The 144,179-nt window shown below is 42.1% G+C and overlaps 1 protein-coding gene across 2 annotated transcripts; it reads left to right on the plus strand.

Moving 5' to 3' along the window:
• Positions 1-27,634: 27,634 nt before the first annotated feature.
• CTTNBP2NL (CTTNBP2 N-terminal like) lies at positions 27,635-78,293 on the plus strand. 2 transcript variants are annotated; one of them, XM_072137604.1, is made up of 6 exons: positions 27,635-27,839; positions 31,280-31,477; positions 44,969-45,076; positions 63,984-64,217; positions 66,517-66,624; positions 67,394-78,293. In XM_072137604.1, the coding sequence occupies exons 3-6, from the start codon at positions 44,978-44,980 to the stop codon at positions 68,852-68,854; spliced, it is 1,902 nt and encodes a 633-aa protein (XP_071993705.1). In that variant the 5' UTR covers positions 27,635-27,839; positions 31,280-31,477; positions 44,969-44,977; the 3' UTR covers positions 68,855-78,293. The 2 variants fall into 2 exon arrangements, with proteins under 2 accessions (XP_071993705.1, XP_071993704.1); XM_072137603.1 differs by lacking the exon at positions 31,280-31,477.
• The last annotated feature ends 65,886 nt before the right edge of the window (positions 78,294-144,179 follow it).

Consider the following 144,179-nt stretch of genomic DNA (forward strand, 5'->3'; position numbering starts at 1 on the left):
AGGGGAGCGAGCCAGGAGCCGGGACAGGTGAGATGCGCTGGCGGCGCGCTGGCGGGGGCAGGGCGGCACGGGTGAGCCCGCGACCCGCGATGTGGGTCGCGGGACCACCCGTGACAGTACCCCCCCCCCCTTCGGCCTCCCCCTCCTCCTAGGCTGGAGGAACCTCTGCAGAAGACTACGATCCAATATGTTGTCCTCTGGCTCCCACGACCTTTCTTCAGGCCCGAACCCCCTCCAGTCAACCAAGAAGAACCGCTTCCTCCTCACCGTCTTCATGTCCAAAATCTCTTTTACCTCATAGGTGTTGGTAGAGTCCGCCACTGGAGTAGGAGGAGGATCTTGCTGGGAGAAGCGATTCAAGATGACAGGCTTGAGCAGAGAGACATGAAAGGAGTTCGGGATGCGCATGGTGGGAGGAAAGCGCAGCTTATAGGCCACAGGGTTAATACGCTTCAGCACCTCAAATGGACCCAGATAGCGAGGGCCAAGCTTGTAGCTGGGAATCTTCAACCGGACATATTTTGAAGACAGCCACACTTTATCCCCTGGAGAGAAGATGGGAGGAGACCTGCGTTTTTTATCGGCCTGAGTCTTGGTGTGGTCAGAGGCCTGAAGCAGGGACTGACGAGTCTGTTCCCAAATAGCTTTAAGGTCCGTTACCAACTCTTCCACAGCAGGAACATCAGCAGACACGGAGAGAGGTAGGGGTGGACGTGGATGTCTTCCATATAGAACAAAGAAGGGTGATGCACCAGCAGACTCCGAATCCAGGGAGTTATATGAGAACTCTGCCCAAGGTAGCAAAGTGGACCAGTTATCCTGACGGGCAGAGACAAAGTGATGCAGGTAACAGCCCAAAGTCTGGTTAACTCTTTCAACCTGTCCATTAGACTGAGGATGGTACGCAGAAGAGAAGTCCAGTTTTATCTGCAGTTGATTACACAGGGCTCGCCAGAAGCGGGAAACAAACTGGACCCCTCGGTCCGAGACGATGTGCAACGGAAGTCCATGTAGGCGAAAGATGTGGGTGAAGAACTGGCTGGCAAGGTGTGGAGCAGACGGCAGGCCAGGCAGAGGAACAAAATGAGACATTTTGGAAAAGCGGTCGGTTACCACCCAGATTACAGTATTGCCAGATGATGGTGGCAGATCTGTTATAAAGTCCATAGCCACGTGAGACCATGGGCAGGTAGGCACGGGTAACGGTAACAGAAGACCAGCTGGTTTTTGTTGTGAGGGCTTATTACGAGCACAAGAGGTACAGGACCGCACAAAATCCCGAACGTCCTTGACCAAATCAGGCCACCAATAGAATTGGGAAATTAGGGCCACAGAGCGCTGCACCCCAGGGTGCCCAGCCACACGAGAAGAATGTCCCCAGGTCAGAACCCTCTTTCTAAGTCCAGGTCGCACATAAGTCTTGCCGGGAGGTAATTGCCGGAGGTCCACCGGCGCTGCCAGCACAAGTCTCTCAGGAGGAACGATGTATCTCGGGGCACAGTCCTCCCCCATAACATCCGAAGCACGGGACAAGGCGTCAGCCTTGATGTTTTTCTCGGCAGGGCGAAAATGGATTTGGAAGTCAAAACGGGAAAAGAAGAGAGACCACCGGGCTTGACGCGGGTTCAACCGCTGAGCCGACTGTAGGTATTGGAGGTTCTTGTGGTCAGTGTAGATGCTGACTGGAAATCTGGCTCCCTCCAACAGATGACGCCACTCCTCCAAGGCAAGCTTGATGGCCAGAAGCTCACGATCTCCAATAGAATAATTCCTCTCTGCAGGGGAGAAAATTTTGGAGAAGAAGCCGCAAGATAGAGTTCGGCCCCTAGGCCCCTCCAGTAAGGACCGCTCCAGCTCCTACGGAAGAGGCACCAACCTCCACAAAAAATGGCTTCTCGGTATCTGGTCTGGTAAGGACAGATGCAGAAGAAAAAGCAGACTTTAGTCTCGTGAAGGCCTCGTCAGCCTCTGGGGGCCAGGCACGAGAATTGACACCTTTCTTCGTTAGCGCCACCATAGGAGCTACCAGAGTCGAGAAGTGAGGAATGAATTGTCTATAATAATTAGCGAAGTCCGGGAATCTTTGAATAGCCCGTAGTCCCACTGGGCGTGGCCACTGAAGAACCGCAGATAACTTGTCAGGATCCATTTGCAAGCCTTTATCGGAAATAATGTAGCCGAGGAATGGAAGGCTTTTTTGATGAAACAGGCACTTCTTCAGTTTGGCGTAGAGATGGTTGGCCCTGAGGCGGCTGAGCACTTGCCGTACATGGGAATGGTGGGACTCGAGGTCAGCAGAATACACAAGGATGTCATCCAGGTAAACCACAACACAGCGGTACAATAAGTCCCTGAAGATATCGTTGACAAACTCTTGGAAAACGGCTGGAGCATTACAGAGTCTGAAAGGCATAACTAAATATTCAAAATGCCCATCACGAGTGTTAAAGGCGGTCTTCCACTCGTCGCCCCTCCTGATGCGGATAAGATTGTAGGCCCCACGAAGATCCAGCTTGGTAAAGACTCTCGCACCCCGTAGGCGATCAAACAGCTCCGTGATCAGCGGCAGAGGATAGCGATTCTTAACGGTGACTTTGTTAAGACCGCGATAGTCAATACAGGGGCGGAGAGAGCCATCTTTCTTGGTGACAAAAAAGAAGCCGGCGCCTGCCGGAGAGGTGGATTTGCGAATGAAGCCTCTTTGCAGATTCTCCTGGACATACTCGGACATGGCGGCTGTTTCAGGTACCTAGAGCGGGTACACCCGACCCCGAGGAGGAGAAGATCCAGGCAGCAGGTCGATGGGGCAATCGTAGGGACGATGTGGAGGAAGGGTCTCAGCTTGTTTTTTGGAGAACACATCCGCGAAGTCCTGGTACGGAGCGGGAAGCCCCCCCAAAGGCTTTGGAGACAAGGTAGAAGTCCCGACAGGGAGCGGATGTAGAACCTTCATACAGTGTGATGAACAATCCGGACCCCAGCGGAGAACCTCCCCAGAAGACCAGTCCAGAACAGGAGCATTATGTTGCAACCAGGGGAGGCCCAGCAGGAGAGTGGAAGTGCACTGGGGCAGCACAAAAAAGGACATGTAACGCTCCAACTTGCAGGAGCAGGGGTTCTGTGCGAAATCGGATAGGCACGGAGAGAATTTGGCCACTGACCGAGGCAATGGACAATGGCTTTCATGAGACGAACCACCGGGAAGTGATGCTGGGAGACCAGGGCAACATCCATAAAGTTCGCTGTAGAGCCCGAATCCAGGAAGGCGGAAACTTGGATCTGGGTGCCAGTGCCAACGCTGAGGAGTACGGGGAGAGTCAAGCATGGAGAAGCTTTATTCACACCTAGGGACGCTTCTCCTGAGAAGCCTAAGTGCTGGCGTTTCCCGGACGTTGGGGGCGGACAGGACAAGCCCCGACGAAGTGCCCTGGGCTGGCACAATACATGCACAGGTTCTCCTGACGTCGCCTGGAACGCTCTTGTAGAGAAAGCCGGACTCGGTCCACCTGCATAGGTTCATCAGCAGAAGATTCAGTCGGGGGCTGAAGCGGCTTTTGGAATACAGGTGCCAGGCGAGGAAGACGCCTTGGGGGTACTCTGAGCGTAGTTCCTCAGCGCACTCCTTAAACCGCACATCGATTCGAGTGGCCAGGGTGATTAGACCACTCAGAGTTGACGGCAGGTCCCGTGCTGCCAGCGCGTCCTTGACCTGCGCAGAAAGTCCTTTCTTGAAGGTAGCAATGAGGGCCGAATCGTTCCAGGCAAGTTCAGAAGCCAGGGTGCGGAACTGAACTGCGTACTCTCCCACAGATGAGTTACCCTGGCGCAGGTTCAGACTCCGCAGAGGAAGCTCGGGCCGGTTCCTCGAAGACTGACCGGAACTCTGCCAGAAATTCCGAGAGGGTAGCGACAACCGGGTCATCCCTGTCCCAAAGAGGAGTAGCCCAGGCCAGGGCCTTCCCGGAAAGGAGGATGAGGACAAAGGCCACCTTGGACCGCTCTGTGGAAAATTGCGACGGCATAAGTTCTATGTGCAGGGAGCACTGGGTGATGAAGCCCCTGCACATCTTGGGATCCCCGTCATACTTGCCGGGCAAAGAGAGACGTAGCCTGGGTTCAGCAGCAGGAAGATAAGCTAGGGTAGCAGGAGTCGCAGCGGCCACCTCAGGAGACTGTTGCTGATGCTGGGTAGCTAGCAGCTATTGCAGCATGGCGGTGACTTGCTCCAGTTGATTCCTTTGTGCAGCAATCTGCCGGGACTGGTGGATCACGATGGTGGCGAGATCAGGCTGACTGGGAGAAGGAGCCTCGGCGGGATCCATGGCCGGATCTTACTGTTAGGATCAGTGGATCCTCTGGACCACCGCGGGAGATGTAACTAGCCAACACCCGGAACCGGAGCCTAGCGGCACCTGGTATTCACCAGAGCCCGCCGCAATGCGGGTTGGACTTGCTGCGGCAGGATACCACTAGGTCGTTCCCAGGTGTGACTAGCCCACGGTGGCAGCCGAGGTCGAGGTACCTTAGCGGATGACAATCTCGTAGATAGGTCCAGGCACAGGGTCAGGGCAGGCTGCAGAGGTGCAACGTCAGGTCCAAGTCCGGGGTCAGCAACAGGAGGTCCAGGCAGGTGGGAACGGGAACACAGCAACACGGAGGAACTCGGGTAACACAGGACACAGGAGCGGGAACACACAGGAACGCAGGAATACACAGGAACGCAGGAATACACAGGAACGCAGGAATACACAGGAACGCAGGAATACACAGGAACGCAGGAATAATCGCTAGGAAGCTTTCTCTAAGGCTATGAGGCACAAAGATCCGGCAAGGGAAACAGGAAGAGGCAGGCTTATGAAGAATTGGGCAATATGGCCAGCGCCAATTAATGGCGCGCTGGCCGTTTAAATTTGGAGAAGGTGCCGCGCGCGCGCCCTAGCAGTCGGGGACGCGCGCGCACAGCGGAGGGGAGCGAGCCAGGAGCCGGGACAGGTGAGATGCGCTGGAGGCGCGCTGGCGGGGGCAGGGCGGCACGGGTGAGCCCGCGACCCGCGATGTGGGTCGCAGGACCACCCGTGACAACTATATACACAGGTATACCCAAGTATAAGCCGAAACCTATAACTTTAATATAATTTTTTCGAAAAAAAAATTAGCCCACAGTCATAGGGGGATATTTATCATACGCTGGCGCTCGTGCGCCAGCGTATGATAGCCCCGCCGCTGCAAATTCGCAGCCCGATACATGAAGAGGCTTCTGCCTCTTCATGTATTGGGCTGCCAGTTGCGCAGCGTTTTTCCTACGCCAGGCAGGGCCTGGTGTAGAAAAGAACGCAGCCGGCGACTTTTCACGTATGAAAAGTCGCCGGCAGCAGCGAGTGCGCAGGCGCAGGGACAGTAACGCCCCGTGCCGGCCCACTCCAGTCCGGCCGCGCCCCCTGCTCGGCCGGCCGCGCCCCCCCTTCACGCCCCTTCACGCCCCACTGGCGTGAAGGTGGCGGATTGTGAAAAATAATCGCAAAAGCTAGCAATAAGCTAGCATTTGCGATTATTTCAGGGCCTCTGTGCCACTGGTGGTCCTGATAAATATCCCCCATAGTCTCTATTGGTTACACTCCCCCCCTGTAATGTTATTCCAAGGTGCATCCCCAGTAATGCAATGCCCCATTGCTCCATCCTGGTAATATAATACCATATTACAAACTTTATTTTTTAAGCTTTGTATATTGATGTAGCTACCCCAAAAAATTGTGTTAGGTGAGGAATGGTACGAGGGGATATGGAGGACTTTTTTTTTTATGGCAACTAGATCAATATTCAAAGCATAGAATGACAATTCTGATTTATTGTTGCTAATTGACCATTTTAAACAAAATACAAAAATTTGACCTTATTTTGTAACACCTGATATATTGGGGCTCATTTACTTACCCGATCCAGCGGCGCGTTGTCAGACGAGGATTCGGGTCTGCTGGGATTCACTAAGGCCGTGTGGGGAGACTTGTAGCCATCGACAATCCTGCATCATGTCATAAGACTTCCTGATGGTCATGCTTGTTGTCAAGGGAGCTGCCTTAAAAGATAGCTAAGAGTCAATGCTTTTCCTCATTCCATTCAGGAAAGCTTTTCATATTTCAGCAAGATATATTGATGTGGCTACCCCCAAAAAATAAAAGGAATAAAAAAAAAAGTATAAAGGAATTAAAAAGTTTACAAGGGGAATTAGAAGGTGACCTTTTAAAACTGACTTTGTTACATTATTCAAATAAAATACGTTTTTTAAAAAATATATATAAACTATAAAATATAACACAGATTGGAGGTTCACTGTTTACAATAAAGCTAGTTTACTTCTACTTATTGAATTGTATTGATTTTATTTACAACATCAAGTTTTTGGATATTTCAATAACATTTATTTCAAAGAGCATATAACAAACAGTAATCTTTACACTGCAAGATGACATGACTATGGGTTCCGTTTTTTTATTCCATAGCTAAATATTCTGCTGGTTCTTCCTGAAACATTAAAAACCCACAATAACATTAGTCTGGATTGGGAAAATTTGTTCAAATAAGATGGACACAACATGAAGGAATTGGCCGATGGGTTGCAACACCCAAATAGCCATGAATCCATGCAGTAAATCCCCTGTATGCTGTTTTTCGAAGAAGCCTAAAAGATAAAACTGACAGTAAATACTATTTACACAGTAGATGTACATGTGCTAGGTTAGACACTAAGAAAATTATTCACCTATTCAAATCAGGGAGAGGTCTTCTAACTTGTGCAATAGCGCGCATTGAAATGTGGACAGAATATCAATTCTCACAGAACTGTTTGAATTGCACATGACGAGTAATACAAGTTAGGTCTTCCAGATAGGGATCAACATTATAGATTTCTCCGCAACAAATTGATTCAATACAGGTTGGCATGGGTACACAATTTGAACATGAGCACAAGCTGTTATTTCCTAGTCTGGTGTCTTCCTCAGATTTAGAACAATTTTCAAGCTCAGATTCAGTTATAGAAGGATTTGATGGAAAGCAACTGGTGACATCATCTATTTTTCCAAACTTGGATTGGAGTCTAATTTTCAGCCGTACTAACTGTAGGTAAAAAAAAATATAAATTATTGAAGTAAAAATAAAAACACAAAGAAAAGATTACATCAATATTAAGCTCTCACCTTTTCTTCACGACTAGCCCTTTGACATGGTGGTGTGCCATTATCTTCACTGCTTTCTTTCTCCATCGGCAGGGTGGTTGTGGTTACTGATGCACACTATTCTCATCAGCAGGGGTGGTTCTGGTTACTGATGCTCACTCTACTCATCGGCAGGGTGATTATGGTTACTGATACACACTATGCTCATCGGCAGGGTGGTTGTGATAACCGATGCACACTATTCTCATCGGTGGGGGGGGGGTTGTGGTTACTGATGCACACTATGCTCATCGGCAAGGGGGTTGTGGTTACTGATACACACTATTCTCATCAGCGGGGGGGGGGGGTTGTGGTTACTGATACACATTATTCTCGTCGGCGGGGGGTAGTGGTTACTATTGCTCACTATGCTCATCAGCGGGGGGATTGGGGTTACTGATGCACACTCTGCTCATCGGCAGGGCAGGGGGGGGGTTGTGGTTACTGATGCTCACTAGACTGGAGGGCATGCAACAGAATGCCTTATGTAAACCACCTGTAAAGGCACTTTAGTTGATTACACATAACACAAATATCAGTACACTTTAACTATATAAATAACTTCCAAAATATGACACTTCTTGCTAGGTGGAAAATTAGGTCACAGCTTTATTTTATATATTAACCCATAATAACCAAAAACAGGCACTTGGAATAGAATCACACATCTTTGAGCTCTGGAAGTTGTATGCCCAGCTGGACTCCCAGCTGGCAAGTCGGCCAACTGACCAACCACCATCTCAAATCTTCCACCATTCCGCCACCAGCAGATCCGTGTACCCCTACATGGATCTGCGCCCCCACCCAACAAGAAGAAGTGTCTACTCAATACCATCGGAAAACACCAGAGGAATATATTCAGGCTCATCTCTTTAAGTTAACACGGTTTGGACACATTACATCTGCATCGTTCCCAACATCTCCCTGTGCAGTACTAGATTACCACACTCACAGTGCATGAAATGGACCATGCCAGAGTTAACCGTATGCCCGGTCCGCTCCAGAGCAGTGGAATTCCCAGCACCTTGCCAGATAACTCGGGGAACTTTCTTCGAAACAACACTTTCACAATTTCTGAAAGAAGATTGCACACTGCCAAAGTCTGTCTCATTAAAGTCGATAATTCAGGCACTGCCTCTGGGAGGACCTGAATCCATTTTAAGCCCTGGATACCCCTCCAAAATACATTCGCCTGTTTAAAACCCCAAAAACGTCTTCCCGCCAGGGAGACCAGAAGCTGCTGACTCCCCTTAAATATGTACAAATGACACATAAGCCAAAATGTCGTGGGGCAAGTATTAACCAGAGAACCTGAAGCAATAAGAGGGTAAAAAAAAGCAATCCTACCACAAATCAGGCAAACGTGAAGAGCACAGCATGTAGGCCTTCCAAACCTCATAACCTCTGCACCTGGGAGGCCAGCTCTAACAGTTGCTGCCCCAATCTGAAAGGAATGGGTGCTAATCCTCTATTAGCCCCACAGTGGGGAAATTCACATCCAAGATTCACATATCCCTGGGTCAATCCTAAGACCCCCAACATATTTAAAATATTACCTGAAATTGAATATGCAAATATGAGGGGAGGGGCGCTTACAAGAACTAAAAATTGGGACCCAAACTGAGGTAAAGATAAAATCACCCGAGTCACTGTAACCGGGCCAGAGACGGCCCCTAGAACCCCGTACAACTGTACCTAATGAATATCGTGCAACTATTACACCTAGCACACCTTTTATCGTACTGATATACTAACGCTTGGGCCTAAGTAAATTATTCCTCAATAAACAGAGGGTGGGAGGGGGGCTGAAGGAGCGACAAGATCCCTGATACAGATGGTTCCAAAACTGAGGGTTAGGATAAAGGCTAAGGAAAACAATAATGTCTTGTTCTGGGTAGCACCTAACCATGACATGACAATTTTAAAGTAAATGGCCACAGGGTGGACCCCAGACCATCCACAGCCAATATTAGATGCTGCTGGTGAAAAACCCTGGAGCCTCAAACTGGACAAATTGCAGCCAAAGTATAAATCAATCAGTACATGTCGGGCCCATTAGGTGATATTCAACTCAAACAGCAAAGAAGCAAATTACACAACAGGGAAAGACCTGTAAGAGAAGAAGATTACAACATGTCAATAACAAACTACAATACCCATGGTATCAGCACAAAAACAGCTTCTCATATTGACAAACAGTGGCCCCACAACTCAATGCAACCACAAATGGGAAGAGATTCAGAAAAGTCAGGTTCTGATCCGGGCAGTCAGATCACTCCGGTGCCCAAGGTTTTGCACCACACGTCTGATATCATAAAACAAGCACAAACACTGTGAGACAAAACTCCCCCCAGCAGAAAAATCCAGCAAGCAACAACCATGAAGCCAATGAGAGAAACTGCACAAAAGACGTCTACAAAGCAATAAGCCGATACAGTATATCCTGTGGCCAAGTACCAAGCACAGGCCTCCAGCCTTATCCAGGGGGATATCAAAACTATGCATGCCAATGTAAACAAAGGGGCACAAACTGGCAAATTATAGTAATAATAATATAAAGGAAATGAAGCAATCCATGGGAGGACAAGGATCACAATAATACCCACCGTCTACATATGCAACAACCGGAAAGCGAAATCAATAACCAACCAGGCCACAAGGGCCCCCGGCTGCCAACTGGTGAGGAAACATAACACAGATATAAGAAACCTAATGCAACAGAGCTTCCTCAGGACACATCCGGACATTAACCGACTCTTGGGGAAGGATAGGGGGTTTATGAGACAGAACTACCCTGGCTCTACCCAAAGGAGAAATGTGCATGTCAAGTAATGGGGAGTGGGGGGTGAAGGGCAGGGGGACCTACAAGGGGCCACCACCCCTCCCCGGGAAACTTATTTCTATATATTTTCCAAAGGACACCGGGATGGCCTATTGCAAATTGTCCTGAAAAACAACCCACACTATTAAACACACATGAAATAAGGTAACAAACCTAAAATTGAACACAGTTAACAACCTTAGAAGGATAATCTCAATCCCATCTCTACCACACTCACAGCCATCGTTTTATCTGCAGATGCTACCTAAGAAGGATAATTGGAAGCGGGACAGGGGCATACAATACGCACATGTGCACATGTGCACCCCACGCAGGAGAGGCATTTGTGCTTATACCTACGGAGGCAGAAAATCGGCAGTGCCCCTCATTGCATAGCCATCAGGCTCCCGGTCATAACCAAAACCTGTACATGGTGTCGTATCACCACTAGAAAGGACAACCTGGGTCTTGTATGAAGAATAAACTGCATCCCGATATGTGAACAGCCCAGAATAACACTCGGGTGTTTCTCAGCCATCACATCTCAAAACAGAGAAAGCTTTGGGGCATTTATTGATAATCTCAGCTCCTTAGTGATTCGGTTCTGGGTCCGTGTTGTCAGAATTACTTGTTCCTTATCTGCTGTAAGCAGCTCTACTGACACAAGGGCCAGATATCAATATAAGCATTTGTCCATATCTTCTCTCCAATCTTCATATCTATATGGGCTCTAAGCGGGCTGATACATACACATATAATATATATATATATATATATATATATATATAAATATATATATATATACACACATATAAGTACATTATACAGAGTCTTTATGTCTGCATGCACAGGGGCCGGAGCCGTGCGTAGATCTACCATAGCAGAGGAAAAGTCACTATTGTGTGTGACTTTACTATTCACTATTGTGAATTGAAGCTGGAACTGAAGCCACTGCCCGAACCAGGAGAAAAACAAAAGGGGTTTCGCAAACTGAGCTAACATGGAGCGCTAATAGTAATATTTACCCAAAATTTGAAATATACCAATTCTTAAGCCAATTGAGTAATAAAAATAATTTATTTAGAATTACAAGTAAAAGTACCTATAAACATGGTCCAAATGATGCGTTTTGGGTCTCAGACCCTTTATCAAATTAAGGACACAAAAAGCAAATAATTCTTAAAAGGCAATACAGTGGTCTTTAAATATGGTAAGGGTGTTTACTGACAAATTAGGTGCTCGGAGGTAAGTGGATGCGATTGTGCAATGTGCTCACCAGCACGCCAGCAGCAAACGCCGAGTGGCGCATGCGCAGTGTAGTGGTTCGGGCACACATATCACCTAAGTGTCCTATTTACCTTGTGTTTTATATTTTTACTATAGAATGCTTTTAAACTTGCACTTGTAAGATGATGCTTTTTCCTGCACTTAACTAAGTGTTAATACCTGTAACTTGCTGTGTTACCATGAATGAATAAAGGATTCAAGATTTCCGGTGAATCAAAAAGTTATATAGCAGTTATATAGCATATAGCAGTTATCATAATTTATTTATTTATTATTTGCTTATCTGCCCTTCTTCTATCACATATGTACTGTATATTTCACGCCATTTATCTACATCATCCGCTGCCCGATATGTCCCGGCTTCTCCTATACAAATTAACTAAACCAGCGCAGTATCGTATTACGGGACATGCGTACACATTACTCAATTTTTCTCCATTGTTACCACTAGATGCCGCCCTTAGTATTACTAACCAGGAGCACTCATTGCACATACCCGGTCTCTATGGCCACCGGCTTTAGTTAATTCCAGTATTCGCTACTTCCGGTATCTCTTACCCGAACCACTACACTGCGCATGCGCCACTCAGCGTTTGCTGCTGGCGTGCCAGTGAGCACATTGCGCAATCGCATGTCATCGCTGCACGCCTTTTTTCATCCACTTACCTCCGAGCACCTCACTTGTAAGTAAACACCCTTAACATATTTAAAGACCACTGTATTGCCTTTTAATGATTATTTGCTTATTGTGAATTTGATAAAGGGTCTGAGACCCGAAACGTGCCATTGTTTATAGTTTATAGGTTCTTTTATAGGTATTTTTACTTGTAATTCTAAATAAATTATTTTTATTACTTAAACAATTGGCTTAAGAATTGGTATATTTCAAATTTTGGGTAAATATTGCTTTTAGCGCTCCACGTTAGCTCAGTTTGCGAAACCCCTTTTGTTTTTCTCCTTGTACTTCCGGACCCATTGGGAACTCTTGGTCGCCTTGAGTTGTGAGAGCTGCAGATATAGTATATAAACCCTAGAAGTATACCATATATATACATAGGAAATAGAATATGGCCATTGCATCCTGATATATCACCGTCCTGAACTTGGGATTCTATTTTATATGCCTACAAACCAAGAATTGACCAGGTGAGCACCCTCTATTCTCTACTGAATCGTCAACCATCACCAAACGTTATCACCCGAGGCGCCGTCCTCTGTGTTTCCCATTTTTTTGTTTCTTGGACTGCAGGAACCAGGCCATGAGTCTGGAATGACCCACTATGGTCCTGCATATGTCGTCCACGGTTTCACGTACCAGTCATCGCCTTAGCGCTTTGCTGACCGAACTGGAAGATTATGGGGAGCGCCGCCTTGACAAACTGGAGAATCTGCAAAAAACCCATACAACCTGGCTGCCGCCTGCACCAGGTTGAGTTAAACTCCGCAGAGGCGCGGCAGGAGTGCCAGCGTAACTCCCGGGCAGAGGGGATTATGGCTATGAGCTCTGTGACCATTGGGAACAACAAGGGTAATACTCAAGTGACCGCAGCACCTGACTACAGGAGAGTGACAGAAAAGGCTGACACAGCAAGTGAGGGGTTAATTACAGCAGCTCCCTGACTGGGGAGAGCTGTAGTGACGTCTTCTACAGATACAGCACATGATGGGTTAATTACAGCAGCTTCCAGACCATGGGTGATGTCACACATGGCGTTTTTAGTTAGTCCGTTTTCAGATTGTAAAAAATGCATGCATTTTTGTCAGTTTTTAATTGCGCAAATTCGGAAAACCGGCTACCTGTATCTGGTTACATGAGGAGAAGCAGAACTACTGCGGGGTCTCCTCACCTCATATAATGAGAGGACTGGTGGTGGGAGAGGGTATGGACAGGCTGAGACAGGCAGGAGCCAGGAAACTACATGGCCTCCTGCCTGGGGAAGGGAAGGGGAGCAGACCCTGGCAGGAGATGAGCTCTTACCTTCAGTGTCTGGATGGGTCCTCCATAAGTACCAGGTGGCTGAGCCCTGTACACAGCACAATACAGCAGTGCACACACTCACACACTGCCTGACTCCAGGAGAGAGACAGCTCACACGCTGCCCGACTCTGGGAAAGAGGCAGCTCACACGCTGCCCGACTCCGGGAGAGAGGCAGCTCACACGCTGCCAGACTCCGGGAGAGAGGCAGCTCACACGCTGCCAGACTCCGGGAGAGAGGCAGCTCACACGCTGCCAGACTCCGGGAGAGAGGCAGCTCACACGCTGCCCGACTCCGGGAGAGAGACAGCTCACACGCTGCCCGACACCGGGAGAGAGACAGCTCACACGCTGCCCGACTCCGGGAGAGAGACAGCTCACACGCTGCCCGACTCCGGGAGAGAGACAGCTCACACACTGCCCGACTCCGGGAGAGAGACAGCTCACACGCTGCCCGACTCTGGGAAAGAGGCAGCTCACACGCTGCCCGACTCCGGGAGAGAGGCAGCTCACACGCTGCCAGACTCCGGGAGAGAGGCAGCTCACACGCTGCCAGACTCCGGGAGAGAGGCAGCTCACACGCTGCCAGACTCCGGGAGAGAGGCAGCTCACACGCTGCCCGACTCCGGGAGAGAGGCAGCTCACACGCTGCCCGACACCGGGAGAGAGACAGCTCACGCGCTGCCCGACACCGGGAGAGAGACAGCTCACACGCTGCCCGACACCGGGAGAGAGACAGCTCACACGCTGCCCGACTCCGGGAGAGAGACAGCTCACACGCTGCCCGACTCCGGGAGAGAGACAGCTCACACACTGCCCGACTCCGGGAGAGAGACAGCTCACACGCTGCCCGACTCCGGGAGAGAGACAGCTTACACCCTGCCCGACTCCGGGAGAGAGACAGCTCACACACTGCCCGACACCGGGAGAGAGACAGCTCACACGCTGCCCGACTCCGGAATTGAGACAGCTCACACGCTGCCCGACTCCGGGAGAGAGACAGCTCACACACTGCCCTACTCCGGGAGAGAGACAGCTCAACCGCTGCCCGACTCCAGGAGAGAGACAGCTCAACCACTGCCCGACTCCAGGAGAGAGACAGCTCAACCACTGCCCGACTCCAGGAGAGAGACAGCTCAACCACTGCCCAACTCCAGGAGAGAGACAGCTCAACCACTGGCCGACTCCAGGAGAGAGACAGCTCAACCACTGGCCGACTCCAGGAGAGAGACAGCTCAACCACTGCCCGACTCCAGGAGAGAGACAGCTCAACCACTGCCCGACTCCAGGAGAGAGACAGCTCAACCACTGCCCGACTCCAGGAGAGAGACAGCTCAACCACTGCCCGACTCCAGAAGAGAGACAGCTCAACCACTGCCCGACTCCAGGAGAGAGACAGCTCACACGCTGCCCGACTCCGGGAGAGAGACAGCTCACACGCTGCCCGACTCCGGGAGAGAGACAGCTCACACGCTGCCTGACTCCGGGAGAGAGACAGCTCACACGCTGCCTGACTCCGGGAGAGAGACAGCTCACATGCTGCCCGACTCCAGGAGAGAGACAGCTCACATGTGCCCGACTCAAGGAGAGAGACAGCTCACACAATGTCTGACTCCAGGAGAGGGACAGCTTGAGTGTCACCTTAAGAGGGAGTTTTCCTTTAGTCATCAGCCATATATACCCCCACACTCTGTAAGAGGGGAGAACATCATGAGTTAAAGGGGTTTTCCCATCAAGGCATTTACATTTAATTAAATTCATTTGCCATATGTAAACATTTCTTCAATTGGATGTTAATAAAAAAAATGTTCCTGTGTGAAGATAATTTCTCATAAATGTAGTCATATGGTCCCTTAGAAACGAGATGGCTTCCTCGGATACGACCACATCACATTCTGGCAGCAGTGGCCAGACATGCGCTATTGAGTCCTGCCTGACCACCTGGCTTCAGCTATCACTACCACAGGATGTCGGTGGGTCATGCAGTAACTCCCGGACATTTCATATACAAAAACAATTTGTTTCTCTCCAGTAGAGGTGGCCGTATCCGAGGAAGCTATCTCATTTCTAAGGGACAACATGACTACATTTACGAGAAATTATCTTCACACAGAATCATTTTTTTTAATAATATCTAATTGAAGAAATGTTTACATATGGCAGATTAACCACTTAATGACCGCTGTATCGGCTTTTTACGGTGGTCATTAAGGGTACTTTTTCTGACGCGCCGCCGTAGAAAGGCGTAGAAAGAAGATTTCGGGACATCGGGTCCTGCAAGTGCCAGTGTCGGGGTGTGATATCACAGCCCAAACCCGGTACTAACTACCGGGATCAGAAAAACTCGAGCATGACCGCGGCATGTAAGTGTCCTCACCGTGGATCGAACACCCCCCAGTGTGCTTACTTGGGGATCCGATCCCTGTCGGCTCCTCTCTGTGCCGGGTTCCGTCTCCTGGCAGGACCCGGGTGTGTGTAACTGAGCATGCGCTCACAATATACACTGCATTACAAGTGTATTGCATTGTAAGGGCTTGAACAATCGATCGGATGATCGCTTGTTCAAGCCAAGAAGCAGAAAATGTAAAAAAGTTAAAAAAAAAAGATTTAGAATATAATTAAATAAATAACATAAAAGTCCCATAATCTCCCCAGTTACACATAAAATGCAAATAAAGCACAATATAAAACACAAAAACACGTACATATTTGGTATTACAGCGTCCGTATCAATGTGTACAATAAATCTAAATCAATATTGAACCCGCTCGGTGAACAACGTAAAAAAAAAACTCAAAAAACTTCCCGTAATATACAATTTTTCATCAAACACCATCACTAAAAATGTTCTAAAAAGTGATCAAAAAAAGTTACGTTCCCTAATATGATACAACTGAAAAGAACAACTCTTTTCGCAAAAAATAAGCCCTCAACCAGATCTGACAACAGAAAAATACAGAAGTTATGGCCTAAAAAGTTGTCAATAACAAAATATAATAACAAAAACAATGCGATTTTCTCCAATATTGGTTTTGCTCAGGAAAATTGAGCAAAGATGAGAAAAACTATATAAATGAGGTATCACCGCAGTCGTAGTAAACCAGAGAATAAAGATAAAATATTATTTTTTACATTACGGTGAGCGGTTGAAAAAAAAATGCAAAAAATCCAAAATAAAAATTGATGTTTTTGTTTGTGTCCCCCTTGAAATAGTGTCTCATGAATAAGCTTTAGACTCCCAAAATGAATTGTATATACATTGTATCTCATCCCATAAATGTTCGCATTACCAAAAAAAAATGCAAATTTATAGGTCGTACAATGTGACAATACAAATCTGCTGTGAATAGCACTGCTTCCATCCTATGCCCGGCCGTGCGCCCATACAGCAGTTTACCACCACATATGGGGTATCACTACACTCAGGAGGAATTGGGCATCAAATGTTGCAGTGCGTTTCATCATTTAATTTATTCTGAAACTGTCAGTTTTGGCCTAAATGAATTTATTTTCCAAAAAAATTCTATAGTTTCTAAATCGCAGGTCCATATTGTTTTAACCCATGAGAAACACTTAAAGGGTTAATAGACTAAATAGAAGTTGTTTTACATACATTGAGGGGTTACAATTCTATAGTGGGGTAATTTATGGGGTTTTACTATTATTTAGGCCTTTCAAAGTCACTTGGAAGCTGAGTTGTCCCTTAACCCCTTAACCACTGCCGCTGCCCGGGGCTGTGCGATCCTCTTCTGTGAGCCGGGTCCGTGCCTTCTGGCAGGACCCGGCTGTAACACACTGAGCATGCGCAGCATACTCAGTGTGTTACATTACACAGTTTAATACATCTGTATTACACTGTGTAATGTGAAGAATAGCTTGAAGAAACGATCAGTGGATCGCTTGTTCAAGCTAACCTGTAAAAGTTAATAAAAAGTGTTAAAAACAATACATAAAATCATTTTTTAATAAAAAGAATTAATTAAATAAAGTTAAAGTCCCCTAAACATAAATATTCCCTATACACATGCAATAAAGTGAGAAAAACACAAAATCGCCAAAAAGCCCCACATATTTGGTATCGCCGCGTTCGTAACAATCCGCATAATAACTCAGATACATTATTGGACCCGCTCGGTGAACGCCGTAAAAACAAAACCCGAAAAACATGCCGAAAATGTACATTTTTCATAAAATCTCTATTATTATCTATATTAAAGTTACGTCTCCGAAAAGATGGCGATGCAAAAACAAATAAGATTTCCTCTATATTAGTTTTTATCCAGTAAAATTGTAAAAATAAATTAAAAACTATATAAATTAAGTATCACCGTAATCATAGTGACCTATAGAATAAAGATAATATAGTATTTTTAGTGAACGATGTATGACCACCAAAAAATACGAATAGAAAGTAAACCAAAATTTACAATTTTCTTTTCACCCATACATTCAAGAGTTAATAAAATCTCATCAATAAGCTTATGACCTATTAAAATGAAGTATTTGTAAAGTGCTTCTTATGTCGCAAAAAATAAGCCCTTATATGTCCAAATTGCCAAAAAAATAAAGATTGTATAGCCAATAAAAAGTGACAATGCATAATCTGCTCTGAATGGCACAGCTTCCGTTCAATGCCCTGGCGTGTGCCCATACAGCAGGTTACCACCACATATGGGGTATTGTTATACGCGGGAGAGATTGGGTATCAAATTTTGTGGAGCGTTTTGGTATTTTATCCACTGAGAATTTGTACATTTTTTGAAAAACACATTCATTTAGCCAAAAAAATGTTACTTTCAAAAGGGGTTACAAAATCATCCGATTTTGTTTTAACCCCTGTAAAACAATTAAAGGGTTAACAAACTTCATAAAAGTTGTTTCACGTACGTTGAGGGGTGTAGTTTCTATAATGGGGTAATTTATGGGGTTTTACTTTTACTTAGGCCTCTCAAAGTGATTTGAAACCTGAGCAGGTCCCTCAATAGCAGGATTTTGCGTTTTTTATGAAAATGTGAAATATCGCACCTAAAGTTCAAAGCGGTTATGACTATGTATGGAAAAAGTAGAACATTTTGAAGTTCGAAAATCAAGAATGTTTCCGAATTTTCACCAAATATCTGATTTTCTCATAAATAAATGCAAAACATACTACCAAAATTTTTCAACTAAGGCTACATTCACACGATGTATGCCCGCCATACCGTAGTACGGCAGGCATACATCGGCGCTGCGGAGAGGAGCAGGGGATGAGCGCTGCTCACCCCCGCCCCTCTCCATAGGAAGAAACAACGCACGTCGCCGTATCACGGGAAAAGATAGGACATTTCCTATCTTTTCCCAGGCTACGGAGCGGTACGGTGCCGCACGTGTGCTGCACCGTACCGCTCCTGTACAGGGCCGTGAGCCCATAGAAGTGTATGGGGGACGTATATCGGCCGTATATACATCCCCCATACATGTGTATGAATGTAGCCTAACATGAAGTACGAAGTGTCACGAGAAAACAATTTTAAAATCACTTGGATATGTTAAAGCGTTCCAAAGTTATAATCACTTATATTGACACAGGGCAGATTTGAAAAAAATGGGCCGTGTCAGGAAGGTGAAAAGTTGCTTCAGCGTTAAGGGGTTAAAATGTGAGTTTTGGCAATTTTCATAAAAATAAGAAAAATGGCACCTAAAGTTCTGCACCTCATAACATCCTATAAAAATGAGAGGACACATAAAATATCATCTCAACATAAAGGAAATGTTAATTATCAAGGGTAGTTTTACTTCCTGTCTGGAAAGCAGAACATTTCAAACTTGCAAAAAGAAGAATTTTTACGAACTTTTGCCAAATTTTCACTTTTTTTCAGAACGAAACGCAAAACTTATCACTTAAATTTTGTAACTAACATGAAGTACAATGTGTCACGAGAAAACATTCTCAAAATCACCTGGATATGTTAAAGAATTCCGAAGTTATAACCAATTATTGTGAGACATGTCAGATTTGAAAAATCGAGTCTGGTCATTGAGCTGAAAACTAGTGTCGGTGATAAGGGGTTAATGAAACTGAATGTGAGTGCCCAGAGGAGAATACCCCTTTAAAGGGCACCTACCACCACAAATCTACCTATAAAGGTAGATCGGGTGGTAGGTGGATCAATGGGACGTGAGGATAGCCCTTTTAAGGGCTAATCCTCACGTCCCCACACTTTTTTGATAACTTTTATTAGATATATATTCAAATTTACTTATGCGGCTACTGGGGCGTGGAGTAGCCGCATCTGAGGTTACACGAGGCGGCTACTCCACGCCCCGGTAGCCTCTTTTCCCCTCCTACTCACCCATCTTCGGCGCAGAAGAGCAGGCCCGCGCCTGCGCGGTCACTGCTCCGAAACAGGCGCGGGCCTGCTCTTCTGCGCATGCGCAGACGGCAGGATCGCCGGACGAGGGCGCGCAGCTACGCGGAGCTGCGCACCGAAGATGGGTGAGTAGGAGGGGTAAAGTGGCTACCGGGGCGTGGAGTAGCCGCCTCATGTAACCTCAGATGCGGCTACTCAACGCCCCAGTAGCTGCATAAGTAAATTTGAATATATGTCTAATAAAAGTTATCAAAAAAGTGCAGGGACGTGAGGATTAGCCCTTAAAAGGGCTATCCTCACGTCCCATTGATCCACCTACCACCCGATCTAGGTGGTATAGGTAGATTTGTGGTGGTAGGTTCCCTTTAAGCAGCAGGGGAGGAGTGAGGACAGATCTTAAAGGCACAGATCACCAACCCTATTAGAGTGCAATCGTACCCAAACGTTTTCTCCTTTGCATCTCATAACGTCAGCCCCCAGTCCAGGGGTGCCTTCCTTAAACAGTCAGGTGTACCCCACATGCTCATCAGCTGGGGGATGGTGGGCTTGTGGTTACTGATGTACACTCTGCTCATTGGTAGGGGGTTTGTGGTTACTATTAGAGATGAGCGAGCACTAAAATGCTCGGGTACTCGTTATTCGAGACGAACTTTTCCCGATGCTCGAGTGCTCGTCTCGAATAACGAGCCCCATTGAAGTCAATGGGAGACTCGAGCATTTTTCAAGGGGACCAAAGCTCTGCACAGGGAAGCTTGGCCAAACACCTGGGAACCTCAGAAAAGGATGGAAACACCACGGAAATGGACAGGAAACAGCAGGGGCAGCATGCATGGATGCCTCTGAGGCTGCTTAATCGCACAATTATGCCAAAATTATGGGCAACAGCATGGCCATGACAGAGTGACAGAATGAAGCTAGATAGCATCTAAAACATCCAATAATTGACCCTGACACTATAGGGGACGGCATGCAGAGGCAGCGGCAGCAGCGGCAGGCTAGAGAGTGGCATGGCGACATACCCTAAATGGACTCAGGCTTCAAACCAATGGGTGGCAGAGAGGAACCAAAGGAGGTGAGCAAGAAGCGCTCAAATAATATCGGTACATGATAAAAGTTTGCCAGTATATTTTGTGGATTACACAGCAGGGTGGCGACAAAGTTAACATGGAAGCCATGAAAACAACCCAAAATTCTGCCTGACACAGCTCGTTTGATTAGGGGACCATGTATGGAGGCAGTGAACTAGTAGTAGATTAAAGGTGCTGCAGTTAAAACTATGTTAGTTGGATCTTGGCATGGAGCTGGCGCTCCGCTGCCAGGCGAGCTTTCGCCAATCCAAGCCCCTGTCTCTAGGCTACTCCCCAAACAGCACTTCTAAGAACCTATTGTATAAGATCAAGTGTAGTAGCGTTCTTATAAGTTTAGGATATGGCGGGTGAGGGGAATGTAAACAGATGCGCAAGAAGCGCTGAAATAATATTGGTAAATGATAAAAGTTTGCCAGTATATTTTGTGGATTACACAGCAGGGTGGCGACAAAGTTAACATGGAAGCCATGAAAACAACCCAAAATTCTGCCTGACACAGCTCGTTTGATAAGGGGACCATGTATGGAGGCAGTGAACTAGTAGTAGATTAAAGGTGCTGCAGTTAAAACTATGTTAGTTGGATCTTGGCATGGAGCTGGCGCTCCGCTGCCAGGAGAGCTTTCGCCAATCCAAGCCCCTGTCTCTAGGCTACTCCCCAAACAGCACTTCTAAGAACCTTTTGTATAAGATCAAGTGTAGTAGCGTTCTTATAAGTTTGGGATATGGCGGGTGAGGGGAATGTAAACAGATGCGTAAGAAGCGCTGAAATAATATCGGTAAATGATAAAAGTTTGCCAGTATATTTTGTGGATAACACAGCAGGGTGGCGACAAAGTTAACAACTTTGATGTGGAATCCATGAAAACAACCCAAATTTCTGCCTGACACACCTCGTTTGATAAGGGGACGATGTATGGAGGCAGCTATATGGACGACTTTTGGAGGTAGCAATGGAGACAACGTGTGGAGGCAGCTATGGAGACAATTTAATTTGGATAGTGCCTGTATGTGGCAGTCCAAAAAAGTTTTCAAACCAGAGGAGCAGGTAGGTGGCCCTCCAGAAAAATGAAATAGATTGAGTGCCTGTATGTGGCAGTCCAAAAAAGTTTTCAAACCAGAGGAGCAGGTAGGTGGCCCTCCAGAAAAATGAAATAGATTGAGTGCCTGTATGTGGCAGTCCAAAAAAGTTTTCAAACCAGAGGAGCAGGTAGGTGGCCCTCCAGAAAAATTGAATAGATTGAGTGCCTGTATGTGGCACTCCCAAAAATTGTTTAAAACAGAGGACCGGGTAGGTGGCCCTCCAGAAAAATTAAATGCATAAAGTACAATAGCTAGAGCCAGTGGGCCCTGTCAAAAAATAGCCAGTTTCCTCTGCTTTAGTGTACAAAGAGGAGGAGAAGGAGGAAAATGAGGAGGAGGAGGAGTGGATAAATTATTCAGGTTGAGCTTCCTTCACCTGGTGGAGATTGGAAATTATGAGAAATCCAGGCTTTATTCATCTTAATAAGCGTCAGCCTGTCAGCGCTGTCAGTCGACAGGCGTGTACGCTTATCGGTGATGATGCCACCAGCTGCACTGAAAACCCGCTCGGACAACACGCTAGCGGCAGGGCAGGCAAGAACCTCCAAGGCGTACAGCGCCAGTTCGTGCCACATGTCCAGCTTTGAAACCCAGTAGTTGTAGGGAGCTGTGTGATCATTTAGGACGATGGTATGGTCAGCTACGTACTCCCTCACCATCTTTCTGTAAAGATCAGCCCTACTCTGCCGAGACTGGGGACAGGTGACAGTGTCTTGCTGGGGTGACATAAAGCTGGCAAAAGCCTTGTAAAGCGTACCCTTGCCAGTGCTGGACAAGCTGCCTGCTCGCCTACTCTCCCTCGCTACTGGTCCCGCAGAACTACGCACTCTGCCGCTAGCGCTGTCAGAAGGGAAATAGTTTTTCAGCTTGTGCACCAGGGCCTGCTGGTATTCATGCATTCTCACACTCCTTTCCTCTCCAGGGATGAGAGTGGAAAGATTTTGCTTGTACCGTGGGTCCAGGAGAGTGAATACCCAGTAATCGGTGCTGGAATAGCATGAAATAGCATGAATAGCGGGATAGGCAGCCTAGCATGAAATCTGCCATATGCGCCAAAGTACCAACGCGTAAGAATTCACTCCCCTCACTGGCCTGACTGTCCATTTCCTCCTCCTCCAACTCCTCTTCTTCTGCCCATACACGCTGAACAGTGAAGGACTCAACAATGGTCCCCTCTTGTGTCTCGCCAACATTCTCCTCCTCTTCCTCCTCATCCTCCTCCACCTCCTCCGATATGCGCTGAGAAACAGACCTAAGGGTGCTTTGGCTATCAACAAGGGAATCTTCTTCCCCCATCTCTTGTGACGAGCGCAAAGCTTCCGACTTCATGCTGATCAGAGAGTTTTTCAACAGGCCAAGCAGCGGGATGGTGAGGCTGATGATGGCGGCATCGCCACTGACCATCTGTGTTGACTCCTCGAAGTTACTCAGCACCTGACAGATATCAGACATCCACGTCCACTCCTCATTGTAGACTTGAGGAAGCTGACTGACCTGACTACCAGTTCTGGTGGAAGTTGGCATCTGGCAGTCTACAATCGCTCTGCGCTGCTGGTAAACTCTGGATAACATGGTTAATGTTGAATTCCACCTCGTGGGCACGTCGCACAACAGTCGGTGAGCGGGCAGTTGGAGGCGGCGCTGCGCTGCCCTGAGAGTGGCAGCATCTGTGCTGGACTTCCTGAAATGCGCACAGATGCGGCGCACCTTCGTGAGCAAATCAGACAGATTGGGGTATGTCTTGAGGAAACGCTGAACTATCAGATTTAACACATGGGCCAGGCATGGCACATGTGTCAGTCTGCCGAGTTGCAGAGCCGCCACCAGGTTACGGCCGATGTCACACACAACCATGCCTGGCTTCAGGTTCAGCGGTGCCAGCCACAGATCAGTCTGCGCCGTGATGCCCTGTAATAGCTCTTGGGCGGTGTGCCTTTTATCGCCTAGGCTCAGCAGTTTGAGCACCGCCTGCTGTCGCTTAGCGACGGCACTGCTGCTGTGCCTAGAGCTAGCGACTGATGGCGCCATGCCCACGGATGGTAGTTCGGAGGAGGAGGTGGAGGAGGGGTGGGAGGAGGAGGAGGCATAGTAGGCCTGAAAGACCTGGACCGAGGTAGGCCCCGCAATCCTCGGCGTCGGCAGTATATGACCAGCCGCAGGGTCAGACTCGGTCCCATCCTCCACCAAGTTAACCCAATGTGCCGTCAGCGATATATAGTGGCCCTGCCCGGCAGCACTCGTCCACGTGTCCGTGGTCAGGTGGACCTTGTCAGAAACGGCATTGGTCAGGGCACGGATGATGTTGTCTGACACGTGCTGGTGCAGGGCTGGGACGGCACATCGGGAAAAGTAGTGGCGGCTGGGGACCGAATACCGAGGGGCGGCCGCCGCCATGAGGTTGCGAAAGGCCTCGGTCTCTACTAGCCTATAGGGCAGCATCTCCAGGCTAAGCAATCTGGAGATGTGGACATTAAGGGCTTGGGCGTGCGGGTGGGTTGCACTATATTTCCGTTTCCGCTCCAGCGTCTGGGGTATGGAGAGCTGAACGCTGGTGGATGCTGTGGAGGATCGTGGAGGTGACGATGGGGTTTTTGTGCCAGGGTCCTGGGCAGGGGGCTGACTATCAGCTGACACAGGGGAAGGAGCAGTGGTGTGCACGGCCGGAGGTGAACGGGCTTGGTGCCACTGAGTGGGGTGTTTAGCATTCATATGCCTGCGCATACTGGTGGTAGTTAAGCTAGTAGTGGTGGAACCCCTGCTGATCCTGGTTTGGCAAAGGTTGCACACCACAGTCCGTCTGTCATCCAGTGTTTCCTTAAAGAACCTCCAGACTTCTGAAAATCTAGCCCTCGCCGCGGGAGCCCTCGCCACGGGAGCTTCACTACGTGACACATTTGGCGCTGATGCACCTGCTCTGGCCCTGCCTCTCCGTCTGGCCCCACCACTGCCTCTTCCAACCTGTTCTGGTCGAGGACTCTCCTCCGTCTCAGAAGCACTGTGTTCACCCGGCCTCTCAACCCAGCTTGGGTCTGTCACCTCATCATCCTCCGATCCCTCAGTCTGCTCCCCCCTCGGACTTCCTGCCCTGACAACAACTTCCCCACTGTCTGACAACCGTGTCTCCTCATCGTCGGACACCTCTTTACACACTTCTTCCAGTACGTCAACAAGGTCATCATCACCCACAGACTGCGACTGGTGGAAAACCTGGGCATCGGAAAATTGCTCAGCAGCAACCGGACAAGTGGTTTGTGACTGTGGGAAGGGTCCAGAAAAAAGTTCCTCAGAGTATGCCGGTTCAAATGCCAAATTTTCATGGGAGGGGGCAGACTGGGGGGGAGGAGGCTGAGGTGCAGGAGCTGGAGGAGTGCCGATTTCGGTGACATGGGTGGACTGCGTGGAAGACTGACTGGTGGACAAATTGCTCGAAGCATTGTCGGCAATCCACGACATCACCTGTTCGCACTGTTCTGGCCTCAACAGTGCTCTACCACGAGTCCCAGTAACTTCAGACATGAACCTAGGGAGTGTAGCTCTGCGGCGTTCCCCTGCTCCCTCATCAGCAGGTGGTGTCTCACCCCACCCAGGACCACGGCCTCTGACCCCTGCAGTAGTTGGACGCCCACGTCCCCGCCCTCGTCCTCTACCCCTAGCCCTCGGGTTAAACATTTTGAAAATGAAAGCTATAACTTTAATTTTTTTTAAACTTTTTTTTGTGTTTTTTTGTGTTTTTTAGTTTTTTTTGTGTTTTTTAGTTTTTAAAACCAAACAATGCTATCCTATTGCTATGGCTATTTTCTAGCCAAGTATGAAAGCACACTGCTATGCCAGATGAGATGACGCTGAGTTATGAAAAAATAAACGTAAAATAAAAAGAAACTGCCAGACTGTGCCTAATTGAAATCCAACCCCTAATAAATTTTCCCACTTCGGTCTTTGCGATGGATATGTGCGTCACTAAGCGCTAAACACAGCGGTCGCAAGTCTCACTCCAAATTCCTCACAATTGGCTAGTAGATGCACTGCAGCAAGGACAGCCACCAGCAGATCAACCAGAAATAAAATATATATAACGCTATTGTAGGCGTAAGTAAGCCGTTTGGATTCTCCTATGGCTATTTTCTAGCCAAGTATGAAAGCACAATGCTATGCCAGATGAGATGACGCTGAGTTATGAAAAAACAAACGTAAAATAAAAAGTAAATGGCAGACTGTGCCTAATTGAAATCAAACCCCTAATAAATTTTCCCACTTTGGTGTTTGAGGTGGATATGTGTGTCACTAAGAGCTAAACACAACGGTAACAAGTCCCCCTGCAAATTCCTCACAATATGGTACTAGCTGCACTACTAGTGCCAGCAAGCCCAGCCACAAGCAAACAAAAAAAAAAAAAGTATAACGTTATTGTAGCCCTAAGAAGGGCTGTTGGGTTCTTGTAGAATCACTCCTGCCTAACACTATTCTAATAGAACACCCTAACGCTTTCCCTGACCAGCAGCAGCTCTCTCCCTAGCGGCATCCAGACACAGAATAATCCGAGCAGCGCGGGCAGCGGCTAGTCTATCCCAGGGTCACCTGATCTGGCCAGCCAACCACTGCTATCGACGTGTAAGGGTACCACGTCATGCTGGGTGGAGTGCAGAGTCTCCTGGCTTGTGATTGGCTCTGTTTCTGGCCGCCAAAAAGCAAAACGGCGGGAGCTGCCATTTTCTCGAGCGAGCAACGAGCAGTTTCGAGTACGCTAATGCTTGATCGAGCATCAAGCTCGGACGAGTATGTTCGCTCATCTCTAGTTACTATGATACTGATATGTCACAGATGTTACTGATGCATTGCCAGGGGGATTTACAGAGGCACACTCATGTCTTTCCCAGGGTGATTTACAGAGGCACACTCATGTCTTTCCCAGGGTGATTTACAGAGGCACACTCATATCTTTCCCAGGGTGATTTACAGAGGCACACTCGTGTCTTGGTCATGGTAATTTACAAGGACACACTCATGTCTTTGCCAGGGTGATTTACAGAGGCACACTCGTGTCTTGGTCATGGTAATTTACAAGGGCACACTCATGTCTTTGCCAGGGTAATTTACAGAGGCACACTCATGTCTTTGCCAGGGTAATTTACAGAGGCACACTCATGTCTTTGCCAGGGGGATTTAGAGAGGCACTTTCTGCTTGTTGCCAGTGGGTAGGGGCTACACTGGCACTATATGCACTCGTTCCCAGGGGGTAAGGGAAACACTGGCACTATATGCGCTATCGCTCGTTACCACGGGGTAGGGGCAACAATGGCGCTATATGTGCCATCCCTCGTTCCCAGGGGGTAGGGGCTACACTGGCGCTATATGCGCTATGTGCTCGTTGCCAGGGGGTGATATTAGTGAACCTTTCACGATACACTCGGGCCATTTGTTCGTTGCTTAGGGGTGGTGGGCGATAATACTTACCTCTCCGCCGCTCCACGTCTCCTGCGCTACAGTCTTCCGGCTGTAGATTGGGACACAGCGTGATCTCTCTGGGAGGAGAACAAGTGCCCCAGAATAGGATGCTAGAGCTACATGCAGGAATGTTCAGTTTGGGAAGTCTGGGGTGGTGAAAGGTCTTTAGGATCAGTTTTAGGGATTTCCTAATAAAATACAGATTGTGTGAATGGAGAACCACCTCCAGCATGTAAGTACACAGTGTGTACGTCTTCTGCCTGCTGGGGACTCCAGATGCAGTGGTGTAATGGGGAGGTGGGGGAGGGATTGGGGGCGGCAGAAGTTGAGCCTAAACTATTGTCTCCTCCAGTGTCAGTGCAGCTGGGGATGACAGAGGGAGAGCCAGGCGCAGGATGGATGTGGCCTCTCCCAGTCCTGTGTCACTGGCCCAATCACTTCGGGCGGCTGACGGGAGCCAATCCGGGTGCGGTTTACATGCAGGAGGCCGGAGCTCAGCCTTGTCCTGATTGTGTAGGGCTGGGAGGAGACCTGACCGGGAGCTCGGCTCACTGCGCCCTGCACTACAACAAAGGAGGAGAAGTGTGAGTACAGACCCGGATTACTTGTGCTCCATGGGGGGAGGATGGAGGGACAGCTGCCCGGCTGAGGGGATGCTCTGCCCATGGCTAGTGCTGCCTGCCAGGGGATATACACCGCTCATACTGCAGCTATATGCATCCCATACAGGGTACCTAATGTGTGCCAGGGTATATACTGCAGCTGTGTATATCTCATACAGGGTACACTCTCTATGCCTGGGTGTATACTTCAGCTGTATGCATCCTATACAGGGTACCTAATGTTTGCCAGGGTATATACTGCAGCTCTATGCATCATATACAGAGTACATTATCTGTGCCAGTGTGTATACTGCAGCTGTATGTATCTTATACAGGGTACACTATCTGTGCTAGTGTGTATACTGCAGCTGTATGCATCCTATACAGGGTACACTCTCTATGCCAGGGTATATACTGCAGCTCTATGCATCCTATACAGGGTACACTATCTGTGCCAGGGTATATACTGCAGCTCTATGCATCCTATACAGGGTACACTATCTGTGCCAGGGTATATACTGCAGCTCTATGCATCCTATACAGGGTACACTATCTGTGCCAGGGTATATACTGCAGCTCTATGCATCCTATACAGGGTACACTATCTGTGCCAGGGTATATACTGCAGCTCTATGCATTACCATACAGGGTACACTCTCTGTGCCAGGGTGTATACTGCAGCTGTATATATCCTATACATGGTACACTATCTGTGCCAGGGTATATACTGCAGCTGTATGCATCCCATACAGGGTACACTCTCTATGCCAGGGTGTATACTGCAGCTGTATGCATTCCATACAGGGTACACTATCTGTGCCAGGGTGTATACTGCAGCTGTATGTATCTTATACAGGGTACACTCTCTATACCAGGGTGTATACTGCAGCTGTATGTATCCTATACAGGGCTCACTATCCGTGCCAGGGTGTATATAACAGCTGTATGAATCCTATACAGGGTACACTCTCTGTGCCAGGGTGTATATAACAGCTGTATGCATTCTATACAGGGTACCCTCTCTATGCCAGGGTATATACTGCAGCTGTATATATCTCATACAGGGTACACTCTCTATTCCAGGATATATACTGCAACTGTATGCATCCTATACTATCCATGCCAGGGTATATACTGCAGCTGTATGCTTCCTCTACAGGGTACATTATCTTTGCCAGGATGTATACAACAGCTGTATGCATCCTATACAGCAGTGGTGTCGGACCAATGGATTGGGTGCAAGAGATGGCACTCTGAGCTCTCTCAGTGGGCACTCAGGCTGTTGCGTATGAGAATTGGTCTCCAAGATCGTGGCAGGTCCCTTCCAGTTAGCACGGATCCTCCCCGCTGCAGGGCAATACATCCACAAGAAACACTTCAGGATCCAGCTTTAGTTAAGGGTAAAACTGCCTTTATTTAATCCTTCATGGCATCCAATAGGTAAAATACAGGTGGAGCGGTCAGGCTTGTCAACGCGTTTCTAGCACGATAAAGTGCTCTTACTTAATTCAGGCTGTTGCCCCTGCACAGAATTCACCAGCCGGACTTAAAGAGGACCTTTCACCCTGAAATACGGCATTAGGAGCTGCTTACAAAGTAAGCGGCTTCTAGTGCTAAAGCAAACGTTTTACAATGTGAGCATTATCGGAAACTTCTGATAACGCTAACTAACACTGCTGCGCAGTACATTACTAACGCCGGACCGCTCTCAAAGCAGTTTGGCGTATTGATGAGGGGGGGTCCAAGGCGCTGCCTCTTCCCCGGACCGGCCCGCTCACTCCATAGGCCGGTGGTGACTGCCACCCATCATGCGGCTGTCACTGCCTCTAACCCCGCCCCCTCATGAATACGCCGCACCGCTTTGAGAGCAGTACGGAATTTGTAATGTACAGTGCAGCAGTGTTAGTTAGCGTTATCAGAGGTTTCCGATAATGCTAACATTGTAACACTGCTGCGTTTGCTTTAGTACTAGGAGCTGCTTACTTTAGGAGTGACAGGTCCTATGCAGGGTATTCAGTGTGGTATGCAGGAGGTCCCTGACTTAAAGGGGTTTTCCCCCCCAAAAAAAGTAGGGCCTGTCTACGGCATAGGGCCTAACTTGCTGATCAGTGGGGGATGCCAGTGCTGAGGCCCCCACAGATCACGAAAACAAGGGGTCCGTCAGATGACCCCCCCCCTGCCCGCTGTGACCTCTGGTGAAGCTCTCTGGATGCTTTGCCTTTGGTCCCAGGCTGCAAAGATCAGCTGTAAGGTGTCTAATACATTTTTATTGATAATTCTTGTTCCCATGACCGCACCAAATTTTCTTTAATTATTTTCACAGGGAAAATAAAAAATGTGTCCAGAGTTACATTTATAAAATATACCAGTTACCACTTGCATACAAATTCAACCTAAAGAACCTATCTTGTACGTAATTTGGGGACCACCTGTATACTGCAGCTGGATGCAACCTATACAGGTTGCAGTGTAACCACTGACCCGTCTGGTATTGCAGTTGGAGATCCCTCCATGTTAGGGCTCATGTGCTGACGCTGTGCCAGCGTGGTCAGTGGTGACAGTGCTACAAGAGCAGAATGCTATCCCTATTTACTGGAGGAGGTTATGCCACTAGCTGAATTCTGTATGGGGTTAATATGTTATTTTCAAGTGGCTTTATATCTCATCAACATACTAGGACAGTGATGGCTAACCTATGGCACTGGTGCCAGAGGTGGCACTCAGAGCCCTTTTTGTGGGCACTCAGGCCATCACTAGAGATGACTCCAGGTATCTTCCTGCAGTCCCAGAGAGCCCTGGACTTACTGTGCACAGAGCTATTTTAAAGTGACAGCTCTACCTGGGACTATTTTCTGCTTTATTGGTGTCCTGTGCTGGTATCAATGAAAACTGTGACAGAGAAGGGAGTATAAATCACAAATTAAATTTCTGTGTTGGCACTTTGCGATAAATAAGTGGGACTTTGTTGTAGTTTGGGCACTCGGCCTCTAAAAGGTTTGCCATCACTGTACTAGGAATATAGGAGACCCAGGAACCGGGAAGAACTGTGGCAACTGCTCGGCATACCCATAACAAATGTGTAACACTGCTGCTATTGAGAGCTGGATAATTACTGAACGTGTGGACCCGGTAGTGCCATACTCGGTATCTGTGTCAGGGTGTGTGCTGGTATCTATTATGTTTTGAATTAGTGTGACCACATTATTGGTGTTATTATGCCATCTTTAGTTATAGATTCATTGAAAATATTGGGTAGAGTGGTATGTTTACCTTAAGCCACTTTGCCACTGAGTTTGATACATCTGCAGGTATCTGTAATGTTAAAATTTGTATGCTAAGTATTTCTGATAAAGGAGGAGAATTATGAACATCAAGCTCTGTCTTTTTTTAAGTTTTTTTTTTTTTTTTTTTTTTTTTTTTAGATCTATCCTTGCTCCACTACTAACTCCTTACGATCTTGCTAAACATTGTACAGCAGACACAAGCTGTGTTCACTAGCCTAGAGTTTTTCCCTAGCAGACAATTACACTGGTCCATCTTCCATCCGTTGGCAATGTAAATCGGTGCTGTTTAGCCACTTGTCATTTTCTGGGATCTGGATATTTGTCATCTATTCAGAGGTATGGCAGTTTGTTCCCATTCTCTTCAATGAGACTGAAGTTAACCAGGCCATGTAACTAGGATGGGGCGTCACAAGTTTGGATATAGAAAACCCCCAATTTAATTATTTGACTCTATTAAAGGCAGTACCTGGTTTACATACAAGATAGGTTCCATAGGTGGTTCTTAAGTTGAATTTGTATGTAATATATTGGTATGTATATTTTATGATTGTAGCTCCAGACAACATTTTATTTGCCCCAGAGACAATTGGAGTTTAAAATTTGTGCTGTTATGGGACCAAGGATTATCTATAAAACTTCATTACAGACACCTTACAGCTGATCATTGCAGTCTGGGACTATAGTAAACCATTCAGAGAACTTCACCAGAAGTCACATTGGGCAGAGGGGCCCATCTTTAATTAGGGGTCGTCTGTAATTCTGGTGTTCTTAAGTAGGGGACCGTCTGAATATACTTTGTTACTCTTCAGACTAGCACCCTTATACTACTGCTGTGTGTCCAGCAATTGATGACTTTCCTGCTATATAACATAATACCTAACATTTTCCAGACAAGCAGTAAATTAGAGTAAAGCCGTTCTATTAATATTCCTGAATAATAATTTCCATTAGTTGCGTCTCTGCTGCCATCTGCACGTGTTTACTAAGGGTTCATATGGTTCAGAGACCTGGTTTCCTTCCCTTGAAAAAGAAATCTAAAGGAGTCTTGTGTTTTACGGTTATTACTTTTGAGCTGTTCCACCTCAACTTATGATATACTATGCATCATGGTCATTGGTTTACGAAGCCCTTGTAATATAGACCTGGCACAGACCATCCATTAAGTGCACGTCATCCTTCCATTAGTATAGACACCTGGCTTTTATGCAGCCAGATAAAACGGTCTTTCGTGTTATCTAGGAAATGCTGCAGTTTCCAGGTGCCTGTGGTCTATCCCGTTTCTGAAACCTCTTCATTATAGGTGTTTCTTAGATTTTGAGGTGTTCATGTAACGCGCTTCATAGCTGATGTGACGTGTATGACGCCATGCTTCTTACCAGCTCTCCTATCCCAAAGGTAGTTCCACTTTACCCACCTGTACTGCAAGTTGTAGGTTTACAGGAGGCTCCTGTCACACCAGGCTTATTGAAGAGATGATCTCACGACTTATATCGATGGAAACAGTATATTCTGAGTCATCCTCTATTTATAGTGCTCTGAACCCAACGCTTCTACCTGTGAGTGACAGGCAGAAAACAGCATGTTCCAGTCCTGTTCTTCCCAGATGAATATTTCCAGCATACCTCTTCTCATGTACCATCTGGTCGCTTGCCTCTATTATATAACGTATAAAAGAAATTAAAGTTTCTCTAGCTCCTTTTTATGATCTGCTTTTAGTTCCTGGTTGTAATATTATGGGGGCTGCCATCTTGCCTCAGCTCTAGGAACAGCATTTAGCGATGTGCTTTACTGCAACTGCGTGGTCATAGAGGCAGCAGTCTAGAGACAACTAATTGAAGACTATGGGGAGTTTTCTTTGTGCAGAATTGAGAGGTGGGTGTTGTTCTATAAAAAGCAAAAAAATACTATACCTGCCTCTCTCCTCACCTCCAGTACAGCATGGCACCTCCTGCGACTGTCTGAGGGTGCATTCACAGTGCTGTTCTGGGGATGTATATACGGCCACAAACTTGCACCTGTATATATGTCTCCACTGATGGATATAGGCACCCAGCGGTGGTACGGTGCCGCACACGTATGGCACAGTACCTCACACGGGGAAAAGATAGAGCATGCACCTGCTGTACATACGGTAGTGTGAATGTAGCCTGACTCTGTGGGTATATAATGGTGATGTGGTTGTGGTGGTCATGTGCAATCAACATAAGGCTTCAGTGCTGCTGCCGACGTCATCTGCTTATGTATACCATCCCAGACCGGTCTAGAGTGGAAGTGTCATGCTGAACTGGAAGGTAGGATAGAGGTAGCTATAACCTCTTTTGTTTTTTTAGAGCAGCCCCTCCCACTGCTTTTTAAAACATCCCAGAACACAATTCCAGACAATCCCTTTCACTACATTTCTTCTTCAACATACTTTTATCTTGACAATATTATCTTTTTCACAAGTGCAGGAAGTGTTGTCGTAAGGATACAGGAAGAGTAGCGTGTATATGAGAGACCATTCCCTACATTCTCTTTGCTGGAATTTGTTTTTCTGATTTTTAATGCAGATTTTCTGGCGCCTCTCCTGTATTCCCCTCATCTTGTATTAGACATAGATATTGATTTCTAGCCCAGAGGGCAAAAAAAAGCACATGTTTAGTGTAATTATTGGATTATACTAAATGAAACTTAATTCTTTTATGAGTCATTTCCCCTTAGGTTTTAATCTCTTTGGTTCCATTGGAAAAGTTGAATTCTTGAAGCTGCCCACACACATTAGATCAATGTTGGCTGCTCCTAGCCTTTTTTCATAATCTGATCAGTATGGGGTTCCCTCAGCTCTCCTCTTGACAACCCCACTGGGGATTATCCACAATGAAAAATAAGTAAATTTGTTGTCTGGTCACTTCATCAACAGTCCTGAAGGCAGTCGTTCATCTCCGGTATCCTGTGTGGGGCAATAAAAGTTTCCATGTTTCTTTGTATATAGGACCCCGAGTGCTTAATACTTCTACATTTGCTGTTTTCTTTCTCATTAATGATTTCTAGTGCTACTGAATTCATTGCCCTTATACAGAATGGCCGCTGTATCTCATTTTCAGGCAATTATGGACATTTGATTGAATCCGTATGGCACAGGTCTATATTTAGCCATGAATGGAGCTCAGCCTGTTTATTTTCCTCAAATTCCTCACTGACCCAGAGTCATAGGGCTAAAATTTCCATTATGTGTTCAGAGAGTGTTCAGAGAATAGACATCTTCTCACTAGAGAGATATGTTATATTGAATTCAGGTTTGTTGGAAAACTACCTATTCATTTCTCTTATATAATATTGGGGCCATATTTGTCATTAGATGCTTAGAGAACTTGCTATTTATATTAACCCACTCAAAAATACATTTTAAAAAACTATGATTAAAAATGGGCCATGTTAAAAAAATCAGTTGTTAAACTTGTATGCAACTCACCTTAGGTGAGTCCCGCATATTAAATTTTACTTGCGTTGTCCTGCCTCCTTTTTCCTGATTGACAAGTCTCACTGCTAGGGCATGCTTCTATGTGGAACATGAGAGAGCCGAGAGAGCCCTGTTACATAATAGGGCACTTTATGTCATGTGACCAGGTTGATGTCATCGAATTTATCCAGTTGCATTTGCAGATTTTCCCACATTTGTATGTATCTGATCACAACATTCTTCCATGGACTTCTACTTCTCTCCATGAAGGCGTGCTTTGATTTCATGTGATCAGATACATACATAGGGTAGAAGTTGCAAATGCAACTGGGTAAAGGATCTTAGATGACGTCACCCTGGTCACAGCAAACTGCTGTCAGGCAAACTAACCAAAACTAAATATATTTTCATACACTGCCATTAGAAAGCATTGCTTCTATCCCTACATCGTCCCTCCTACATGCCTGTAAACTTAAACTCAAACTATCAGGTCCTAAAGCTCTATGCATATGACCTGAGATGGGTCCAATGAGCCATTCTGGGCGGCACGGTGGCGGAGTGAGTAGCACTTCTGCCTTGCAGCACTGGGGTCCTGGGTTCGAATCCCACTCAGGTCAACATCTGCAAAGAGTTTGTTTGTTCTCTCCGTGTTTGCGTGGGTTTCCTCCGGGTACTCCGGTTTCCTCCCACACTCCAAAAACATACTGTTAGGCTGTTTAGATTGTGAGCCCCATGGGGACAGGGACCAATTTGACATGCTTGTGCAGTGCTGCGTAATCTGTGTGCGCTATATAAATAAAGAATTATTATTATATATTATTATTATCACATTCCGCAGTCCAGACATTCATAAATGTCCAGCCCCAGAGTAGCATACGCTGTCAATAGTACCCTGTATATAGTGTGTGTTTTTGTATATATAGATAGATCTCTCACTGGAATGGCTACAATCCTGGAAGATAAATGCATTTTTTTCAGTCCTGCCCATGAGCACGACCTGGATATGTGTTTTAGTGCACTAAACTTATTTAGCTCATATCCTAAGTTGTTTTGGCCTATTAAGGTGCCTTTTACAGAGGTGCATGAGGGTTTGTTATCCTCTGGACAATTGACAAAAAACACAGCTGTTTTCTTCCAAGCTTCGTTTTTACAACTTTCACTTTGTGGACCAAATGATGCCTCCCCTTCGTTCTTAGTTATAGAAATTCCACATGTGTAACATTTCAACATATCACCATATTCTGAAACCCAGAACTGGGTAAAGGTGCGGTCACATGATGCATTTTTAATTGCATTGTTTACCATGCGTTTGGCTGGTTTGAATCTGTTTAGCGTCATTTTTGGAAATTGTATATGAAGTAATTTGCCCCTCAACATATAATGTGACTCCTTTGAGCTTAATTGTACCGTATTCATCTTTTTAGATGATTTTTTTTGGTAAGTAAAGGGGCAATTTTTCAGCTTAAAATGGACAATGCTGAAAAGGAAATTTCATGTGCTTCCTGAGTGTTCTGTTAGTTTGCTGGTGAAAATGCTTATGACAGGTTCCCTTCAAGTTTTTCTGGGTGTAAAATGGACAAAGGCATATCCACTGCAAGTGTAGAGCCACTAAACACTTTTGGTGCCAGGGTGTTATGTACTCTTTACAGGAGCTATGACACCCTCCCTGACCTATGTGTACTTCAGAGCTTCTCCTCAACAGGTCGTGTAAATTTTTAGTTATTATCATCATCATCAGCAGCATTTCATTTCACATAACAGAAAATCCTAAGCGGAGAGGTCATGAAAATCCTGCATAGCCAGCGCTCGCTTCAGGTTTATCAGCAGAATTATAAAAAAATGTCTTGTCTGGGGGTTACTGCTATCCCTTACATGTGAGTCCGGTGTCGGGTAGTGTGGTGGACTCCTCTGTACTATGGTGTGGTCCATCATCCATGTTCCTGCAGTTGATACAGTATTCTGTAGCAGTATATTCCTCTGTCCATTTATAGTTTCTTCTTATAAAGGGGTCCATACACTTAGACAGCAATTCCCCGCTTTCCCTTATAAACTTGCATGCTTGGCTCTGGAGAATGTGCAATGGGGAGAAAGGAATAAGCTTTTGCCAGACTAATTCTTTTCAGAAGATTCTTGGGGGAGTCTGGATCCCCCTGTATACATAACATGGAGTGCTGCTCCTGCAGAAATGACTGGCTATACTAACATTCTTATGTGTCTAGGTTTATAGAGCAGATTTGTTAAGGAAATTTCATAGATCTTCTACATCTTCTTAAGAGTGGGCGACCTCTAATATACGATGTGTTTGTCCTGCTTAGTTAACTCTTTATGACCTGATAAAAGCCATTATCAGTTCAATGCATGTTAATAGCTCTGCAGAGTTATCAGTTACGCTTTTATTACCAGGCCATGGCCGTCCGACTTCCAGGATGTTCTCAGTTCCTGAGTACACAGTGGGTTTACTGTTGGCTGGATGGAGGAGGCTATCCAGGTGTTCAGTACATAAAGGGCTTCAGTTTCCCCTCGGAGGAGAGGTAGAGCACCATATCATTATCTGCCATTACGTCCTGTACACTTTTCCTTTCAGGGTTGAAAGGACGTATTCTAGCCGAACTATGTTTGTGTACTGTGGGATGGGGCTTTTTTGTGGCAGCCATGATTTGTGCACAGAAAAGAAGTTTTGCTGAAGTGTTACTGTGGATGGTGCATGTTTTATAGAAATGTTTTTTTAAAAAAATATCTGTTCTTGTAGCAATAATGATACCATAATTTTTATTTTTTTTTGGTTTGAAACTTTTTGACTCCATATTTTATACAAGTTAATTAGAGCAGTGGCTCCATAATGTAATGTTGATTTGTAGGGGAGCCTGGAGAAAAGACAGTGGTATCTGCTGCAAATTTTGATCAATCACATCTGTTTTACTGTAACTGGGTAGGAGGATGTGGGTTTCCATTGCGATGTGCTTCAGGAATATTATCCACTTGTTCAAAATATGCACCACTTGTCAATTTCTGCATATAAAATCTGCATTGTGCATATAATATTTACAACCTGCCATTGAAGTGGATGTTGCTGTACTCTCCTTTAGCTTACATGCACACAAGTGTTGTTTTCTGTCAGTTTTTTTAAACTGATGCCACTGGCGCTTTCATTTCAGTGGGCCCATGTGTTTTTTCCGCGAGGAGGTGGACCTGGTCCTATATATTTTTGTGTTCGTTGCTCGACCTTTCATAGAAGTCTATGGAAACTTGAAAAATACAGATGCCACAAACAAAACGACCGCAACCATCATAGCTGTTTAGGGCTCTTTCAGAACAGAAACCATGACACTATTGTGAACAATGGAACATTTTAATAATTTTGTTAGGAGCTGGTAATAATGTTCATGTCTCCCTGCTGGATGTCAGATGACTACTGACTTGTAGCAATTTTCATTTGGCGTCCATGAAAGCAGTTGTGTGCATATTTGTGGTTATCCTACATGGATTATTAATAATCTGTTAAGTAAATCCGGCCAGAAAATGAATTCTCAAGGAAGATTCTTGTTATGGTTTTAATTATATGGCACTTTCTCACTTGTTAGCGAGAAGGGAATCCAAGTGTTTTCTTCTATTGTGCATAGCTGTGATATAACCCTGCAGAGAAGACTATGCAAATATCCATTGCTTCCTTGGGAATACAGAGATAACCCAAGGAAGATAAAGAAGTAATCTTCCCATGAACAGGTCTCAGGTGGCAGATGGTGTAAATGCAGCTAATTTTGTCACCCATATGACCACCCATTAACATTGTTGTACCCCAGAGAGCTGCCTGCATATCTTTTCTGTATATTGTCGTGTGTGTGGATGTATATGGCTGCTTGTATTGTTCCAGGAGCCCATACACTTGAGTACAGAGCCCATTTACCTTTTGTGCCTATGAGACCTGCAGTTGTAACTGATTAAACATTAAACCTTTCAGAGCTGGATGGGGTCAGGAATGTAGCCACATTCATTCTGTAGCCTCCGGCTTTAGACTCCATTTATAAAAGACCTTGGTGTTTTGTGCGCCTGCAGCAAGCAAAGTCTAAAAAGAAAAAAAAAAGTAAGCTGTGATGAAAATAAGAGGAAGCACCGATCAGAAGTTGCTGAGTGATGCGTGTATAAACTTGTGAGTTTATTCCGTTTTTTTTACTTTCAAGATTAAATGTAAGAAACCTTTTTTGATCAGCTTCCTTCATGCTTTTGTATTGCTTTTATTAGGAATTTTGTGGCTTATTATAAAGAGAGAGAACATTTAAAGAAAGAAAATCATAGCACATGCTGCATTTTTGGAAAAAAAAACCCCTAATAAAATAAACTTTTAATGGCCCATACTTAAACTGTAAGGCTGCAATGTATCTAACTATATGCATATACTATATGCTTTCAGTGCTTTCAGCCTAAAGATGGAGAATGAATGAATATCGACAGCAGGCTGGACTTCTGGACAGATACATCACTGAGAGAACACCAACGGTGTATGTTTAGTGGAGGCAGGGGATGGATGCTACACAGTGGGGCACATGCATCATAGTTTTTTGGCTGCCACCTTTTCAAGTTTCCTGAAGTTGGCCTAATCATTGCAATGTGTCTTAAAGGGGTTTTCCCATCAAGGCATTTACATTTAATTAAATTCATTTTCCATATGTAAACATTTCTTCAATTGGATGCTAATAATAAAAATGTTCCTGTGTGAAGATAATTTCTCTTAAATGTAGTCATGTTGTCCCTTAGAAATGAGATGGCTTCCTCGGATACGACCACCTCACATTCTGGCAGCAGTGGCCAGACATACGCTATAGAGCCCTGCCTGACCACATGCATTCAGTGATCATTACCACAAGACGGCTGCAGGACATGTAGTAACTCCCAGACATATCATGTACAAAAACAATTTGTTTCTTTGTGCAATCTCTCCAGTAGAGGTGGCCGTATCCAAGGAATCTCGTTTCTAAGGGACCATATGACTACATTTATGAGAAATTATCTTCACACAGGAACCATTTTTTTAAATAACATCTAATTGAAGAATTGTTTATATATGGCAGATTAATGAAACTGAATGTGAGTGCCCAGACGAGAATACCCTTTTAAGTTTTTTCCTTTTGTGATAATAGTCTGTTTAGTCTCACTTTTGCGACTTTTTGTGGTGTACAACTTTTCATTCCCAATTAGCTCTCAGAAGTCTTGCATTCTCTGTATTGGGACTTATTTGGGACAATTTCAGAGCCCGAAAATCTCAAAAGTTGAACAAATATCTGGGCTACAAAGATAAATCCTGAAAACTGCATTAAATCCTTGAGGCCGCTAACTTTGGGACGCTGCTTGATTCTGCGCCTGAAAAGTCTCACAAAAAGTTGCACAAAAGAAGAAAAAGAAAGCAAAAAGAGTGAAGCATGTGCCCCAGTGCCTTCTGTTCCCCATTAAATTTTCTTTACACCAGAAGCCCTCTGTCTAATGACTGTGAATATCTTAGACTTTACAGTTTAAGTTGTTACTTTACTAACATGTCTGCAGTCCTTTAGTAGGGTTCCTTGCCTGCTTTCGGTTCATCACAGTTGGAGTACAGTTTGTCCATAAAGCAGTCCCTGACTCTAATAAATGTGTGTTCGTTTTTATCTGCACCAATTGTGATGTGTTTTCTGTGTCTGAATCTCCATTACAGGATTTGACCAGGACAGGTTATCATTTTATAAATCTCTTCTTGCTGTCCTTGGATACCATAATAAAGTATATATTCAATTGATATATGTCCTCCTATTACATTGTATGGAGGTTGTATATTACATTGTATGGAGGTTAGTTGAAGTTTTTAGGGTTGCTTCACACATATGAATTAATATGTGCTGCAAAATTTTTCATGTCAATTTTCATACTACGGCATTTTATATGGATTTTCATTGGATCAATAACTGATCTTGAATGAACTCCAAATCTACTTGAATTACGCATGGCGAATCTTGTGCAGACTTTCTGTACAGTGTTTGATATAGATCTTGATGTGGATTTTTATAGGTGTGTACATGTTTGTTTATTTATTTATTTAATGCAGTCCTCCAGCCACCTCACTATTTTCTGTTAGTTGTATACAACCCCTTTAATGCATTTAAAAAATTAAAACCTTGGGTGTACAGAGCTGTGTCATTTTTGCGGGATGAGTTGTCGTTTTCATTGCTACCATTTTGGGGACCATATGACTTTTTGATCACTTTTTATTCTAATTTTTGTTTGTTACGAAATAGCAAACAAGTAGCAATTCAGATTTTTGGGTTCTATTAGCCATTGCGGGACACTGGCGAGAATAACCGTTTTTATATTTTGATAGATCGGGACTTTTGGGATGCAGTGATACCTTACATGTTTATGATTTTATTTGTTTATTTTTATATTTCTTCTAGGGAAAAGGGGATGATTTGTCTTTTAACTTTTTTTTATTTTAAAAAGGTTTTTGTTTAATATTTTTTTTAAATTTAACTACCATTTTAGATTCCATTGGGTGTTTGAACACAAGGGGGTCTGATCACTTATGCAGTATATTGCATGAGTATACTTCCGGTAGGCTGTGCTGATGAGTGATAATTGGCAGCCTTCTGAACCTCCCAGAGGCTCCAAGCTGTCATGGCAACCAGTCGGCAACCCTTGATGATGTTATGGGGATCACAATCCTGTGAATCTGCTGTTTATATGCAATGGTTTGCTTTGACCACGGCATCTAACAGGGTGACTGCCACAACTGTTGCCAACAACGATCACAGTATTTAGCAGCAGGTGTCTGCTGCATTATACAGCAGATGCCTGCCTTGTATAGTGAGGCTCAGCCTTTGAAAGTTCTTTGTATAGCTTTAACCTTTGAGGATGTACATGTACTATGGGCTGTCCTAAAAGGGTTAAAGTATATTACTGAGTTTATCCATCACCTTCACTATTTAAATGTGGTTCCAAGGTTTAGTTATACTTTTATCTAAAGCTGCCTTTTCAATGAATTGATCTTGGTAGGTGCTCAAGAGCTATAGCACACACCTATAACATACTTGATGCTCACAAAAAGTTTATTTTGAAAGAGTCCTTTAAGGTTTACAAAGTGCTTGAGATATGTACAATGGTTGTCGCTGTTCTGTCTGGATTTGTTGTAAAAGTGCTGATCCTTTATTTTCCCTTTCCTGTTGCATCATTTCTTTTAGTGTAACTGAACTCTTCAAGAATTTGGGATTCTTATGAACAATTTCCAATTATATAATGTTTTTCTAACCTTTATTGTTGGGTTGTACAAACATCACTTGGCAAGGTTATTGACTGAACAGCGCAATTCCGGTAAACTCCATTGCTGTATTTGTTATAGTGACCTGTGCCCTAGATGTTATACACAACTTTCTAGTTGTTTGGGTAATTTCTAAGTGTATTGAGCACAGCTCATATTGCTTTATCTGAGGATTGTGACGTTTAAAGCCTTTTTATTGGAGAAATGAATGGTGAAGGTGATATAAGTCACAACTGCAGGTGTAATGTCAGAATGCTTCCCTGAGATTGAGGAGAAATATACAGTGGCTTCCTCTATAGCAGTGATGGTGAACCTTTTAGGGACTGGGTGCCAAAACTACGAGCAAAAGCCACATATTTTTCACAAAGTGCCAAATGCCAATTTAAATTAACTCACAGGTTCCAAACATATTGGCGTCCTGAGGACACCAATACAGTAGAAAGAAGGAGAAATTTGGATTATTGTTGTAGTTTCCCTCTAAGATCCCCTTAACAGGATGAATCACTGGTCCGGAGAAGGGACTACAATGATAATCCAGCTCTGTCCACAACTCCTGAGTCCTGAATGGTGACCTTTGTGCTGGGTGATGGTCTGGGTGCCCACAGAAATGTCTCTGAGTGCCACCTCTGGCACCCGTGCTGTAGGTTCGCCACCACTGCTCTATAGTATACCAGAGAGCCATTCAAGGAACATGATAATGAGAGACATATCTGTCTCACAAATTTTATTTGCTGTACAAATGCACAGCTCCCAGATCCAATGGAATAATCCCAGGTTTTGAGTTCTGCTCCGCTGTCTTGCTAGGGAAGAGGTATATGCTGGGACGTCAACTCTGTCTGCATTTTCCAGGCGCCGAAAGAGGGATTACAATCATCGGGAGCGGCTTGAGGATGAGCTGTTGGGGGGTGCAAAATAAGAGGGGGGAGCTTTTGGGGCATTCAAAATAAGAGGGAGTGCTGTTAAGGAAGCACATAACCAGTGGGGGAACCACTGGGAGGACGATAAGAGGAGGCTTTAATATGAACAGGAGCTGCGGGGAGATGAAGGGCACTAAGGGACAAAGTATACTTTTGTGTTGGTGCAGTTAGAGGTAGAGCAAAAGGTGTGGCTTAGGGTGAAAATTTCCACGGCGCGTATGGCACGCCGCATATTTTGTCCCTCTTCCTGCTATAAAAGTTGGAAGGTATGCAAATGTGCACTTAATGGGACCAAATGGTTGAAATAGGAAATATTTTAATTTCTCTACAATATAAGTCTTGAAAATGATTTGGTCTTTTGCTATATATTGCACTGTTTAATGTACATTGAGTCCATAAAGAGTCATTTAAAATGTCTAAAGGAAGATGTTTTTACAGTTCTGATTCCATCTGTAAATTGTGCCCTGATCTTGGACAAATGATACTGTCAATATATGTAAAACGGCAAGGTGGAGCTGCTACCCAAAGCTACTTTCTTTTTTTTTACGTGTGTGTGTGTAGATGTATATGTTACATTGTATTTACATTATTTGTGGAAATTTACCTTACAAACACACATCTAGCAATTTCTTCAGTGTTAAAACCACCAAACCCCGGCATTTGTCCCGTGACATAGAACCAGAACACAACATGGAAGTGTTTTGTATGTATTTGTGGCATACATTAGTAGGGAGTGAATCATGGTCTGTGTGTTACCTCACCCGTGTATGAGTAAGGTGACCTGTCTGGGTGTGGTGTGAGAGTTCTGCCTTACTGCTACAGACAGTGTTACAGTCATGTAGTAAATGGTGACTCGGGTTAATCTATCATCATTATCAAGTTCTCACTCTTCTCTTATGTGATAATTCATGATCACAACTATTATGGCTGCACTTTGGCTTTTCACTTTGATAAAATTTACAACAGAACAATATGGTTATGTTTAGATAGAAATACAATTTTGTACATCATTCTGTGTATTTGATCCTGTACTTGTGTCTGAAGTCATCCATACAGTATTAAGCTGTGTGGTCTCATGTGTGCCATGCTACTAAAGCAAAAATCCTCTGTATGTCTCCATATGTAAAGTGACACATGTGAAGGTACAGGAGAAGCATTGTGTATGTCTATCGGAATCTAAAACGAATAGTGATCTCTGTATTATTTTGTCTTTTCTTGTGTATGTGTGCGTTAAATCAGTTGAACGTTGTGGGATGTTGAATGACACATGGGCTCCCTGTCATGAATGGAGATAAGAGTCATTGGCTCAGTCTGATAACAAGTTCCTGTTTTAGGTCTCGTGCACATGACTGGATTACAGCTCTGTGTACATTCATACTTTTTTCTTCTTGTTTTTGCTAGTACTATGATAGATCCTCCCCATTACATTACTTTTATGAGATAATACCCCTTTGTTATGACAATAGAAAGGGGCACCTAGTGGTATCATAGAGGTTAAGGAATCACAAAAATGTACTGAAAAGTTGAAACTTGGGTGAAAACCCCATTTATTGTTTATTCAAAGCCGGCAATCTTCCTTGCTCTTGGCTTCGGGTATCATGTGAAAGTAGTAGCAGTTTTAATTTTAGTTACTTTTTTTGCATTGTGGACATGGTCAAAAACCTCAATTTACCAGAAGAAAAAAATTGGGGGAGATGAGGATTGGGCTGCTGATTATCAACTTGGTACAATCTTTTTTGGGGAGATAAGCCACTACCCCTGGTGTCTGACAGTAGGGTTTTCTTTTTCAGGACACATGCATGCTAACAAAACCAAAGAAAGGAAGCCAAACTTATTCCAAGCTGTATCGCTACAGCTCCCAAACAAAAAATTCAACACACAACTCAAACAAAGAGAGCTTTAAAGAGCCATCCATAAAAATGCATAATATATTTTATAAAAGTAGTAATGCAAATAATACAAAGTATATATCATGTGATGGGGAAGAAAGAAGGGGGGAAAACAAGTGGCCCCTGATGGAGCATGCATGCTAAGTTGAGCTGAGGGTGCTTGTGTATAAAAAGTCGCTATGTAATGTGCATGGCAAGCATGAGAGGAATTATTATGGGCTCTCTAATGTTATTTATCTACCATTGCATTCTATGTTACAGAATGTTTTATATGCACATTATGTAATTTGTACTTTCTTCCTTTAGGGCGACACAATGAATCTAGAAAAACTCAGCAAACCTGAATTGCTGACGCTACTGAGCATCTTAGAAGGAGAGCTAGAAGCCAGAGAGCTTGTGATCGAGGCAATAAAGGTAAGTTCTAGCTCATTGATCAAAAAATGTAAAGATGAAAAGCAACAAATATTGGATCTTTCTTGCAAGGGGCTTTATTCACTGACCTGTAAATCTAATTTTTGTCTCCCTGTTGTTTGCTATAGCCCAAGAATCGCCTTTGTCTTGATAAAAAGATAGTGATTCCAGTCCCTGTAAGGGTATACTCCAGTGTAATATTTTTGTGGCATATGATCTACGCTACATCCCTGTCCATCCAGTAGGCAGCGAACTACAAGACCGTCCCATGAAAATAATACAGAACAGGCTTTTGAAAGTTTCGGTACAAAGGGAGAATCTGGGTTGATGAGGAACACTTCAGACGAATAAACAGTTAGGAATAACTTTTGCTTATCAATCTGTCATGACTCTAGCTGGAAACCCCTTGTAGATGTGGTGGTATGACTGATTTATTTAATTTCTACAAGTTCATTAGAAATCAAGTTGTTTCCGGGTGTAGAGACCATAGATAAGTGGTGCAGAAATTTCTATCTGGTAAAAATGGATTGGTGACTGTTTCCCAGATTCCCTAGAATCATGTACATTCTGTACCTGGTACTGTATACCTATTTGGCTTTTGGAATAGCTGTATGTACTGTTGCTTTTCTTTTATGCAGTTTTGCAGTAACGGAGCAATAACAAAAGTTTTGCAGTAACGGAGCAATAACAAAAGTCGAATCTGTGTCAGCTCTGCCAAAATGCCATCTGAAGGACTTGACTGAGGGATTCAGTGCTGTTGGGTTGTAGAATGTCCAATGTCCAATAAATGCATTTCTTCTATTGGATCTCTTTTAGGAAATGGATTCTGCTTAGAATAGCCAAGCCTCTCTGGATAGATGGGGTTCCATTGCTTAACAAAAGGACTCAACATGTTCATTACTTCTGTCCACATTCGTAATTTGTTTAGGGAGGGTTTGGAGGACCATACACATAGCTGGTGCTGCCAACATGGAGGTTTAGCTCATCTTTGCATGAAAGTTTTTGGGGTAGTTACCGTTCTTGATGTATTTATTTTTGTACTATTCATACTCCTTACATTCCTCAGAGTGACACGGGTTGATGAACCTTCTTATTGCATTCCTTACGTCAGTCTTATTGCTGCTCCTTATTTGTGACACACGGCTGAGCTGGCCTTGATCTGTCATCTCGCTGTCTTTTTAAACCTACATATCCTATACACGCTGCCTGGAGTATTCTGCATGCCCTGTCCACCAAGGGTTAAATCTGGGACGCAGCTTTCGGCTGCACTGCATTTCCTCGTGCGATGACTAGAATTCCTGTGGTATTTTCATACATTTGAATCCTTTCCAGCACAATTATATATTTTCCTGCAGTGATATGTGTGGATGTGTATTCAAGCGCCACTGAAGTGTGGTAATAGATGGAGTTTCTGCCTGGATTAAGTGCACCTGCGACTTTAAGATAAGGCATAGCATCATTAATTTATTTATCTCCTAGAGAGACAACTATGCACATGTTCTGTGCACGCTATTCGCGGATTTGACTTCCCAATATGGGCCATTTACAGAAGTGCAGCCAAGCTGTGAGCTCTTTAGCAGGACTCTGGAAGGCTCGGGAGCCAAGATTAAACCTCTGAGCTGATTGAAATGCCTTAATAAGGGCTCGGAGGAGTAAATATTTAAATCCACTTGTTCGGAATAGACTTTATTTTTGTGCCATGCCATGATCGGCCACAGTGGTCCTAAGGTTTCAGAAAACTACTGGTTATTGGATACATTTCTTTCCTTTTGTTTAGACATTGAAGACTGATGTAATGTTTAGTCTATGAAAGTATTTCACATTACTGCATCATTTAGGTGTAGCAAGGTTGTTGTTTTTCTTTTCTTTTTGTAAACCGTGTGTGATTGGAGCTTCAGGATTATTTTCTTTCTGTAGGTTGCACTTGGCTTTGAGAGGTTGACTGCGCTAGGGCATAAAGATATAGAGACCCTCTTTTTCAGTACCCCTTTCTATGAGATGTTTTTTTTTTTTTGTTCCAGCAGACCCTTGAGTCCATATAATACTTGGTATTTACTTCCAATATAAATAACGGATGTGTAACTAAAGGTTCTATAAAGTCTATGGGAATAAGAAAGTGTAACCAAAACCCCTGCCTTAAAAGTCAACTAGGCCTTACTCTTCCCGTTGCTGATGAGACAACCCCTTTAAAGGGCATTAATAAGAAAATTTACTACGGTAAGTGCAATCCCCTAATGGGGTCACCAATATTGTATTTACCATAGCAAATGTCTGTGGGAGCCCCTGGTCACGTGACCTACCAGCAGCAGGATTCAGGAGTTCCTGCGGCGTTTCATGTCCTGTGGATTTCAACCGTATATGGGACATGAACCAAAATCCTGAAAGCAAGCTTCTACGGGTGGAAGAGAAAGTTTCCAGGGTAAGATCAATATGGGTGACCCTATTAGGTGACTGTGCTATAGCTTCAGCTAATGAACTATTGGCCAAACTGTCTTGTCAAATAGAAACATTTAGAAAAATGTCAAGTTGGTGAAGAACCTGGAAAAAGCTGGTTGTTCACAACACAAAAAGTGTTTCATGGATTTAATTGACAGAATACGTTAATGTGTTTGGACCTTGAAATGGCACCTTCTTCAAGTATGACAAATAAGGTTGTTCCTTCTCTGTAAGTAGTAACTCTGTGGGGCACATTTACTTACCCGGCCCATTCGCGATCCAGCGGTGCATTCTCTGCACAGGATTCGGGTCCGGCCGGGATTTATGAATGTAGTTCTTCCGCCGTCCACCAGGTGGCGCTGCTGCGCTGAAAGTCATCTCATCGCGCCGGAATGCACCACCTCGGACCAGGTGAAGGTAAGCGCTCCCCAAGCGACACTTTTTCGGTTTTTAAATGCGGCGGTTTTTCCGAATACGTCAGGTTTTCGTTCGGCCACGCCCCCCGATTTCCATCGCGCGCAAGCCGGCGCCGATGCGCCACAATCCGATCGCGTGCGCCACAATCCCGGGGCAATTCAGGTACAATCGGCGCAAATCGGAAATATTCGGGTAACACATCGGGAAAACGCGAATCGGGCCCTTAGTAAATGACCCCCCATGTGTTGTCTTGTTCTTTATGTTAATTTTCTGTCTTCAAAATTGTCACGTCTGCTGACCTGGGCAAGTATGCAATTTTTTTTTTTGGCGTACAAGCATCGGTATTTAAAGGGTAACAACCGCGATCAATGCCAGCCCTGATGGTGGGTGTTAGCAGTGGGATTGAGCGTTTGGGTTTGATCTATTCGCCACTACTACTAAAACACTGAAGGAATATCCTGCTTAATGTCAAATCTGCTTTTATCATCCTTCAGCTCCAAGGCATCACTACTGTATAACACCCAGCTTTCCACAATTCTTCTATTATCGATTGTTCTGATCCAAAGTCGGCAGGGGCAGCAGTCACGTGTATAGGATACACCACAATTAATAAGCATCTACCACCGTTTCTAAACTTGCACCACACCATTTGTTGAGTTTTTCTTGCACTGTCCCAAATGCTATTTACCTACTGTATTTTCCTCCCAGAAAAACCTTGTTTATTTGGGAGGTTCTTTCTTAAGTGCTTAACCCTTTCACGACCCGTGACGTAATAGCACGTCACGGGTCGGCCACGGGTGCATGGAGAGGGCTCACGCGCTGAGCCCTCTCCATAGCCGGTAAGTCTTTGCTGCATATTGCAGCAAAGGCTTACCGGTAACACCCGCGATCGGTGCTAGCACCGATCGCGGGTGTTTTCACCTCGATCGCCGCCGGCAATGCTGCCGGCGGCTTTAAAAGCATGGCGGCGCGTGGGCGCCGCCATCTTTTCGAGGATCGCCGCTCCCCGTGACGTCATCGGGGAGCGGCGATCCGTCGCCATGGTAACCTCGGGTCTCGCGAAGACCCGAGGCTACTTCTGGTTAACCCATGCATTACAATGTGCTATCAGCACATTGTAATGTATGAGGAGTAAAATCCCCATATACTGCCATACTGTAGTATGGCAGTATATGAAAGGATCGTGCAGACCCCCTAGGGTTAAAGTACCCTAGGGAGTCTGAAAAGTACTAAAAATAAAAATAAAAAAAAGTTAAAAAAAAAAAAATTATAATAAAAAACCCTAAAAACTCAAATCACCCCCCTTTCCCTAGAACTGATATAAATATAAATAAACAGTAAAAATCATAAACACATTAGGTATCGCCGCGTCCGAAAATGCCCGATCTATCAAAATATGATAACGGTTTTTCACTGCGTTTAATCCCGTAACGGAAAATCGCGCCCAAATTCGAAAATGGCACTTTTTTTGTCATTTAAAAAAATTAAAAAATTCTATAAAAAGTGATCACAAGGTCGTACAGTCCTAAAATTGATAACATTGTAAACGTCATCAAAATCCGCAAAAAACGACACCACCCACAGCTCAGTACACCAAAGTATAAAAAAGTTATTAGCGCCAGAAGATGGCAAAATCCCCCCAAAAATTTTTGTACAGGAGGTTTTAATTTTTTTAAATGTATGAAAACATTATAAAACCTATACAAATTTGGTATCCCCGTAATCGTACCGACCCAAAGAATAGAGTAGACATGTCATTTGAGGCGCACAGTGAAATCCGTAAGATCCAAGCCCACAAGAAGGCGGCACAAATGCGTTTTTTTACCAATTTCACTGCATTTGGAATTTTTTTCCCGCTTCCTAGTACACGGCATGGAATATTCAATACCATCTCTATGAAGTGCAATTTGTTACGCAGAAAATAAGCCGTCACACAGCTCTTTACATGGAAAAATAAAAAAGTTATGGATTTTTGATCATGGGGAGTAAAAAATGAAAATGAAAAAACAAAAAAGGGCCAGGTCCTGAAAGGGTTAATATGCAGTCTTTTATTGTAGTAATATTTCCTTTTAAGATTTATCTTCCCTTAGAAAAATTCACCAGCAGCTTAGAGATGATCATGGTGCTAAAATACGATTTTCCCAGCCTTTTTATTATTGGGAAGTTGGACTCGATCTTGTGCTGATGCTTGGAAATGCATCAGTCTGTGGATGTTTTTCTCAAATGGTTAGTGACTTCCTAGATGAGCTGGCGCTGCACCCTGGGGATAATTTTGGCGAGCTGTCCACTCTTGGGAAGTCTTCATTTGGCTCCCGTAGAGGTCTGATGAAGTCACTAAGCCTTAGAAATGTCTTCATAACCCTTTCCAGACTGGTACATTTCCATAACTTGTTTTATTACACATTTACATGGGCTGTGGGAGTTAGAGGATTTTGTTCCTGATTCATTTAAACTGTTCCTTGGAAAAGCTGCTTGTCGTGTAGGCCACAAAAGACAGTGCAGGGCTACTTAGCATTCTGATATGTTTATTAGAAAAATAAGGTGTTGCCAGAAATTCACCTGCTTTAACCAATTTTAGGAAAACACCATTATTACTTCCACTACATGATGTCATCTACACCTTTCTGCAAAGATTAGACACATTAGAAAAAGTGGTTCATTTTGTTTGGTATTTAGTCAGAACAAATATTGGCAACACATTCCCTTTAAGTAAACATTCATTAATATGCCAGGTACTTAAATATCAATTCATATGATTTTTACTAAGATATGGATTTTTATCTGAAACTTCTTTGGATCCATTTATTTAGTTTGGTCATATGATCTTGTAATCCTCTTTTTATGCATTCTACCAGGGTAGTCTTTTTAACTTTATAAAAGAACTGGTCCTGTGATGTCATTTCGTACATACGTTAAACTACCAAGAAAGCCATCGCAATACTATAGCATCAGATGTGATGCCCTGATTGACTGACTATTACTAGCCACATTGTAAACTAAGCGGCCAACTAGAAGTCTTGCGTAAACTGTTTTACAGTTTCTGCTAATAATTGATATTGTTTGTGCAATTCAAATTTTATAAAATTGTCCAACATACTTCTGTATCTGTTTTTCTAGATCTCTGCTTGCTGTGATTCAAGAGGAAGTTTAATTGCTTACTTCCTGTTAACAAAACCAGTCCATGATCATGTGATGTCACACAGTTGCATGGCTCGTAACACACAGCTCTGATTACTTTCTGAGGGCAGCGGAATATGATGGCACTATATAAAGATTTATTATAATTATGAAACGTATCAAATCATCAGAGACCACATTTTATCCAAAGTCATTCAACAGAAAGTTTACTTCCTGCTAGCAGAGATGTAAGAAACTAATAGGAACCCTGGTCCATGTGTCCTTGCTTTGGCAAACAACAACACACAGTCCATTATAGTGTCTTAGAAGCTCACAATAAAACCCTCAAACTGTGATAAAAACATTTTCTGTTACGTTTTTTTCATGACTCTTTGTAAAAGCCTGTATTGGGAATAGAGCTATACTCCTAGATTGTAAGCTCTAGTCAGAGCCTTCATTCCTGTTGTTTCATCTGAACATGGTATTGTTCTGTAATGTCTTATTTTGTCTGTGTATATCACCCATGATCAGCACAGTGCTGCAAAATATGTGGGTCATAGACAATCGGGTGAGCGGTTCATTGATGAAAAAGTGTTAATGCTTGAGTACTGCTTTGACCAATGTTTATTGTCAACACTCAATGACATTTATATTTTTTTGTCGATGTTACTGATTTATTTAGGACACTTATTGTTTTCAGTACTTGGAATCCTACAGAAGATGATAGCTGATTTCCATATGAAGGTTCCATAGAAATGACATGTTATAGCTAAATGATCTCTTGTATTAATTTTACAATTTTTTTAACTATAAATGCTGTGCAGCGACCATGAAGGCGCAAGGCATCAGCAGCAGCAGAATAGGAAGTGTTCAGTGCACTAGGCAGTGACTTCATCGCCATATGGAGCTGTGGCCAGCAGCAGCAGTGATACACGGCCAGGAAAAAGCCACAAAGACCAGTTCAGCAAAACTGAGATTTCTTTGTCTTTCGGTTCCTGTGCACTGTAGTTAAATCTTCTCAAAGCCTCTAGTTCATGTTTCTCTGTATAAAATCTCACAGGGGTTGTGATAATTTAATGGCAATGCTATAAACCATTTGGGAGGTGGCAATACTTTCCCTGTGTTCTGGAGATGTTACTCGGAAAAGAAGATGTATAAAATCTTCAATGATATATTACAGTAATTGTTATCCAGTAATTATTGTAAAGCTATATAATGTCGAGCATGCATGTGTATGAGGGTTTTCCAATAAAAAGCTGCACAATATGTGGATGCATGTTCCTACCTATGAGCCGGTAATGTGTCGCCATGTGTGTGATATCTCCATACTCTCCAGCAAGCACTAAGGGCTTCCCTGCATCCGCACAGTTGGGGGTTGTTTATTTAGACATTTTTTTCTCATCAAAGTGTATTGGAGTACAGAGCATCTATAGCAGTGTGTATTTTGTGCTAGCCTATAGACGAAAGCCTGCAGCTAAGATGAGCAGGCCGCCGACAACTTCTAGTTCCTAACAATAGGCCTTCAATAGTAATTCCAGGAAAACCTCTTTAGAGGGGTTGTCCTTTTTCAGCAAATAAAGTTCTACAATTTTCCAATAAACTTCTCTGGATTCTAGGTCTCTGTTTGCTACCATTCAATAATAATCTTCATTATTAGCTGTCAGTGGATAGCAGTCTGCCTATGGTAATGTGATGGGAAACTATTTTGGGTTTCATTAGCATGACATTTTTAGCCCTCAGTGGTAAGGATACACCTGACAGATTCCTAACATATCCTTACAAAGGAGGGCGAGGATGTATCCCACTGTATGCTTATACCTTGGGATATGTCCTCTTGTTCCACCCCTTCCCTCAGAAGGAGAGAACAGCAGCCAATGATGTTCAAGGTGTCTCCCACGTGACTTAAAGGGGTTGTCCACTTTAGGTACATTTCAGTAAATAATTGATATTATTTGTGTAATGAAAAGTTATACATTTTTCCAACACACTTTCTGTATCAATTCCAAGATCTCTGCTTGCTGTCTTCTTGCTGCCATGCAAAAGGAAGCTTCTATGTGTACTGTAGATAAACAGTGGCCCATGTTCATTTGATTTCACAGGTTTATGGCTCATTCTATCACCCAGTGTAATCAGAGCTGTGTGACGCTAACACACCGTGTAAACGCTGAATGTATCCAGTGTGTCAGTATGGACTCTTATTGTTGATTGAACGAACACAATACAATGATATGGCTAGCAAAATTTTGCTTGGCTACATTTGGACACCTATAGGACAACACTATCAATGTATCAGGTTTCTACAGTGGACCTCATAGTTTACAACACATAGTATGAAATACCTTGTTTCTGCAGATTCCTGGTGAAATCTGGAAAGACTCTTCTAGGTTTCTGTATTCCTGCCCTTGTGCCATCAGTACACCCTGTGAATACTTAGAATATTTCTATCCGTGTAGCCACCAATAAATCACCTGCTTTTAGCACAGTGAGTGAGTAAGGTTTAGTTGGAGAGCGTTATCCAGCATCTCCCCAGGCAGGTCCATCTCGCTGAACTCTCCCAGGCCCCTTCTCCCGGCTCCCCTTCCTGTTTACTATGCCTGGTGGTATAAAGGCCTCTCTCATACAGGCTGCCATGACATTTCCATGCACAGAACCTCTTTTATACAGCACTGGCTTTTAGCCCACTGCAGCTACTGTAAAGTCAGGCTCATGTTCTCTCTGCTCAGTGGCTGAAGATAAAGGTTTGCTCCCAAGAGGGCTATATCACAGAATCAACTTCCTCGTTAGAAATGCCATTAACTATGTCTCCTGTAAGAGACCAATAAATCCTAAATAGCTGCCATTATGTTTATTCTGCTTTTATATAGACCTAAGGCTGTTTCTAGCAGTATACCACAAGCAGAATACAACCATAAGCCACAGTAATAACTCAATAAGCCTCTGTCCCAAACTACCTTCTGCACACCGACTTGTTGTTGACTTCTGGTATTGGCATCGTGGTCTCGCAGTAACCTCTAAATACATGCATGAGGTAGTCGTGTAAAAACTGTATTTTCAGTCAACAGATTATTATTTTTTTTAAATAATTCTGGCTACAGCACAATCTTATTATACTAGCATTTCCTAACAAAATCTTGTAGGGCATCTAATTGTGTATCAGATCTAAATTTTTACATTGTTTAACTACTTTTCAGGCCCTTTAGGTTATTCGAACTCTAGGGGTCTGATCGCTGATACAATATACAATACTGCTGTGTTGCTATATATCTTGAATATACTTTTCCAGCAGGCTGTAACAGGAAACTCCGAAATACAGTCTCAGACTCCTGGTTGTCATTGAAACTGGCGAGGGCCCTCATCCTCCCATACCAATCACAGCAGCTCATGGCAGGTGTCTTCTGTATAATACAGCAGATGTCTGGCCTTATCCCATAAGCCCTTTCCATACAGCTTGAACCATTAACCTGTTGTAGTGCGGCCAACATAAATTGAGCCGGAACCACAGCTATAAAAAAAATTTTCAAAAACAATGAATGGCTTGCCATCATTGGTGGAGGAAAGCCGATATAGACATTGTAGGGGTTCAGCTCAAACGTGGGGGTCGGCAATGACAAAGCTCTCTTGGACAGCAGGATTAAAGTTGAAACTGTGCATTTATTCTAGCAAAAACAGCAGTCACAAACAAAACATCAAATAAAAATCCTTGCCTGTCCGGCTCTAACTAAACACTTGGCGGCCCTCACTAGCCACTGGAGGGCTTCTCCCTGCCAGCATGAAACATACGTTCAGTAACCCTGTGTCACTCACGTGTGGCTCTCACACAGTCCAGCCTCTGTGTCTCCAGGTAGAGAGCGACTTCTGGCTGCTCCACACCCATCTTTAAGGGATTGCACACCTGGTGCATTGTTAGACCCATTAGAACCTGGAAGCTTTGCTCTGGAGCAATGATCACACTTGTCTCCAATCCTGCAATCAGAGTCCTCTACCAGGTCTTCCAAGAGACCAACACATGGAAAACAGCTTCCAGTTTGACCCCATTCACACTGTGGTCGCTGTAATACACATAAACCTTCATTTTCTCGCCAATTCAATAGTGACTTTGTCACAACATCTATTTAGGAAATGGTTCTTTACACTTTGAACAAACTCTCAAACTGTCGGATGTTCTGCCCAAAAAGCAAAAACTATGGCGGCATCTAAAAAAGGTATATTATATTTCTTATAATTCAACAGGTCTGTTAGCCAGTACTATATAGGCTCTTCAAGCATATTTTTTTTTCCTTCATCAGGATCAACATTGTAGAATTTCCTGCATGTCTTATCTGCATTACTATGTAATTTTTTTAATGTCTTAATGAAAAAATGTAAAACCAGGCCAACATTACTCATAGGTGAGGTACACATCCAATTCTTGAATGATGACCCTTCTATATCCTTCTATAAAAGAAGCAATGCTGGACTGTGATACTAGAATGGGGTCTTCTCATGAATGCTGTCCCTTGCCTTCACCATGATGGCTGATACGTGTATTCAGAATTTAAGTCCTATAGAGAGCACAGCCTGGTAAATTTCCCAGTTCTTAGGAAAGTACTTTCCCGCTTCTCATCTCCCCAGTCATTTCCTGTCATTCTTTCATAATACTAAAGTATGTGCTGCTCCTACTTCCAGGACCCTTGTTTATTTCCTTCCCTACTTTTTTATGGAACAAAAGCTGCTAGAGCCTAAAGAGCAATGCTTTTACATGGATATTATTATCCTTTCATTGTTATTGCCTAGAGGTGTATATACCAGATCAATATTCCAGTACTGTCCTGGGCAGTTTGTCATGTACCCGACTAACCTTCTATTTCACGTAAGGAAAACTATCTTTGTCACCTGAGCCTCTTTCATGTAACTTAACTTTTTTTTTAATTATTTTTGTTTTAGGTCCTAGGTTATGTGGACATGCTTCATGGCTTACTGTGGCCATGCAAAAGGTGTATATATTGGGGCACAATTACTAAGGGCTTTGTGCCAGTTTTCTGCACGTTCTTTCTAGCTTTTACTGCTTGCACAGGTATTTAAGAAGTGTCTGCACCACTATTGTGTCACACGCAATCGCACTTTGTGGCGTAGCTGCATTAGGCCTCATGTGACACAAATTAGGGGCTGTTCTGGTGCTCAGTCGGAAAGTGCGCTAGATTTAACGTGCAAAGTCTGTCGCGTGCCCTCTGTTAAAGGTGCACCACAAAAAAGTTGGTGAACTCTGTTGGGCCAGTGCAGGGAAGCGACAGATTCATGACTTCTGATGCACGTTCTAAATGAATATGGTCAACCAATCATTATACATGGACAGAGCACTTTTAGTGTAGTTTTCTTACATTTTTTGTAAATGTGCCCCATAGTTTTTTACTTGATCCTGTACAGCTAAGTGCTAGGCAGCCAATCGGGAAAAGGATATAACATTCTTTTTGTATCAGAAAATGCCTAACGTGAGCTATTAAAGCCTAGGAGAGGCTCCCAACTGCCAATGCAACCAGTGCCCCACACCCAGATAAAGTCAATTTGGCGGAACCTATGCAGGTTTTTAGTTGGGGAGCATCCAATCTCGCTGAGAGGTCCATCTCACTGAACTCTCCCAGGCCCCTTCTCCTGGCTCACATGGCCATTGCCAAAACAGTTTAAACACTGATCATGGCATTTAATTTCAGGTGTCTGCTGTATACTAACAGATTGCTTGCCTGTATGGAGAAGTCTCAGCCAGTTGGCCCTCGACTTTGAAGAGATAAGTGGTAGGCAGACAATTTATATTCGACTTTTGTATGATGATGATCAAATTTTACAAGGGGTTAGAGACCAGGAAATCCCAAACCACCTCCAGTATGTCAGACAGAAAGAAGTGAGCAGTGTCTGCTCCAAATCCGTACTTTTTGAAAAACGCTACTGCAGATGTTACAGGTTTTTAAAGGACATCTACCATCAGGATGATGGATTGTAAACCAAGCACACTTACATACTGTTGTTTGCCTATTCTGTCAGGATCCGCTCTTCTTTAATCTTATGTCTTTGTTTTTAATTTAAAAAAAGGCTTTATAATGTATGCAAATGAGGCTGAGGGACTCCAGGCTCCATTAACACCTATGGAGCCCGGATCCTCTCTGGCTCATTTCCATCATTTTAAAAATCCTTTTTTTGTAAAAACCAGGGAATAAGAAGTTCAAATAAGAGTGGATCCTGCCAGATGGGGCACACACACCAAGGTCTTTTTTTTTTTCTTTTTTTTTTAACCTTGGCCTGGGTTGATTTACACCATATTTACTATAAGGAAACCTATGTAGACATTCACACATAGACTATGGGCCTACTACATTGTGAGCATGACAGTAGGAGAGCTTTAGCTGTTCATCGTTCTTTAGTGAATCTGTGACTATTTAACAAAAGTCTCCAAAAAGTCACAAACAGCTCTTAAGCTATTTGTCAATGGCTAGTAGGGAGCTGGTTTGGAAATGTAGGGCACAGCAGCAAACTCTACCATGGCAAACTATGAAGGGAGATGTGTATATGCGCCATAAATAACCGCAAATAAAGAAAAAAAACCCAAGCCAAAAATGTGCCCCTTTGTGTTGTAGCTGAATTACTTGTAATTAATAAGAGCGAACCTAGGGAAGGTTGTACTTCTTGGGCAGCGTATTTTCTGTATGTTTATAATAGAATTGTGTTTTAAATTTGGGGTGTTATGGTGCGAGTCCTTCTTGAACTATAAAATGCCAGGTTTGGTCACATAGTTATGACTGTACTTAATACTTTAAATAATGTAAATGTTTGTGTTAAAGGGATTTTCCCACCAAGCAAGTTAGGCCCACCAATTATTTGGTGATCGGTGGGGGTCTCCTTGATGAGCCCACCCTGTTCATCATACATTGACATAGATTGCCGAGCGCCGTACTTGGCAATATCGGTGGGATATCATGGGAAAACTGATTTAACTATACAAATTAATAGATAATTCTTATATACTGCAACTAATTCTGTAGGGCTTTACAAAGGTTGTCAGCACTCGCAGTCACTTGTAGGGCTCATATCTTAGAGATATTCCGGGAGTTATTCATTCTATATCCTTCTTGTAGGTGATCAAAATCTCCTATATACATATAACGGGAAGAATATTCTCTCAGCACTATTCTTCATTTTAAGTATTTGGGGTCATGGGTATCTAGTTGTCATATGATGGATAGCATTCCTTCATTTTCCTTTTTCCTCCTATTGAGGAGAAAAACGTATATTTTGGGCCAAATTGTTTAAGTGTCCATCTGGTTAAGGGCATACACATAAATCAGAAATACAAATCTATAGGTAACATAAAGTAGCAGTCTGTGTCCTAGTTCTTGTAATAATGCTGTTATAGGGACTATAGGATGGCTATAACTACTGGAACATGTTATTAAAAGTAGGTCCATAAGTGGGAGACAAGAGACATTAGATTATTTATTAAAACGACAAGCTCCATCTGGAAGTCATCTGTGGTCCCATGACCTCTTTAGGCTTGCTAGTTCCCATGATGTAAAAACATTGAGTGGAGGAAAACACATTTGCCCACAGGGTAAATAGGAGGACATGGAATGTGTTGTAGTCACCAGTAGAAGTGCCCATAGATACCTGCTTGTAGCCACATATCCCTGATAAACAAAAAAGCCTAGTCTGGTAATAGTGATTTATACCTGGTCATGTCATCAACTCTCTAATACACTATCATTGCTACAAAAGCAAGAAGTTTAGAGGTGGTCCCCAAACATTACAGTTTTACTATATATTTGGGTGGATACACACATAAATACATGACCCCAGTCTATGAGTAAATGTCTCTGGCTTATCATTATTTCAGTGATGGCGAACCTTTTGGAAACAGAGCGCCCAAACTACAACCAAAATCCACTTATTTACCAACAAGGCATTTTAAGCAGTGATTATTGTTACCTGTTCTTCAACATCATTCAATTGAATCGCCCCCCCCCCCCCCCTGAGGCAACCAATACAGTTGAAAGAAGGAGGGCAAATTCAGACTCTCGTTGTAGCTTCTCATCAGGGTCTCTCTGTAGAGGAAAAATGGTTGGTCCAGCAGGATGACCTCCAAAGATATTGCAGTTCTGCCAACACCTTCTTACTAGCCCCGCAGTTCCTAACAGCAAATGAAATGTTGCTTTAAAATAGCGCTGAGAGCAGCATCTCTTAAGCTGCCTGGGACTTGGTGGATTTGGTCCTATTTGATGAACTCTTTCCTGGGGTGATGGTCTGAGTGCCCACAGAAATGGCTCAGAGTGCCACCTCTGGCACCCGTGCCATAGGTTCGCCACCACTGCATTATTTGATGGTAGATTTCATTTAAATTTTTTTTCTTTTGTTTTTCTGATATGTTGAAGTGGTGAAAGCAAAATTAAAATGAAGTGCTGGACATGGCAGGAAACAATTCTTTAGGTAATGTTTTAAAGATCTTTCTGATCCATTGCTTTCCACCACAATGTTCTTCATTTCTTTCCAGGGAGTATAGCGCTGCATCTACAGCTAAAAAAATATTAATATTTTTATATATCTTTCAGATCTAAACATACAAGGAGAAAAAAAATGAAAAAGCTATATACATCTTGTTGATGTATCCCTGCTCTTATTCTAATGCTGCTAGTGCAATTTTTTTCAAGCTTGCAAATATAAGGTCACCAATGAAAATAAGACCTAGTGGCAGTCATTGCTACAGCTCCCCTCAAGCTATACATTAGTATTAGTAGATACTGCGGGAGATTTTGACATGGGTGAAGAATTCATGGGATAAAATCACTGACAGTCACATTGTAAATGCTATGAGCAGCTACCTGGACAAGAAGGGGCCATTAAAGGAAAGTGCTAAACGTGAGAGATTGGGGCCAATGATTCTAATAGATGTGCAGCCATCAGAAATTCAGCATGAAATTCATACCAGGATTAATAAATACAGGCAGTCCCCGGGTTACATACAAGTTGTTCTTAAGTTGAATTTGTATGTAAGTCGGAACTGTATACTTTATCATTGTAACCCCCAGTCAAATTTTTTTTGTTCTCTGTGACCATTGGATTTTAAAAATGTTGGATTGTCATTAGAACCAGGATTAACAATAAAGCTTCATTGCAGACACCTCTGATAACTGTTATAGGTGTTTATTGTAGCCTAAGACTAAAGTGCAGTAAATTGCCAACATCTAGAGGTCCGTTTGTAACTAGGGGTCGTATGTAAGTCAGGTGTTTTTAAGTAGGGGACCGCCCAGATTGTTGTACATGGAAGTAGAGTCACACGACTCTATTCAGAGGGTTATGCTGATGTATGTGATAACATGACTACAATATATTAATAATTGGGAATTTTTTTTGTTCAACAATAAATGTGTATTTTTGGTTATGGAAAAAATTAAGACATCCCCTGGAAATAAGACCTAGTGCGTCTTTAGGAGCAAAAATTAAAATAAGACACTGTCTTATTTTTAGGGAAACGCAGTAGATTCTTGGTGCAGAATTCTGAAAAATGACTTAAAAAAATGTATAATAAACACATACACTGTCTCTAGAGTGCCCCTGGGTTCCACTCTTTGTGATTGAAGCTGGATAGTGACGCTGTCAGGCCATGTGACTACTAAAATACCCCTGACCTCTGCTGGAGACTAGGGATTATTTCAGACTTCACATTCGCAGTGTTGGCAACGCCATCAATTATGGGTCAGGACAGGAAGCCCCATAAACTGGGGAGCTGCCTCCATTGGGGTTTTTTATCCTCCTTTGAAAACCTGTGTCTTGCTGCAGTATATTGGCAGGCTGCTAGGCTAGGAAATGTAGTGGACCGGGAGCCATGCAAGGGAGCGATGCAGTGATTATGGTTTTTCAAAACTTATTGTACAACATGTTTAACAGGTTAGGTGTTTCTGTTAGACTATACAACCTCATTAACCCATGATGGTGGGGAAGCTACCCTGCTAGCGAGATTCAGGTCAGGAGAGGGGAGTATAAAATCACAACATTGCTACAGATTTTAAGAATCCATTGATGAGACTAGACCAGATCAAGACACTTTAACGTAACAAAGATTTGTATAGCCATACTTGGAGAGGAAACGGGGCAAGAATCTGCCCCATAATCCTGGTGATGCGTCTATAGAGAATGCAGAGCATCTTGTTTCTGTTGTTGGAAAATGCTAAGAGAATTTTAGCCTTGTGTTAACCCCATCATATCAATGTAACCTGATTATTTGTAGCTCAGACATAAAGTGACTTCTCTGCACCCTGACAATAGATGTGATGTATGTGGGTGATATTGGACAGCTATGTTTATGCAAATTTAACACGACAGATGTGACTGCTTTTTTTTTTTTTTCTTATTGATTTCTTTTTCACCGATTCATCATTGCTAAAAGTGACAAGAGCAGGGAAATAAGTGACAGGAGACAGGATGTCATGTAGTAAAGCCGGGTTTATTGTGCAACCTCTGTGTACATGTTATGGCACACCCACCAATCTGGGACAATAGGTTCCAAAGGTCCTCACGCAGCATTTGATCAGGGCGGTTACCAGCAGCAATAATAAGTGATTGTATAATGCAGAAGATAAGGGTGTGGTGACATATCATTCTTCAGGGACGGGGCTGTATTCAGTATAGGAAGCATGAGCTTGTAGTGCTCCGGGACCTTCCAGTGCCGCAAGCAAAACACGACGCACCATGAATCACTTTGTCAACTAGTACAGTAAAAGTTTGTGTGATCTGATCCTAAACTGATTTTCAAGATCCAGCTAGGACCGCTGTTACATGAGTACTTGTACAGTAAGGCTCAAGATTTTCACAGAAACGGGGCTATTTTCAGCAAATAAATAGTATACGCTGTCAAACCCTTTATTTGGGACATGGCACCGAATCATGAAAATTTGCTGCAGAAAGAAGCCACAACCAACTATCTACTAGCTTCTTTGTGATACATCCATATTGCCCTTAAGTAAAATAAGCCACTGATCTATTTGACTCCTATTGAAAGTGCTATAGGGTAATATGACACAGTATATCTGCTATTTACATCCGTATTTGTAATGGGAATATTCTAGCTATTCCTACAGCTCTGCACCCTCCATCCTCTATATGAATGTGTTACAAGTTGTACAATGGAGGGTGTAGAGCTGCATGAATAGCTAGCATTTCCATTCAGTGTTCTAGGAAATCTGGGTTTTAACCCCTCTGTCATTATATTTCATTATTTCGCCATCTCAGAGTTTTGCCACAGGACATGAAATACTTGAGAAAATTAGTACAGTGTTTTGTCGCCTCATATTACTCTGTCTCGGACACCCAGAACACTTCTGGCTTTGCTACGTCATGGGAATGATCCCACGCACAGTAAATGTACAATGCATCACCACTAAGTCTCACTATGGCGTTGTGACAACAAGTTTTACATGTCTGTTTGGTTTTAAGATGCAGTCTCCGTCTGGTAATATGAGTTTATGGGAAAAATTGTAAATTAACGGCTGCTCCTTACCACGGACCCACCCAGTCTGGTATATTACACTGACTACTGTACAGTCTCCATTTCTGTCTGGGGAGACAATAGTTGCTTAGGGTTAAATAGCAATTACTCAGATGGGGAGGGTTGACATTTTACTAATATATTATGTTTTAAATTTCTGTGAATTGTTTCCAAACTTTGTAATTATATTTCACAAGATAGGTTACATAATATTTTCTTATCTCTTCACATTGATCAGTTCAGTGCATTTGCTCAGACCTAAAGTTTTAAAGATTACTTCCATGACTGAGGAGAATTCTAGTTCTTAACACTATGGGGCAGATTTATCAAGCTGTCTGAAAGTCAGAATATTTCTAGTTTTTCCTTTAAAATATTCATGAGCAGTGGTAAAATGAAAGCTGAGCTGTGATTGGTTGCTATCGGCAACTAGAAATATTCTGACTTTCAGACAGCTTGATAAATCTGCCACTGTATGTTCCAGCCGATATATTCCGATATGGTGCTGGCTCAGTTGTCTCTACAACCTAAGGGTGAAAGGTTTTCGAAATTTAAATATCTTTATAAATATATGTTCTTCTCCATTAACTGAAGACCCCTATTTATTGTAAAACAATCGGCTATCTATGAAGATGAAATAAAGCAGTCTTAAAGGGAACCTGTCATCAGAACTTGTCCTAATAAACCACTAGCAATATGTTGTTAAGAAGTTGAGCATCTTCTACATCCTGTTTCTTCCATGGTCTGGTATAGTGGCATCATCTAGAAAATCAACTTTGAGATGTAAATTGGTTTTATGAAGTCAAGGAAGCGGAGAGTTAAGCACTCAAGTCAAGATTTTCCTGCCTTAGAATGCCCCATTCACTGGAATTGATGGTGCTGCATCCTGGTACATCATTAATGAGATATGAAGTTCAGCGCATGATGTCAATCACCGGGGCGGAGGTGTTCAGTGGCAGCAAGAGCTTGACTTCAGTGTTATGTTCTCTGCCTCCCTGACATAATACATCCTTACTTACTTGCATCTTACTTCAATGTTAATTTTCTGGATGATGCCACCAAGCTGGGTCATGAAAGAAACGATTCACCAGCTTGTCAACATGCTGGTAGTGGTTTATTAGGCTAATTTCTGATGACAGGTTCCCTTTAAATGAGTATTCTTATCTGGGCATTCACATTTCATTTAAGAAATCTGCCATATATACATACAACCACCGCTGCTGGAATGTTTGCACAAAGAAATGTTTTTTTCATATGAAATGGCTGGGAGTTACTGCATGTCCCACAGCCGGTGGTAATGCAGGCATCAATAGTGCACGTCTGGCCACTGCTTCCAGGGTCCAGGGGTGGTCGTATCTAAAGTGTTTTGAGATTCATTCTTTTTACATTTTCTTTTTTTGTTCATTTTTCATAAGTTCTGTCTGTCTTTTTATTATCCAGGCACAGCATAAAGACCGATTCATTGAGGAACGCTATGGCAAATACAACATCAGTGACCCATTGCTTGCCCTGCAGAGGGATTACGAGATCCTCAAGGAAGATAACCATGGGCAGAAGCCGTCCCCTGTGTGTTCTAATCCCCTGTACATCCTAAGTGAGGTGACGAAGCAATGCAAGACCATGCAGGAGCGGATGTTGGCCCAGTTGGCTGCCGCTGAGAGCAGACACAGAAAGGTGAAGGTTTTATATATAATTGTATTATCTCTCTTCCACTTGGGTGTCCTGAAAGTTGCTCTGGCTGTCAACCTTGCAGATTCAGCGAGAAATGTTTCCTTTTAGGATCTGCAGGAGGTGTGATGAGTACAGATAGACAACGGGTCTATATAATTCATGGTTATATGAGATGGGCTACAATGAAATCTCTTTTTAAAGTTGCTGTCTCTCTGAGGCATGTCAGCCGGATGGAATGTCAAGCACTCTGTGATGTCACCTACTTAGCTTTGTTTGTTCCTGAGGCGTGTGATAGACATGACCTCTGTACAAAAGAGCGTTATTCTAAAAGGCAATCCTCAAATGTCATAATCATTCCATCTCAAACATACTGCCTGCTCTCTGCCTTGTACTTTACCAGAAACACAACGCAAATCCGTACATTGAGGGAAACACTCTTTCAGAACATGGCTTATGTCTACATAAACACAAAGTACATCCTCTCCATTAGTTATCTTCTATTTCACATATTAAGTAATCAATATCTTGTTTTGTCCTTTCATGCTAGTTTTTTCTATCTACTTTGTAAGTGGTTTATTGTCCTCCATAGGTTTGTATGTGACCAGACTGTCATCTGAGCTTTCACACAACCATATCATCTGATAATGGAAAACAAGCAGAAATCTAAATGTACCGTATATACTCAAGTATAAGTATACCACAAAAACATGGAAAAACCTATTGACTCGAGTATAAACCGAGGGCGGGAAATGCATTGGTCACAGCCTCCCCATTATATAGCCTGCCGGGCCCTGCCCCATAGTATATAACCAGCACCTGCCCCCAGTATATAGCCTGCCAGCCCATATCCCCCAGTATATAGCTAGGCCCCTGCCCCAGTATATAGCCAGAAGCAGGGGAAGCTGGAAAGGTGAGTTTTGATATATTTTTCTTCACTCGAGTTTAAACCGAGTTTGGGTTTTCAGCAAATTTTTTTTGTACTGAAAACTAGGCTTATACTCAAGTATATATGGTAACATGTGCAGAGAATCTACCACACTGATTATAAAATCAGGACAATCAAGACCCTGAGTAACGACAGCTCAGCTCAAATGAATCTCTTGCATATATGATGCCAATATTGCCCACAGGGCTGAGTACAGATCCTAATCGCTCACATCAGTCCCAGTCCTCAAAGGAGATTTACAATTGAATCTCCTTATCTCGCACACATGGATTTCACAGACTACAACTCAATTACTCACCAGTTTCCTACACAGTTTTGCATTAGGAGGGCATGATGGAAGTTCTCTGGATATTGTAAAAAATTGTAATTTTACAAATAATTTCAGTGCATTCTTGGGCTACATGCACACGACTGTGTGTTCACGAGGGCTGTAACCCCGCCATAGCACGCAGCCTGGCGGAGAAGAAATCTGACCAGCTTGGTGCAGTCAAACACAATGTGCTGACCGCATTGTGGGGGGGGGTATTTATAAGGTTTCATATTCCAGTATTGTGTAAGCCCTGGAGTAATTGCAATTACTTGCGAAACGCCAGGAATAGCTATTATTTCCCCCTTCACGCCATCTCTAAGCCAAGTGGGCATGACGTGACCTTGTGCCATAGACCATAGATTATGGCTGTGTTCTGGCCGCAGTTTGTGCAGCTAGATAATGGCCCCAATTACCGTTGTGTGCTTGGGGCCTTAGGATGTAAAACAAAGATGAGCTTCAGTTTTATGTAGAGAGAAACCATGTTGCCCATTTACTTTTCATTATATCTACTGCCAGGGCTCCCTCTAGTGACAGACATACAAATTGCAATATGATTATAACTACTCTTTAAAAGCGAGTTTACTTACAATAACTGATGCATAAAAAAATTATAAGCCAAAACCAAATGCAGTGGCTGCACAGAGAGAGGTTATTATGCAACGATCAATATGGTAAAATAATTGATATGCTTAAAATAACACATAAAACTGATGAAAAGCTGGCACTTGTCATGTTTTAATTATAGTTTTTGGCTCCAGGAATGCCATACAGCTATCAAAACTATTACTTGGCTTCTGTAGCTGTAAGGCAACACTTGTTAGCATTAAAAAAATGAGCCACCAATAGTCTCTTTTTGACTACCATTTAAAAAAAGGATGTTTTTTGTTCCCTCTGTTACATCAGGGTAGATGTGCCCACATACACCTGCCCAGTAGTCTCTTGTACGTCCTCTTACTAAACATGCAACTTATGAAATCTACTCTTTAGGAATAGTATGGTTATTTGGCACATTTACCCACATGTTTAACATGTCTCATCTGCTGCAGGTTATTCTGGACTTGGAGGAAGAACGGAGGAGACACGCTCAGGATGCAGCTGACGGGGATGATGTGACATATATGCTAGAGAAAGAAAGGGAACGTCTAGCTCAGCAGGTGATCACTCTTATTAGTCCCACCATTCTGATGACTGATGCTTTGATGGCTTCTTTAATCATGAATATGCATCCACATCACCATGTTAGTAATGTAGTATTAGAAGTACAGTTATCTAACCATCTCAGTCTCTATGCGGCTCGGTAAAAGAAGACGGTGAGCTAGCCAAAAAAACGGCAGTAGGCTCATAGAGGTGCATAATGCACGGGTACAGTAAGGTGAGCACACCAAGTCTCACGAAACATGTCTGAGCCATGCGGCCGCACCGTTCAGCTACCTATGGAGAGAGTGAAGAGGACTGATAACCACCCACCATTCTCCACCATCTGCTTCTACCCTTGCTATGTCGTGGGTGAGCACATGTGCATAGAGCCGTAGTTACTTACCTTCATTGGACCCTCTGAGTGGCTTGGACAGCAATGCAGGAAGTCTTAATCTACAGATTGGGTTGAACTCTAAAAGTACATTGTTTACATGGGTAAATACTTGTGTACTTTACTTTGTGGTTAAACAAATAACCCTCTTGGTGGCAGATGCCACATGTCTCATAAATAACATGCCTTTAAGAATGTCATGTATAAAAATTTACACGGTCCTCTATAGATTTATGAATTGTTTCTGTGTACTAGCTGCATTACCCTTTAGTCTACGTTTCCTGTAAATACACATGTAAGTCATGTATTTTGCATAGTGGAGTAAGAATGTAACCATTTGTTTGTTTTTCTCTGTTTTTTTATATTTATATGTTACATTTGAACAAAATTTCCAGCTGGAGTTTGAAAAATCACAAGTGAAGAAGCTTGAAAAGAAACAGAAGGAATTATCTGCTCAGCTAGAAGAGGAGAAGGCCCGTCACAAAAAAATGTCCTCCGTTCTCTTGAAAGAATGCACAAAAGCAAACAACAGAGCAGCAGAAGAAGGACAGAGGGTGGAAGATGTCAACCTGAAGCTGGATAAAGTCAGGAGCAAGGTGAGTCAGCTTGAGGAAGAGCTGGCCCTTGAGAAGAAACGTAGCCTACAAATGGAAGCCCAAGTGGAAAAACAGCTTTCAGAATTTGATATTGAACGGGAACAACTAAGGGCCAAGCTCAATCGGGAAGAAAATCGCACCAAAGCTCTCAAAGAGGAGCTGGAGTCCTTGAAGAAACTCATGAAGGACATGACGGTTGTTGATGGCAAAGAGGACTCAGCAAAGTCCAACAAGGAAGTGGTATCCAATGTTAGTTTATCTCCAGAAAAGCCAGATGTGTCATCTGTTTCTTGCCAGACAGAAAGTGTACACCAAGAAAAGAATAACACAGATTCTTTGCCAAAAGCTCATATTTCCTTGTCAACACCCAGTAAAATTCCACAACCGTATTCAAAAATAAATGGACATTGTGGCATGGCAACCCAGAATAATGAACATGCCCTGAAGTTAAATGTGGGGGAGGGCCTTAAAGAGAAAGTGGCAAGTAATGACAATCTGTCAGAGAATGGAGGCTCACCTGTCAGAGTGGAATCTCCTCTACACATGATAACACATGTTCCTTCTAGTGGAGCTTCCTCTTCTCCCAGCAGCACTGCAGCCTCTTCCTTAACCTCCTCTCCATGCTCTTCTCCAGTTCTCTCCAGACGTCTGATCGGGGCAACAGGTAGTCCTGGTTACCAGTCCCCTTATCAGGCTGGCATCAACCAGCGATTTCATGCTGCCCGACACAAGTTTCAGTCTCAAGCTGAACACGATCAACACGTCTCTGGACTGCAGAGCCCACCTTCAAGGGACTTGTCCCCAACATTGGCTGATAACTCTGCTGCCAAGCAACTTGCTCGCAATACAGTCACTCAGGTGTTGTCCCGCTTTACCAGTCAGCAGACCCCTGGTAAGTCTGTGCCTCCCAACAGCTCACCCTTTGGTACAGACTATAGAACCCTAGCCAATGCCTCCAGCCAAAAGAATGATGGAAGCCACTCTCCAAATCCTTTGAAAGTTTCCAGTCCTCTTAGCCCTGTATCACCAGGAATAAAGTCTCCTACTATATCTAGAGTCGAAAGAGGAAACCCCCCACCCATTCCCCCAAAGAAGCCAGGTCTAGCCCAGTCTCCTGCATCTCCTATCCCACCAGCCAAAGCACCATCACAACCCTCATCACTGGCAGCTTCAGTGGATTTGTCCAGTAGCCACTGCTCCAATAATGGCATTCTGACAAATGGGAAGGAAATTGAAGTAATGTTACCATCTGGTAGCTAGTTTTTCTACAGAGTTAATTGGACTTAAAGACACTGTCAACTGTGGCAGTTCCTGCGTAAATAATCTATACAATCTAGACGATCAAACTTATTTATTTTGCTAGTAGAATATATGGTATATTATATACAGGTTTTTTTTTGTTTTTTTCATTTTGTAGCCCACATACAAATTTAGTCTTAACTATGTGCGCAGTGCAAGAGGATTTTTTCACATTTCTTCCCTGTTTTATGAGACTTGAAAGTGTAATATTACCTATTCCAGGCATTTCCTATCCAGGACAATGTGTTATGATGGGAAAACTGGTGCTTGTTTTCAAGAATCAGATCGTATATAACCAAATAGGAAATACTATACTGACCTGTTGGCATTTAAGCTTTATTCATTTACTCTGTACGCCAGTGGGCCTTAAATTTTACATATTTCTTCTTTTGGAGTATTAAAGCACTTCCGTGTATAAGTTATAGGCCTTCAGGGTTACTGAGTTTTTAAGGGAAAAATTTTGCTTTAATAGTACGTATTCTAGGGCCCATGTGACTGTCTGTGGGCTGATTTAATACTCAGTGGGTGATAGAATGAAGGGTCAAAAGAGCAGCTGACTGCAGGTGTTCAGGAATCTTATGGTGGAATTTAATTTAACTGATTCAATACAGTGCAAAAAGGGTTTCTGAAAGTGTTAAACTTAGTTGTATTAGTAGAAACACTATTATATCATGTACATTAGTTCAAAGTTTTTGGACACATGAGAAAGGGAAAACCTATTTTTTTCACTGAAATAAAGCACAACATTACCTCTAGGTAAAGCTTTTCTGATAAGTGGCAGTTGACAATGTTTATCATGTACTTTATATCATATAAAACAAACTGAGATTATTACAGAGTAGATGTTTACTACCCAAAAATATTAGAGTACAGTGTGTACAGAAAGTATTCAGGCCACTTTTTCATTGCAGCCAATTGGAAAGATCAAAAAAGTTCCTTTTTTGCTCATGAATGTACACTCTGCAGCGCATCTTGACAAACAAAACTGAAATTTAAATATATTTGATAATTTATTCAGACCCTTCTCACCTTGTCACAATTCTGTCTCTGAGCTCCTTGGGCAGTTCCTTAGACCTCATGATTCTCATGTGCTCTGACATGCACTGTGAGCTGTGAGGTCTTATCTAGGTAGATGGGTGTGAGCCTTTCCTAATCATGTCCAATCAGTTTAATTAAACACACCTGAAGGAGTAGAACAATTTCAAGGAGGATCAGAAGTAAATGGACAGCATGTGAATTAAATATGAGTGTCACAGCAAATGGTCTGGATATTAATGACCATGTGATTTCTTGTTTAATAAATGAGCAAAAATATCTACATTTCAGGTTTTTACTGTCAAGATGGAGTGCAGAATACACATTAATGAGCAAAAAAAACAACTTTTTTGATCTTGCCAATTACATTCCCTATCCACTGTATTCCCTAGCATTAATCTTTCAACAAAAAGAAAGCAGCTCAAAATACAAAGAAAATAAAAATGCAGACTATATGTGCCATGTGTACAGTCATTCTTCAGTACATGTACAGTATAGAATATCCATTATGACAACAAGGAGCATTGTCTGGATACTGTTTTTTTTATAACTTGGATTTCTTCTTAAGGAAGCGTTTTATACATGGCTAAACATGCATAAAGCTGCATAAAAATATTGGGCAGAAACCATGTGAGGATCATGTAAGCCAGTTGTTGTGATACTATACTGAACATTCAGGTGTCTATAGTACATACTGTACAGAATTGCATAGGTTGGACTGACATGTTTTTCCTTAATACCCATTAGTTGTTGGTCATAGAGTTAATTGATTGAATACGTCAAAATGTTCAACCAATTTCCAAAAATGGCCACATTTATTAAAGCTTTTGTGCCAGTTGTCTGACTTTGTACTGAAAAGAACATATAAACTGCTTGCACATGTATTTATAAAGAATCTGTGCCAGTTTTATGTTGCGTCTGCACTGTGTCCAACAAGACAGAAAAAATATACACCCAGAGGGTGCTGTTAGTACTTGGTCGGCGTTTGCTCTACATTTATTACTGATGTGCGGCACAATTGTGTGTATGCACCACAATTCTGCACCATGAGCAAAGTGCACTAAAAAAAATGGTGCAGGGGGCGCCAGAGTCATGAAGACCGTGCGCCAGTTTAGATCTGGCACATTCTGCACACTCCACAGGAAAACTGCACATAGTACAGACTGCACTAGTTTTAAATAAATGTGGGCCAATGTGTCAGTGTTGTTTGGAAGTAAACTGGTGTATTCTGTTAGCTATGGTGTAGAATTTAAAAGGATTAGTCCAAAATTGATCTTCGAATCTTTGATTTGGCCATACACCTCCGATGGCTTTTGGATGAATGCTTGGTTGGCCAACAGCAATTCCTCCAGACCAAGATGTTTGCTCATATTGGCTGAACATGCATGAGGAAAAGGCAATAAGCCACTGTCAAATACTTATAGTAACACCTTGTAGGGGTTTTCCCATGAACTAAAGTTAGGCTCTATCCATGGGATAGAGCCTAAGTTGCTGATCAGCGACGGTCTCAGCGCTGAGACCCCACAGATCGCGAGGACATCATAACCCTCATTGCTCCATCAGACTAATGGTACAGACGGGTGTGCATGACTGTTCTGCTCCATTAATATCTATGGAGCTGACGGAGATCGCCGAGCGATAGTTTGTGGGAAAACCCCTTTATCTCTTATAAAACAAAAAATGATAGTCCTTCTTTCCTCTAGCCTTCCTCTAGAGGGCCAGGGCATTCATCATTCACATTATATGGCCAACTGTGCTTTCATGCATTTGTCAATTGGAAGAAAGCTTCTGACAGCAACTTACCTTGTATGAAAACATAAAAAATGCAACATGCCCAATTCTGCTTTTAACACCAACATATGGATTCAGTTTGATAAGTCGTTGTTTTATCTGATGTGTTTAGCAACCTTTAGATAATGTGTCAGGAGAGAACCACAGTGAAAACCATGAGGGTTGTGTCACATTAGACAATTGTGACAAGTATCTGACTCTGAGAGTGCAATTCAAGCTGTTTTAGCCACATCTTAGATTCAAGGCGCAATTGCTCTGACCATTGCATAAAAAACACCTGTACAGTGACGACCTACCCTCATCTGAAGATTCTTGCACTACTGCTTACTGCACTGCTTATTGCACGATATGTAAGGATTAGTGCCCCCCCCCCCACCTAAGTGCCTTAAAACTGTATTATATTCCCAGTTATAGAAGGTTAAGGATATCATACAATACTGACGACTGAGGCAACACTGCAATAATTGGGATGTGGATCGGGTTATTCTCAATGCTTGCACTTGCATATGATCAGAATTGGCCTCAATACAAGACAGATGAGATCATTGAATTATTTGTGAATATCCTTCAATATCCCATGTAGGTACATAGCTGATGTGTAAGTCCAGAGTGAGACCGTTTTTAGAGAGATTTTCACAGTGGATTGTAACCTCTACAATCCAATATGATAACCAAATCCTTTTTTTTTTTTGTTTTAATTTTTGTAAATACAGTTTTTTTTAAGAATAACCTTCAGATGCAGTTTTTGATGTCCAAACCAGGAGTGGAGTGAAAAAACTAGGCGGAGCAGCTTCTCTCATTAGTATATTTTCAACTATTATAATCCGCACCTGCTTTTGGCTTCACAAACTGCATCTGAAAAACTGAACATGTGAACACATCCTCAATCTGTTCCAGCACTGCAGAAGTTTGTTTACTGTATATCAAGGGATGGTGCATTGTAGAAAATTAAAATTTCTAAGGCTGAAGTGAAGGCCACTTTATTCCTAGTCTTGTAATGTCACAGCTGTAATCTGGTGTAATTGACCAGCTATCACTTAATAACGTTACTTTTAGAAGAATTCTCCATTATACAAACCTAGCGCCCTAAAAGAATCCCTTGGAGGCCAGGGCAGGTGTACATAAAAAGAGGGCATAGGGACAGAGAACAGGGACTTTTACAATTTACAAAGCTTTAAGGAGATTATTATTATGACAGGTGATCAATAAAAATCTGGTGATAGCCCTTTTAATTTGGGATTAAGCATTAGAAAATCAAGCACACACTATGTTCCTTATTTTAGAAGACTTGAGTAGTCACAAAGAAATACAGCATGTCTGATCCATCTCTGGTTCTGTATTTCAGAGCTATTCCACCTTCATAATGTATCCAAACCGATTCCATTGCCAAGTGATATCCAAGGCAAGTTATCCTAGAAAGATTATTTGCATATGTCTTTCCCAATAATGGAAAAGCCTGACCTATATCTCTCCACACGCCCTGTCCTGAAAGTGTGCATTTCATAGAAGTAAACCATTGCTTGATCACAATTTTTTTAGCAGTTGTCCCTTAAAATTTCTTTCAGCTTTTACTGCGTGTAGTGAACAAATCCTGACAGTTCGGTATACATTGGATGCAAATGTGGGTCACTACCTGAGGAACGTGCTTTTAGAATTGTGAACATTCCATTAATGTATATCTACCAGCACTTGATCAGTGATCTCATTAGCATCATTAAGGAACAAATATAAGAAGATATGAATGTGGTAATTTTCTTATATTTGTTATCCATGATGAGGGAGAGGACAGACAGTGAGTGCCCCTGGTTTATCATGCTTGATGTTGGTGCTTGATTTCCTTTAATTATGTCACAGTACTACATGTTAAAGTGATATGTAGTTTTAACAGCCATTACAAGGTTTCCCAAAACACCGTTACCTGAAGTTTCCAGCAGGTTAAGGTGGCTGTACACTTTGGATGCCCATTTGGGAGACTGCCTTCTCTCCTGACCTCCATTTACATGCATATTTAGCTCAGCAATGTGTTTTGAATGGGGAAAAAAAATCCGTTGTTGGAAACTAATGAAAGCCGCTCATATCCCCTGGGTGCAAGGAACCCTTGTTTGTGATCTTAATGTATGGCTAATAGAAATCTGTAGGGTAGTTGGATGACACACTACATGGCTCGTAAAACTGCATTTTACTAATGACAGTTACAAACCCTGCCTGTCCAGTACAACAAATCCTGCACCATCCTTTCTCAAGGACCACTGACCCAAGGATAGTTAGGCTGCAAATCTGTTGGCAGTGGGGCTATAATTTAGCTTAGTTGTTAGAATATTTATAATATGGACTATTTTTATTAGTACACTATTTTTTCTGGGAGAGTCTTGTTTTTTATGCCTTTTATTCTTGTTGATTTTGTGCTATCTTTTGCTCCGTAAAGTCCACCTAAACTATTAGATGTAAGCATGATATAAACCTAACTATAGAAATGTATAACATTATACTGTATACTTGTTAGAGATGCACTGACTTCATATATTCCTTTAACTGAAAACCTTTCTATTCTTTGGTAAATGGAAATGAAATGTTTTTGTGTAAGAAGCACCTGTTTTCATCAGTTTCACATGTATAATATGGATATATTGAAAATATAAAAAAAAAATGAAAAGTGACCATTCAAAGGTGGAAGTTTTTAAGGAATTGTATTGTTTAGTATTGCATTGTTATCCCGCCTTCCAAACACTGGTCAGTATTCTATATTGAATGTTATATTAAAAGCCAAATGTGCATTTTATTGGGAGTGATTGCTGGAGGTGTAACTTTTCTAAACAAAGGATTTGTCCTGGCTCACCCTGTATGGGCCAATGTACCCACATATCAATGGGCCATTTGGAGCTTACATTGGAGTAAGTCATTTAACCCAATTTGTTTGCTTTGCAATGGATTGGAATTGGGTGAACTGATAAATGACTAAGGTTTTTTTACTCTTTATCTGAAGGTGCCAATGCCATCATTTCCTTTAATTTTTTTGCTTACTCTAAATGGTTGTAACTGGAATATATCTAATACTCAACAGTATTTGCGTTTGTATGCATACAGAATTTTATTCTAAAAGTGGTAGTGTATACAGTTTACCCTTTCACCTATGATACTCTTGACACTGAAAAAAAATTAAAGGACCTTGCACAGTGTATATTGCATGTTTGGTGTCAACAGCTATTATTTCTGACCTACCAACATATTTGCATGTATGGCTCCCTCAGAAGTATTCCTCTGTTCTCAATGGGAATAAGCTGCTGTCAGACACATTCAGAGGAAAATTTGTGTCTATTCATTGGAACATAAAAAAAGTGATTTTTTTTTTTTTTTTTTTAACCTTTATTTTATTAGGGAAAAATTATTGGTCCACGAGCACAATCTTTGACCATTTGGTCATGTTAACATAATCATGTAATATATTGTTTCACCTTCAATGAGTGTGGTATAATACTGTCCACCTGTAGTTGATCTCTAAAGGACTAGTCAAACCAGATACTGTATAATCTGAGAATGACATTTTGGACAACCCTTAAAAACTGCTAAAAGAAGATGTTTTACTGCCCATAGACTATGGAAACCTGAAAAAATATTAAGACAACAAATATTTCTTACAGGGAACTGTAAGCTTGGGTTCACATACACTACTGCATAATGAATGTGTCCATTAAAGGAAATGTACCATTTTCTTTTATGCATTATGAATCAAACATTCTCAAGCATTCTGTAGCTACACTGATGCAGAAACACATCTTGTTTAATCCCTGAACTGAGCAATGGTTTTGCTGAAAAAACAATTCTAAAATTATGATAATGAGGCTCTGTCACTCCTCTAGCTGCCTCAGTGTTTCTCCTCACCCTAATTATGCAGTGCTCCAGCCTTGTCTTGCCCAGCATAAGCCTAGAATACATATTCGTTGTGTTGTCCCCGACAGGCAGAAGTAATCAATTGCTGCACCATCCCACAGCTGCTATGTATGAGTCATCCAGCTCAAGTTGATTAGTCCTGTCTGGAGAGTTTAGGACGTTCCATGTAATGTGTATATGTAGGCACCCTGCATTCAACCCAGCTTTCCCAAGGTCCGGAATTTTAAAATTGTTTTTTGAGCCACTTGGTTCAGAGATTAAACAAGATAGGTTTCTGCTTCACTGTAGCTACAGCATTCTCAATTTATGTTTGGTTCATAATGCATCAAATCAAATGGTAGATTTCCTTCAAGTAGCATTATGCTTTAGATGGACATGTAAGTACACTTTATACACCAGTCCATTATCCACAGCCTCGCAGCAAAATAGGAAAATATTGCATGCAACTTTATTCTGTCTCCCATCAGAAATGATATAGCTGGTATCCAAAATGAATGCAAAGGAAATCTTCTATGTGGAGGGAAATAATATATGGGGAAATATACGCTTTGGACCTTTAAGGAAGTACTTAAAAAAAACAATAAGGGATATCCTGAGATAATCACAACTTTTTTAGGAATTGTCTTAACTAAATAAGGAACCAAGTCTGCGTTCAGCACAAAACTTTTTCTTATACAATAACAAACCAGACCTGTATTTTCAAAATGATACCGACACCGTCAATCTTGTAGCTTGTAGGCACCATTACTGCTGCTGCTGTGGGACCTGTGAATACTCGGGGCTTATTTTTTTCCCAAAGGTATTATAAATCTGTTAAGGATTCTACCACTTTTAAATTGATCACAAAAAATATGAATACTAATGCTTAAAGGCATGGAAGGAATGGACCAAGAATCGTTACAGTGTGAAGGCCAGATTTATATTTTTGCCCTGTGGTTCCCCTGCCCCCCCCCTCTCTTTAGTCCTCTGGACAATGCGTGTTGCTATAAAAGGCTCTGTTTTTTCAAAGCAGTCTGTTAATCCTGAATTACTTTTATAGAAAAACAAAGGAGTATTTTTTCTGATTTTTTTTTTAAAAACATTTTTCTGACATCTTTTTTCTCTTTTATAACACATCTTGTTTTGTTTTTACAGACAATGATTGCACTGTGTTTATTTCTCATGCAAAAAATGTGCTCTGTACGTGTTAACTGACCCAAGTGCTGGTCAGATCCCATGAACCAAGCACAGTGCAATGGACAGGGGTTCTTGCGTCTTGGTGAAACATGATGCAAAGAGTCCCTGTTTGTGGGAACTGTTGGTGCTGCTGTTTGATGCAAGGACCCACTGCATTGTGCTCTTTCCATGGAATCTGACCAGCACATTGGTCAGTTCACATGTACTAAGCATGTTCCTGTGCAGGGGCCAATTTTTTTTAACTGGTTGCTAATAGCAACAAATACACTTTTTCCAATTTAGACACATAAATCTCAATTTCCATTTCTCAACATGTTATAGTGAAATATGGTGCGCAAGTTCATGAAGCTTCCCAATCTATATTCCAAAGAAGTCAATCAAGTGATACACCATGCTTTAAAAAGATTTTGCCCTCTTCAGAAGTCATCTTTTACTGCATATATTTCATATAGAACATGTAATAGAGAAAGGAAACTATCTATGTATAGGAATAGGCTACACACCACCCGTGCATGCTACAATTCAGACAACAGCAACACTAAATTCATATTGTGGAGGACTTGGCAGGTGTCTCCTACAGTTGTCCTTGGGTTATTTCTTTTGTCAATGTACAGAATGGAATAACAAAAATGTCTAAACAAAATCTATTTGTTGCAGATGTAACTTGGACACTTTTTCATGCTGCTGTCTTATAATTGCTTGCCTTGGGTTCACTTCGTTGTACCCAATAGTTTTAATATCCTAAAATATATATATATATATATATATATATATATATATCTCAAAGGGAGATCCTCTGTTCATCTGACCCAGTTACTGGCTGCACTGGCTGTGTTGGTGCACAGGCATGTTTGGCCCTCCAGGGCATTTCGCACTGCATGGCAGAATCTCTGAATACATGAAAAATACATTTGAAGCTGTATAGGAACATAATTCATTCAGTGTACTGTTATCAGATTTACAATTGTACTTAGAACCAGATTGTGTTTCTTGTATATATTTTTTTTTTTACAGAAATGAGTAGAGAATAACTAGAATTGCAGAACGTATTGAATTGAGCACATCATTAGTCACTGCCGGCTCCTCTCTGAAAATTGTGTACTGTTATACTATACTCCTAGTGCTGTGCTCTGTTAGATAGCTGCCATGTATTTGGTTGCTCAGTGTAAATGTATCCAAATTCACGCAGAGCACATAATCTGGGACCCAGCCTGCAATAGCCTATGAGAATACACAGGGTTATGGTTTAGCACCTTGTATTAAGCAACGGGACATCAACTTTCTTGAATGTCTATTCTAAATGGCGCTATTTGTAGAACTGGCTTATATGATGACCAGGTGATGTACATATGAAATGATTTTAATGTGCTGGCTTTTGTGAGTTTATGAGATTATGTTAAGTGCCTTTTGTAATTGTCAAGATGTAAATATAACACTATTAGAAAATACAAAATGTTCTCAGCAATATGTCAAACGTTATTCCAATAAAAGATTTTTTTTTTCTTCAAACATAAAATTGTGTTTTTCTATTGGGAAACTGGTCCGTGGAATTCCACAAGAGTATTAGGACATCAGGCCATGAAACATATCACCTGTCCATACCCTATTGGAAAATAGAATGTCAAAAAGAATGCCTAGACTTTAACCCATTATGATACATATGTACGTCATAATGCTGTTACTGATGTATGAAGACAGCTCAAGGGCTGAGTCCTAATCTTACATGGCAGGAGTTAGCTGCATTATGCATCAAACACCCACTGCTGACATCCGATTGGTTTTGGCACCATTCGCAGGTGTCCACTATTTAATCCTAAACGACCAAAAAGATCCAGCTCTCTTGCTTCAAAAGTTATTGGTCTTTATTCGTATTGCATCCAGGATATCACGTGAGTTACTACTAAGCGACGCATTTCTGACACCTTCCTGTGTCTTTCATCATGGCTAATACAAGTTAGATCATACAAGCAATAAATGCACCTTTAATTACATGATAAAACCAACACACATGTGTAAATGAGACAACTTACCCAATCACAACCCTAGCAGAGCAATCATGATGATTAAACCATATGGGGATTGCTTCCTGACTAGGTGCAATGGCCACGAATAAGGCTTCAACATGGTTCATCACTTAAACTACTTCCGTATCACAAAGAACATGCCAACAATCAGCACCCAATGCACACTGTGAAGTCTATATCAGTGGGTGAATTGACAAGATTAACTAGAAACTGCAGTTTGGATGAGACTTTTAAGGATGAAGCAGAAAAAACTTGCAATAGACTTTCAACTAGGGTATATCAGAAATTGATGCTACAGAGAGCTGTAAATATGGTTTTCAGAAAAAACACATGACCTGATCCATAAACCAGAAAGTGAGTGAAAGAATGTTATAACAGTACCTACTCTTTCACTCACATGCAGTCGCCAATTTAATGATATTTGTAAACTAGTCTATAAAAATTTACCACTGCTATATGGGGATCCAACAGTGGAGGATATACTTAAAAAGGGCTGTAGGGTCCTATCAAGAAGGGGTTTATCGAATGGCAATCAAATTTCACCTTCATATTTCCAGAACAAAAAGGGAAACAAAACTTCTCTGGATATAAGTGGTTTTTATGGTTGTGGATCCAACAGATGCAAATGTTTTAATTATATTAGACCATGCAAGTCATGTTCCTATCCATCAGACAAAAAAAAGTATAACAAATAATATGTAATACAACATATGTCTTTTATGCCATTCATTGTGTAGATTGCAATTTGATGTACATTGGAAACGTTTAAAATGAGAATTCTTGAACACCTGAGAGATATTGAAAACCCACAGGATTGTTTCTTTTAGATACATTTTATCCCATTGTTTTCCCAGTTTTTCTTTTTATCATTGTACTTGTTTTTGAATTGAATGTGCACTGTAATTATGTTAATGAACAATAGAAAAATGTGGACCCTAGACTGAGTCCATAAATCAATAAATATTTACAAAAAAGGCCAATAGGTCTCACTGGGACTCATTAGTCATAAAACTTTACTTTTATTGAGATTCTATTTAAAAATGTAATATTTTTCACACACTTCAGTGAGTTTTATTATGAACAATTCCTAACTGGCATTAAAATTACGCAGATCATCGTAGAGACTTTAATGTGTGGCATTCAATGGAAGGAGGAGGATAATCTTGGAGAATCTTTGGGATCTCACTGTGTACCCAAAAACAACGCTAGATGTCGCTATCGTGCTGTTAGCTTGATGGTCCTTTATTGTTTTATTTGTTGATAGTAAAAGCTACAGTGTTGCAAGTTCCCTGTTCTATAATAGATACAGTATCAATTTGCTCTCATATATAATCACAGGCACACGCCAATTAGCGATTGGATTGGGCCATCTCGTTTTTTCTCACATACATACAGTGGCCCTCAAGTTGCTTTCTACAGACGCCACTGCATTCATAAATCCACTGTATCGTTTGGAACCAGTGAGCGTGTCGCTGGCAGTTAGTATTCACTACCAGTCAGTCTGCTCCACTATAAGAGTATTAGAGATCCCACATTGTTCTCATTTGTACACTCTTTGTTAGATTCTTCCTCACTGACATTCATACATTAGGAATCCACACACATACTTTATCTGCTTATTAAAAATCATTCACACTAAAGCCCCCCCGACATGTTTCGCCACTTTAGTGGCGTCCTCAGGGGTGCCGGGGCTAGAGTGTGCTTGCCGAGTTTGAGCTCCGATTCTTAATACCTCCGTCTATGTCGTCACTGTGAACGCCCTCTCGTTGCCCGCCTATAATATAGGGCCGTTTAGCAGAATTGTCCAATCCCGAGTAGAGGTGTGACATGCTATTCACACACCTCCTCTGAGTATCCCGCATCTGCGCACTGATCCAAGTATCATGCGTCTGCGCACTAGTACTCTTCCAACTCCGACGCATGCTTGTTGAACTGCGCATGCGTAGGAACTTGAATTCTAAATTTAGTCTCCTGCTATAGTGCGCATGCGTGGGGACTTAGAATATAACATTGCCTCACCTTCTGCCTCCGTGTACCCAAGGCGCAGGCGCGGGGACTTGGAATTTTACACTGCCTCGGTATGCCTCGAGCGCAGGCGCAGGGACTTTGAGTGCCGCTCTTCCTCCGTGTGCCTGAAACACAGGCGCGGGGACTTAGGACATTACAGGGCAAAGCAGAGGGATATATTCTCAGTGAGTATGTGGGTATAGCTTATTATAAGATATTGTATAGGGAAATAAACATTGGAATTAATTATATTTTTGTATACCCACATATTATTTTCAAACGTTCATTTTACAAGTGACATATAGAGACGAATTGTAAGTATTTTTAGTTTTTGTATACATCAATATGGTTTTTGATTTCAGTTAGTAACCCTTCAATTTTAGGAGCAGTATGGGGAGCTCAGAAGCTTGTATAGGGATTTGTCCACAATTAAAGTGTATAGTAGTCTTACGGTATATATTTTTTTCCAAGGTATATATTTTTTCTTCATTTGACCTCCTCTAATGATATTAATAGAAATACAATTTGATATCTTAGCCTCTCATTAGCTCAAGACAGGTGATACTTGGATCAGTGCGCAGATGCGGGATACTCAGAGGAGGTGTGTGAATAGCATGTCACACCTCTACTCGGGATTGGACAATTCTGCTAAACGGCCCTATATTATAGGCGGGCAACGAGAGGGCGTTCACAGTGACGACATAGACGGAGGTATTAAGAATCGGAGCTCAAACTCGGCAAGCACACTCTAGCCCCGGCACCCCTGAGGACGCCACTAAAGTGGCAAAACATGTCGGGGGGGCGTTAGTGTGAATGATTTTTAATAAGCAGATAAAGTATGTGTGTGGATTCCTAATGTATGAATGTCAGTGAGGAAGAATCTTATAGTGGAGCAGACTGACTGGTAGTGAATACTAACTGCCAGCGACACGCTCACTGGTTCCAAACGATACAGTGGATTTATGAATGCAGTGGCGTCTGTAGAAAGTAACTTGAGGGCCACTGTATGTATGTGAGAAAAAACGAGATGGCCCAATCCAATCGCTAATTGGCGTGTGCCTGTGATTATATATGAGAGCAAATTGATACTGTATCTATTATAGAACAGGGAACTTGCAACACTGTAGCTTTTACTATCAACAAATAAAACAATAAAGGACTATCAAGCTAACAGCACGATAGCGACATCTAGCGTTGTTTTTGGGTACACAGTGAGATCCCAAAGATTCTCCAAGATTATCCTCCTCCTTCCATTGAATGCCACACATTAAAGTCTCTACGATGATCTGCGTAATTTTAATGCCAGTTAGGAATTGTTCATAATAAAACTCACTGAAGTGTGTAAAAAATATTACATTTTTAAATAGAATCTCAATAAAAGTGAAGTTTTATGACTAATGAGTCCCAGTGAGGCCTATTGGCCTTTTTTGTAACTGTAATTATGTTGACATAAATACCCAGTCCCAACTACCTGAACCAAGGATTTCATTTACATTCATTGGTTTTTGTGATCATGTGTTGAAATATCTCGCTGTGCCCTAGCAGTCATATTGCCTCCCTGACCCGGAAGTAGATTTAGATCATGTGATTTGTGATCATGTGTCAATTATCTAGCTATGTCTTTTGCAATCATGTGATTTTCCTGACCCGGTAGTAGTCATGCAGTTATGTGTCCTCCCTGACCCGGAAGTAGTGGAATGATCAAACATGAGTTCAAGTGATAAACCATGTCGTAGCCTTATCTGTGGCCTTTGCACCCAGTCAGGAAGTAATCCTCATATGGTTTAATCATCATGATTGCTCTGCTAGGGTTGTGATTGGGTAAGTTGTCTCATTTACACATGTGTGCTGGTTTTATCATGTAATTAAAGGTGTATTTATTGATTGTATGATCTAACTTGTATTAGCCATGATGAAAAATATCAGAGGGTGTGAGAAACGCGTCGCTTATGCATAACTCACGTGATGTGCTGGATGCAATATCAATAAAGACCAATAACTTTTGAGGCAAGTGAGCTGGATCTTTTTGTTTGTTTGGGATCATTATACCTATGCAAGGAGGTTTGGTCCTGTGCTCCCGGTGACAACAAATTTGCTGAGCTGGAACTTAATCTTTGATCCGGTGACATGACATCAACAATCCGTTCCTATGACAGCCTTGAGTATATACAAGACTCCAGCACCTGTCATTTGGCGAGATGTATAATGGTGCGGCTTAGGCATAGATCCTTAACATATTCTCCATAAACTGCAATACAGTAGTATTACAGTATTTGGTAGGAGCAATCAGACCCCCTAGGGTTAAAAATTAATAAACAAATTATCAACATGTTGGGACTTTTGGCATGCGGGAGGAAACCTTTGTTCTTTTAATAGGGGTCCCTACAGTTGGACCCCACGTTTATCAAACCTTTTTCATGGTGAAAACCCCTTTAATTATTTGTATGTGTAAGGCTTTTTAATATGTAGAAAACTCCAATCATAGATCATTAACACCTCCAATTCTTTGGTGAGTACATTTAATTGCACTTAATAGCAAGTTATGACTGATTGCACCAGTCATAGCAAGTTAGGCCTTGTCCACAGGATAGAACCTAACTTGCTGATCCGTGGGGGTCTCAATGATGGGACCCCCTCATATCTCAAGAACAGGGGTCTGTTGTACCCCTATTGCGCCAGAGATGACGACTGGAGCAGCCAGTTGCGCATGTGTCGGCTGCTGCATTCGTGTCTAGGGTACTGACGGAGATAGTGGGAGCCCCATAGTCGCCAATTTTCTTCAGCGCCTAAGAGCTGAATAGACTGAGTGCAACTGGCTGCTCTATTCATCTTGAGCTACAGTTTGCGTAATCCCTGGGGGTCTCATCACTGAGACCCCCACAATCAGCAAGTTTGGTCCTATCCTATGACTGGAGAACCCCTTCAAGGGAAGGAAGACACTTGTAATGCCATTAGTATTTTGGTTGCCATCTTGGTTTTAAGTTAGCCATATTGAAGTTGGCTACTTTAAAAAAATCTTGATTGACTACCTTTAAAGGACATCTCCTATCATATTTACTGAGGGTAAGCTGCCCTAACTGTCTATCTCCTCTAGGTTACTAGATGGCACCGTTTTTGTTTGGACTGGGAACTGCTGTATTTTTGTAAAAATGACTTTATAACAATATGTAAATCACCCTGAGACGCTCCAATCTACATCACCGCAGCACCTCTTGGTTCGGCTCCCACCATCTTAATATTCTACTTGTTCCGCTCACTGATCCGCAGACAACCATTGAGGTCACCCATCTGACTGAAAACCTAATGCATGCGTGATCATACATTCATTGTGCAGCCGGCTGGATACCAGTCCTACTCCTCTGATGAAGCCATTTACGGAAATGATTGTGCATGCGCAAAACTTGCAGACAGCCTTGTGATGTCACCGCCCGTCTGTGGATCGGCAGGGACTGCAGAATATTAGGAGAGATTTGTTAATAAGTGAGTACCACTGTAGAATTCTTTCTCAATGGGGTGCTGTGTTGAATGGGTTGATAGGATTGTACATTAATTTAGGGATGTCATTACTGAGGCGCTAATGTGTATAAAGAGGAGCTAATGGATATAATTCTGAGAAAAAATGTATATAATACAAGTAGACAGGCACTTTATGTAATTTAAGGGGGCTGTATGCATTTAATATGGCGGAATAATAATGAAATAATGGGGGATTGTGCAATAATTTAGTGGGTAAAATTTATATTTATTCACCGGGCACAGTGTGGTCAGTTGTGGTCTGAAGGATATATATGATATACTAGCTGTAGCTCCCGGTGTTGCCCGGGATAGTAAATACCTACTCTTAACTGTAACAAAATAGAATGGGTTAACAAAAAATATTTTATATATATCTATAGACTGTCTCAAACTGTTTCTGTCACTGACACTGTCGGTCTTGGACAATCTCATTCGAGTGACTTATGCAAATCTAACAGGCTGTGCACAACGTAGTTTTCAATTGCAGTTTGAAGTTTATTATAGGTACAGTAGTGTACAGTGTGAGGTTTCGGCCCCCTGGGCCTTTGTCAAGCACTACAAAGAGATAATGGAACAAGTGCAGCCGGGAGAATATATACATAAGTACATTTATATGCAAAGGAGATAATCGAAGATAAGTATTCAATCATATAGCAATGTAACATTGAGTTGAGCGTATAATAATGATGGCAGGCAATGACAGATGGCCACTGGACTATGCTTATGTAAAACAACACAATGACACCAAAGCAAGGACCTAAAGGTGGTTATACAGAGAATACAATATATATATATATATATATATATATATATAAAGATGGTATCATAGGTCAGGTATATGAAGTATTATTAAGATCATATGATAGTATTACAATATACACTCACCGGCCACTTTATTAGGTACACCATGCTAGTAACGGGTTGGACCCCCTTTTGCCTTCAGAACTGCCTCAATTCTTCGTGGCATAGATTCAACAAGGTGCTGGAAGCATTCCTCAGAGATTTTGGTCCATATTGACATGATGGCATCACACAGTTGCCGCAGATTTGTCAGCTGCACATCCATTATGCGAATCTCCCGTTCCACCACGCCCCAAAGATGCTCTATTGGATTGAGATCTGGTGACTGTGGAGGCCATTTGAGTACAGTGAACTCATTGTCATGTTCAAGAAACCAGTCTGAGATGATTCCAGCTTTATGACATGGGGCATTATCCTGCTGAAAGTAGCCATCAGATGTTGGGTACATTGTGGTCATAAAGGGATGGACATGGTCAGCAACAATACTCAGGTAGGTTGTGGCGTTGCAACGATGCTCAATTGGTACCAAGGGGCCCAAAGAGTGCCAAGAAAATATTCCCCACACCATGACACCACCACCAGCCTGAACCGTTGATACAAGGCAGGATGGATCCATGCTTTCATGTTGTTGATGCCAAATTCTGACCCTACCATCTGAATGTCGCAGCAGAAATCGAGACTCATCAGACCAGGCAACGTTTTTCCAATCTTCTACTGTCCAATTTCGATGAGCTTGTGCAAATTGTAGCCTCAGTTTCCTGTTCTTAGCTGAAAGGAGTGGCACCCGGTGTGGTCTTCTGCTGCTGTAGCCCATCTGCCTCAAAGTTCAACGTACTGTGCGTTCAGAGATGCTCTTCTGCCTACCTTGGTTGTAACAGGTGGCGATTTGAGTCACTGTTGCCTTTCTATCAGCTCGAACCAGTCTGCCCATTCTCCTCTGACCTCTGGCATCAACAAGGCATTTCCGCCCACAGAACTGCCACTCACTGGATGTTTTTTCTTTTTCGGACCATTCTCTGTAAACCCTAGAGATGGTTGTGCGTGAAAATCCCAGTAGATCAGCAGTTTCTGAAATACTCAGACCAGCCCTTCTGGCACCAACAACCATGCCACGTTCAAAGGCCTCAAATCACCTTTCTTCCCCATACTGATGCTCGGTTTGAACTGCAGGAGATTTTCTTGACCATGTCTACATGCCTAAATGCACTGAGTTGCCGCCATGAGATTGGCTGATTAGAAATTAAGTGTTAACGAGCAGTTGGACAGGTGTACCTAATAAAGTGGTCGGTGAGTGTATATGGATAAACATCTATATCGTGTACACCCCAGGATGAGTATTGTCGTGACCCAGACCAAGTACCTCGAATGGAAAAACTACATCCAGGAGTCAGAAAGCAAGAGGTAAACTTGCCAATAGGAGTAACAGGAATTGGACGCGGTATGTGTGGTGTGATAGCTGCTCTGGATGTTTCTGCAGTTTGTGTGATGGCGGGAGAAGATATAGACGCCGCCCATGGGTGGTATCGCCTGACGTCATGCAGCGAGTGATGCGGCACCCACCACGAAACGGCCCCGCACGTGCAGTGGGAAGCAAGAGTAGTAATGGTAAAGTGGCGCTCGGACAGGATATGCGCATACGTTGTGGGGAAATCAGTCTGAAAGATGCATAGTGGTGTATCAGATCTAGTTGTGTGCAAGCGTGGTATGTATAATCGTACCAGTTACAGATGTAGTGGGTATAAGATGTAGTGGGTATGATGTAAAGTATCTTCTAATGAAATGACTATGGTATGTGTTGATTTAATCTTACCATAAGGAACCTGAAGATGGGTATACAAACGGACCTGGAAAGAATAAATGAAAACATGGGGAAAAATAGAACTGGGCAATAAATGACAGATGATCAACAATATAGGTGATAATGACAATAAGATACAGGGCCCTAACAATGGATTAATTTTGGATTATACTTGATACATAAAATAATGTAAGAAAAAACAGAAGCATGCAAAATGGTCAGAAAAATACAAGAACCTTAATTTATCAATTTACACCACAAGACAAAAAAAAATAAAAACATTTAAAAATGTGAACAAGTGTCACCAATGAATCGACCCCCAGGACAAATCTCAACACATGATAATGCTGGCTGTCCTGGTACTCCACCACCCCCTTCTGGCCAACCTCTGGTACAACAAGATAAGAGACTCAATCAAAATAAGTTGTAAACATAGACCATAAAGTGTTGAGCTTTGTCCTGGGGATTGATTCATTGGTGACATTTGTTCACATTTTTAAATGTTTTTATTTTATTTGTCTTATGGTGTAAATTGATGAAAAAAGGTTCTTGTATTTTTCTGACCTTGTTGCATGCTTCTGTTTTTTCTTACATTATTACATGGTAATTTATTGGCATGTTATGGTCATTATATTATATTATTATGTTGAGTAGTGCTGGTCCGCTCCTTCAGTTTTGATATACATGATACATATACGAGACTAAAGTGAAGGTATAGTTATAGCAAGCTTAGTATATTGTATTCACTATATTGGCTGCAAGGACTGTAGCATATTTATCCATGAAAATTATTTCCTATTCGAGGACCAATTTTATCTACAAAAACAAGGTACAGCCATGCGGTCCAATGTGGCTCCCCCTTATGCAAATTGTTTTCTGAATGACTTTGTCTATAACCATAACCTATTTGTCCTATACGCCCTGATATGGAAACCTTATATAGACAATATTCACTGTACACTACAGCTCGGAGTCAATAAGTTTCCCAGACAACATGATTTACAAGTCAACCACAGGAGCACTCACTACAGACCTCGTTCGTAAACCGACAGATCACAATTGCATATTACATTACGTCATCTTCACCCCCCCCCCCCCCACCTTCCCCCGTCATAAAAAAGTTGATCCCTCAGTCTCAACTTATGAGGGTCAGAAGACTGGTCACTGACCCCATCACTCATTATCAAACCTTGATAAAGTTATTAGAACTGCAATCCAACTAGCAGTTAGGACACATCGTACAAAACAAGATAAACGTATACCCTCCGTACACACTTTCCACCCTACCACAAACAAAGTCCTACATATATCATAGAAACAATGGTCTCTTCACACCAAGTCATTTCCCGATCTTCCGGAATTTCAAAACACCATACTACCAACTTTTTTTTTTGTCTAATTTCTTTGTCATTTCTATATTCCCTAAAGCTTATTTGTTCCAACCAAATTCCAAAATTGGAACTTTTAGTTTAGTTTATTACCACCAAATTACCACTAGATGTCACTGTTAATCAACTAAACCAAAACACCAACTGGTCTGTAGGTTGCTCTGCAAGACAGAAAGAGAAGGCATCACTTGCACATCACATTGAAAATGGGATCTGGGTACTGGAGCATGCACCAATAGCACGTCAGCACGGCAGGATCAGCTCCAGTAGCCAGTGCTATCTGGTATAAATTAATACTTATTACTCTGGATCTGTTAAGCTGGAATTGTCAATATTGAACCAAGACATTTTACATACTTATCTTATGGACTTGTTACTTTGCCTACACAATGACAACAAAAACAATACAAGTACAAATATATGGAATATATGAGCTATTATTCCAGTCTTTGGTTCTTTAAACCCTTTAAGACATGTTCTCTTCCAGTATCCATCTGTCTTAATGGCAGTCAACAGACACAATCATTTGTCAAAAACTATTGACCTCTGACTACCCCCCAAAAACAAGCATGTGTGTTATTCTTTCAATAGGGAGATAATAGGTAACTTATTGGATTCATGTTCCCCAGATAAGAGGTGGGCTGATCAGTCAGTGCTCAGGTACCAGACTGTCAGAAGCCAACTGGATCCTCAAACAAATCTGTGTCACAATATGTGACTAGTGACCAACTCATCCAATAATTTTGATCTTGATATCTTCCATAATGTACCCATACACATTAAGACATGTTACGCTTTAGTACAGAAACAACTCTATATTTTACCGAGGATCTCTCCTTCACACAACTGAAGAGCAAATCTGTTACAGGTTTTCAAATCACTTCTTTGGTGTGAATATGTTGCAAAGATGTTGCAGTTAAATGAGCGAGACCACACATAAGAAACTTGTAAAATTTATTCAGGAACAAAGGGATGAGAAGGCCTTTGAACTAGATAACACAGGGAGAACTATACATCTGTGGAGCGATGCTTGTTACAGTACAGGTGGATCCCAGATGAAATTGTAAGCCCTTGTTCTTTAAGAGTTTATATCTCCAGGTATGAATTTACTTTCTGATTGATTGTGGATACAATCCCATAACACAAATCATTTTGCATGGATGCTTGGGCCCCACCCTAAAAGGGTGATCTATCTTGCTTAATGATAAGAAGTAAAAGTGTTTACCGTATTTTCCGGACTATAAGGCGCACTTAAAAGCATTGGATTTCCGTGGAAATCCAAAGTGCGCCTTATAGTCCGGTGCGCCCTATGTATGGCTATGTACTTCTGCCGCGTGGTCTGCAGTTCCCGCTGGAGATCTGCTGTCTCCGGTAGCGGGGACCTATGTAAGTATGGTCCGCTGCCCTCCTCCACCTCCCCCTCACCTTCCCCGCTCACCTTCCCCACGTTCCCCGTCGCGTCCCGTCGTCGCGTCCCGTCGCCGCGTCCCGTCGCCGCGTCCCGTCGGGTCTCCGCCACGCCCCCGGACCTCCGCCACGCCCCCGGATCCCGGACCCCGCGCCTTATAGTCCGATGCGCCTTATATATGTAATTATTACATATATAAGGCGCATCGGACTAATGCGCCTTATAGTCCGGTGCGCCCTATAGGGCAAAAAATACGGTACTCCTGTAGGGACCTTCAGCAATCACAGGTAATCTATGGGTAAAACCTGGCAGCAGGTATTCAATAATTCTGAGATTTATCTATGTGAAATCTGTCATACAGTTCCTGTTCAAAATCAGAAATCTGTCCATGTAAGGCTTAGTTCACACTACCATTCAAACCTCCATTCCTTACCTCAGGAAGTTTAGCGTATCAATGTAAATTTCATGTCATCCCTTTTGTTCCATTTAGGCAGGTATCCATCATGTATGTGTTTTTTGGACAGAAAAATGATGGTGGCTGCAGCACTTTTTCTCCATTTGAAAAAAATCACATGGATAACAGATACTTGTCTTACTGACCATAGCAGATTATATAAAATTTAGATTGTCAATGAGATTTTTAACTGACATGTTAAACCTCCTTCTTTACTAAGGAACAGATATTTTAACACTAGTATGAACTTGAAGCCATATTCAGAAGGCATTTTGCGACCCACTGAGGCCACTAATGAGACGCAGCTCCATGCCGGCCAAGGGACTCGGAATGGGGAGCCAGTGCACGATAGGTACACATGTTTTTCCTTACACCTACCTCAGAATTCAAGAAATACCCTGAGGATTTTTGAACGCTTGTTGCCAGATTTCCCAAACAGATCATATGTGATTGCTGAAAGTCCCTGCAGCAACAAACACTTCTATATCTTAACAGAGGTTTCCTCTAACAAACAGGCATTGTGTAAACTAGATCAATCTTTCGGATCATCAGATCATTCCCATCCTGTATTCTCATTCTGTGTTAAAATCTGCAGTGCACAATGGCTTCAGCTTTGGCTTTTGAACCCACAGTAATCCTATGGCCAGTGAATGGTACAACTAAGTTCCATTTATTTCTATATAGCTGAGCTGCAATACATGTAATTTTATTATATAATTAGGGTCAATTATATATTTAATGTAGATATAGCATTGCTATGATTTACTACAACATATCTGCTCAATTTGTTTCTACTCTGCCTTCACCAGCCAGAATATGGTGATGACTGTCCCTAATGGTAAAATTGTCGAAAATATATATTGGAAATAGGACCTGTCTCCACTTCTGGCATATTAAAAAATATAACAATTCCAGATTATCATTTATAAACATTCTGTTTTATTTATTTATAGATTTCAAGGAATAACAACTTGCCAAGTGGGCATTATGATTTCCCTATTAATATGGTGAGAGTCCGTTTGACATTGTCCTTTAAGTGCTGACACTTCTTCTTAAAAGGTGTTAGAAAAGGGTTTGTGAATTTTAAAATGTCTTAGAATTATTGCGTAAATATTGGTATAAAGTCGGTCCACCTAGAGGTACTGTAAAAAATGTAAACAAATATCTACCATGCCTAGAAGAAGGCACCAAATCTATCTCACAACATCATAATTTATAATGAATCTGCGTCTTTACATGATCTACTTTTAAGAAGACAGGACGTTCTTTAGAATGTTTATTGACCACATCTCCACATCACTGCTTAGTGGTCAGGAGCAAATCAGTTATCCCAACAGATTGCAGCACATTGTCCTAATTGTAAAGGGTGAGCTACAAAAAAAGAAGAATGAGAATTTGCTTGTTTATGAAATGGTATTAAAAACTTTAACATGGGCCAGTTATAGCGAATAAACATTACTGGTGCCTTATAAGTAATATATTTTAACTATATTGTATAGACTTATTGTGAGGCTCAAACATGGAGGTGAAACTAATGGTCTAGTGATATAAAAAAATGATTTTACACTTTATAATAGAGTCACCCATATCATCTATATCAATGAGAAATCTAAGCCTTCAGTTATCTAATAAAGTAATTTAATCTCTCTTTGAGAGATTTTTAAATAGACTATAGTGGAAGGAGCTCCAGAGCTAAAAGGAAGCGTAAAAAACAGATGATAATCTGCATGAAAAATTAGGATTGAAGAATACATGAAAAGTAGACTACAAATATCATGTTAATTTGAACATAAAGGAAGGATGAAAGATTTAAACATGGAGTAAAATGGCCTAATAACCACTTTCTCCATAAATTTTTGTTAAAACATTGAAGACTAAAGTAGATACCAATACTTTCTCCATGGTGTAATCACATTTAACTATGTTATAAAGTTCTTGTACCCTAAACGCAGGTTAAAAAGGACAATTAAGCATAGAACTATTATGAGAAAGGGAAGCATATTAAAATTGGTCTTAGAAAAAATTAGGGATAACTTCAAAGATGAAATCAAGTGTCCAATTCCAAAAAATACTCCGAAAGTTTTGTGTGCCATTTTTACCTATCATTCCATTCAAGATAAAACCATTATTCCAGATATCAGAGGCAGCTGCCTGAGAATCCGTAAACTTTTACCTTCTCACTATCTGACTGATTGGGATTACACTGACAATATGTTGTAAGCTTATCCTAAAGTTGAACGATTGTCTCCAACAGCAAATTAGTCAATGTCACTCAAACCTCTTCTATCTTTTTGGGTCAGAATTAGTACAAACCATCATCCTCTGGTTGTTTAGTCTGGGATTATAAAACTAGCTATGGGAAGTAATGATTTAAGAGAGATAACATACAAGTGCCACAAGAGCTTATATTTGTCGCCCTGCAGTGTGTGAGGGGTGAGTGATTGGGTGCTACATTTAGGATGGTGGGAGATAAGAGGACCTCTTGCTGTGGGAGAAAATTACAGAGATTGTGACTTAATTAAGTGTGTGCTAATGAGGTCATGTGAAGGCCCTTAGCCAATGAACTTGGAACTTGAACATTTTATAACAAAATCGGTGTTTTTTATTTTTAAAAAAAATTCTCTGTTCCTCCAAGATCAAACCAAACTCTTCCAAATGCACATCATATATAGGTTGTAATTACACATTTATGGAAAATGCTAGTGATTTCAGTGATGTAGAAAGAGTTCTAGACAACTCTAAGATTTGTTTGACATTTAGGAATTCTGGATTAAGCACAACATTTTTAGGTTGACTAACCACAATGAGTAATAGTCAAAATTCTGCCAGATGTACATGGAGCATGTACATTCTCACAAGACACGTGTACATAAGTGAATCCCCTCTCCAGCAAAAAATGGGTTAAGTATGGTAACAACGTTGCTTTTTTTTTTGGTTTACTAGATGTGGAATTTGCTTTGTACAAAAAAGTGGGGGAAAAAAAACAAAAAAACTTTCCTACAAAAGCCCTTGTAAGTGCCAAGCACTGATGTTTGTTTGAACAGAGTGACTGTGACACACAGGATTTAATGTCTTCCTTTTGCAGTAAACACTTTTGGCCTGTGAAGTATGTAAACCCAAAGTGTTGTTGTGAAAAGTCTTCATACAACAGGCTTAGCATGAGAAAACACACACAGAGTGACTGTCTCTTCTCCTCACTGAGGGCCAGCCCTGTGTCAGCACTGATAACCTTCGCAGGGCGACCGCTACATCTAGAGAGACTGATGGCAGACATGGACCATGTGTTCTTTCTACCAATAGTCAACCTGTTCAGTCTATGTAGCTTTATAGTCTGTTTAATCATAGGAACATTTCATTGTTGTCTGCAAAAATAATTATTTGTTTTTAGTGAACCTGTGTATTTTGGAAAATAATAGCCCCCTAAACGTGTCTACAGTGTTAAACAAGCCACAATGGAGTCTGCCGCTTTTAACTGGTATATATAGAGAAGTGAGGAGTCAGCTCACCTGAAGGCACAGCAGCATATGACCGGGAGTCCAAGCACGGATTCTCTTTGTTCCAAGTCCAAAAAATGTATAAAGTGCAAATAATCTAGCTCCACGGACACACCGGTTGTAGGTAAAAACATGATATTTTCTTTATTGAAGTACAAAAAGAGATACACAGCCAAGAATGGGGAAACACACACAGAGCCACAGCTTATGGTCATGGTCATGGCCATGGTCTTGACCATAAGCCGTGGCTCTGTGTGTGTTTCCCCCTTCTTGGCTGTGTATCTCTTTTTGTGCTTCAATAAAAAAAATATCATGTTTTTACCTACAACTGGAGTGTCCGTGGAGCTGGATTATTTGCACTTTATACATGTCGCTTTTAACTGACCTATAGGAGGGAGACAATAGGGCATATTTACTAAGGGTCGCAAGCTGCACTTTTGTTGGACTGTGTACGTTCTTCATGGCTAAAACAGCTTGCTCAGGTATTTAAGAAGTGTCTGTGCTGCGGTTGTGTCGCATGCGACCCTTTATTGCTGGCTTCCATGTGACATCCATTAGGGTGCGTGCTGACGGTCGGTCCCACTGATTTGGACCGAGCTTCGTATTTAACATGCAAATTGTGTCACACACCCTATGTTAATGGTGCACCACAAAAAAGATGGTGAACTCTGTTGGACCAGTGCCGGTAAGTGACAGATTCATGATTTGTGTCGCACGATCTTAATGAATCGCCGCACGCAGCATTATAGAAGGACAATGCACTTTTAGTGAACTCTAGTGACTCAGTAACTAGTAAACGTGCCACAATGAATTTATCTAGTTATTCAATTTTATGTGCTAAATGTGGCTTCAGAACTAGGATGAAGGCCTGATCATGACGCCAACACCACATCTTCCACGCAAACATTCAGCTTTTATTGCTGGGGGAACCTGATGCGTAATACGCGGTTCTTCAACTGAAGAGATTGCAGTTGTTAGGTATTGACTGCATAGCCACTTTTAATTGATAAACCTTTAAAGTAGAGGCCAAAATATATTTTTTTCTCTGTTCGTTAATTTATATTCTTTCTTTATATAATTTTCTAGAAGGAAGAAAAAAGATACGGAATCCAAAAAAAGGGGGATTGGAACATCAAGTGGGTTACAATTTAGACTTACCGTATATTCCGGCATATAAGACGACCTGGTGTATAAGACGACCCCCCTACTTTCCTGTATAAAATATAGAGTTTAAGATATATTCGCCGTATAAGACTACCCCTTTTCCAACGCATACAAAACACCGGTAAAATTAAAAAAAAAACAGATTTGAATTTAACATGGTCCTTTTTTAATGTAAATTCTTATGAAATGCAGGTATATAGCAGGAAAACTGTCGCTCATAAACATAAGGCATACAACAACAACATTACCATTACAGCACAGCCCCCAGTAGTATACAGCACTGCCCCCAGTAGTATACAGCACAGCCACTAGTAGTATACAGCACAGCCACCAGTAGTATACAGCACAGCCACCAGTAGTATACAGCACTGCCCCCAGTAGTATACAGCCCAGCCCAGCATTAAAAAAAAAAAAACTTATATACTCACCCTCCGGTGGCCCCGATGTGCTGCGCTGCTCCCCCAATGTCCGTGCGGCTTGTCTTCAGTGTTCCGCGCCGTCTTCTTTCTTCTGCTGGGCGCTGCCATTGATCTTCCCCGGCAGGCACCTAGTATGACGCGCCGCTGCTGACGTCATACTAGGCGCCGCCCCGAAGACGAGCCGCGCAGACATCGGGGCCACCGGAGGGTGAGTATGCGCCCATGCGCCGCTATCTTTTTATCTTTTTGAGGCTGCCGGCAGCTTTGCCGGCAGCCATCACTGTGAAAACACCCGCGATCGGTGCTAGCATTATGCAGCAAAGACTTACGGGCTATGGAGAGGGCTCAGCCCGTGAGCCCTCTCCATGCACCGGGACCCGACCGCCGCCGTGAATACACGGCGGGCAGTCGGGATTACCGGCATATAAGACAACCCCAGACAAGACAGAAGATTTTTCTGTCTTCATGAGTCATCTTATATGCTGGAATATACGGTATGTCCCTAATACATTGCTGGTGGGGAGGGGAAGAGTACATTAGAGTGAGGGTATACAGGGGGTTAGTAAATTGTAATAACTAAATATTGTATTTCGGCCAGAAAATGGAGAAATCTTTTTGCCGTGCTTCCTGGAAAGATGAGGCTGGTAGCTGACTATGTTTTTATAGTAAACCATAAAAGAAAGTTGGCTACCAGCTTCCTCTTTGGGCAGCAGGGCGACAAGATTTCTCCATTTTCTGATTACCTGGTGGTCATTCCCCTTAGCCAGGAGGAGAATGACATGCTGCAGCCCCAGCCCATCAAGCAGGGTACACACAAGCCTATAAAGTAGTTATCCACTTAACATAACAAAAAACATCTGTACCATCCGCGTCCATAGTGTTTATGTGTCATTCATTTGGTAATGATTTAAGTTCTGTCCTTTTGAGCCCATTTTTGCTTCTATCTTTTTTAGTCTTTTACAATCATCACAATAATCTAACCTGTAAATATAACAGAATAAAAAGAGTAATCTTCATGGTCAAACAAAACTGCAGGCAATGTAAAAGCTTGACGGGAATCTTATCACACATTTTTTTTTCTCTACTGCTACATCCAACCTTTTGTGGTCAAAATAATTTTTATTCTGTGAAAATAACATTCCCAGCCCCATCTTGTCCCTCAAGAAGAGATTCTCCAGGCCAGATGCTGTCTCTGTTATCATCTTACTGCACACCGTTGTGGTCCCATATGTTGAGCCCCATATTATATTCATACATAAATGCTATAGCCAGATAAATGGCCCTTTAACTATGTCAACCGGATTAGAATTGAAAATGTGCCAGGGTTATATCACGTCAAGAGATAAAGTTTTCTGTGAGTTGGCTTGACTTTTCTTTAGCATCTTTCACTGAGCAAAATAGCAATTTATTTTCTATGCGCTTTTATTGAAGAGACAAGTTGAAGGTTAATTACAACATGCCATGTGCTTCCAATAATATGTGTTATAGATTGTGCAGAGAAGCTTGCCAAATTCTAAAGTTTCACTGCAGGAAAACTTCCCTTGATGTAGAAAGAAGACCTATGTATATGGTTAGGATCTAGACTAGCCCGACTAGGATATACATTGCTGACAAACCACATTAAACTTGATTTCTCACATAATCTATGTTCCAATCCCGCTACTATAATTGCACCCCAGGGGCTTCAGTAATGCAGGATTAACTAGTATCACAATGTTACTCACTTGTTGTGTTGTCACAATATGTAATCACTGTCATTATCCCCTTTGACTGCTTAATGTTCATCCCTGGTTCAGTTTCCTTAAGTGTTTTTTGGTACACATGTCCTAAGATAGTGTTTCATGTTGGCCATAAGCCTAAAATAATGAATGGTCAATCAAGTTATCCTTTGACATCCAGACGAGTGTAATGGCAAGATTGTTACTTAGTTCCGTGCCAATATTGCAAACCACTCTATGCTGCTATACATGTTCTTATTAGCTTTTGTTGGCATTGAAAAACACAGTTACCAGAACAGGAAGGAAAGGAAAATTGTCAGATTAGCAAAATTTCTGGAGTAATGGATAAAAATGAAAAATGTTCAGGATACTGGCACTCTACAATTCCTTCCAAAAATGTTGCTTTCCTTATTAAAAGAGTTGTAAGTGATTCAAAACCCACAAGTTGAAAATACAGTTAATACACGTATGCTGGTCTGATCCCATCGACCAAACACAAGGCAGTAGATGGGAGTCCTTGCATCATACAGAAATATGCTTCAAGGACTCCCTGACCAGCTAACAACAATGCTGACAGTTCTATTGCTTGCAAGGACTCCCATGGAATACAAGTCAGCATACAGGTCAGTTTCCACAGGCTTAAGTCTTTTATCATCTAGGGATACTCAGGTGTCTTCTGGAAGGTCATCCCTATTCAGAAATGGCGCTGGCACACGAACGGAGTCACTGCCCATAAACATTGATAGGTGGATCATGACAACCACTGCTCAGAACATGAGAATACAGATGGGTTAATTGAGTCACTTGTCAAAATACTTTAATTTGTGCTTGTGTAAGCACTTTGACTCCAGGGCAATACATTTATGTTCAGCTTTTTGCTGTATACTGGTACCTGACCATATTATCAAACTCTCTGTAGGTCGATAATATAGACATAAGCTCCAGCGTATGATAGCCCTGCGGCTGCATTTTCTCTGCGCGATACATCAAGAGGCTTGATGGGGGAGGGTTTTGTGCAGCGTCTATTTGCACGCCAGGACCTTCCATGGCAGCCGGAAAATTATTACATGTGAAAAGTCGCCGGCTGCAGCAAGTACGCAGGGACAGTGACACCACTGGCGTGAAGGTGGCGGATTGGGCTAATTAATTGCAAGTGCTAGCAATAATCTTGAATTTGTGATTGTTTCAGGACTACTACTCGACTGATGTTACACAGAGGCCCTGATAAATATGCCCCATTGTCTCTAATTTAATTAACAGCCTCAATATATATACAGGTCCCTATATACATACTCCCGAATTAAATTATATACAGTAATGCATACAGAGCTCCCCAATTTGATTAAAATTCAGCCACTAGATACAGATTCTCATTAATTTAATCAGATACAGCTCCCCTGATAGGTAGTATATACAACCAGACCCACATACCAATATTATATACAACCAGGGCCTCCCATTGATAGTATATACAGCCAGAGTCCCCATAGACAGTAAATGCAGCCAGAACCCCCATAGATAGTATATACACCCACACACTTCCTCATAGAGCAAGATTTGTCTACTTTCTTACCCTCACCCCACATTCATTGTATACACAACCTCCTCCACTAGATTTAAATAAAACACCTGGTAAGTGAATAAATAATAATATAATAAAACTAATACTTTCCTCCTCCAGCCGAAGCACTCTCCCCAGCAGCTGCCATCTCCTTCTCCTCCCTGGTCTTCCTCCACAGACACAGGCCGCTCCAGGTCTTATAACGTCATGCTGGCCTATGTCATTCAAAGCCATGCAAACAGACAGATCAATTGCATCAGTGCCTTAAAGGGACCAATATAATTTATTTTTCTTTCAGAATGGACTTGCCAGCATTCGGCAAGTTTGTACTACTGGTGATCTGCTGTCCCCCTCAGGGTTTTGAATCTGACACCTGAGGCAGGATTTTCATCCTGCCTTATGGTAGATGCGGGCCAGAACTCCTCATACCTCAAGCGACAGGCTTATTCTGGAGAGTCGTGATCCTTAGGTCTCCTACAAAGAATTGTGTGCAGCCCATGGAAACAAGACCGTATGTTGGCCAGATTTAATGGACTGCACACCTTGTACAGAAGGAGAGTTATGATGCATTCCTGTCTGCCGACAGAGCTACAGCATTGTCACTGTAATAAAATTCCAGCACTACAGTCCAGCTGGCAATTGGGAAGTTCTTGCATCTTATTTAAGTAATGCAAGAACTTCTCTTCTGAACTAGGTGAGCAGTCCGTGGGATTTGGCCGACATACGGGCCCATTTGCAGAAGGCCTGTCTTGGGTCTCACCCGTGCCCCCCTGTGTGCCCCTGATCCATGGTACATCCACTTACCCATCCCCGCTCCTGCTTCCGGGTCCTCGGGCGTTTGCACGCGTCCCCGTGTCCTAGGGTGCACGCACCGGCTTACAAGGTTTAAAGGGCCAGCGCACTGCTAATTGGCGCTGGCCTTACCCAGAATTCTATTTAACCCAGCCTCTCCCCACACACCCTGCCAGATCTGTGTGCTTCTTAGTCTTAAAGAAAGCTTTCCTGATGCCATGTGCGATTATCCTAATTTCCCGTTGTGACCTTGATTCCGTTCCTGACCTCGGTCCTGTGCTGCCCGTCCTGACCTTCTGCTATGTCCCCGACTCTGATTCTGTGCTGCCCATTCTGACTTTCTGCTACGTCCCCGACTCCCATCCTGTGCTGCCCGTCCTGACTTTCTGCTATGTCCCCGACTCCAATCCTGTGCTGCCTATCTCGACCTCCTGCCTGTTCCCGAACACAAATTTGCCTGACAATTCTGTACTACGCCTTGGTAGCCACCACAGACAAATTCGTGCCTGTGGAATGACCTGGTGATACCACACCGCAGCAAGTCCAACCCGCTTTGCAGCGAGCTCTGGTGAAAACCGGGTACCACTTAGACTCTAGTCCCAGGTATAAGTCATCGTCAGTGGTGGTCCAGAGGATCGACTACCTCCGATCCTGACAAGGCTGTGTACAGTAGGCCTTACAGTCTTCTAGAACATTTGGAATCCCAGCTGCAGCCAGCAAGAATAGTGTCCTTAGATTTGAATTTAAACAATTACAGTCTATGTAAAGGTCTAGGTTAAGTGACTGAACTATACATGAAACTGGGAATATAATTTTAACCCCTTCCTATTACATAAATACCGGATTCAATTGACCATAAATGCAATCTAAAAAACTAATGTGCAAATAAAACACATGCATATGTTATACGAAGATACAGAAGCTGCTCTTTAAGCATTTAAACAGTTTTATACACTTTTGTGCTTATGTGATCTAAAGGTGAGTTTTAGTATTGAATGGACTGGAGAAACTTAGATGATGAAGTCTATATGTCCACAAGCCTGCTGTGCTCTTGGCTTACATAGTTAAACTGGCAGCTGTTTTGAATTTGTGAACGGTGGTAGGTAAGGCCTCCACAGAGAGAGCCCAATCAATCTTGACTGAAACATGCAGACTAGTGAATATGTAAGCGGTCTGCTCCCCAGAAGCATGTCTATTTAACATATACATACACAAAGTATATATATATATATATATAAAATAAAAGACGATATTTGAATTCTGTAGCTTTACATAAAGAAAATAACAAGTTATCGACATGTGATGTATTACTACGTCACATGTTGGCTGCAGGTGTTTGGAGAGGGCTCACGGGCTGAGTCCTCTTCATAAACGATAAGTGTTTGCTGCATATTGCACCCACAGGTAACATCCGCAATTGGTGCCAGCGGTATCTGTTACCACGACGGCCCCAGGTCACACAAAGACCCAAGGCTGTCTGATTTTAAGCTATTACAATGTGTGATTTGTAATGGATGATGTGGAAAATCACCATGTAGTAGCAGTAGTAGTTTGGCAGTATATGGCAGGATCAATCGGGCAACCTATGGTTGAAATACCCTGGGGGGAGGTCTTGAAAAACCCTTATCCAAATCACTCTCCTTTCCCTAGAACTGATAGAAGCGGCTGTCTGAGATAAGTGGGCAGCGACAGATGGGCGATCAAAGATAAGTGAGCGGGACAAAGAGGTGATCAGCGATAAGCGGGGAGAACAGAGTAGGGGGACATGAATATAAAACAACACGGTGGAGCCAAGAGGCACTCAGGTGACATCGGCCTGGGCGCCTCCGACTCATTAGCATATTTTACAAAGTTCATTTTTTCCTTTATACGGCCATTCTAGAGCTAAATAAAACAAGATCCTGCAGCAGATAACATGCAGTGGGGTGAGAACAGTCTACCATCAGTAAATCTGATGGTAGATGTTTTTTAACGTCTTAAAATTTAGCTAAATACAACCCTAGATAAGCAATACGGTAAGTACATCCCATGAATCCATAGCTTGTAGCACCTCCTTTTTCACACACTTGTTATAGCTTCTATATGACTCTCAGTATCTCACATTCTACTGGATGATTTCGCCACTTTTCTTTAATTTTGAAATGTATGTTGCCATGTTTCTTCTATTTAAGAATTGCAAGCTTATGTAACATAGTAACAATACACTCTCCAGCCACTTTATTAGGTAGACCATGCTAGTAACTGGTTGGACCCCCTTTTGCCTTCAGAACTGCCTCAATTCTTCGTGGCATAGATTCAACAAGGTGCTGAAAGCATTCCTCAGAGATTTTGGTCCATATTGACATGATGGCATCACACAGTGCAGCCGACAAATCTGCGGCAACATCCATGATGCGAATCTCCCGTTTCACCACATCCCAAAGATGCTCTATTGGATTGAGATCTGGTGACTGTGGAGGCCATTTGAGTACAATGAACTCATTGTCATGTTCAAGAAACCAGTCTGAGATGATTCCAGCTTTATGACATGGTGCATTATCCTGCTGTAAGTAGCCATCAGATGTTGGGTACATTGTGGTCATAAAGGGATGGACATGGTCAGCAACAATACTCAGGTAGGCTGTGGCGTTGTACCAAGGGGCCCAAAGAGTGCCAAGAAAATATTCCCCACACCATGACACCACCACCACCAGCCTGAACCGTTGATACAAGGCAGGATGGATTCATGCTTTCATGTTGTTGACGCCAAATTCTGACCCTACCATCCGAATGTCGCAGCAGAAATCGAGACTCATCAGACCAGGCAACGTTTTTCCAATCTTCTACTGTCCAATTTGCTTGTGCAAATTGTAGCCTCAGTTTCCTGTTTTTAGCTGAAAGGAGTGGCACCCGGTGTGGTCTTCTGATGCTGTAGCTCATCTGCCTCAAAGTTCGACGTACTGTGCGTTCAGAGATGCTCTTCTGCCTACCTTGGTTGTAATGGGTGGCGATTTGAGTCACTGTTGCCTTTCTATCAGCTCGAACCAGTCTGCCCATTCTCCTCTGACCTCTGGCATCAACAAGGCATTTCCGCCCACAGAACTGCCGCTCACTGGATGTTTTTTCTTTTTTGGACCATTCTCTGTAAACCCTAGAGATGGTTGTGCGTGAAAATCCCAGTAGATCAGCAGTTTCTGAAATTCTCAGACCAGCCCTTCTGGCACCAACAACCATGCCACGTTCAAAGGCACTCAAATCACCTTTCTTCCCCATACTGATGCTCGGTTTGAACTGCAGGAGATTGTCTTGACCATGTCTACATGCCTAAATGCACTGAGTTGCCGCCATGTGATTGGCTGATTAGAAATTAAGTGTTAACGAGCAGTTAGACAGGTGTACCTAATAAAGTGGCCGGTGAGTGTAGGTCTTATAGTCTGAACCGAAGCTCTTTGCACATTGCATTGCCAAACCTCGGGTGAATTTACTGGGATAATCCACTCCTGGGCAGAATGGCAACTTTTTCAACTTGGCAATAAATTTTCCTCTGTAAAAGGATGCATGTGTTGAAAATGGCCTTAACAAATGTGGCCCACCAACTTTTTTTATGTAGTCCACAAGGTCTGCAGCAGGAAAGAAAAAGGAATTGCAATCCTCCACTAATGGCTCTGGAAAGGGTGTGAAGAGGACCTGCCCCACACTTGTGCACTTGCAGAGTCCAAAGAAGAATTGTCCTAGGAAGTGGCTTCCTTAGATGCCAGGAGGTTAGGGCCTCCTCATATATCTGGTTCTGTGGAGGGCAGGGATTTCACCCTACACTGGTGCCTAATGTTAATGGATAAAAGTCTTTAAAAATAAAACATAATATTCATATGAATTCATATGCTAGATTAATAATCTTCTTAATGCTTCTATATAAAATAATGATGCCAGATTAGCGCGATGGATATTGCCCTTCAAATGTTAGTATGAAAAATATAGATATATTTTCATCTCGTATGTTTATAGTAGTGGAAAATACCACCAAAATGTAGTTTTCGGTGCAAGAGAAAGTGTCAGACCATTGTAAGATAAATCACTTTAAACTCCATACGCTGTTTGGAAAAATAAATGTACTGTATGTAATTCACTGGCAATGCACATGTGAAAACAGGCGGTAATAGTAACAGGTGTTGCAAAAAGTATAAATCTTTATTAAAAACGATGTTTTAACTGAACATTCCCTGAATATTTTAAGCATACACTAATCTTTAGTAATGTTTTTATATATATATATATATATATATATATATATACATATATATATATATATATATATAAATATAAATGAGAGAGGTTCTCATACTTACTTACACTACAGACGTTATTATGTTTGGTTAACCGATGCTCTGGTAGATGCTTTGTAGTAGTGCAGGGACACACGCAGGGTTAAAGTCCAAATCAAGTGTTTTATGCACACTTTTTTTTGTCAAAACACAAATTCAGTCTTGGCTTTGGCACATACAACATACAAAAATAAACCCTGCCCGGCTGTGCACTGCCTAATACAGTAACAGCACCTAACTATACATGTACCAGGCTGCCTGGCACACGCTCTTGGCCAGCAGTAGTACAGGAGGCACTCAGTTACCTTTGCTGTGTGAACTCAGTCTTACCCTTCAGGTTTCTAGAAATTGCACCCAAGAATGAACCAGACTTGTGCTGGTTGACAATTCTCTTCCTGATATCTTGGTTGATTGCTTTAGACTTTCCAATGAAGTTACACAAAGAAGCAAAGAGTTTCAGGTGTGCCTTAAAATACATCCATATGTGTGTCTCTGATTAACTCTGATGTTTCCAATAAACCAACCAGAAGCTTCCAAAGACATTATATGATCAAATGGGCAGTCCCGAATTGTAGCTCAGAAAGTATAGTAATATAATTGTATGTAAACTTTTGTAAATTACTTCTCTATTATACTGACATTTAGAAAATATAAATAATGTTGGTAATCCTTATTGACCTAAAACAGGAAGGGTTATTCTGAGAAAAACATGAAAGTGTGTTCTTTATATAATATATATTAACTTCCTTGCTTTTACCACATCCCTCAATCTAGAAGAAAAAGAATGTTCACTTATTATAATTGTTATCATTTAGTAAAATGTATTAATTACAAAAACAATCCAATAGCATAAAGCAAAAAGAGCACTTCTTATATGTCAGATTAAACCATTTGCTTTTAATTATTTGCAAGAAATTGACAGACATATTTTCATAGCTCCAGTGCCTTAACAATCATATAAGATTGCCATTCAATGGTGGTTTATGGCAAAGACTGTCCTTGACATCCATCCATAGAGACAATAGCTATGTGCTCTTTTGTATAAAGGATTTACAATGTAGGAAACATTTCCAAGCATTATGCAGTCAATGCGGTATAGTTTGTACTTGATTTTACCCTCAAACTATTTGTGATCCCATCCTAAAATAACACAATTTTGAGACTGTACAATGTAACATTTTCATATTTGCATATCTGGCTGATATACTGTACTTACCTGTCAACTCATTCACACAAGTCTTGACACAGCTGTGTGAGTAATACTTGTTGGGCGAATTCCAATAGCTATTACATAAAACAGTGGTCTTTGTCTCGGCCAATGATCCATAAGTCATTAGTACTGCAGTCTACCAGTGTCCTATCGGAGGACAATTGATAGTTTTAGTATTTTAGCAAATGGAGAGGTTTATCCCAGTGTATTTGGTATGGCAGCCAAAGAAGATATAGGAAGTATTACTGTACAATACAACAGTGCTAATTTCTCTATTTGTCCAGGCTGCAGGAGGAGGTCAGTGGATACCAATTCCTGAGACTGGTGCAGTTTTCGGGGTGGGATCCGCATATCCAGTGGATATGTCTTAAATTCTTGATTTGGGAGCCACACCTCTTTCCCATTAAACCATACAACTTTCCAACTTCTTGCCAAATGGGTCACATAATTTGTCTAAAACGCCCTGTGCACAGATATGACAGAGAATAGGAGTAGTCCTACTACTGTATGAATGTGGAAAGGTGAGATTATTTTTCATTTTCAATGGACAAAGGTAAGGAGGGTAGGTATTGTATTTACATATTGCAGCTGAGCCCTATTAGTATTAGACACAAGCCATGTTCTAGAAGAAAGCAGCCTTGTTTTTATAATCCTGTCCAACCTCACTGGTCTTCCAATAAAAGCATGGATGTTCGGAGTAACAATATCTGTCAATAAACATTTTTCTGGACTGTTTCTCTCTTGTCTGTTTGTTTTACATGTGGTGGATTTCTTCTGGGATGTCACTCTGTTGCTTATGTGACTTCTTTCACATCTGGAATACTGTACAAAGGGCCACACCTTGTGTCTGGAACCTTTCAGCACCCCTCCCTGAGAAATTGTTCTCAGACTCATATTCGGCATGACCTTAACTTACTAGTCTATAGCAAGCCAGCTCCTAAGACCCCTTGTGCTTCATGCAATGTTTACTATTATTCTATGATGTTTATTGGAAGTGGTGACACTGTATCACAATATTACCCAAATCGAGTCTTATCATAATCCTTCTGAGCTTTCAGGGAAAAGGGCTAATGCGCTTCATCACTCTAACACCTGAACTTTTACCCCCTTAGTCAGGTGTTTTCGGTCTCTTCGACAGCTCAAGTCACGTTTTGCTTCCAGTGCCAATCAAAACACATACACTGGGTGTTAGTGCTGGAGGTTTTATTTAACATGTAGACGATGTCTCCAGATTGATATCTGCAGAAGAGATTAATGGAAAGAACATGGATTATACAAATCTGTCAAATGTTATGAATCAGCACAGTTGGAACGAGAGATATACAAATCTATAATTGTATTCTAAGCACTATGTGAAAAGCTTCAGATCACATGATGCCATTTGGCATTAATATGAAAATATCCAGCAGTCATAATGAATGAATATTCCATGTGAAGATCCTATGCCAACAATTGTGATGTCAGATGGTACGGAAGTATACAACAATGTTATGTGATAGTAAATATGGCTACAGTATGATAAAGCAGAGCAATGTAAGGATATTCACATTACATTACATTCACCCTGCTTCCTCATACACACTAATTGGAAGGCTTTGAAGCGTATGAGTATTGCATCACTCCCTCAGCCAATGTGAGCATACACTCAGTGATGATCCCAGTGATGTCATGCCAGTTATCCGCAGTAATAAGAACAGTGACTTTAACAAGCCCTGTTCTACCCTTCCTGCTGAAAGCGTGAGGAGCAATGAACATCAGCAGAAGCCAGTAATTGGCTACTGCTGATGTTCATTGCTCCTCATGCTTTCAGGAGTAGGGTAGGAACAGGACAAAAGATTGTCTTTGCCCTCCATTTGTAAGGGTACTTTGGGAAGCTGCCTGGCTTGTCCTTAAAGCAGGGGGCAGAAACGTGATAGCCTAAATAGTTGAGTTCCTAAATAGGAACATGGCCTAAATAGTTGAATTGCAGATAGGAATTGAATATAGGAAAGGAGAACATTGGAAGTGAAAAACATGGTTGTGAAAGAAAGACTATATTGTCCATAAACAATACATTTAGATTCTAACTTTCTTTTAATATGATAAAAACTTTTCAGTTGTCTGCCTAAAATACTTGTATCATCTATTATAAAGCTGTGTAAAATATGGTTGTTCCATTGTAATGCAGTGAGGGAGTGGGTAGGATGGACTTCAAAGACAGTTAGCCCTAAGGCTGAACCCCCTTCCCAGCTATCCCCACCTAATTGTCCAGCCTACCCTGAATGAAAGTTGACAACTGGGCCATGTTCCCTTTGCTTCCAAGGTGCAAACACGAAGACAAAGACAATACAAACATAGAAGAGTAGTCAAAAATACAGGTCAGAACCAAGAGCACAAAGCAGTACAGAATATATAGGCAAACAGATGGTCAAAAAGCAGGCAAAGGGTCAAGGAATCCAAAAACATAAATATAAATGCCTGCCTGCTCCAAATATGACATAGCAAGTACAGGTGAAATAGCAAGCAAGCGTTATAAGAGATGTCAAAGTCCCGGTCCTGAAGTTAATTGTACCAGTTTCCTGACATCTAGACAAAGCAGACCAGCAAGAGAAAAATGTGAGTGGAAAAGGATTATGTCCATCTCAGCAATTCAAAGCAAAATCAGCATGAGACAGATGGGTGCAATGGAATGGCATAAAGCAGTATTCTGACTACTAAGGACTGAATGTAACCTGAGCATTAATTACACTTACCAGCACAACCTCAATCCTACTTTACCAATGGCATTTAAGTCCAAAAGGGGTAAAAAATCTTACAGGCATGTAATCATTGTTTGATCTTGAGGATATTGGCAATAAATTAATAAAAGTCTATACGGTGGTGACATCACATGTCTATTAAGGAGATTTGGAATGTGCTCATGAGCTGATAGTGAGTGTCAGCTACATTATACACCAATTAGGGGTGTTATCCCTCCCCCCCTTCATCATCAGAGGGCCTCCGCTGGTTGCTATTAAAGCCAGGACACAAACTGAGGGTTCCATGGCTGTCATTGCAGGATCTGTGAAAGAGTGATTTTATTATATACTGCAATACTATAGTTTACTATTAGATCTCATCCTGTTCTACTAAAAATTACACCTTACACATATCCATACAGGTCCTTACACTGAAGTATGAAAAAGTTACGATCGTAACAACACAAAGAATAAAGTAGAGGTGTTATTTAGAGCACAAAGTGAAATTTGTTGTCTGTTACTGTTCGGTCGATACCATCCTTTTTTCATGTAAGATTATGGAATAATTGAACATAGTTTAATTAATCTCAATCTAAATAGACCACTAGATCAAGAACCAATAGCTGTTAGGCAGTCCTGTGCAGAAAGAATACACATCCTATTACTCAATTCTGTTGTATAGGAATGAAAGTGTTCCTCTTTAGCCATCCGCTCCCAGTCTGGGGCAGCCTCCAATACTTGGAATAACTCTTTAAGGACTTGTTTTTGGAGGTGCTGTGTCATAGTCCTGTGGATACTGAACAGAGTGCAGGTGCACATTCTGGGAACAGCCGTCTTGTACACAATCCGAGAAGGCCGAAAAAGGAAATGTAACAGTGATCAGCTCATTGTCAGCAATATTTGATGGGTCGATTATCATGACCAACTGTTCCTTTTTACATTTGTTATCTGGACCAAAAATTTTTCAATGTATTAGACCTTATCTTAAATTTTTGCACAGATAATGAAATCAAAGTTAATAGAAGATAATGTTGCTGTTGTTGAACATTTTAATTGTGAATTTGCCATTCCCTCAGTAAAAGCAATGGATCTGTCTTGTCACAACGACATTCTTACTATTTTCCAATTAAACCAAATACAAATGTGACTCCTGTACAACACAATCTTTAAATCCAAAAACTGTTTCCGTGTCCAACTTTAGAGATATCACTTTTCTTTATTAGCTAAATGCTATACCGTACCCCTAATAAAATATACAGAACAGGCAAAATTCAAAGGGTATCCAAAATGTTAGAAAAACTGTGAGGGTATATGTATTAATGTATCTCTGTGAAATAAGGCAATTCATTCTATTTAATTTCATTCAGACAGTGGGGGTCCGACACACAGCACTCTCGACAACCCCCGCTGGAAGAGTCCACTTTACAGGCCAGTGACAACATCTTAATTTGTTACATGTCCCAGTCACTTGAACGCAAGGCTATTGTACGATGTACAGCAATGGGTGATAAGTACAGATCCGGGACAAGCCACTTAAGCAAAATATATTGGGATCATTCTTTAATGAATAGCAATTTAGGTTGGAGAAGATAATAAAATAAAACATTCAATGATTGTTACTTTTCATCTCTACTACAACTGCAGCACAATATAAAAGCTGAAAGGAGGCAATTAAACAATTTCTTGATTCAGTTATTATCTAGCGCTTCCTGATAATAGTCTTTGCTTTGGGAATATATATATTATCACAAAAGCTGTCAGGTCGGCTTAACAGTGGTTTACAAGGCATTGGAAGGCCTGTAGCCTCTCCTCGTTAACACGGGCTCTTTACGAGCTGTGAATGTAAGCGTCCTGACAGAAGGTCCATTGTTATTGTTTCACCCCTCACAAAGTGAAAGTGATGCTACTTAGAATAGAACTCAGACAACATTATGAAGGGTTTTAGGCACCTCCCTATAACATGTCAGTTTTCAGCCGAATTTGTATAGTGTGTGTGTAAAAGAGAGGGCAAGTGCTGTCACTCTGTAGACTCCAGGTGGCCTTGTGAATGAAGGGGCAGATCCTTGCATGACAAGTTTGGACTATAAGGCAAGTTGATTAGCTGAGAGCTGAAACCATGCAGCTTTTCTGCTGATAGTGTAAGCTGATGGAAAACTGTTTACATGAAAGCACATGGGAGCCAAGAAAAGAGTTGGCCTGATTAACCCATCCAGTATCATATATGCCAATGTAGTATTACAAAGCAATCCACCATTGGTAGTCCACACGCTAGCTGGACTTATTGTTGATATTACTGTTGATATAAGTGAAAACATGCTAATTGATGGTAAGTTTTTTTAAGGGGCAGCCTTGGAAATTAATGGCCTATCACTGGCTTGATAATTTGAGCTTGTGTGCATGCAGCACCCAATCCCTTCCAGTGAAAGACCTTGAGTTAGGGTGTTGGAATCGGCAATTAATGAGCTATTGTAAGGATAAGTCATTAATCAAATATTGATGGTGATCGACACCCAGGCACTGCACAAATCATCTGTTTTCTAAACATCGTACAGTAGTATCTACAAAGTTGAACAATAAAACACAATCACCTTTATTGTACAATAATAAACAATAATAAACTAAGAATAAAATATCTGGTGCACATTTGCAAGATTTCTTAATTCTTGTGAGTTGTGGCTGCCATGAATCCTCCTACTGGATGACAAAACTCAGCTGGCCACATTATTGAGTAAGTTACTAGGTCTTTTCTTCTACATTTAGTGGCCTTATGCAGTTGGTCCTTGGGGAGGTGTGCTCTGTCTATACTTGTGGTCTGTATTATGCCCATTGTGTCATTTTGGTAGCATTGTGAAGTTTATACTTAACTTAGTTTCTGGACCTCTATGATATTGTTTCTTTTCTATTGCTACTGTAGTTTGGGTTTGACTTGTTCATCCTTATATAGTTATTCCTTTAGTGGTATGGGTTATATTAATTATACTTTAGAGCAGTGGTCCCCAAACTACAGCCCGCGGGCCACACGCGGGACCGTTTTTATCCGGGTCCCGCCACATCCAGGGCTTGGAGTGGCAGCGGCTCCTGCTGAGGCCCCGGCAGTTCTCTGCAGCCGGGCAGGGGCCTCTGTCCGTCCTGACAGGAAGCTCCTGTCCGTCACTGTTATAGTGCTCGATGTGGCCGATGTGTCCGCTCGAGCACTATTATTGCAGGTGGAGCGATGTGGCCGGAAGACAACCCCGGCGCACATCGCTCCTTGAACCTAGAGGCGTGGCTGCGTGATGACATCACCACTTCCTGTTTTTTTACCAGCAGCAAATAGATTGTGGCAGTTGGGGGCATTATACAAAATAATTAATGGTGGAGGGGCATTATACAAAATAATTAATGGTGGAGGGGCATTATACAAAATAATCAATGGTGAAGGGGCATTATACAAAATAATCAATCGTGGAGGGGCATTATACAAAATAATTAATGATGGAGGAGCATCAGAAAATAATTTATGATGGAGGGGCAGCATATGAAATAATTATGAGGGGCAGTCTAGTAATTAATGGGTGGGGAGGCAGCATTATTCAATAATTAATGGAGAGGGGTCCATGTTTATTTCAAAATTAATTGACCCAATTAATTAATTAATTGGGCCAATATATAAAATAGTTCACAAGGGGATGCCATATATTAAATAATTGAAGGGGGCCCAGTGTATTACGGATGCGGTCACATGTACTGCTATTTATTTTTAAACTTTAGTCCAGCCCTCCAACGGTCTGAGAAGGACAGTGAACGGCCCCTATGTAAATAGTTTGGGGACACCTGCTTTAGAGTATCCATTTATACTAATCAGGCGAACACATACTGACTCTGTTTCCTCCCAAACCATCAGCACTAAATTTTAACAAAGATATTCTATTCTGTTTGTTTGTTGTTTTTTGTAATCAAGTTGATTGTGTTCTTTTGTTCAAATATGTATTTTCTTATTTCTATTAATGCAGTGTATTTTTTGGTAAGAGGAGATTGTGGTAGTTATACCTGTAGCTTATTATACAGTAAGTAGGTGAAGGCACATAGCTCTGTACATTGTGTAATAATGCCCTAGCTGTGCTATTGCAGATCAATGTGGTATCTGCAATGGAACAGCTCCATTAACCAGTGAATTGCCCTATGGACTCACCCTCCCAAGCTGTTATCATTTGACAAGAGTTCACTCAGTAACTTCTACATAATTATCAGTATCTATGGCTATTGCCATCTCACACTTTTAAGGCATATCCACATTATAAGTAATTTTATTATAAGTGAACAGCACCTAGAATACACATGTATCTAAAAGAATTTTGGGGACCAAAACTCATTATAGCTGTTAAAATATGGCATAAATTTGTGGCTTGGGAATCCCTTACTTGATATAGGCTCTTTACCCTAGTACAAGGCCTTTTCATGATTTTCTTCTCCGACTTACATTACCCTTAACATTTTTACCTGTGCGTCATGGTGCCATTTACTCCTTCCATTCCGCGCCATACTACTATGGTACGGTGATCGTCGAGTAGTTAAGCACCGTAATAGTATAGTCTTCATCACAGCTGAATCGGCATTCAGAAACATAGTGTGTCAGCGGTAATGTACTGCTGATATTCCCTGCGTTAGATTATATGTCCCAAATAAAATGCTATAAAATGTGATGAAATGTATCAATACAAATAGCACTGTTATAAAGTACAAAATGTCCCGCAAAAAACAATCTCTCAACAGAAATTACAATTGTGTAAAACTTAAACAAAAATATAGAAATTTGGCATCACCGTAATTGTATTGACCTGTAGAATAAAGGAAACTTTTATATAGGGTATATGGTGAAAAAAAAAACAGTCACAGAATTGATGTCTTTTCCTACAACCCGCACATAATAGTACTACTGAAAAATGCAGCTCATCACGCAAAAAATAAGCACTTACATGGCAACATTAACACAAAAAATAAAAATTTTGTTGCTCACAAAAAATTGCATAACAATTGTCAAGATGGGTTTTCTCTGTTTATCTTTTGTGAAAGTGTAAATTTTAGGGCTAAATGAACGTATTACTGACAAAATTGGACCATTTTAAATTTTACCTCCATTTTATTTAAATCTTCCTAAAAGCCGTTTCTGATAGATTTAGAGGTGCAGATTTAAAAATTGAGTGATATATAGGGGGTTTCTAATATATATTTCAAGTCTCATTAAAAACAAAAATGATCCCCAAAAGAGCCAATACAAAAATCTCTTTGAAACGGAAAACCGATGTTTGATTTGTAAGCTGCGTGACAACAAAATAAAACATCCAGACATTTTAAAAATTATGAACACATAAAGCAGACATATGAGAAATGTTACTTAGTAACTAATTTGGGTGGTAAAGCTATCTGTCTGAAAATAAGATAATTTTGAATGAAAATGAAAATTTTTCAAAAAATTTGCCATCGTTTTTAATTTTTTAGTTAGCGAAATATGCTAGATTACAAAAAATGGAGCTGAGCTTTAGGTAAGAAAAATGGCTGTGTCCAGAAGGAGTTTAGGGTCATCGAAAGGGCTTATGCACTGAAGTGTTAAGAAAAATTTTCTCCATCTTTGTATTGTTGTTGTGCTTAGATTACCTTTTACATTTTTTACCTGTGCATCATGGTGCAGTTAAGAGTTGCTGAAAGGGCTCATGCACTGAAGTGTAAAATGTTATGTTTACACTAAATATATTTAAAATAAATTTTTATGGAATATTCCTTAGATATTCTTAGTAAATAAGGTATTGCTTCATACACATTTCTGTGAGCAATGGTGTAGAACATCGGTCATTTAAGATAACATAAGTGTAATAAGTGTATTAAGGTCTACTGGGAAACAATTTGGAGAATTCATTATGAAAGAATTTCAACTGTATAATTAGACATTTAATAATGTCTTTGAAAATTATGCTTATATTTAACCCCTTCTAAAGCAAACCGGGTTCAGCTCTTTTGATGAAAGACTTAGAGACATAAATGCTAGCAGCTGGGGCTCGAATCAATTGCTAGAATAACTTCTCTAATGGCCTTTAAAAACAAGGCAACAATTGGTGCTCCTGGAATGCTTTGATCTTATCTGAGAGGGAAATATTATGTTAATGGATTTAACAAGACATTATGGACACAATGAGTTTCTTCATGACAATGACATGTTTAATGAAACTGAAGAGGACTTGGGATTTTGTGAGCGTAGATATGGATCAAACTAAATGCTATATTTAAAACTACTATAAATAAAGTTATAGTCATTTATATAGGAAACATTAAAATGTAAGCAAAGAGTAAAGAAGAAGGTAAATCTGTTCATAGAGAACATATATTCTAACTTAGAGAGATAAATCATATGAGCATGGTTATTTCAGAAGAAAGCCGAAACTATTTTGCCGTAGTTTGGAATAATTTTAGATATCATTGAGAATTTATAAAAGTCTGTTAACCCTTAGAAGCATTTTTGTTCTTTTTGTGTTTTGTGAAAACAGCCTTTAATAAATGTGACAATAATACATGTCTGTAGATAGTGCCGGCGCCAGCACCATTCATACTTGGGCAATTGGCTGGGCCCAGAGCTGATGGGGGGGGGGCACATGGCCGAATCTCAGTCCCCAGCAGTCTGGAAGTATTTGGTGAGGGGGGCTGTATATAATGAATCCATCAGGCACTGTACATAATAGAACTATGATGGGGTTGTATATAAGTAAACTATGAGGGGGCTATATATAAAATAATCATGACTGGGCTGTTTGGGAGTGATAAACTAGGGAATATTTTACTTAGTTTCAGAATTTTTAATGCCGCCAAATGGAAAAAAGAGAAATCCACGTTACCCTTTTTTTTTTTAAAGAAACTGAAGCAATTTTGACATAACTGCCTTAGTATATATGATGTATTTTTACCCTCTTACAACTCCTAGAAAAATAGAAATACCTAGGTGAGAGTGGGTGCAAATTTGTCATGCTTTTACAATATTAGCACGGTAAAACTAGAAACTAGTGGTAATGTTGCTCTTAGGGCACAGACAACAATATAGAAAGTATATATACAGACATTAGCCCTAAAGCTAGACATACCCTCCCTGTTGGCTTATCCTACCCTAAATGGAAGTTCCCTTCCAGCACTGAAGTCTGAAATTACAGCACTGATATTACAATGGTGGTTCTGTAAAATATAAGACCAGAGATACAGAGTTATAATTAAAAGCTACTGATAAAGATCCTGCATCTCCTATTCTATAGCTCTCCCTTTCTATTGGATGCTCGCATGGTGTGGCTTATTGATTATAGGCTTTGTGTGTGCAAACCACACGCATGACCTAATAGTCCCGGGACACACTAATGGAGCAGTGTATCTTTGTATCTGTTCGTTTATTTAATCCTACTCTGCATGATACTATGCCTCTGATGACACATTGGCCATAAGGGTTAATGTAGAAACGAGTCAGGTGGGTGATTTGTAGGATATTTAGTATCCTGTTGACAATGCAATAACTACTCTGAAAGTGTCTAGCTTGGTTTAGTGGTGCTCCATGTGGGTGTTAGAGAAGATTAATACTCTAGTACTACACGGATTATGCACCCTATCAGTCCAGAATTACACATTAAAATGTATGGAATGCTGGGTGAATGCAGATTTTTGGTTCCATCTCTTACTGTGTATGCTGAAAGCCGGATTTTGTCCATATGTGGCATATACAGATTTTATTGATTTAATAATTGATTTTTAAATGTTCCATTTTCATTCAGAAATAATTTTTTTGAACATAAACTGCATATGATTTGATTTAGCCTGAAAGGAAATCTCATACCCTAGCCAAGGGTGCTGTAAGTTTAATGTAATAAAACCTGGTGACAGCATCCCTTTAACACAATATTGGATGGGGAATAGTTAAAATTTTGCTGAGGCCCAATAATCGCTAGTTATGCCTCCAATAATGGCATGTGACATCAAAGATCTGTCCATCATAGCTAGTTAACTGTTGCTGGACCAGAGCAGAGCTAACTTATGGTCACGGTGCTTGGTATTAGTACCGAGGATGGGCCTACAGCCTGGCAGGTCTCCATCAGGTGGTGTGTGTAAAAAATATGAAGGGAGAGGCTGATGTAATGGATTTCTCCATGGGACAACCCCTAGGATGTATAGAGGGATCCCTGGGTGATGGGGAGCCTGTGATGGTAAAGCAGCCTGATCCAGGGATCACATGGAGGCAAATTGTGCAAATCAACTCACTGTTCTTTATTGTAACTTCACTGACAGCCTTAAACCTCAGCAGGATCAACAGGCTGGAAGCTGATAGGAGATAGCTGGTCCGCAGGCAGTGTTGCTCACAGCTTCAGGCTGGGCTTGGTAAGATGGAGCCAAGTCTCCTGACTGGCTACAGGCAGGGGCGGACTGGCCATTGTACTCACCGGGAATTCTCCCGGTGGGCCGGTCGGTTTCTGGCTGGACAGGGCCGATCTCCTCTGTCTGGGGCCGGTCTCCTCTCCCCCTCCTCGGACTTCCTACAACTTTAATCAATAGTACCCACATCCTATAACTGATGCGGGTACTAGTGACACACAGAGGCAGTGCAGCAGCAGCGCTGCCTGTGAGCTGAGGGTCCGGAGCGCACAGGTATGGTGTACAGTTCGCAGGCCGGCACCGCTCAGCTCACACTGTATCTTACTGGAGCTGCTCCGTGCAGCAGTGATGTCCCGGGAGGGGGCGGAGCCTCCGGGAAAGGGGCGTGACTTTATACACAGTCTCCTCACAGTGCAGGAAGTGGAGCTGTAATGGCTGCCTGCAAGAAGAACTGGTAGGGGGACTGTGTGCAAACATGTGTATGGAGGTGAGGGGGCTTCACAGGAGGAGATAGGATGGCTGTAGTAAGGTCAGGGAACACCTGTATCTTACATGGGACTGCATGTCTGGCAGTGCTGAGGGGGCATGAGGTGTATCTTACATGGGACTGCATGTCTGGCGGGTGCTTAGGTGGCATGAGGTGTGTGTTACGTGGGGCTGCATGTCTGGTGGGTGCTCAGGTTGCATGAGGTGTGTGTTACGTGGGGCTGCATGTCTGGCGGGTGCTCAGGTGGCATGAGGTGTGTGTTACGTGGGGATGCATGTCTGGCGGGTGCTCAGGTGGCATGAGGTGTGTGCTACGTGGGGATGCATGTCTGGCGGGTGCTCAGGTGGCATGAGGTGTGTGTTACGTGGGGCTGCATGTCTGGCGGGTGCTGAGGTGGCATGAGGTGTGTGTTACATGGGGCTGCATGTCTGGCGGGTGCTGAGGTGGCATGAGGTGTGTGTTACATGGGGCTGCATGTCTGGCGGGTGCTGAGGTGGCATGAGGTGTGTGTTACGTGGGGCTGCATATCTGGCGGGTGCTCAGGTGGCATGAGGTGTGTGTTACGTGGGGTTGCATATCTGGCGGGTGCTCAGGTGGCAAAAAATGACAGATGCAAATTCAATTAATAAAATAATGAAAAAACGCCCCCCCCCCCCACACATAAAAAATATGAAATAAAATTTCTTTAAGAAAAAAAAAGAAGCTTTTTACAAAGCAACCATCATGGATGTGCAGTATCAGCTGCAGTCTGGCCACTGGGGTTCGGTGTCGTCGGCTGCAGTCTTGGTGTTTGGTGTCAGTGGCGTTAGTTTGGTGGTGGGAGGTTTTGGTGGCTGCAGCCACAGGTTGGTGGTGGGAGGTTTTGGTGGCTGCAGCCAGAGGTTGGTGGTGAGAGGTTTCGGTGGCTGCAGTCGCAGTGTGGTTGGGGGGTTGGTGGCGTCAGCTCCAGTCTGGGCAATGCATAATGTAACATCACTACAACTGCCTCAATTTAAACACAGACACATGATTATATAAATAGCGTCTATCAACATTCTATACAGCCATGAGTTATATACTTGTATTACTGAAAATTTCATACTCCTCCCCGGCCAAATATACTCCTCAAAAGTAGTAAGAGGAGTAATATTACCCTTCTAGAAATATCTTAGTGCGACCTCTGGGTGTAGGGGACTGTGTAAAGATGTGAATTTTTGCGGGATGAGCTGATGTTTTCTTTGCTACCTTTTTGAAATCTGTACGGCCTTTGATCAATTGCATTACTGGGTTCAACACCGAGAATAACTGTTATTATATTTTGATAGAAAGGACATTTTGCGGGGATACCTTACATGTTTATGATTTTTACTGTTTATTTTCATATCAGTTCTAGGGAAAGTGGGTGATTTAAATATTTAGCTTTTTTATAATTTTTTTTTTTTTTTTTACTTTTTCATACCCCTGGATTGGTCCTACCATATACTGCAATGCGACAGTACGGCAGTATATGTGGATTTAACACATGATCTATTACAATGTACCATTGGCACATTGTAACAGGTCTTGGAAATATAACAGAATATACTTCTGTATTCACAGTATATATTTGTAGTTATTCTAATGTAGTGGGGAGCTGTATGTTTTATAGTAAATTATAAGTGGCAATGTAAATATTATTATTTTATTACACACATAATTTATCCAAGGGCACAGTGTGGTCAGTTGTGGTGTGAGGGGTATATATGATATATGTGGGGGTACAGTGTGATCAGTTGTGGTGTGAGGGGTATATATGATATATGTGGGGGTACAGTGGGGACAGTTGTGGTGTGAGGGGTATATATGATATATGTGGGGGGTACAGTGTGGACAGTTGTGGTGTGAGGGTATATATGATATATGTGGGCTCAGCTGTAGGGATATATATGATATATGTGGGGGTACAGTGTGGTCAGTTGTGGTGTGAGGGGTATATATGATATATGTGGGGCACAGTGTAGTCAGTTGTGGTGTGAGGGGTATATATGATATATGTGGGGGGCACAGTGTGGTCAGTTGTGATGTGAGGGGTATATATGATATATGTGGGGGTACAGTGTGGTCAGTTGTGGTGTGAGGGGTATATATGATTTATGTGGGGGCACAGTGTGATCAGTTGTGGTGTGAGGGGTATATATGATATATGTGGGGGCACAGTGTGGTCAGTTGTGGTGTGAGGAGTATATATGATTCATGTGGGGGCACAGTGTGATCAGTTGTGGTGTGAGGGGTATATATGATATATGTGGGGGCACAGTGTGGTCAGTTGTGGTGTGAGGGGTATATATGATATATGTGCATGTACAGTGTGTTCGGTTGTGGTGCGAGAGATATATATGATATATGTGGGGGCACAGTGTGATCAGTTGTGGTGTGAGGGGTATATATGATTTATGTGGGGGCACAGTGTGATCAGTTGTGGTGTGAGGGGTATATATGATATATGTGGGGGCACAGTGTGGTCAGTTGTGGTGTGAGGGGTATATATTATATTACTTAGGAGCACAGTGTTATTCAGGTGACACTATAATGTAAGTGACTGTAGTGTCTGTAGGCTCACAGAGGAGCTGAAAGGAAGCGACTACACGTGAGTGTGAATTCTTTGTCGACAAGTGATGGCCTGGAGAATCAGTGCACTTTTGTACCTGATGGAGATGATCATCACCTGTGAGTAGCTAAATGTCACTTCTGACAATCCTGTTCAAAGTGTGACACTTTCTGCTTTACACAAGGTACAAACAGAAGTCCTGTGGAAGAAAGATATGGAGGCCTGGCGCAGCATTCCTGCATATAATATGCTGCCATGGGGTGCAGCAGCCATATGGATAAATTACACAGGTCTGCTGCACCCCATAGGTCCATATTTTACGATGGCCTGCTGCAGCCTGACCACCTTTGTTTTCTTACACAGGACTGCTGCCACGCCCTCTATGTAAAGTGCTCATGTACATAGGAGGCAGTTTTTTTGCAATTATATTCCTGTACATAGGGGGCAGTATTATAGTAGTTATATTCTTGTACATAGGGGACAGTATTATAGTAGTTATATTCTTATACATAGGGGGCAATATTATAGTAGTTATATTCTTGTACATAAGGGGCAGTATTATAGTAGTTATATTCCTGTACATAGTGGGCAGTATTATAGTAGTTATATTCTTGTACATAGGGGGCAGTATAATAGTAGTTATATTCTTGTACATAGGGAGCAGTATTATAGTAGTTATATTCCTGTACATAGTGGGCAGTATTATAGTAGTTATATTCTTGTACATAGGGGGCAGTATTATAGTAGTTATATTCTTGTACATAGGGTACAGTATTACAGTAGTTATATTCTTGTACATAGGGGGCAGTATTATAGTAGTTATATTCTTATACATAGGGGGCAGTATTATAGTAGTTATATTCCTGTACATATTGCGCAGTATTATAGTAGTTATATTCCTGTACATAGTGGGCAGTATTATAGTAGTTATATTCTTGTACATAGGGGGCAGAATTATAGTAGTTCTATTCTTGTACATAGGGGGCAGTATTATAGTAGTTCTATTCCTGTACATAGTGGGCAGTATTATAGTATGGTAGTTCTATTTTTGTACATAGGGGGCAGGATTATAGATAGTTAGCTTGTATATGGGAAAACGTATTTTAGTAGTTTTATTTTGTATAAAGAAGGCAGGATTAAATGTGTTATTCTATATATACCAACAATTTGTCGGTTATGACCCCACCCATATTGTCTGACCACACCCACTTGTCTTGACTCCGCCCATAAAATGGGGCCGCTTTTACAGTTTTTTCCAGGGCCATTTAAAATTCCCAGTCCGCCCCTGGCTACAGGTGTCAGGCAGAAGCTGAGATACCTCTGCTTCCTGATAGCGTGACATTGGCTTCTGCAGTACAGGCGTGTGCTGCACACTCCTCTGCTTCTGCTTAGACTGACCAAGACTCCAAGACTGACCTGACTGAACATGTTCTCCTGCCCACAAGGGGTTTTTATACTTCCCTACTGAGGTGGCAGCACTGTCCAACCAGCTTTCAACTTGCTTTACAATTAGAACTCATCATATCATTGGTTACAGACAATTGATATATTAATGTTTTATCTCCCAGGCAGTGGTTCCAGCTGCAATTACTAAGTCCCCCACTGTTGAAGACCTCCTAGCGAGGTGATCAGTCTCCCTAGGCAGCTCCTAACATGGAGAGGGCGCTATTTGCAACAACTAGCTACCCTGTGCATCGGCAGGGTTGTTGCACGTCCTAAGCCACATTCTGCAGACTAAAGATGAAGCTGAAATGGATGTTACAGTGACACCTTTCCTTTTTACATGCTTTAAATGCACATATAAAATATTAATCAGAATAGAATTTGATTGTTCCATACGACCATATAAAATAATGAAATTGTGTCTTCACAAAACAATATTATTAGATAATTAGAGAATAAAGCACTTTTATTTGTTTTAATTAAAAACTTGGAAATGTTGCTTTCCTTAATCAGGGTCACATTGTTTAAACTTATTTTTCCTCTCTTAAATACCCATGTCATTTTGATTTATTTTCAATGTCCTCCAGGCTGAAGACAATGTGAGCTAATTAAAAGTAACAAAAGGGCAAGTGTTTAGAAGGTAAAACTGGAAATGCTGCAAAACATTTTCATAAACTAAAACTGGTACTTCTGCTGTACGAGCAATATTCTTCCAATCTATCTATTATGGAGGAAGGGTGTCATTTTGTTGGCTAAAACTTTATCTTAAACAGTTGAGTCTATTACACCAAAAGGAAATAGAGATATTAATATTACAGCTTATCATAAAACAGCACACTACATTCTTATCTTTTAGGGGTTGACACCTTCGTCGGGTACAATACTAAAATACTAAATATGGTGTGAAGCGGAGGGGGATATAAAGAGCACTGATAAAAATTGGTTGTCGATCATTTGAGGGGCATAGAGATGATGCAAGTAGTTGAAAAAAAAGGGAAATAACCCTAGAGACAGGGAAGGAACCATGCTAGATTAAGTAAAGTGTCTGTCTCAGATCCAAAACCTCGGTAGATACAATTGATGGGGTTGACTTCTTCATGATGTTTTCAAAAGTTGAAAAACAGTGTACATTTTACTAAAAAGAAATGTTTATTAACAGTGGCATAACTAGGAGAGGAAGGGCCCCATAGTGGACTTCTGAATGGGGCCCCCCTGTCCCCTCAGAAAATATCCATATTTCTATGCTCACACATTTACACACCGTTACACACATACACCCATTTATACAGTAAAGTGCACATTTTTAAGCACTAATATATGCATTTATTCACTTACACAGATCTTCCCCAGTATGTGCTGAACACATGGGGGAAGTACACAGCACGTATTAGAGTTGAGAGATCCCTAGTCCTGTTGTTCTGCTGTCCTCTCCCCCGACATGTCTTTTCTGAACTGTTGATTCATGCTGTTTACTGTGGAAGATTTTCCCTGTTCTATACATTGTACAATGTGCAGCATAATATGTATATAAGGGCGCACATCCTCCATTTTGCAGTGTCCCTGACCCTGCAGGTCCCATAGCAGCTGCTATGGCTGCTACTGCTGTAGTTACACCCCTGTTTATTAATTAAGCAAGTAATAATAAATTAAAATATCATTTGAAGATTACAATAGAACGGTAGTCTGGCTTTACCTATTTAGGCTATAAAGCACTTTTAATAAAGTACATCTTACACTAACATGACATCTCGGCACCAATTTTCCTGAATTTTTCTCATCCTGGATTTCAAGGAATTATGAATTAGGCCACATGTCAACAGCGGCCCCGTCACAGTATGCGCCTGCTGGAAGAAAACATAGCCACGTCCATGCCGGCTGTTAAAGAAGACAGAAGAAAGAAGGGGAGACGCACGGAAGAAAGAAGACGAGCCAAGCCGAGCATCGGAGGGTGAGTATATAAGTTTATTTTTTTAAGTGCTGTGGGGACAGGCTGTATACTACATGGGGGCAGACAGGCTGTATACTACATGGGACAGGCTGGCTGTATACTACTAGCGGCTGGCTGGTTGTATACTTCTAGGGGCTGGCTGGCTGTATACTACTGGGGGCTGGCTGGCTGTATACTACTGGGGGCTGGCTGGCTGTATACTACTTGGGGCTGCCTTGATGTATACTACTAGGGGCTGGCTGTATACTACATGGGGGCTGGCTGGCTGTATATTACTGGGGGGTGGCTATATACTACTGGGAGCTGGCTGCCTGTATACTACATGGTGGTAGGCTGGCTATATACTACTGGAAGCTGACTGGCTATATACTACTGGGGGCTTGCTGGCTATATATTGGGGGGCTGTGACAAATGCATTTCCCACCCTTGGCTTGTACTCGAGTCAATAGTTTTCCCCAGTTTTTGGTGGTAAAATTAGGGGTCTTGGCTTATACTTGGATCAGCTTATACTTGAGTATGATTATTATCTTATATATCAAATATGCCAGTATAATGAACTCAATACTGAAACATGTAAACATGTGGGAACATTAGTAATGGAAATTTTTTACCAGTCCAGTGCGTGGTGTCCAAGTAAGAGGATACATGCAGATACTGTTGAAAAAGCCTATATGTCCCTCGCAGTCTAGAATAAATCCTTGTATGATCACAGTCTCCCGTATGGTCCACATCTGCCCCTCTATAGCACATTTCCCTCACTGTAGTAGATATTGAAAAAAATGTAAAAACTCCAACGTGTTTCTTCTGCAATAAAGCAGATTTGTCAGGGGATAAAATTGTTCCAAATGTAGAACAAATCGTGGTAAATGCTGGCATTAGCGGCAAAAAATGTAAAAAAATAAATAAATAATAATAAATAAAAATAAAATATTTTTTACTGTACATTTGGAGCGAATTTATCCCCTTAAGACAGTGGTTAGTCTTGTTTTTCCTATTTTTACTGTTGATATGATTTTATTGAGGAAATAAAAGTTATGTTTTAAAGGTTATCCACCGTGCTTATAGGTTTAAGGTTTTAGTTAAAATCATTGAAGCAAGGAAGTGAAAAAAATAAATGGTATGAAAGAGACCTTACTTTTCCATGTACATCATTGTTAATTTTTTTTATATACAGCAACCTTATTGTATAGATTTCTTCTCTATATATTATGACAATTAGCATATCTATAGATACTATAGAACTGAATATAGGGATGTCTGAATTTATACTCCCTATGCAACCTCAAAACTTGAACCTTTCACACTAAACCCGAGTGTGTAGTTTAAAGGGGCTGGCCAAATTCAGCAAATTAATGTTTTTGTTTGTATAATGAACAGTTATGCAATTTTCTAATACAGGCAGTCCCCGGGTTACATACAAGATAGGGTCTGGAGGTTTGTTCTTAAGTTGAATTTGTATGTAAGTCGAAACTGTATATTTTATAATGGAAGTTCTAGACAATTTTTTTTCTTTTGCCCCAGTGACAATTGGAGTTTCAAAATTTTTGGTGTAATTGGACCAAGAATTATCAATAAAGCTTCATTACAAACACCTTACAGCTGACCATTGCAGTCTGGGACTATAGTAAAGCATCCAGAGAGCTTCACCAGAGGTCACAGTGGGCAGAGGGGTCCGTCTGTAACTATGGGTTGTCTGTAAGTCGGGTGTCCTTAAGTAGGGGACCGCCTGTATACTATATACTGGGGGGGGGGTCTGTGACCAATGCATTTCCCACCCTCGGCTTATACTCGAGTCAATAGGTTTTCCTAGTTTTTGGTGGTAAAATTAGGGGTCTCGGCTTTTACTCGGGTCGGCCTATACTCGAGTATATATGGTAACTCCTTATCTGTAGTCAGATTTTCTCCATAACTATTTTTTGGACAACTTGGTGTTGATGTAGTATAAACGTTGTCACATATTCACACATAATAATTTAGTAACACATAACCTTTGTGAAATACAATTCCGATGATATATCAATATTAAATATTCTAATAATATTCGCAATAACAATGTATCATTTGATTACAATATTGCTAATACAAATGTAACAGGGTTCTACAATAGGTTTGTTCCGCAATGAAAAATGGTAACATACTGTGAATACAAATGATAACATGGTAATATAGATCTTAGACATTTGATTTACGCTTAACTGTAATTGTTTTTAAATACATGTTTATATATATATATGTTTTTTTCTAAATAGCTTGTATATCATCTGTCTTGATGGTGGGTAATCGGGAGGGCTTGTCTCCCTCTTAGCTTGCTGCCCTGTTTGCGTCATCAACCCAGATGTTTTTAAGTATTGCAACTGGTGGCTTCCCGTAAGTCCTGAGTATTGTCTACTTACTTCGTTTGGATTTTATGGCTGTCTATTTAACTATGTGCACCGAGCCTTATACCAGTAGACTCTGAGCTACAATCTTTTGGCTGAGCTGAATATACACCTACAGGTATTATAATACTTTTATTGCCATGAATTGGTTTGATAGGAAATCTGAGCCCTTATCTTGAAAAAAAAGCACCAACATGGCAGGATTTATTGAGACCATCCATGACGCCAGAAGTGGTACCATTGCTCTTTTTCTTTTCCTTTAATATATCTTTCTGCTTCTGGGATTTAACCTACAGTAGATCTCAATTCCACAGATCCCTTTTCTTTCTTACTGTTCTGTGTCTTTCTATAAGACAACTAAAGATTTGTAATCAATACAAAAAGTCCCAGAAAACCCCTTCCGGGGGATTTTCCTCATAATACTGAGTCTGAGGGAGCTACCTTAAGCATCTTATTGTATGCTATAGTTTAAAGGGCATATCTAATGATAGAGTGGTGCTGTGTTTCATTTGTGGTTAAAGGGAGTCACCCAGTTCTGGAGACCTACATGTGTGTTGTTAGTTGCAATAGGGCTGTGAAAATGTATTTATATTCCAGGATAGTAGTTGGATTCAGAGCCCCTCTGGTGCACTGGTGTGTGAGATCCCACCACCCCATGCTATGAATCACTACTATAGCAGCTTCTTTTTCAATTCTACAGCAGTTACACATGGGAAAAGGGCCGGGGAGAGGAAGTGCATTGCAGTGCACTAAGGCTAGCTAAAATCCTGTCATATAAATGCATTTTCCACTACTGATATTAACAACACAACCAAAAGTATGCCTGCAGGCTATCTGCAGTTTTAGGGCTTGTCATGCGTAGTCCCGCAACCCATATCATGGGTCGCAGGTTCACCCGTGCTCCTCTGCCCCCGCCAGCGCGCGTCCCCGACTCCTAGCGCATGCCGGCTTCTCTAAATTTAAAGGGCCAGTGCCATTAATTGCCGCTGGTCAATTTCACTAATTCTATTTGAGCCTGCCTCTTTCTGCTAACCCTGCCAGATCTTTTTGCCTAGAGCCCTAGAGAAAGCTGTGTTTATGCCTGGTGTTTTTTCTGAGAATTCCCGTTGTGACCCCGGTTCCGTTTCTGACTTCGCTCCTTTGCCACCTGCCCTGACCTGTTGCTACGTCTCCAACTCTGATCTTGTGCTGCCCATCCTGACCTACTGCCTGTCCCCCACTACGAGATTGCCTGCCGTTCCTGTACCTCAACCTTGGCTGCCACTGCGGCCAAGTCACGCCTGTGGAATGACCTGGTGGTACCACGCCACAGCAAGTCCAACCCGCTTTGCGGTGGGCTCTGATTAAAACCGGGTGCCACTTAGACTCCGGTCCCAGGTAGTGGCTTGTGTCATCGTCCACAGTGGTTCAGAGGATCTACAACCTCTGAACCTGACAGGGCTCATTCACACGGCCGTTCATGGGGACGTACATGCGGCCGCAAATTTATGGCCGCATATACGTCTCCATAGATGGCAATGGCGGCCCGACGGCGGTACGGTGCCACACATGTGTGACACCGATACGCACCGCACACCGCAAAAAGATGGCCGTATGCCGCTGTTTCCCATGGAGGGAGGAGGGGTCACCGCGTGTGAATGTACCCTTACATGGTAAAAACTGCATGGCTAAATCTAACTTGGCAATCCAGAGAGTACCAATTTGCTCTTAGACCATAAAAGTAGAGAACAGTCAATTCTGCTTGATTATTTTCTTTAACTAACTTAGAAACAGAGCACCATAAAACAGTACTGAATACTATTTATTGCGCTAAAGCTCTTAGGAACAGATACAAAACATAAATTATATTTAGAAGCATCATCCTTAATCCTAGCTGTTTAGCGGATCTTTCACCGAACTCCAAACTGTATTGGGAGACCCAAAGGGATTCAGTTTAGATGAGATCTAAATTTTCAAAATAACATCATAAATAAAGGGTAATTTGATTTTCTTTGATAAAATGTACCAAAGTATTTCTCATATTGACCTGTGCTATTGATTCATGCAAATTCAATAACTATGTATCCTTGTTGTCTATGTAGTAGTTTTAAAGGCTATCCTCTATCTTTAAAGTAGGACTGAGGATGTGCTGATGAGTGTGATTTTGTTCTAAGCTGACATTCTTTCCTCGACTTTCTGGTCTCTGTGTTTGCACAGGAAAGGAACGCCAACCAGCTGTCACCTATCACTTAGGATAGGCTGGGCAACTAGGTAGGGACAGCTAGAAAAGGTTTAGCCTTAGGACTTACTGTCATTGTTGTCCTCTAGTCCATCCAAGCCGTTTCCTTACTGCATAACTGAGATCAACAGAGTCTTCCTCCACTCACATTTGTTCGCTGATGGTCTGCATTGTCTGGATGTCAGGAAACTGGTCCAATAACATTCTGGACCAGGATATCTCATAAATGTTTGACTGCCATTTCCCCTGTGTTTGCTATAAGTCTTCTTTGGAGCTATCTTCTGTATTTTGGATTCCTTGATCCTTTGCCTCTTTTCTGACTATCTGTCAATTGGTCCTCTTGGTTCTGGCCTGTATTTATTTACTAGTATTGTCCAGTCTTTGTCTCTGTGTTTGGATTTCAGCGCAGGAAGGAAAAGTGGACCAGGGGTCACCTACCACTTAAGGTAGGGACAATTGGGAGTGGGGTTAGCCTTAGGGTTTACTTGTCTGTCCTGTAGTCCATCCAAGCTTTTCCCTTACTGCATAACAGATATGCACTGCTCAAAAAAATAAAGGGTACACTAAAATACCACATCCAACATGTCCACGAATTAAATATTCCTGTTGCAATTCTCTGTTCATTACAAAGTAGAATGTGTTAGGAACATTAAAACATAAAAATGAGAAATGAAAATTACAATTTATATCCCATGGAGTTCTAGATTTGGAAAAAAACTCAAAATCAAAGTGAAGGATTCAGGCTTATTCAAATTCAGTGTAAATACCTCAAGACAAGGAAATGAGGCTCAGTAGTGTATGTGACCTGCAAATGAAGAATTTCCTCCCACACCTGAGTTAACTCAAGGCCATTCTGTGGCCTAGGTGGATGGATTCAGGTCTGAGAAATGGGCACGCCAGTTTATAGCATCAATATCTTCATCATTACAAGCCATTATGTCAGTACTTCATGACATTACAGCCACATAAGGCTATCATTGTTATAGATCAGAAGTAACCCAATGGGTCTGAGGATCTCACCTTAGTACCTAATGGAAGTCCGGAAACCTCTGGCTAGCATATGGAGGGCTCTGGGATGCCTCTCCCCACCATTACTGCGATTGCCAAACTAGTCATTCTTGAGGATGTTGCAGAAAGTGCACTAAATTGTGTGCCCGATATCCTGCATGTGTCGCTTCCCCGCTCAGGTCTGACAGAGTTCACAATCTTTTTAGTGGTGCATGGAAGTGCTAGGGCTTGTGGCACAATTTGAAAGTTAAATCCCGCAGTCAGTCCGAATCAGTTGGACCGTCCTACGGCATGCCCCCCTAAATTGTGTTGCATGGAAGCCAGCGCAACTGCGCCACAATACCATCGCGTGTGACCCAATCCCAGTGCAGACACCTGTTAAATACCTGTGCATGCTATGTAATCCCCGAAAAAGGTGCACAGTCCGATGAAAGTGCAGCTTGCGACCCTTAGTAAATGAGCCCCTATGTGACATCTATCGCTTGTGCTCTTTGTGGACTTGCTCATTTGTGAAAAACAAAAGGTGCCAGTGTCAAATCTGCCAATCCTAAGTGTTCTCTGACAAATGACAATCACCCTGCAAGGTATTGAGCTGTAAGCATTTGTGGAGTCTGTTTCTGATTTGAGCAGAAACATGGATATAAGTGGCCTGCTGGAGTTCATTTTGCAGGTCTCTGGAGCTGCTTCTCCTTGCACAAAGTAGTAAGAAGTGGTCCTGCTGCTGGGTTATTGCCCCCCTTTGGCTCTCTCCATGTCTTGTGTACTGGCCTGTCTCCTGGTATCTGCTCCACAACAAACCTTCTTGCATGAACTTGATGTGTCATCTTGTATGAGCTGCACTACATGACCCAACGTCTGCTGGTTGTAGATACTGGATAAGAGCAATGACAAAATGCAAAAGTGAACAAAACAAACAAAGTATGAAAACAGAAAAATGGTCTGTGGTCACCACCTACAGAATTACTCATTTATAGAGATTGTCTTGCTAATGTCCTATCATTTCTGTTTTGTTCAATTTACACAACAAGAGGAGAAATTAGTGTTGATTTATATCTATACAGGTTGATTTAACAGAAGTCTGATTGACTTTGAGTTATCAGATATTGGGGTTTATTTACTAAGGGTACCGCGGCTGAATTTTCGTTGGGTTTTCCGACTTTTGGGGATCGTGCCGGGGATTGTGTCACACGTTCTTGGATTTTGGCGCATCGGCATCAGCTTTCTTGCAACACAAATCTGACGGGTTCAGCTAAACTGCGGGATTTAACTTTGAATTTGTGTCGCAAGATCAAGCACTTACATGCACCTGGAAGAAGAAGGTAAACTCCGGCGGACCTGATCAGGGAAGGGCCAGATGCAGGATATTGGGCGCAGATCTTAGTGAATCGCAGAAGCTGTGCATTGGAGTCAGGGAACGGACCTCAGGGATCGCACAGGGACAAGTAGGTAAATCTGCCCCATTGTGTTGTTTGAGTGATCCCATTATTTTTTGAGCAGAGTTTATTAAGAAGTAAATCAGCATAGGATTTGTAATCTAAAAGACACAATAATACAAACAGGACATTCACTTTAGAGTTTAATTTGCTGTGATAATGCAATACTCATAAACCATCATAATGCATCTACCAAAGATGTAGTTGACTACATGTGGGTGTATGAAGTTTTTCCTATATATTTATAACATTGTTCAAAGCCCAGAGCAGAGAAAGCCTTTGACAGAAACAATGTTTACTTCTGCCTCTTTTGCCAAACCTCTCTTTTCCAAAAGGAAGAATTATCTTTCTGCTTGCTTGGCAGACTTTAATGAGTGTATCTGGCCTCTATCAAAAGAAATAAAGTTGTTCATTGCAAAAAATCTGTATGTTTTGGTTGACATGAAATGCAAGAAGCTAATGGAAGGTTTTGTTCTTTACATGGGAAACAATAGTGTAATGTTTCTTTCCATGTCATACAGCTGAGTTTGTCTGTTCGTGTGGTTAATACTTAAAGCATGTACAAAGTACATACAGTGAAAGGTACTTTCAGTACATACCGTAGAATTATCCCTGATTTTCCATACTCATCCTATAAGATCATTTTATATTAATTGTTCTAGTCAAAGCATAATTCCATTTGTCACAAATGTTTAAACACAAAAAAATGCTTTATTATTTTAGTGCTGCTTTTTATTTTTTTATTACCTAGTCTCTTCTCTTTAAGAGCTCATTGACATTGCCGTCTGCGGGGACGTACATGCGGCCGCATATACGTCCCCATAGAAGGCAATGGCGGCCCGGCGCGGATCGGTGCCACACATGTACACCGCAAAAAGATAGAACATGCTCTACCTTTTTGCTAGTGTGCGGCCGCACGACGCTGTTTTCTATGGAGGGAGGAGGGGTCACTTCCTACTATTCTCCAGCACACGTCGGTATGCCTACACGGCGGGCATACCGTGTGTGAATGTACCCTAAACATGTACTGGTTGCCCCATAAAACAGACAGCAGTTTGATTCCACTCTGATGGTAGACTTGTAACCTGTAGACATGCATTGCATTGCCATCTAAATTGAATAGGAAACTTTGTGATAATTGATTATTATCATTAGGATCTTGGACCAAGAACACTCTGGGCTTTATTTGCTTTCTCAGAAGTGGATGACATTGAAAACAATAGTACAGTTTGAGAAGCATTGTGGGCTTTTTACCAAGAATGTCTAAAAGTAAGACAAAGTGCAAAGACAGACAGTTGTTAAGGAAATCTACTACATCATTAAACCTCTACAAAGCCGCACCAGTGCACCAGGTTCGACAGCGTAGACACTGGTTTGTTATGGATAATCACCGGCTAATTGTTTGTAAAAAAATTAAAAAAAACTTATTCCTTATGTAAATGATGCTAAAAGGCTCCAGTGATGCCCTGCGGATCCCTTCAGCATAATTTACATAAGGATTATTTTTTACAAAGAAGCAGCTCGCGATCACTTGTAACAAAAGTTTGCCAGTGTTAAGCTTTTTAACTTTTACAAAGCACTGGTGGTTTTTGGAGAGGTTGAATGATGTGGTAGATTTCCTTTAAACTGTACACACGGCATTATCCAAGTGTCTCTTCCAGTTTTAAACCTTTAAATGCTATAGGGATCTGGATATCAGGACAAATGACTGCTACCTCTCAAAGTAGTCCAGGTATAGGTGACTGCTGGCCAAAAAATCACCCAGGGTTGAGGCAGGTATCAGTTAAACAGAATCTTAGCTACTGGCCAGTTAGAGCAGGCAGATACTGATAAAGGGAAGATGGCGTCAAATTTTTGCTCCACAAATTAATATACTAATTTTGTGCCAGAAAAATGTTTGAAATGTTTGTGCATTTTCATAATTTTTGGTGCAATTAAGACCAAGCCTCTTTTCTAGCTAAACCATGCCCCTCTCATAGGGCCACTCCCAATTTGTCATGCAAGTTTTAAACGTGTCCAAGCACTGTCTGAAACCTTGGTAATATATAGTACAAGACTTTTTAGGACAGTTTTAGGTTGCAACATATTTCATAACATATTCCTGCCATAAAAAGATTTCCAAATTTCGCCATTTACTCTTGCATAAAAGAAGTAGTAGCCCACACTCTGAGGAAGTGGGGGGGGGGGTTCCATTGAAATGTCACGGGATGTGTTCTTCGTCTTACTGCGCCTGCCATGCCTAGTGGAGCTACTCTGCCTTTTTGGTACGTCCCAGTGAACTTTTATGGGCATAACCCAAAGAAATAAGGTCTTATACGTACCTAATTACTGCCCTACACAAAGGTGAAGCTGTGATTTAACAGTGCCTGTGACTTGATGTGTACTATACATATGTGAATATGGATTGATGCTTTAAATAGGCATTTATTATTGAAGTTACCACGCTGTGTTGTACTGTTTCCTGTGTAAATTAAAAAGTAAGAGAGTAAAGGAAAGACTCTTTAGACACTACTATGATGAAATTATAATCCGTCCATGGTTTGTTATGGCAAATGACTCTTTGCCTTAGGATCCATATTGCGACGGCAATGTGTGACTGATTTAGGAGTGATGGTATAATATACACTCACCGGCCACTTTATAAGGTACACCATGCTAGTAACGGGTTGGACCCCCTTTTGCCTTCAGAACTGCCTCAATTCTTCGTGGCATAGATTCAACAAGGTGCTGGAAGCATTCCTCAGAGATTTTGGTCCATATTGACATAATGGCATCACACAGTTGCCGCAGATTTGTTGGCTGCACATCCATGATGCGAATCTCCCGTTCTACCACATCCCAAAGATGCTCTATTGGATTGAGATCTGGTGACTGTGGAGGCCATTTGAGTACAGTGACCTCATTGTCATGTTCAAGAAACCAGTCTGAGATGATTCCAGCTTTATGACATGGCGCATTATCCTGCTGAAAGTAGCCATCAGATGTTGGGTACATTGTGGTCATAAAGGGATGGACATGGTCAGCAACAATACTCAGGTAGGCCGTGGCATTGTGCCAAGGGGCCCAAAGAGTGCCAAGAAAATATTCCCCACACCATGACACCACCACCACCAGCCTGAACCGTTGATACAAGGCAGGATGGATTCATGCTTTCATGTTGTTGACGCCAAATTCTGACCCTACCATCCGAATGTGGCAGCAGAAATCGAGACTCATCAGACCAGGCAACGTTTTTCCAATCTTCTACTGTCCAATTTCGATGAGCTTGTGCAAATTGTAGCCTCAGTTTCCTGTTCTTAGGTGAAAGGAGTGGCACCCGGTGTGGTCTTCTGCTGCTGTAGCCCATCTGCCTCAAAGTTCGACGTACTGTGCATTCAGAGATGCTCTTCTGCCTACCTTGGTTGTAACGGGTGGCGATTTGAGTCACTGTTGCCTTTCTATCAGCTCGAACCAGTCTGCCCATTCTCCTCTGACCTCTGGCATCAACAAGGCATTTCCGCCCACAGAACTGCCGCTCACTGGATGTTTTTTCTTTTTCAGACCATTCTCTGTAAACCCTAGAGATGGTTGTGCGTGAAAATCCCAGTAGATCAGTAGTTTCTGAAATACTCAGACAAGCCCTTCTGGCACCAACAACCATGCCACGTTCAAAGGCACTCAAATCACCTTTCTTCCCCATACTGATGCTCGGTTTGAACTGCAGGAGATTGTCTTGACCATGTCTACATGCCTAAATGCATTGCCGCCATGTGATTGGCTGATTAGAAATTAAGTGTTAACGAGCAGTTGGACAGGTGTACCTAATAAAGTGGCCGGTGAGTGTATGTTTGTGACATGTAATAGACGACATATGAAAATAACATTTACCCTATTATTAAAGTTAGTGCTCATTCAGACTGGTGTGTCCATTGCGTGTCCGGAAAAACTGCAGAGGCGTTATATCTGTGTACAATCCATATGGCAGTAGTGGCGAACCTATAGCACGGGTGCCTGAGTTGGCACTCTGAGCTATCTCTATGGGCATCCATGTCAGCACTTATCCATGGGATTCTTCCTATTCAGGGGATCCTGGAGGGAAACTACAATAATAATCCAAATTTATTGACCTTCTTTTTACTGTGATTGAAAGTTATGAGCATACATTACTGTTTAAATTGCCTTGTTGGCACTTTCAATAAATACCTGGGTTTTATTTGTAGTTTGGGCACTCTGTCTCTAAAAGGTTCCCATCACTGCCATATGGTATCCGTATTCCTTATTTTCATGTCCAAATGTGATCCATTTTTCCACATACATGTATGCAAAAAAAACGGATGGGTTTCTAATTTACTCCCTGGCCTGCCCAGTTGTTTGCCTCGTAACAATTGACAAAAAATGGACTGCATGCGGGTATCATCTGGGTATCATGTGCTATCTGTTTATTTTTGCGGATGAATTGACTTTGTAAACCATGTGTGAGAAAAATATAGTGTGTGCTATAATGTTTTTTCTCATGGTCTGCACATCTGTGAAAAAAACAGACATATAAATAGACCCATAGAATCAACTGGTCAGGGCCCAGGGCCTTAGTGGAAGCCCTGATTCAGTGGAAGAACATGGCCTCTAGGAGGCTCATGACTTCCCAAACCACCCACCAAGTTGGATAATGCCCTTTGAAGATAGAGATAATAAACAGAAGAACCTTTAGTCCTGAAATTCTCATACATGTGGTCCTTAAACTGTAAAACTGAAAGATGACAGGAGGGACCCCTCTCCTTTCCCAGGCATCTTGGTTCTGATAACATATGCAGGCAGTAAATGTTGAACCATAATTTTTTATAAAGCCAGGGCCTATGACAGTCTTAATCCGCCCCTGGTCGAACATGGCTGCCAGTCTGTTGGACACTGTTTGGGACAAGATTGGTTCAATGTTCTTCTTGAGCTGCATGGGTATCTAGAGGCCATGTTCAACAGTGAAAAAAGAATGTCCCTCAACTATTGCAGCAGCCAATAATCATGTTTTTGGCTGTAGTAGAGAAAGAACATCTAGCACTGCCATCTAGAGTTTTACAGTTCAAGGAGGTAATAAATAAAGAATAAAATCTATATAAATATAGGGGTACAGGCTTGATGGAAGCACCTCATTGCCTAGCATAGTGTCAATGGCATAGTCTTGTTTACTCGGTGTCTGTTGTACGGCTGACAATGAAGGAAAAGAAGGAATGTGCGCCTTACATTACACTTGTGGATTGCAGCACTGAGCACTGGTTGCAGCATTCAGCCCAAACGGCAAGGACCATGCAAGAGCCCCCATAATTAGTTGATTTACAAGAGGAAGAAGTTTGGCCTGTAGTGGAGCGCTACCAGGAAGATTAGATGATCCAGTGCACTGTTAGAATTAAGGTTTTTAGGTAAAATTTTGGTAGTCCCAAAATACTTTAACTTTCTGGAATGATAAATATGTGTGTACATAATACAAAACTGTTGATAACAAGGAATAATATCTGTAATGGGTAACAAAAAAAATTATATTTTGCACAATTTCAAAACTAATTTACCAAGTGAACAACTTTGAGAAGAATGCAACATATTAGAGATGTTACACCAAGATTACTACATAATGTTATGTGTCATCAACCCCTAAAAGGGACCTAAGGCTCAGCCCCTTCTTTTGTAATGTGACATGTATGAATTTTGAACACTTTAATTTACTACATTGATTTTGAAATAGTTTTTTGTGGCACATGTTGTACATTTTGCATTTATTTATACAAAATTTAAACATTATCTCCATTTCAGACAGTTTTATCACCCAAAGTAGTTACTATCATGTCCCATATGTCTGCTTTATGTTTTCATAATTTTTAAAATGTCTGTATATTGTATTTTGATGTCACTCGGCTTACAAATAGAACATGGGTTTTCCATATTTTCAAGGAGATTTCAGAATTGACTTTTTGGGGATCATTTTTGTTTTTTAGGGAACTTTGAATTATATAATATTAGAATCCCCCTATAAATCACTCTATTTTCAAATCTCCCCCCCCCCCCTCAAACTATTGCAGTGCCTTTGTAGTCTTTATAGTAAACTTAACACAATTAAAAAAGTCAAATCCCTTTGGAGATGAGGTGTAATAAAGCCCTTTAGACTTTGAAATAATTTTTATATCTCACCAAAACTTTGTGACAATATTTTATAGGGTTGATTTTTTTATCTCATATACATTTTTACATGTGTGATCTTTTTAACCTAAGTACTCTGATCAACCATATTTTACATTTATAGACTCTTGGTCGAAAAGTTTTCTAACAAATAATAGCTAAAAGTTATTTTATCACTAGTAGCAAAACATTGGATAAGCGCAAAATAGAGAATATACAGCCATATCTGAATCCCCAGTCCAAATAAATACAGATAAAGTGGTTTAACCCAAGCAACTTGTAAGCATCTGTTTGCTGTAATCATCAGGTTTTGTTTGGTTTTCAACCATTCTTTGGCTTAAACATCAGGCTGCGCTATGAGAGAAGAAAACATATGGACCCAGAATGTGATTTATGGACTGCAAAGCAGAAAGTGTTGGCCCGTTAGAAAATGAAGAACAGATTAGCCAAAATATTTTGATCAGTTGGCCTACTTATATGAAAATGCTACAGGCTTTAAAAGTCACCCAATCACAACAGATAGTGTGTCTTGCCGAGATAGGGATATCTTAAAGATTATCACAAGTGATTTTAATGTTATGTTATACGTTTATACAGCTGGAGAACATTCATTGCAACCTGTGCTTTATGGGGTCCCCACTGCCACCATATAGTCAATGACAGAACTGTAAATATTTCTTTACCTATTGTCAAGAAATGATATATTAATGTAAATATAAAATATGAAAATATATCATTAATGGGAGAACAGCAATTTTTTGATGAGGGAAGAAACCGTTTCAGTCACTCTAAAAGGAAAAAAATTAAAAATCAACTATTATAAACTGGAGCTATTCAGTGGCATTTGCACAAAAGAAAAATAAATTACAAGCTCCTTCTTTGCTTTAAGCAACGAACAGCAATGTTTCATCATATTCATGAAGAATTATAGATGTAAAAATTTCAGGTTGACATATAGTGGAAGTAAAGGAAGGTTTGTATTACCCTTACAATAAATCAGAGTTACCAGAATCGTTAGGTTTCCACATTCTTTAGGGCGTTGAAACATGAAAAGGAGAGACTAGTAACATGAATGAAGGTGTTTAACATTTATATAAACTGCTTTTTCCAGGTTTAATTGTCATGTAATGTGACAACTTATTGTTGGTAATGTTGGTTTGTTATGACCTTCTGTTAAATTTTGGAAACTTTACCTAAAGTATAATTTTGGACAGACTCATTAAAATGTCACAGTCAGCTTTTACACACACATATGCAATCTAATACATAAAGCTGAGTGTATGTATGTATGTATGTACGTGTGTATGTATATATGTCCACTAAAGGAATCTGCACCGTTGCGTATACCGTCACCAAATTTTGCACAGTCACTTAGGGAACGACATAGGCCAAGTTTTGACCTGAAATTTTCACCCCACACTTTCCAAAATCCCTGTATTACTCACCATATACAGGAGCCATTGTCTGCTGCTGCTGTGGTTGGTTGCTGCTCTGCCACAGGTCATTGAGTATAAGATACTTACGTGTGGGGTTAGATGGATAGAGACAGAGATAGGGGGATATTTATCAGAAGTGTCTGAGGTAAAACTATTCCAGTTGCCCATGGAAACCAATCATAGATCAGCTGTAATTTTATAAAAAGCTGTGGGAAAATTAAACCTGAGCTCTGATTGGTTGTCATGGCCAACTAGAGCAGTTTTGGTCTCGGACACTTCTGATAAATCTCTCCAAAGTGACAGTCAGACACAGTCAATGGAATGAGAGTGCCGAGACCGACAGTCACTGGAATGAGAGTGCCTGAGACCGATAAATAGAGATGGGCGAATTTGTTAAAATTTCGTCATTTCGTCCCGATTCGGCAAATTTTTCGAAAAAATTTGATTCGACCCGAATCGAATCAAAACGAATCACGTTAAAAAACAGGCATTTCCTGGCTGCAGAGAGCCTGTAGGGTGTTGTAGGACGGTGTGCCATGCTTAAATATGCATAGGGAGCGTGGTTTGGTCTTCAAACAATGCTGTGATTTAGTATGACACGTACATGACAGCCGCGGCTCTTAGAATCGCTTCACTCTTCACTTCCATGTGCACTTCCATAGGCCAACTTCCCCAAATAAGCGAAGCGGGAACGCAGCCTGACAAGGTAACGTCTGTGCCAGCTCGAAAGGACCGAGCTGAGGGCCAAGATCCCACTATAACATCAAAGAGTGCACTCTTTTTATACTGACATCAGATGATTCCATAGATTACGACAGAACCTGTTCTGTTAAACGCAGATACATGTGGAAAGCCCCCCCAAAAGAGTGCAGAGGATGTCGGCAGCAATTTTGCATTGACGTCACTGATCATTTTGCCCTTCTTTTCACTGTATAAACTACTGTATAAACTACGTAGATTTGACATGTGAATCTGGCTGTAAACTAGAGCTCCCAAAAGGTATTGCAATGTGCGTTATACAGATACCCCACAACCGACAGTGTAATTTCAGCGAAAATCACTGTATAAACTACGTGGATTTGACACGTGAATCTGGCTGTAAACTAGAGCCCCCAAAAGGTATGGCAATGTGCGTTATACAGATACCCCACAACTGACAGCTCACTACTGCAGATGCATGAATGTCAAACAGATTTCTTCCCATTCGATTTTGTAACTAAATAGAACTTCTATTTGGGGTATACAGATCCCCCTTAAAGAACAACCAGGGATTGGTCCACCAATCGCTACTGCAGATGCATGAAAGTCAAACAGATTTCTTCCTATTTGATTTTGTCACTAAATAGAACTGCTATTTGGGGTATATAAAACCCCCTTAGAGAACAGCGAGGGATTGCAGCAAGAATCACACAGTACAATAGCAGCAGCTGGACGCTACAACATGAAGTGTGAAGTGCTGAGATAGAAAATGGCTGGGTTTTATAGGGCTGTGTGCAGGGGTGAACCAAGCCTTTCTGCTGCCTGAGGTGAGCCATAGACCGACGCCCCCCGCCATATATGTAATATATCAGATACAGCGTAAAAATCAGATACAGCGTGCCGCCATGTAGTGTAAAATGCATAAAGCGTGCTGACATGTAGTATAAAATAGATACAGCGTGCTGCCATGTAGTGTTAAATGTATACAGCGTGCCACCATGTAGTATAAAATGCATACAGCGTTCCGCCATGTAGTATAAAATGCATACAGCGTTCCGCCATGTAGTATAAAATGCATACAGCGTACCGCCATGTAGTATAAAATGCATACAGTGTACCGCCATGTAGGGTAAAATGCATACAGCGTGCCTCCAAGTAGTATTAAATGCATACAGCGTGCCGCCGTGTAGTGTAAAATGCATACAGCGTGCCACCGTGTAGTATAAAATGCACACAGCATGCCGCCATGTAGTGTAAGATGCATACAGCGTGCCGCCATGTAGTGTAAAATGCATACGGCATGCCGCCGTGTAGTGTAAAATGCATACAGCATGCCGCCATGTAGTATAAAATGCATACAGCGTGCCACCATGTAGTGTAAACCTAAAATTGACATGGCGCAGAAGCCCTAATAAATATCCCCAATACTGCATAAAAATATATATTCACACACATACAGTATATACAACATCTACGCGCATACTGAGTATACATACAGCAAATACACATATATAAACAGTATATAGAGCAAATATGTACACACCCCTATACACACACCTATATATACCCACACACACCTATACATACACACACACACCCCTATACATACACACACCCCTATACATACACACCCCTATACATACACGCACACCTATACATACACACACTCCTATACATGCACACACCTACCTATACACACACACACATATATACACATCTATACATACACACCTATACATACATACACACACCTACCTATACACACACACATATATACACATCTATACATAGGAGTTGTCTTACTTTTTTCTTCTTTTCTTGTTCTGGCTGTTTCTGCTTTGTCCTCCAGCGCAGGGAGGGGATTCCGGAGTGGACAGCGGACAGAGGAGAGTGTAGACTGGGGAGCGGAGACCGGGGAGCTGGGAGCGGAGACCAGGGAGCTGGGAACGGTGACCAGGGAGCGGACAGCGGAGACCGGACAGTGGAGAGCGGGGTACTGGGAGCGGAGACCAGGTAGCTGGGAGCAGAGACCTGGGAGCGGAGACCGAGGACCAGGGAGCAGAGACCGGGGAGCGGAGAGTGGAGACCGGGGAGCAGAGACCTGGGAGCAGAGACCAGGGAGCTGGGAGCAGAGACCAGGGAGCTGGGAGCAGAGACCAGGGAGCTGGGAGCGGAGACCAGGGAGCTGGGAGCGGAGACCGAGGACCGCAGAGCGGGGAGCGGAGAGCGCGGATCGGAGAGCGGGGAGCGGAGACCGCGGAGAGCAGAGACCAGGGAGCAGAGTGCTGTGAGTGGAGAGCGGGGAGCGGAGACCAGGGAGCTGGGAGCGGAGACCGGGGAGCGGAGACCAGGGAAAAGTGTGGAAAAATGTGGGGAAAAAAAACAACTTTGTTCCCGCGAATCAGCATAAACTTCGGCTTTGTGACAAATCGAATTTTCCCTGAAATTCTAACCGAAGTTACCCGCCCCCGGCTCGCGTGGCCTTGGCAACAGTAAACAATGCAATTAAAAACATATGGCAAGTGTCTTGGGTGCACCTGGGCTGTTATGCACCCAAGCACATACACCGTGAAGTTTTACATTAAAATGATATTTCTAGTACACTAAACTTCAATAAAGCAACTTAGCATAGTTACATGTGGTAAAGGGTAAGAGGTATTAGAAGCATCAGTACGAGTAATTTTCCAAACTGTCCAAAAAAAAATATTCGCAAAAGTGCATGCCACGGGAGTAAACATGGCCGAATTGGGAGAATTCTGGAACAAGACGAGCAACTTTCCGAAGTCACAAAACAAAAACCACTAGTCGCCTTTAGACGCAGTCCCTCCATTAGAACTGAACTGGTGTCTAGCCACTTACCTATATCTACCAACACTTGGTTGGAAAAACATATTCCTACTGGTAATTTTAAGTGCGGCACCTGCAACTTTTGTCGCTTTAATTTGTAAATCGACAATATAAGATTGGCAGGTCTTAACCACAGGGTCCGCTCCTTCATAAATGGTCGGTCGACCTTTGTAGTTTACGCAATATTAATTCTAAAATATAATGCGTTGGGCCCGATGGGATTGAATGACAGGAATGATATGAGCGTCTTTTTATAAGGCGCCCCTCTTTCATGTAACCGTCTAGTGCACTATAAGATAAGTGGTCCATGCCCTCGTTTTTTCGATTCCGTGTTATATTTTCATTTTCATTCATATCTGTATCTCCACTGGTCTATGTTTTCTCTCTTCCTCCCCCCCTTCTCCCCTCCCCCTTTCCCTTTGCCCCCCCCCCCTCTTTGCTGACCCAAAAACTTAACCACTCACCTTTCCTTTAGGTGGTTCCGTGTTACTACTGTTTGGACAATTACTCGTACTGATGCTTCTAATAGCTCTTACCCTTTACCCCATGTAACTATGCTTAGTTGCTTTATTGCAGTTTAGTGTACTAGATGTATCATTTTAATGTAAAACTTCATGGTGTATGTGCTTGGGTGCATTACAGCCCAGGTGCACCCAAGACACTTGCCATATGTTTTTAATTGCATTGTTTACTGTTGCCAAGGCCACGCGAGCCGGGGGCGGGTATTTTACCTGGACCCAGAGATCTCGCGAGGTCTGAGACTTGAGGAAGCGCTTTGTGTGCGAAACGGCCCGTCGCCTAGTCGTGGCGTGCATCACTCCTGTCCTGTGTCCGTCCGAATAAAGATTTCAACGTTGCACACTCCGGTGAGTGCCGTGTTTTCTCTTCTCGTGGGACTGTTTGATCTACTCTGCATTCACACATGCACCTCCGGGGAGCAGCGACCTGATGCCAGTTCACACTCTGGGGCGCCACTGAGTTCTTGTTGCGTGGAGAGGGTGGTGCCGGTCCCACTATCCTTCTTGCTTATGGTACGTTCTAACGGAAGTTAGAATCATTAGAATCGATTTGCCCATCTACCGATAATCACTGGAATGAGAGTGCCCGGGACCAACAGTCACTGGAATGAGAGTGCCCGAGACCAACAGTCACTGGAATGAGAGTGCCCGAGACCAACAGTCACTGGAATGAGAGTGCCCGAGACCGCCAGTCACTGGAATGAGAGTGCCTGAAACCGCCAGTCACTGGAACGAGAGCGCCCGAGACCGACAGTCACTGGAATGAGAGCGCCCGAGACAGACAGTCACTCGAATAAAAGTGCCCGAGACAGACAGTCACTGAAAGAGCAGTTATTTACTGTCCCGGGCTACAGCTAGTCTAATATATATTGGTGAATGTATATGTGTGTGTGTGTGTGTGTATATATGTATGTCTGCTAAAAGAATCTGTACCGTCGCATTTACAATCACCAAATCTTGGAAAGTTGTGGTCTGTGACTCTGGGAACAACATAAACTCGGTTTTGAGCTGAAATTTTCACTGCGCACTTTCCAAAATCCACCATATACAGGAGCCTTTGTCTGCTGCTGCTGGGGCAGTTGGAAGCTGAGCCGTGATTGGTTGCTGTTCTGACAGAGGTCATTAATATGAGCTCTGTGCTGTGATTGGTTACTATAGGCAATGAGTATAACACACTTGTGTGAGGTAAGATGGCTAGGGGTACAGAGATAGGGGAGAATATAAGAAATGTCTGAGGTAAAACTGTTCCAGTAGCCCATAGAAACCAATCAGAGATCAGATGTAATTTTATAAAAACCTGTGGGAAAATGAAACTTGAGCTCTGATTGGTTGCCATGGGCAACTAGAGCAGTTCTGCGCTCAGACACTTCTGATAAATCTCCCCATAGAAAAAGTGCTAGACAGTCACTGGAATGAGAGTGTCAGACACAGACATTCGCCGGAATGAGAGTGTCAGAGACAGATAGTCACTGGAATGAGAGTGTCAGAGAGAGTCACTGGAATGAGAGTGTCAGAGAGAGTCACTGGAATGAGAGTTTCAGAGACAGACACCCGCTGGAATGAGAGTGTTAGAGACAGACAGTCACTGGAAGGAAGATGTTAGAGACAGACAGTCACTGGAATAGTCTGTCAAAAAAGTTTATAAAAAGGGGACGGTCAGTGACAGTCTGACACAGTATATAGATGATAAAATATTTTTTTTTACCTATTCTATTTTTTTTAAGGTTAAGAACAGTTATTTCCTATCCCGGGCAACGCCGGGAGCTACAGCGAGTATATATAATATACACTCACTGGCCATTTTATTAGGTACACCATGCTAGTAACGGGTTGGACCCCCTTTTGCCTTCAGAACTGCCTCAATTCTTTGTGGCATAGATTCAGCAAGGTGCTGGAAGCATTCCTCAGAGATTTTGGTCCATATTGACATGATGTCATCACACAGTTGCCGCAGATTTGTCGGCTGCACATCCATGATGCGAATCTCCCGTTCCACCACATCCCAAAGATGCTCTATTGGATTGAGATCTGGTGACTGTGGAGGCCATTTGAGTACAGTGAACTCATTGTCATGTTCAAGAAACCAGTCTGAGATGATTCCAGCTTTATGACATGGCGCATTATCCTGCTGAAAGTAGCCATCAGATGTTGGGTACATTGTGGTCATAAAGGGATGGACATGGTCAGCAACAATACTCAGGTAGGCTGTGGCGTTGCAACGATGCTCAATTGGTACCAAGGGGCCCAAAGAGTGCCAAGAAAATATTCCCCACACCATGACACCACCACCACCAGCCTGAACCGTTGATACAAGGCAGGATGGATCCATGCTTTCATGTTGTTGACGCCAAATTCTGACCCTACCATCCGAATGTCGCAGCAGAAATCAAGACTCATCAGACCAGGCAACGTTTTTACAATCTTCTACTGTCCAATTTCGATGAGCTTGTGCAAATTGTAGCCTCAGTTTCCTGTTCTTAGCTGAAAGGAGTGGCACCCGGTGTGGTCTTCTGCTGCTGTAGCCCATCTGCCTCAAAGTTCGACGTACTGTGCATTTAGAGATGCTCTTCTGCCTACCTTGGTTGTAACGGGTGGCGATTTGAGTCACTGTTGCCTTTCTATCAGCTCGAACCAGTCTGCCCATTCTCCTCTGACCTCTGGCATTAACAAGGCATTTCCGCCCACAGAACTGCCGCTCACTGTATGTTTTTTCTTTTTCGGACCATTCTCTGTAAACCCTAGAGATGGTTGTGCGTGAAAATCCCAGTAGATCAGCAGTTTCTGAAATACTCAGACAAGCCCTTCTGGCACCAACAACCACACCACGTTCAAAGGCACTCAAATCACCTTTCTTCCCCATACTGATGCTCGGTTTGAACTGCAGGAGATTGTCTTGACCATGTCTACATGCCTAAATGCACTGAGATGCCACCATGTGATTGGCTGATTAGAATTAAGTGTTAACGAGCAGTTGGACAGGTGTACCTAATAAAGTGGCCGGTGAGTATATATAGACCATCCAGTATTCCCTACTGCCCATTACTAATATTAGAAGGGGATATGGTGTCAGATACAAACACCAAAAACACCAAACATCTTTTGCCACTTCTGAAATGCCAAATTATTGCA

Source organism: Engystomops pustulosus, chromosome 2 (assembly GCF_040894005.1).
Source record: "Engystomops pustulosus chromosome 2, aEngPut4.maternal, whole genome shotgun sequence".
NCBI classification, from domain to species: domain Eukaryota; kingdom Metazoa; phylum Chordata; class Amphibia; order Anura; family Leptodactylidae; genus Engystomops; species Engystomops pustulosus.

Excerpts from the sequence above, each read along its gene's own strand:
- CTTNBP2NL (XM_072137604.1), top strand. The coding sequence starts at position 44,978 with ATGAATCTAGAAAAACTCAGCAAACCTGAATTGCTGACGCTACTGAGC. Across the intron at positions 64,218-66,516 it reads CTGAGAGCAGACACAGAAAG|GTTATTCTGGACTTGGAGGA; the intron begins GTGAAGGTTTTA and ends CATCTGCTGCAG. Across the intron at positions 66,625-67,393 it reads GGGAACGTCTAGCTCAGCAG|CTGGAGTTTGAAAAATCACA; the intron begins GTGATCACTCTT and ends CAAAATTTCCAG.